Raw genomic sequence first — 144,179 nt, 5'->3', positions numbered from 1 at the left:
GTATATTTATCTTAAATTCAGTTTTTACTGCTAAGACTTTGTCATGAATTTAAGTGAAATACCCTTAAAATGAAATAAATAAAAATGACTTGAATGGCTAAATGTAAGAAGTACGATCTTGTTATAAGAACTATTTTGATTATTTTGAGTTAATCAGATCTCGCGTAATAAAGTTCCCCAATCTTATTTTGGAATTATTTCATCTAAAAACAGGTTAGATTTTTCATCTTACTTTAAGAAATCTTACCAAGTCAAATTTGACTAGTTCCATTGGCAGATTTTTTTTCACCTGATTCAAGCAAATATGCTTTGTTTTAATTTTTTATTTCTTATTTTTGAAAGGCCATTTTTTGCAGTGTACAGGGTCGCAGGCAAGCTGGAGCCTATCCCAGCTGACTATGGGTGAAAGGCGGGGTACACCCTGGACAAGTCGCCAGGTCATCACAGGGCTGGAAAGGTCAACCTTTCGGTCAAAATAACATATTTTCCATTTAAAATCAAAAACGGTTGCCGATCGACAGATGTTTACTATTATGAGCATATAGGAACTCCCATATGGGCTTTCATTTGACACCATGATCTTTGACCTTGAGTGACCTTGAAAGGTCAAACTCAAGGTCACGGATTTTAGAGGGCTGTAACTTGAAAACGGTTGATGGTAGACAGATATTTACCATTATCAACTTATAGGAAGTGCCATATGGGCTTTCATTTGGCACCATGATCTTCGACCTTGAGTGACCCTGAAAGGTCAAACTGAAGGTCATAAGACTATAACCTGACTGTTGATGATTGAGAAATATTACCATTATCAACATATAGGTATAAAATAAGTGCTGCCAGGCGAGGTTTGTTTTGCCTGGCAACACTTGTTATATATAATATTTTGAGCTTAAACACATGGAGACACTGTGTAGTTTTATTTTAACACAATATTTTTTTCTAATGTCTTGTAACTCACTAAGACTCGCTGTGTAATACTGGTGGTTGGGGATGCTTGCACAAAACTATTGGCACCCTAAAAGCACAGCACGGAGTCTCTTCCTACAAGGTTGGGAAAACCTACAGAGGATTTTGGACTCCTAACTCCTTCTGTATTTCAGTTTGTGTAACAGGACGTCCTGTTTAATCAGACCACTGCTTTTCAAAAATGTTCAAATCTGGAGTCTAGTCATCATTCCAATGACATTTTCAACTTTTTTCAGAGATCAAAACTTTTCTTTTTTATATATAGAATCGGCTTGGTTGTGCTTAATGGTAATTTTACTGCTTATGTATTTTTCTATATCTATGAACTATGTTGTGTTAAAAGCTTTTCGGTTTTCCACATGGTGGAAAATAATGATAAGGGAATTACAGTATTATGCTTTTTGTTTCACTGACCAGGATAAAGCAATTACCGAAGATGAATGAATGAATGAATGAATACTATTACTTATCAGAGTAAGTTTATAACAAGTTCTTTTTTTTTAAAGATTTTTTTTGGGCTTTTTCACCTTTATTGGATAGGACAGTGTAGAGACAGGACAGGAAATGATCGGGAGAGAGAGACAGGGAGGGATCGGGAAATGACCTCAGGTCGGAATCGAACCCAGGTCCCCGGATTTATGGTATGCGCCTTAGCCACCTGAGCCACGACGCCCCCATAACAAGTTCTTTACAAGGAAACCGAAGTAGTTGGAATAAAAAATATTGCAATCATTCTATGTAATGTTTATGATATAGGATATTTTTGTCCATTTTCTTAAAGGGTGCCAATAATTGTGGAGTGGATTATATTCTCGAGTCCAAATAACTTACATTAACTTATTTTCATGAGTTTCAGTTCCTACAGAGTCAGAGTCGCAAGCCTGACGCACTCACCAACTGGTGTCAGGTTGACGATGTATCCATCTCCTAGATACAGGGCCCAGTGCTGATATGCTGGTCGAAAGATCTCGATGAGGTCACCAGGCTGGGGTTCACTGTTAGTGTCTGGGTCACTAGTGGCCATCTGAAATGAAAATATCCCATTCATCAAAACTCACGAGAATTCTGAATGTCACTTTGTTCACAAATGTTTTCTTTGGTGACGTCATTCAGTGACTATATGACTAAACGCTTCATTACTTACAGTATGGTTTGTGTTTGGTTGATTATCCATCATCCCACAGCAAAACTGGACATATTCTATGAAAAATATATATATATTTAATATAAATTTCAGTTTTTATCATCATGACATCTCACGAACCAGGAAGAGGGTAGAGAAAACCGTTAAGGACTCCTCACATCCTGGTCACAACCTATTCCAGCTCCTCCCCTCCTGCAGGCGCAATCGAGTACCGCGAACCAGAACCACCAGGCATAAGAGCAGCTTCTTCCTCCGTGCCATCAACGTCATAAATATCTGACCTGAACCATCATTGTCTTTATGCTATTGTACCACTTGTACCTCCTGTAACAGCCTCCTGTTTGCACGACCTCACTGCACTGTGTACTCTGACTGTCATGTATATTTTTAGTATATTGTGTATTATCTATAATTATTCTATCCACATTCACTGGATATGATCAATCGTGCGCTCTGATTGGCTACTCTATTCCTAGCCTATCAGCTCATATCCAGTGAGTAGAGAAAAACAAAATGGTGGAGCATGTTGCTGAACCAACCGGACGAAATAAAAACTCTACTCGAAAACAACCCCCCCAAAATACAAAAAAGCAACAAAATATGGAATAAAAGTATTTGATGGTAAGAACGTCTCTTTTTTTAATTTTTCAAGAATTATTATTATTATCATTGCATTTTTCACAAATTGCTCCTGTCATTTCGTCAGTTTGTTTACAGTTTGTCGGACGTTTTGCATAAAGCTTTTATTGATCTAATTTGCAAAAGAATAAAAAGGGTCCGTTTCTCAAAATCCAGTAAACGTGGATAGAATAAAACAGTTATTCAACCCAATCTCGTCGCACATGACTTATAGCCGACTCGGTGCTACGCGCCTCATCAGCGATCAGCTCATGTACGACTCGATTTTGTGGAATAACTCTTAATTATAGATATAGTATATTATTGATATAGATATTTTTATGCATAATATATCACAGATATTGTATGTTATAGATAATTATTATTCATAAGGACACTTGTTCGATGGAATAAAAACATATGTTCTATTCCCTTCTAGCGGGTTTCATTCATTTGGTTTGATAGCATGCAATATTGTTAGCATATCGCTTATCCTACGTGTATTACGTCACTCTACTCTACTCAATGGAGAATGAGCGTTGAATATGGTTTACGATATTGCATGGTTGTCAAGACAACATGATGTCACACGTCGGAGACGTAAAAGTTCCACGCTAGCGAGCGACTGTGACAATTTGTAAGCAAACATGGCCGCCAGGTTTGCTTTGTTAAATGCGAAAGATTTTGAGGGAATTTTGAAAGAGAAAGACGTGTTGAACACCCAAAAGGAATGTGTATGTATAATAATAATAATAATAATAATAATAATAATAATCAGATTGGCTGGGGTTTTTTCTTGGTATATCAGATATATTCCATTCAGCTAGCGTGATATTGAACGACTCATTCAGTATCATGCTAGCTGAATGGAATATACTTGATATACCATGAAAAAAAGCCAGCCAAATATTATTTAAATACATTTTTTATATTGCATATACATAACTTACATATACATATATTCTGTCTCTTCCTCCCTGCAATTTTTTTCTGTATCGCCAGAGAGACACCAACTGCCAGAACCAAATTCCTTGCGTGTGTCAACATATTTGGCCAATAAACATGATTCTGATTCTGATTCTGATTGTGATGTCATCACTGTCATGTGTGTGAACATGCATTTGTTAAAACATTGCATGAATCGATGATGATGATGATGATGGAGTTGTGCTGTTCTAGCAAAATAATCAACAATAGGTTGGTGTGATACGGTGCAAAGTTGATTATATTCCAATAACAGCATGTCTGATTAATTTTATACCACATCAATTTGCCAGTGATTAGACAATTTATTAATTAAAGAACGACATCACACATTTTTATCCGTTTATAGTTACATTTCATGTCGTGGAACGTCCGTAAAACAAATTATGTAGCTGTCGCACTGATATCACTTACGTCATAGCAGCTGTAAAGAATCATTCTTTCACCGGATTTTATTTTTTCTCCTCTCTCGAAGTTAATAAGACAAATGAACGCAGCTTGTCAATGTCATTTTCGAAACCTCAAAACACAAACTCCTCTGTCGTGAAGATTTATGACAAGCATCCATTATACACCCACTGGCCACTTTATTAGGAACACCCACCTGCTGTTTCCTGCAGTTATCCAATCAGCCGATTCCTTGACAGCAGCACAATGCATCAAATCATGCAGATACAAATCAAGAGCTTCAGCTAATTAATGTTCACTTCAAACATCAGAACGGGAAAAATTGTGATCTCAGTGAAAGTGTGACTTTCTTTCACTGTGGCACGGGTGTTGGTTTGAGCCAGATGGACTGGTTTGAGTATTTCAGAAGCTGCTGAGCTCCTGGGGTTTTCACACACACACAGTCTTGAGAGTTTACACAGAATGGTGCGAAAAACAAAAAACATCGAGTGAGTGAGTGACAGTTCTGTGGGTGGAAACAAACGCCTTGTTGATAAGCGAGGTCAGAGGAAAATGGTTGGATTGGTTCGAGCTGCCAGGAAGGAACTCCTACAGTACGAGGGTAAGTCAAAAAGTTCTAAGGCAGATGTTATAATTTCAAGAGTTGTGAAAGACATCCCCCAGATTTCTACAAAGAAGGAATTCTCCGATAGAAACACCGCTTGCAGAAGTGTTTCGACTGAAATGGAGGATATGTAGAGAAATAGCTTTGTTATTTTCATAAATAAAGATTTTTTTTCCAATTTGTCTTAGAACTTTTTGGCTTACCCTCGTAACTCATACAGTATAATCACTCTTTACGACCGTGGTGAGCAGAAAAGCATCTCAGCATGCAACAGCAGAAGACCACATTGAGTTCCAGTCCTGCAGCCAAAGAACAGGAAGCTTAGAATCAAGAACAAGTTCCTATTAAAGTGGCCGGTGAGTGTAGATCACAACAAAAGCTGAATATAAAAAAAAAAGGCAAAGGGTCCACATCAAAATACATCAGCACAAAAAACAAACACTTATTTAAAAAGAAAAAGGTTATGATTTAGCTACAGTATATACAGATTTTAACACCGTTATGAAGATTCAGGGCGGCACGGTGGTGTAGTGGTTAGCGCTGTCGCCTCACAGCAAGAAGATCCGGGTTCGAGCCCTGGGGCCGGCGAGGGCCTTTCTGTGCGGAGTTTGCATGTTCTCCCCGTGTCTGCGTGGGTTTCCTCCGGGTGCTCCGGTTTTCCCCCACAGTCCAAAGACATGCAGGTTAGGTTAACTGGTGACTCTAAATTGACCGTAGGTGTGAATGTGAGTGTGAATGGTTGTCTGTGTCTATGTGTCAGCCCTGTGATGACCTGGCGACTTGTCCAGGGTGTACCCCGCCTTTCGCCCGTAGTCAGCTGGGATAGGCTCCAGCTTGCCTGCGACCCTGAAGGACAGGATAAAGCGGCTACAGATGATGAGATGAGATAAGATGAGATGAGATGAAGATTCAGGAGACACTGAAACTATGCTTTTCAGGATGTCAGCTAAAGCAGCAGTCAAAATGAATTTAAAAAAAAATCCTGCCAGAAATGTTAATTCACTGAAGGGCAAAGGACGCAGGACATGAAAGACATGTTTGCATCTCGTAATAGTTACTTCTGCTTCACACCAACTTTATCACATTGTCTTGTGATGTGATGATCCTCAGCCTTGAGTCATAGAAATCAGGTGGGCGGGGAAAACAAACAGACAAACAAACAAACAAACAAACAATTGCAGGAGCTGTTTCTTATTAAGTAGCACTCACACTTGAACTTTGCCTGACTGTTTTTTTTTTATTTTTTTTATTACTGTTGCCTCTCATACATCTGAAAAACAAAATGGCTGCCTTGGTCACTGATATAGATTCTGTGAGCACCCACAAAAGAAGATGCCGTTTAAGCTGTTACTATAGAAACGATAATGTATTAGCATGAGTACGAGAGTTTTAACATAAACCTGTGGCTTTGAGCTGCACTGTTGTCACAGCTGCGGTTATAGAAGATTAATGAACACCTTCTGACATCAGAATCAAGAATCGTCGTACCGTATAAACAGTATTAAATAGGAATTAGGGACAACTAAGAATAGAATAAAGTGATACAACAGCTGGTATGAAGATGACCAGAGAATGTTGGAGAAGTTCCAGACAATGAGCTGAACACACACACACACACACACACACACACACACACACACACACACACACACACACACACACACAATACATTGGCACAAGAAGCCACAAAATAACAATAGCCACAAAATAACAGAGAAAGATGTAGAAACATACAATGGAAGTGCTAAAGCATATATTATTTATATTATAAAAGATTATTTTTGGTCCTCACTTTCTCTGCTAATCATAATTATCTTGTACACAAACTAAACAATTGTCACATAATAATACCTGAATGTTATGACTAATAGTGAACCACAGCCACTACTACTATTATTATTTTCATGATAAGAAACCTTATTATTTAATGGAATTATCCTCATCATCTTATTATTTGTTTGTTTGTTTTAGTTTTGTTCTATTTCATTGATTTTTTTTTTTATTTTTTAATTTTTTTAGATTAAGTCGATTGGTGACTGAACCTCCGAAAGCTTATCAAGGTTTTTTGTTTGTTTGTTTGTTTTTTTTACACTTTTTTGTCTGAGGTCTGTAACCAAATTCGTGAAACATTAAGCCAACTATCACAAAAAAAAAAATTCAGAGTACATTTATTTAAAAAGAAAACACTACAGATCCAAAATAATACGTGATACTTACTTAATAGCAGGAATCATCCTTGTACGAATCTCTATTACACCTCCATTGGAGTCAGAATAGGCTCATTCAGAGAAAAAAAACTCAAAATATTTCCTCAAACTGATGATGATAAAGCAGGCCAGTAAAGTGTGGAGGGTTGAGCAGTGGAACCACAGTCAGGACTGAGCTCTCTGTGGGCTGATCTCGCTCTGCTGGCTGGAACACGAACACACCAGGGTCATTCTCAGATCAGTGCTTTCATTGTGCCAAAAAACAAAACAACAACAACAACAACAACAAAACAACCCTGGTGCCCTCTGCTGCATCACACAAGCCAATGGGGGAGACGGAGTTTAGTAAGAGTTGGACAGAGGACTTTAGAGAAAGCACATGCAGAGAAGCAACTAGACAGATGAAATGAAGAAAAGCTGTACATATGTGATAAATAATGGTACATATGTGATAGATAATGGTATGTATGTAACACATAATGGTACATATGTGATAGATAGGCGGCACGGTGGTGGAGTGGTTAGCGCTGTCACCTCACAGCAAGAAGGTCCGGGTTCGAGCCCCGTGGCCGGCGAGGGCCTTTCTGTGCAGAGTTTGCATGTTCTCCCCGTGTCCGCGTGGGTTTCCTCCGGGTGCTCCGGTTTCCCCCACAGTCCAAAGACATGCAGGTTAGGTTAACTGGTGACTCTAAATTGACCGTAGGTGTGAGTGTGAGTGTGAATGGTTGTCTGTGTCTATGTGTCAGCCCTGTGATGACCTGGCGACTTGTCCAGGGTGTACCCCGCCTTTCGCCCGTAGTCAGCTGGGATAGGCTCCAGCTTGCCTGCGACCCTGTAGAACAGGATAAAGCGGCTACAGATAATGAGATGAGAGATGAGATGTGATAGATAATGGTGTGTTTATGATAGATAATGGTATGTATGTGATAAATAATGTATGTAAGTGATAGACAATGGTATGTATGTGATACACAATGTACATAAGTGACAAATAATGGAACGTAAGTGATAGATAATGGTGTGTTTATGATAGTTAATGGTACATATGTGATAGATATTGTATGTAAGTGATAGATACAGTAATGGTATGTATGTGATAGATAGTGGTGTGTATGTGATTGATAATGTACATATGTAACAGATAATGGTATGTATGTGATAGATAATGTACGTAAATGTACATAAATGTACGTAAATATGTACAGTGCTGAGCGTAAATGAGTGCACCCCCTTTGAAAAGTAACATTTTAAACAATATCTCAATGAACACAAACAATTTCCAAAATGTTGACAAGACAAAGTTTAATATAACATCTGTTTAACTTATAACATGAAAGTAAGGTTAATAATATAAACTTAGATTACACATTTTTTCAGTTTTACTCAAATTAGGGTGGTGCAAAAATGAGTACACCCCACAACAAAAACTACTACATCTAGTACTTTGTATGGCCTCCATGATTTTTAATGACAGCACCAAGTCTTCTAGGCATGGAATGAACAAGTTGGCGACATTTTGCAACATCAATCTTTTTCCATTCTTCAACAACGACCTCTTTTAGTGACTGGATGCTGGATGGAGAGTGATGCTCAACTTGTCTCTTCAGAATTCCCCATAGGTGTTCGATTGGGTTCAGGTCAGGAGACGTACTTGGCCACTGAATCACTTTCACTCTGTTCTTCTTCAGAAATCCAACAGCAGCCTTAGATGTGTGTTTAGTCATGTTGGAAAAGTGCACAACGACCAAGGGCACGGAGTGATGGTAGCATCTGCTCTTTCAGTATAGAGCAATACATCTGTGAATTCATGATGCCATCAATGAAATGCAGCTCCCCGACACCAGCAGCACTCATGCAGCCCCACATAAGGACACTGCCACCACCATGTTTCACTGTAGGCACCAGGCATTTTTCTTTGTATTCCTCACCTTTGCGACGCTATACAGTCTTGAAGCCATCAGTTCCAAAAACATTTATCTTGGTCTCATCACTCCAGAGTATAGAGTCCCAGTAGTCTTCATCTTTGTCAGCATGGGCCCTGGCAAACTCTCGGCGAGCTTTTTTGTGCGTGGGCTTTAGGAGAGGCTTCTTTTGTGGACGGCATCCACGCATGCCATTCCTCTGCAGCATACGCCGTATTGTGTCACGGGAAATAGTCACCCCAGTTTGGCTTTCTACTTCTTTAGATAACTGCAGTGAACTCGCATGCCGATTTTCTTCAACCCTTCTCATCAGAAGACGCTCCTGTCGAGGTGTTAACTTCTGTGGACGACCTGGACGTCTTTGTGAGATGGTTGCAGTTCCATCTTTCTTGAATTTTTGTACCACTTTTGCTCTAGTATTCTGACTGATAAGTAAAGCTTTGCTGATCTTCTTGTAGCCTTCACCTTTGTGGTGTAAAGAAATTATTTTCTTTGGGGAATTCTGAAGAGACAAGTTGAGCACCACTCTCCATCCAGCATCCAGTCACTAAAAGAGGTCATTGTTGAAGAATGGAAAAAGATTGATGTTGCAAAATGTCGCCAACTTGTTCATTCCATGCCTAGAAGACTTGGTGCTGTCATTAAAAATCATGGAGGCCATACAAAGTACTAGATGTAGTAGTTTTTGTTGTGGGGTGTACTCATTTTTGCACCACCCTAATTTGAGTAAAACTGAAAAAATGTGTAATCTAAGTTATATTATTAACCTTACTTTCACGTTATAAGTTAACAGCTCTTATATTAAACTTTGTCTTGTCAACATTTTGGAAATTGTTTGTGTTCATTGAGATATTGTTTAAAATGTTACTTTTCAAAGGGGGTGCACTCATTTACGCTGAGCACTGTACATATGTGATAGATAATGTATGTATGTGATAGATAATGTGTATGTGATAATGTTGTGTACGTGATAGATAATGGTATGTGTGTGATAGCTGATGTATGTATGTGAGAGAAAATGTACGTAAGTGATAGATAATGGAACATATGTGATAGATAATGGTGTGTTTATGATAGATAATGGTGTGTATGTGATAGATAATGTACATATGTGATAGAGCCATAGAACCACCAAGCTGCCACTTTTGGGCCTTTGAAATCAACATCAAAGACCCTCCTGTGTCAGGACTTAGTCTTCCCAGGCAGTTTCCCGTCCCACTACTAACCCGGCCCTTAAGGCATATTGGGCAGCGCCAAGCTCCATTTCTCTAGCTATTGCCCTCTCGCCTATTACATAGCGAGGGTTACAGTGGGGGACTGGTTTTCTGGTAGTTGGGCCCTTGAACAAGGACTTTAACCCTCATTGCTTGAGGGTCACTGCATCCTGGCTGACTCTGGACTCTGACCCCTGCTTTCAGCTTCCTAACAAGCTGGGACAGGGGCGTAGGTAGGATTTTTAAAGGGGTGTGTGTGTGTGTCACACACTGACTGGCAGCCTGAGTACATACCCGCAGGTTTGTAAATGAAAAAATTCAGTGAATACATTTGAGAAAATAACGCGGTCTTTGCATCATTCTTTCATCTCATGTTGCGAGCTGTTGAGATGTCGGACAATGATTAGGCCAAATCAGCTTTATCCGGCAGTGTATGAATCGCAGCTCGACATCTTACTCTAGGCTCTCTATTCTTGTTGTCTTACTGCTCATTGGCCAAAATGTTTCAAAGTAAAAGGCATCATGGATGACAAATGGCAAAGATGTCAACGATCTTGTCAATGTCGATTGCTCTGCCATAGTGTATCCTTCCATGTTTTCTTGATGTTGTGTGTAGAACCAGAGCAAGTGGGTGGAGCACAGAAGCACGGCAGGCCAGAACTGAGTTCTCAGAAACTTTTTATTTTCTGTTTTATAGGTGGCTTTTCAGCTCATTCACTCTCGCACACACATGCATTCGGGTCGGGAGAGAACTCCCTTTCTCTGCTCTCTCTCTCCTTTTATAGGGCGCAGTCACTGGGGAAGACACACAAACACAGGTTAACTCACATCAGGTGCAGTGATTCTGCCACTTACCTTCCCTGACTGCCCTCCATTCACAGACTGACGCTTGACCACGCCCCCGCTGCCACATACCCCCACCGCCCGACTCAGGTCGGGGAGCCGTCCAGCCTGCAGCTGACTCCCCCCCCCCCGACGGGAGAGGAAATCCGCCACAACCCCAGCCTGTGGACCACCTTGAACTTAAACGGCTGGAGTGCCAGATATCAACAGGTGATCCGCGCGTTGGCATCCTTCATGCAGGGGAGACACTGGAGGGGTGTGTGGTCCGAACAGAGGGTGAAAGGGTGTCCTAGTAGGTAGTAGCGGAGGGTGAGGACCACCCACTTGATGGCGAGGCACTCCTTTTCTATGGTGCTGTACAGGCCCTCACGCACCGACAGCTTCCAGCTGATATACAGCACTGGACGATCCTCCCCCTCCACCTCCTGGGACAGAACAGCCCCCAGCCCTCTGTCCGACACGTCCGTCTGCAAAACAAAGGGGAGAGAAAAGTCAGGGAAGTGTAACAGTGGCCCCCCACACAGTGCAGCCTTTACCTCAGAGAAAGCCCGCTGGCATTGCTCCGTCCACTGGACCGGATCTGGTGCCCCCTTTTTAGTGAGATCAGTCAGTGGGCTGGTGACGGCCGAATAATTAGGTATAAACCTACGATAGTAGCCAGCCAGCCCCAGGAACTGTCTCACCCCCTTTTTGGTCTTGGGCCTCGGGCAGGCCGCAATCGCTGCTGTCTTATTAATTTGGGGACGCACCTGCCCATTGCCCAAGTGGAAGCCCAAATACCGTACTTCCACCTGCCCAATCGCACACTTCTTCGGGTTGGCTGTGAGACCCACTCGCCTCAGCGACCTAAGGATGGCCCTTAGATGTTTTAGGTGTCGCGGCCAGTCATTACTGTAAATAATGATGTAGTCCAAGTATGCGGCCACGTAGGTGGCGTGGGGACGGAGGACCCTATCCATAAGCCACTGGAATGTAGCGGGTGCCCCAAACAGCCCAAAAGGAAGTGTGACAAACTGGTGTAAGCCAAATGGTGTGGAAAAGGCTGTTTTCTCTCGGGATAACGGAGTCAAGGGGATCTTCCAATATCCCTTTGTCAAATCCAGTCTAGAATAAAAACGAGCCATGCCTAGTCGATCAAGCAACTCGTCAATACGAGGCATTGGGTATGCATCGAATTTAGACACCGCGTTGACTTTTCTATAGTCCACACAGAACCGGACTGACCCATTGGCCTTGGGAACCAAGACCACCGGGCTGCTCCAGTCACTGTGGGACTCCTCGACGATGCCCATTTCGAGCATGGCCTCGAGTTCTTCCCGAACTGCCTTTTTTTTGTGTTTGGGCAGTCTGTAAGGGTGGCTGCACACTACCACCCCCGGGGACATCTCAATGTAGTGTTCTATGAGGTGGATTTGGCTGGGCAGGGGCGAGAATACATCAGAAAATTCTGTCTGCAACTGGGCGACCTCCATGAGTTGGGTCAGAGAGAGGTAGTCTCCACAGGGGACCGGAGTGGTGGGCAATGTCAATTGTATTTTTTGAACCTCTGGCCCCAGCTCTGCCTTCTCTGGAACTACCGACACCAACACCATGGGGACCTCCTCGTTCCAAAGTTTTAACAGATTGAGGTGGTAAATCTGTAACGCCCCACCCCTGTCTGTTCGCCGCACCTCATAGTCGACGTCCCCGACTCGCCGTGTGACCTCAAAGGGTCCTTGCCACCTGGCGATCAATTTGGAGCTTGATGAGGGCAACAACAAGAGTACTTTATCTCCCAGTGTGAATTCCCTAAGGCGCGTGCCCCTGTCGTACAGACGGACTTGACGTTCTTGGGCCTGCCGCAAATTCTCCTGGGTTAGGTGCGTGAGGGTGTGGAGTTTGGCGCGCAGGTCGATCACGTATTGAATTTCATTTTTGCTTGTTGAAGGTCCCTCCTCCCAATTTTCACGCGGCACATCTAAAATGCCACGCGGCTTACGCCCGTATTATAATTCAAATGGGGAGAACCCCATGGAGGCTTGTGGGACCTCTCGCACTGCGAATAACAGGGGCTCGAGCCATTTATCCCAGCTGCGTGCGTCCTCGCTTACAAATTTTCGAATAATGTTCTTGAGGGTGAGGTTGAACCGTTCGACTAAGCCATCCGTTTGTGGGTGATAAACGCTGGTGTGGATAGGCTTAATTCCCAGTAACCCATACAGTTCGCACAGTGTGCGTGACATAAACGTAGTGCCTTGATCAGTCAGAATCTCTTTGGGGATTCCGACTCGGGAGATGACGCGGAAGAGTGCTTCCGCAATGCTGCGTGCTGAGATATTGTGAAGAGGCACTGCTTCCGGATATCGCGTTGCATAGTCCACCAGAACTAAAATAAAGCAATATCCTCGTGTTGACCGATCTAATGGCCCGACGAGATCCATCCCAATTCTTTCGAACGGGGTCTCGATTAATGGCAGAGGGCACAAAGGTGCTTTTGGAATGGCCGCTGGATTTACTAATTGGCATTCATGGCACGCCATACACCACCTACGGACATCACCGCGAATCCCTGGCAAATAGAACCGGGCCATTATTTGGGCTAATGTCTTATCCTGCCCTAAGTGTCTGGCCATGGGATTAAAGTGAGCCGCCAGGAATATAAATTCCCGACGGCTCTTTGGGATCAAAAGCTGTGTTATCGGTTCCTTCGTCTGAATGTCCTGCGTCACTCGGTATAACCTATCCTTAATAATGGAGAAATAGGGGAAGGATGGGGTGGCGTTTGGCTGGAGCATTTGATCATCGATTACTCTCACTTGGTCAAACGCATGCCGCAGAGTCTCGTCTCGCGACTGCTCTAACAGGAAATTCGCGAAGGATTCCCCGAGAGAGGGAGGAGGAGCCTGCTGCTCCTCACTCTGACGCAGTGATGATGTAGACAGCTCTGTGACAGCTGCTCCTGCCAATGCCACACCGGGACCTCCCCCTGCTAAATTATGGCAGGCCCCACTCTTCACTAAATGTGACATTAATTCCTGAAATCCCGGCCAATCAGTCCCCAAAATTATCGAGTGGGTAAGGCAAGGATTAACCGCCGCCTTGACTCTAAATTTCTCCCCTTGAAATAGAATGTGGACTGACACTAAAGGGTAGTTGTGAACATCCCCGTGCACACACAACACCTTCACCAATTGTGCTGTCCCCAATGCCTCGTCTTGCACCAGGCTTTGGTGGATTGAGGTCTAATTACAGCCGGAGTCCACCAAAGCCTGATATGTATCCCCTTGGATACTCACCGGTATGCGATACACTCCGGCCCGATCGAGGGCGGTCCCTGGCGCGTCGGGGATCCGGACCACCGCACCCACCTCCATTGCCGAGCACTGATGCTGGAGGTGCCCCGGCTCCCCGCAGCGCCAGCATACCGGCCCAGGCTCTCCCTCTGCACCAGTGTTTCGGAGCTCACTCACCTGAGGGGGGGAAGACACAGACATGGAAGTAGGAAACGGTAGGGCACTGCGGGTGCGGCGGGCCGGCTGGGGTGGAGCCGGCCCCCTCCTCTGCGGTGGGGGAATGGGGTGAGGACAAGACACAGAAGGGGAGAGAGAGAAGAGAGGGGAGAAGAGGAGACACGCTGTCCTGCCATCAGAACAGCCGCCATAGGGAGGGAAAGTAATCTCATCGCCCCCTACTGGATGCGTTCCAACCTCTATGGCAAAATGAATGGGAATATCTTTTCAAAAAATTACATTTAGGGTTACACTTCTAAGTTACGACAATGGCTTCCATATGTTGTGCATGTCGGGCAGCTCTATCGATCCTGGTGATCATACTTTATTTTTTCCACCGATTTGAATTGTTTTGAATGTTTTTTAATAAGCTGATCAAAGACTACACGGACCCGATGTCGCGTATGTGATGTCACCGCAAGTCTAGTGCCTTTCCAAATCTGTAGCAGGTAGCGGCCGGCGAGTAGCCTACATCAACATGCCAATTTGTATAGCGTGGTTGGCGGAGTATTTCTGTACCAATAAGAAATGCATCCCTCGTGGGGATAACCATTACAGATCAGGGCATGTAGTCAACTGCCGCTATTCACAGGGAGAGGTGTCAGCAGTCGTAAGGGCTAGTATGAAGAACAAAACTTATCAAGCCTACTGCTGACGTAATATGAGCGACTCTGACTAGACAGTTTGGTTGTAGTCTGTTTCTGACAGGTTAGGCGCAAGTTCAATCTTTTAAAAGACAGCAAAATTTCACCTGATACTTTCACAGTTAGTAGATAATCCCAACATATACAACATATTTTTGGGGGGTGTACAAGTTCCACATCATAACTTCGTGGGATTTTTTAAAAAATCGGGGTTCTATGGGATTTTCAATAGTATGGCTCTCGGCTTAGGAACGCTACCACTAGGCTTGATGTGTTTCACTTTCCCTCCCTATATGGTCCTCCGCCAGCTTGATGGCCTGATCCAGCAACGCCGGGCAATGGCACTGGACCCACTCCGCTGTTCCTTCCGGAAGTCGGGCGGTGAATTGTTCCAGCACCACCAGGTCAGTGATTCCCTTGGCGTCGCGGTTGTCGGCCCTCAGCCACCGCCAGCAGGCATCCCGGAGTTGCTGGCCAAACACGAACGGCTGGCCGACCTCCTCCAGGCGCAGCGCACAGAAGCGCTGCCGTTGCTGCTCTGAGGTGCGCCCCACACGTTGGAGGATGGCCCTGAGGAGGTCGGCGTAGACCAGCCGGCTGTCGGAACGCCTGGTGATCTTCCTGCTGTGCCAGCACCAGGGCTTTGAACTGTTGTTCTTGCTCCTTCCGGAGGGCGACCAGCGCCTGGTGCTGGCTTTGTTGGGCCGAGGAGAGGGCATGGACCAGGTCCTTGAAGGGGGAGGACTCTATGGGGCTGTCTCCTTCTGCGTTTCGTCCCGGGTTTCAGCACCACTGTAGAACCAGAGCAAGTGGTTGGTGCACAGAAGCACGGCAGGCTAGAACTGAGTTCTCAGAAACTTTTTATTTTCTGTTTTATAGGTGGCTTTTCAGCTCATTCACTCTTGCACACACACATGCATTCGGGTCGGGAGAGAGCTCCTTTTCTCTGCTCTCTCTCTCTCCTTTTATAGGGCGCGGTCACTGGGGAAGACACACAAACACAGGTTAACTCACATCAGGTGCAGTGATTCTGCCACTTATCTTCCCTGACTCCGCCCTCCATTCACAGACCGACGCTTGACCACACCCCCGCTGCCACATTGTGTTCTCGAAACAGCACACTAAAACTTAGCTTCAAAGCCACAAAATGCAACTTTGATGGAAAAAAATATCATAAATTGCTTACCTCTCTTCACGTTGAAAGAAGGGGGAAAGTTTCATTTGTTTTGACATGGTGAATTATTAACACAAGAGGAAATATTCATAATTCGCAACTAAAAAGACTGCAGCTACACTGGCAGCTTGACCATGCTTTCTAGTGCAATCGTGTTGCGCTTGCGCAGAACTGGGTTTTTGCGCCCAAACCACAGGAAGTCCATAAAAGGTTATAGAAACCTTAATGAGGCTGAGGTGACAATCTAGTTAAAAAAAATGTTAGAAAAATTATAGTGGCCGCTTTTTTAATATTCTTATGCGGCTATTGAAAAAATGTATGGTCCAACAAAGAGGGGGTCACGGGCACCCCAGGACCCTCCCCCAGCTATGCCCCTGTGGGATATGCAAATAAAAGAGTTTCATTGTGCTATAATGTATCTGTGACAAATAAAGGTTTCTTCTTCTACTTCTTTTTTCAAAAGTCATTCAACATTTGTTTTAAAGATTAGATTTAGTTTTTTATCTTGACTGGGGAAGCCTTGGCCTAATGGATCGAGACACAGCTTTGGGATCAAAAGATCATCTGTTCAATTCTCTGGACCAGCTGAAGTGCCCTTGAAGTGGGTATTGGATTGGATACAGAGATGATACCGGATACCAAATACAGTGATGTCACGACTGTGCTTTAAACTCGCGGCGGAATCGAAATTCTTTCTCTCTGGTGGTGGATTCCACTCATGAAAGAGAGATCTCGTGCATCAGTGCTACAGAAGGACGAAGAACAAAGAACGAGCTATTGATACCAGACCTTTAGCCAAAGTTCAATGTATTTGACCTTCGCAGAGTTGTAATAATAACTGAACCGGTTAGTTACTGCAGCCCATGCAGTATTTCAAAGAGAAAAGGTGACCGGATCCCTTTTCCCTTTCTCAACGTCGACGAGCTATAAATAAGATTCCTTCCAGATCATCGGACGACTGATGGAACACTGAAGATCTTCAGCTGACAAGCTGTGAAAGGAACAGAACTGTCTTCTCCCTGGACCTGCGCTCTGCGCTGTCTTCAGATAACAGAAGGTGCACTTTCAGCTGCCAAGAGCGATCTCAAATAAGGCTGGCATCTGGGCAATTGTTATTCTTAGTTGTGGCTAGTTAATGTGAAGAGTGTTGTTCATTTGAATTCATTTATGGTTTAAATGTACGCATTTTGATTCACATGAAAGTCGGTCTTAGACCACGTGTTTTGATTTACTTTGTTTACTATCTGTATTTAGTTAGATCATGCATGCGTTCTCTCTCTCTCTTATTAACTCCCTCCATCGTACTTCACTCCTCAACATTGGGATTTCAGGAGTAGCTAAGGGTTAAGTAGAAGTTTGGGTTTAAGGCCTAGCCGAGACAAGTTTAAACTACCGATTCCTTTGTTTCTTCTTTTTGCGCGCTCTTCCTTCTGGGCGCAGCCTGGCACAGGGCTTGCACATTCCATTCGCGTTCCATACACCCACTCTTACACACACACACACACACACACACACACACACACACACACACACATAAACACGTGATTTCCCTATCATATTTTAAGATCCACTCGCCCCTACATTGTAACACTGGCATATAGCTTATTACTTCTGATCACCTGTGCCTTAATTATCATATACACTACTGATTCTTATTTGTATACATTGTACCACTATTTATATTGAATTATTCCTTGGCTGCTATTGTTGTTATATCTGATCAGTATTAGTTTGCTAATTCATGTCAGCTATTTCAATAAATGGTATCTTTGGAATAAACTGTGTCCTGTTTATTGCTACAACATTCACTGAATGCCAACCTCTGCCAACCAAGTATTCTAACTGCCTTCACCCATTTGGTTGTTATATGAATGTTATACATCTAGAGTAAACATATTACATTAGAGCTATAATACTCAATAAACTATAACAACATCACCACCAAGTTATTCCAGTGATTTTAATCGCTTAGCTATAAACTATTAGACACTTGGATTAAGGATTAATGAATTTATGAGACTGATCCCTTTTTACATGAGACTGATTTGATAAGCCTATTGCACCTACAATGTTGTGAAGATCAGACTTTGATAGATCCCTGTTCTTTAAAAAAACAGGGTGCCCACTCACACCTGATTGTTATCCCATTGATTGAAAACACCTGACTCTAATTTCACCTTCAAATTAACTGCTAATCCTAGAGGTTCACATACTTTTGCCACGCACAGATATGTAATATTAGATCATTTTCCTCAACAAATAAATGACCAAGTATAATATTTTTGTCTCATTTGTTTAACTGGGTTCTCTTTATCTACTTTTAGGACTTGTGTGAAAATCTAATGCTGTTTTCGGTCATATTTATGCAGAAATATAGAAAATTCTAAAGGGTTCACAAACTTTCAAGCACCACTGTAAAGGCAGCAACAGCCACCGTCAAATGGTGCGGTTGGAGTCTTGTTCTCGGACTTGACTCGAAATTTTCTTTAATGACTTGGGCTCGACTCGGACTTGAACACTGGGGACTTGAGACTGGACTCCGACTTGAGGTTTAGTGACTCGACTACAACACTGGTTGCAACACAACCTGGGGTAAATTGTACCAGTAAAATTGAAGAATTAAAAATTGAGACCACACAACAAAATATACATCTATGTAAGTTTATTGTGCATGTGCCAACAGTTGAGCATCTTCCTGTGGTTCACTAATGCCCCTTTTCCACCAAAGCAGTTCCAGGGCTGGTTCGGGGCCAGTGCTTAGTTTCGAACCGGGTTTTCTGTTTCCACTGACAAAGAACTGGCTCTGGGGCCAGAAAAACCGGTTCCAGGCTAGCACCAACTCTCTGCTGGGCCAGAGGAAAGAACCGCTTATGTCAGCGGGGGGGGCGGAGTTGTTAAGACCAACAACAATAACAAGACCGCGAAAGATCGACATTTTTAAGCGACGAGAAGCAGCAGCTGTACAAACGCGAAGTCATCCATTATTATTATTGTTGTTGCTGCTGCTGCTTCTTCCATGTTGTTTTTGCTTTGATATTCGTGCCAAGGTTTATGCAAACGTAGCGCCGTAACTGATGTATACAGCGACGTAATGACGTATACAGCGACGCAATGATGTGGCTCCGCTTAGCACCGCGAGCTATGGAAAAGCAAACTGGTTCTCAGCTGGCTCGCAAGTTGAACGAGTTGTGAACCAGCACCAGCACTGGCCCCAAACCAGCCCTGGAACTGATTTGGTGGAAAAGGGGTATAAGAACAAAAGGAACTCATCACTGATGGCTAAATGAAGAACAGTGTCAGTGGTGTGTGTCCTGACATTAGAAGAGCTTTCTTAAAGAACATCTGATAACACCTACTGACACATATGAATGGAACACATAACACATATGAATGGAAACCTTCAGCAGGGGGTCAGATGCAGCTCATCATAATCAACATAAAATTCCAGGAAGACTTTTTATGCATTAATAAACCAACAAACATGAACACTGTGTTTTACTTTTAAATGCTAAAATGTGAACTTGAGTGTGTGTATCTGTGTGCATGTTGTCCACCTAATTAGAATCGCTGTGGTGACAGATGTATGTTGGTCTACCAGGGGTGCAGTTTTTGGGGACCCAGAACTTGCAATTTACACATCTGATCCACTTTTCTTTGTTTTTGGAATTTCCAAAGGGCTCCATTCACACAACACAAAAGTGTTCTTTGATGTGAGTTGTAATTACAGGGATAGTTGTAACACTTTCTTATGAGATGTTACAACCATCCTCACCCCTGTGAGTCATTGTTTCGCTAGCTGTACCAGCATGGTGGCCCCTGTTCTACAGGGTCGCAGGCAAGCTGGAGCCTATCCCAGCTGACTATGGGCGAGAAGCGGGGTACACCCTGGACAAGTCACCAGGTTATCACAGGGCTGACACAGAGACAAACAACCATTCACACCTACGGTCAATTTAGAGTCACCAGTTAACCTAACCTGCATGTCTTTGGACACCCACACAGACACGGGGAGAACATGCAAACTCCACACAGAAAGGCCCTCGCCGGCCACTGGGCTCAAACCCAGGACCTTCTTGCTGTGAGGTGACAGTGCTAACCACTACACCACCATACCCCTACAGTATCAGTACAAATCCAAATATAGACTTTGTTAGGGTTTTGCTGGGATTCGAACCTGGTTCGTTGGTGTGATAATCCAGCAAACCCCCACTAGGCCACCAGGGGGATGACTCAAATGCAGAGGCGTGAGGCGGAAGTAGAAAAAGAATCAAAAGGTTTATTTAAACTATATACACTATATACAGGGCAAAACAAAAGACAAAAAAAAAAACCAAAGAGTATAATCCAAAAGAAAAGCAAAGTGCAAAAATTCAAAAGCTAAGAAGATCAAAAAACACAGTACAAAGGAAACTGGAGATAAACATAACAGCACAAAGACTCCGTGACAAGAGGACTGAACTCAGGGGTATAAATAGACAAACTAATTAAGGACACAGGTGAAGATAATTAGGCAATTAACACAAACACAAAACACAGGAACAGTGGCGGCCTCTAGAGGCCAAAATAAACACGACATGAAAAGGAAATAACAGCGGCCTCTAGAGGCCAAAACAGTCCTAGTCCTAACAGGACCCCCCCCTCTAGGAGCGTCTCCTGACGTTCCCAGGGCGATCCGGATGGGCCGAATGGAAGTCCCGACATAGTTCTTTATCAAGGACATCCCGAGCAGGAACCCAGCAGCGCTCCTCAGGACCATAGCCCTCCCAGTCCACCAGATATTGTAACCCGCCGCGGACCCGGCGGGAGTCAAGCAGGCGATTCACAGTGAACACAGTCTGCCCCTGGAAGATGCGGGGGGGTGGGGGGTTCCTAGGGGCAGGGGCATACGTAGACGTCAGTACGGGCCGTAACAGGGAAACATGGAAAGTGGGGTTGATCCTCAGAGTCCGGGGCAACTGGAGCCGGTAGGAGACAGGGTTCACCCTGCGCACCACCTTGAAGGGGCCAATGTAGCGAGGAGCAAGCTTGCGGTTCTCCACCCGCAGTGGAAGGTCCTTAGTGGACAGCCAAACACGCTGCCCAGGGCGGAAAGCGTGTGCAGGTCTTCTATGGCGGTTGGCCTGAGTCTGGTTGGTTCTGGAGGTCTGTATGAGGGTCTTCCTGACCTTGCTCCAGGTCTTGCGACACCGTCTCACATATTGGTTGACCGAGGGCACCCCCGCGTCCTCCTCCTGGTCCGGGAACAGAGGTGGCTGGAACCCGAATTGGCACTGGAATGGCGACAGCTTGGTGGCCGATGACTGCAGGGTGTTGTGGGCGTACTCCGCCCATGGCAGCCAGGTGCTCCACGATGTCGGGTTATCCATAGCCAGGCCTCGCAGGGTGGTTTCCAGGTCCTGGTTGAGCCTCTCCGTCTGACCATTGGACTGTGGGTGAAACCCAGAGGAGAGGCTGGCAGTGGCTCCGATGACCTTGCAGAACCCGTGCCACACTCGGGAGGAGAACTGGGGCCCTCGGTCTGAGACGATGTCCTGTGGAAGACCAAAGACTCGGAAGACATGATTAAACAAAAGTTTCGCAGTTTCAAGAGCAGAGGGGAGTTTGCACAGTGGTATGAAGCGGCAGGCCTTGGAGAATCTGTCAACTAAGACCAAAATGACCGTGTTACCTTGTGACTCAGGGAGACCCGTGATAAAGTCGACTGCCACGTGGGACCAGGGACGCCGGGGAATGGTCAGAGGATGCAGGAGACCCTGGGGACGCTGTCGTGGGTTCTTGGTTCTGGTGCAAACCTCACAGGACAGGACAAATGACCTTACTTCCTTCTCCATGTTAGGCCACCAGAAGCGTCTTTTCAGGAAGTCCAGGGTCCTCCGAGCTCCCGGGTGGGCGGTGAGAGGGGAAGAGTGACCCCACTGGAGAACCTTGGCCCGGGCTTGATGTGGGATGTACAAGAGGCCTGGTGGCCCCGTCCCAGGACCGGGGTCCTGGCGTTGGGCTCGTCGGACAGCCTCCTCAATACCCCAGCGGACAGGGGCCACAATCCGGGACACAGGGATAATAGGCCCGACTTCATTCTCCCTGTTAGTGGCAGAGAACAGTCTGGACAGTGCGTCAGGTTTGGTGTTCTTGGAGCCGGGGCGGTATGAGAGGGTGAAGTCAAACCGACTGAAAAACAGGGCCCACCTAGCCTGTCGAGGGTTCAGTCTCTTGGCTTGCTGGAGGTACTCCAGGTTCTTGTGGTCAGTCCAAACCAGGAATGGATGTTGTGCTCCCTCCAGCCAGTGCCTCCACTCCTCAAGGGCCAGTTTGACCGCTAGCAGTTCTCGATCCCCCACATCGTACCGGGACTCAGCAGGACTCAGGCGGTGGGAGAAGTAAGCGCAGGGGTGCAGCTTTCCTTCCGAACGTTGAGAGAGCACCGCGCCGACACCACTGTCCGAGGCGTCCACCTCCACGATGAATGGTTGGGAGGTGTCCGGGAGAACCAGAATGGGTGCCGTGCAGAAGCGGTCCTTGAGGTCTTTGAACGCCTTTTCTGCCTGAGGAGACCAGCCATAAGATCCACCTGTCCCTTTGGTGAGGTCTGACATGGGTGCTGCCACAGAACTGAAGTTCCTGATGAACTTGCGGTAGAAGTTAGCGAATCCTAAGAACCGCTGAACCTCCTTAACGGACTTGGGAGTAGGCCAGTCCCGGACGGCCAGGGTCTTGGCAGGGTCCATTTGGAGTTGGCCTGTCCGTACAATAAATCCCAGAAAGGAGACCTCGGGAACATGAAATTCGCATTTCTGGGCCTTGGCGAACAGATTGTTCTGTAGCAGCCTCTGGAGAACCTGGCGGACATGGTGGCGGTGCTCCTGCACGGTCTTGGAAAAGATAAGGATGTCGTCGAGGTAGACAAAAACGTATAGGTTAATCATGTCCCTTAAGACGTCGTTGATTAGGGCCTGAAAAACAGCTGGTGCGTTGGTGAGTCCGAAGGGCATCACCTGGTATTCGTAGTGCCCAGACGGGGTGTTAAAGGCAGTCTTCCACTCGTCTCCCTGTCGGATACGGATGAGGTGGTATGCGTTCCGTAGGTCCAACTTGGTGAAGACGGTGGCGCCTTGGAGCAGGTCGAAAGCTGTGGACATCAGCGGAAGGGGATATCGGTTGCGCACAGTGATCTTGTTCAGGCCCCTGTAGTCAATACATGGTCGGAGCCCCCCATCCTTCTTGCCGACAAAGAAGAAGCCGGCTCCAGCAGGTGAAGTGGAGGGTCGAATAAACCCAGAGACCAGGGCATCTTTGAGGTATTCCTCCATGGCCTTGCGTTCTGGCTGAGAGAGTGAAAACAGTCTGCCACGAGGAGGGGTAGTCCCAGGGAGCAAGTCGATGGCACAGTCGTAGGCCCGGTGCGGAGGAAGAACGGCGGCCCTGCTCTTGCTGAATACCTCCTTGAGATCCCAGTACTCTGTGGGAACTTGAGATAACTCGGTGAGATCAGGGGGCTCGGCAGGAGACACAGGAGAGCTAGAGAGCAGACAAGAGGCATGGCATGCAGGGCCCCATTCCACAACCTGGCTTGTTACCCAGTCTATGCGAGGGTTGTGGCGAGTAAGCCAAGGAAGGCCTAGAATAACTGGGAACTCAGGTGAAGGAATCAGGTGCAGGGATATTTCTTCCTTGTGACCTTGAGACTGGAGGAAAACTGGAGAAGTAACTTGGGTGACTCTTCCATCACCTAACGCTTGGCCATCGAGGGCAGACACAGACAGTGGGACATCAAGAGGTGCAGTCGGAATATTGATGCTTTGGGCGAAGTGAATATCCATAAAGTTCCCAGCCGCCCCTGAGTCTATCAAAGCTTGACAAGAGTGGACAGACTCACCCCAGGAGATGGAGACCGGGATGTAGATTCCTTGACCAGGGAGTCCGGGAGAGAGGGTAGGCCCCGTCACAACCCTCCCTCGGCTGGACGGGGCGGTCCTTTTCCCAAGAGTTCGGGACATGATGCTCGGAAGTGACCAGGCTTGCCACAGTAGATGCAGCACTTGTCCCTCCTTCTGCGCTCCCTCTCAGATGCGGAGAGGCGAGTACGACCCACTTGCATGGGTTCTGGACAGTCACTGAAGGAGGTAGACGGTCTCCAGGTAGAGGTAGGGAGGCTGGGGGGGCTCAAGGCTTGGTGGCGTTCTCTCATCCTGTTGTCCAGACGAATAGCATGTGAGATGAGGGTTTCGAGGTCACTTGGGCATCCAATAGAGGCCAGACCGTCCTTGATGGGGTCAGACAGACCATGGTGGAAGGCTGACACCAGGGCAGTCTCGTTCCATCCACTTACTGCTGCGAGTGTTCGGAACGAGATGGCGTAATCTGCGACGCTTCCTCCTTGCCGGATGGACATGAGCTTTCGGGCTGCGTCGGTACTGATGTCTGCCTGATCGAAGACCCGAAGCATCTCTTCAGAAAACAGCTGGAAATCAAAGCACTCAGGCCCCTGTCTTTGCCAGATAGCAGTAGCCCAGGCTCGCGCCTTACCAGCTAATAAGGTGATCACAAAGGCAATCTTGCGGCGATCCGTAGTGTAGGTGGTAGGCTGAAGCTCAAAGGTGAGTTGACACTGGGTAAGGAACTCTCGGCACTCACTGTGCTTGCCGTCATACCTCTGTGGTGCAGGAAGGCTGGGTTCGCGAGGTGAAGAAGGCAGCATTGCAGGAGGCACTGGAGCAGGAGTGGGAGCTGGATCAGGAGCAGGAACTGGATCAGGGGCAGGAGATGCAGGCAGAGATGTCAGCTGTGCCAGGGTTTTCCCAATTTGCTGAAGCAGTTCCTCGTGGCGAGCGAGGGCCTCACGTTGGCTGGTGAGCGTACGTCCATGAGCGTCCATGGTCGCTCCGAAGCGTGTCAAAGCTGCCATAATTCCCTGAAGGTTGGCCGGGTAGACAGTTGAAGCAGCCTCTGCTGAGTCGGTCATGACGGAGTCTTTCTGTTAGGGTTTTGCTGGGATTCGAACCTGGTTCGTTGGTGTGATAATCCAGCAAACCCCCACTAGGCCACCAGGGGGATGACTCAAATGCAGAGGCGTGAGGCGGAAGTAGAAAAAGAATCAAAAGGTTTATTTAAACTATATACACTATATACAGGGCAAAACAAAAGACAAAAAAAAAAACCAAAGAGTATAATCCAAAAGAAAAGCAAAGTGCAAAAATTCAAAAGCTAAGAAGATCAAAAAACACAGTACAAAGGAAACTGGAGATAAACATAACAGCACAAAGACTCCGTGACAAGAGGACTGAACTCAGGGGTATAAATAGACAAACTAATTAAGGACACAGGTGAAGATAATTAGGCAATTAACACAAACACAAAACACAGGAACAGTGGCGGCCTCTAGAGGCCAAAATAAACACGACATGAAAAGGAAATAACAGCGGCCTCTAGAGGCCAAAACAGTCCTAGTCCTAACAGACTTGATCTAAAAAAAATAGTGTTTTGGCTGTAAAATCGGTACACTTCTTCACACAGCTATGCAAAGTCACATACAAGGTCAGGGAGGGAGTGGATATATGTGAAATCGATCACATGACTCTTATGTTATCTCTTACTGGTGAAAACGATGCTGTTACAACTATCCCTTTGTTTCAACCATCCCCGTTTTAGGCAGCACAGTGGTGTAAATGGTTAGCATGGTCACCTCACAGCAAGAAGGTTCTGGGTTTGCGGCCGGCGGGGGCCTTTCTATATGGAGTTTGCATGCTCTCCCTGTGTCTGCATGGGTTTCCTCCGGATGCTCTGGTTAGAGGTCTGCGCGGGTCGGATTTTTCAGTCCCGCTCCCGCCCACGCCCGCAAAGAATTATGATTTTCAGTCCCGCTCCCGCCCGCGCCCACAAAGAATTATGATTTTCAGTCCCGCTCCCGCCCGCGCCTGCCATATTTTGTCCCGCTCCCGCCCGCAAATCCCGTATGATGCAGACGTTCGCGTTATTTCTCAGGAAAGTTCTTGTCTTGATACAGCGTGATGGTGCCCCGCCCCCTACTTTGAGTGGATTTGAGCATAAATATCTACAGCTCACGTTCACGTTTGTTATTATTTACCTTGTTTCTGAATTCAGCATGTAGTGTCTCTAATAATAATAATAATAATAATAATAATAATAAGTGCTGTCAAGCGATTAAAATATTTAATCGCGAATCGCACATTTTTTTCACATGAAAAACCATTGTAATTCTCTGATCAGCATAAAAAAGTGAATGGGCTTGCTTTGTACCAATGTTTTTTTTTTTTTATTGCAAAGCAGAGCTAGCAAGAGAACCATGAGTGAAGTAATTTACTGCTTAAGTTAGTCTACAACTCTAATCAGAGAGACAGGTTACACAGTGATGGTAGGCTTGACATGCTTGCTTATAATATAAAGTACACTATTATATTAACTTTAAGTTGTTTGTTGATAAATATTGCATTGAATCTGATCTTTATTGTTTCAGCTCACTTAACACATTTTGTACTTTTACACTTTCTGCCTGTTGATGCGTCGCGCTGTCCAATCAGAGGCGGCTAAATTTGCATATTACAGGAAGGATTTCTGGGATAGCATTGAGTTTACAGACGCTGTCTTCTTAAAACTGAACAAATATTTAAAAAGAGCCAAATGAGCCAGTCTTTTGAACGACTCTTTTCAAAGAACGGATCACAAAGATGCGGATCCCATCAAAGAGCCATAAATCCCATCTCTACTAGTTTCAAAAGCTTATGAAAAACCTACATCATGTCACAGAGCGTTAACCTTGCGATAAAAAAAATTATCGCCGTTAAAACTGAGTCAAGTTAACGCAATAATAACGCGACATTTTTTACAGCACTAATAATAATAATAATAATAATAATAATAATAAAAGACAGGCGAGCACATAATTCCAAGTGGAAATTTGGTATATTTATTGTTCAGCCATACAAAACATTAGGCTAACCCAGTTTACATTTGTTAAGCATTTCTAACTAGAATATCCTATAGAATACCCTATAAGCATAGCATATATAAATGTTATAACAAAACACAGTCCTAGCCTACAACAACAAAAAATCAACAGTATAGGCTACTGTAGCCATTATAGGGCTATGGTTGCACATTTCTAAAACTATTTGGGCTTGAGCCTCCGTGCAAGTGTTAAACTCAATATAACATAGCTGACCTTGTTTGAATATGAATAAGAAAAACGAGAAAATCAAACACGGGTAAACGAAACAACTAAGCCTATTGCTTAGGCTATCGGGTTCTTTGAACAGCTATGGAGAAACAGAAAATTGTTCACTGTTGAGGGCTTCAGCATACTGCGCCTTTCCTCCAGTATGCGACCACATATGCTGAACACGCGCTCGGATGGTGCGCTGGAACCTGGAATGGCCAGTACATGCCGTGCCAGTTTGGCAAGTGTGGGAAAGTCATAGCAGTGATTTTTAAATTGAATAAATTGAATGATACATGTTGATGGATTAATTTGTTGTTTCTCACCTGTGAAAGGTAATCCCATATGATCTCGTTTGGACGGTAAACCTGTTGGTACAGTTAAACGCAGCACATGAATCTTTATTCTCCACTTTGACCTATCCAATATGGCGACGAGGATGATGTATGATTCTACGCGGAAGGCGGCGTCTTTAATGGTCCGGAATAAATTGAATGCTACACGTTGATGGATTAATTTGCTCTTCTACGCCCTTTTTGAGGAATGTATTGTAGGACTTAAACCCACATCTGAAGAGGTGAGATCGCTCCTTTTTTCCCTATTTTTGCTGGCGGGATTGACTCTGCCCTAAGGGCAGAGTCTCTCTCTCTCTCTCTCTCTCTCTCTCTCTCACTTTGCACCATTACACAATAAATATTCACAGTGAAAATATTTTGTAAGCGCGTTTCATGAACCAAGTTATAGGATTTGTTGACAACTCACATCGAGTTCGTTACACTTCTACCCGGCGTGAAGCACTCACAGTCATGTGGTTGTGACGTCATCGTAAACAAATCCGTTCTACTCATCCAGACGACTTCACGACGGCAACGTTGCCAGATCTTTCCACTCTGGAACCCGTTCTCAAAAAGATTGCGTTTTGGGCACCCAAAACGCCGGTGCCGTGTGGACGCCAGGCCTAAACGATAAGCAATTGTATCGGAGTCACCTGAATCCGTTGCCGTGTGGACAGGGCCTGACTCTCTCTGCAAATTTAGGCATCTTAAAATGCTTTTATTAATACCAAATAAAATATCCAGCACAAATTATATATGATAGACATAAATTAATAATTTATAAATTTTATTTCAAACACATTTTTAGTTAGCGGGACTGCAGCTTATCACCGCTCCCGTCCGCGCTGCATATGTGCACTCCCGCTCCCGCCCGCGCCCGCATATGTGCACTCCCGGTCCCATCCGCGCCCGCAATGAGCTTTCAAAATTTGTCCCGCGCCGCACTGCTTTGCGGCGGGTCCTGCGAGTCCCGCGGGACTCCCGCAGGAGTGCAGGGCTCTAGCTCCGGTTTCCCCCACAGTCCAAAGACATGCGGTTAGGTTAATATGGGATGACCTTGGGTTGAGGTGCCCTTGAGTGAGGCACCTAACTCCCAACTGCTGCCCGGGTGCTGTTAGCATGGCTGCCCACTGCTCTGGGTATGTGTGTGTGCTCATTGCTCACATGTGTGTGCATGTGTGTGTTCACTGCTTCAGATGGGTTAAATGCAGAGAGGTGTGACGAATAAAGTTGTGCTTTCTTTCTTTTCTTTCTTTCCCCTCCCACCAGAATGATGAGTCCTTGTGCCATTGTTTATGAACATGATAGTCAAAATGTTTAGTCATGGTGTAAGTATAACAGTTTGCTCTGTAAGTATTTTCTAGTGAAAACTGTGACTGGGATTTTGAAAATGCACAAGGCAGCACTTTTTTCTGTGTGGTATAACAATATCAATACAACAAAGTTACACATTCCTCTGTGTGTGTGTGTGTGTGTGTGTGTGTGTGTGTGTGTGTGTGTGTGTGTGTGTGAGTGAATTGGTTGCAAAAGACTAGATATGATTCAAAGTTTTTACCCTCTGCCACCTCTGTGAGGTAGCTTTGCAGTACCATATGGTACAGTACAGTACAGTAAAATGCAGTACAGTAATGTTTGAATACATATATTTCCTGTATTGTAAATATAGTACAATGCTTGCTTACTTTGTTTCAGCCTGTGGTTCCAAAGAGGAACATTGGGCACTGACAATCTTCCTCCACTCTTTCTGGTTCTGTGCTTCTTTCTCCAATTGTTTCCAGATGTTGCCAGCTGTCTGGATCTCTGCTGTTGTGTTCCGTCTCAAGGTATTCCAGGGGTGACCTCTTTTTCTTTTCCCCTGGGGGTTCCACTGTAATGCCTGTCTTGTGATGTTGTTCCTCAGTTTCCGGAGGTATAGCCAATCCACCCACATTTTCTTCACTGTATTTGGGTTACCATGGGTGTATCTTTTGTTCTTACCAGCAACTCTTCATTGGTAATCTTTTCTGGCCAGCATAGCCTTAGGATCCTACATAGGTGTCTGTTGACAAAAGCCTGGATATTCTTTAGGCATGTTAGTTCTTTCTTTCCTTTGTCAGTCTGGTCTCAAGAGACTGTCATGTATGTAATGACTGTATGATGCATCTAGTGTGTAGGCATAGCGCTTGTGTGCTTGCCACCTCTCACTTTCAGCTGTCACCACTGGTTAGCGGAGCTGCTGTGCAGCACCGTGAAAAGAAAGCCGAGTATGTAAGTCTCTCCTGCCAGAATATAGCCTCTTCACAGCAAGTCCTATGCAGTGCCTCCACATGGCTAGAGAGAGAAACTGGGCACCGCAAGGCCCCAGGCTAAACTGCAGGGAGCTCTGAGGAGGTCTGGCCCCCAGACATGTGGCATGCATGGGCCACTGGAATGTGGACACGCCCTGATGCCTATGAACCAGACCCCCAACTATGGGTAAATAGCACACAGGTAGACGGAGTTCGTTCACCTAGGAAGGCGGTCCATCTAGGGGAAGGCACCCTGATTTCAAACCTGCAGCCAAGATGGTGCCAAACATCATGCTCTGCATTCCTTTGGATTACCACCATCAAGGCCGAGAGGGGGATTCTGATGTTTGGGCAGCCCAGGATCTCCATACCTTTTGTCCAGGCTTCATGCCCTAGAGTGAGGACACAACAGGGAAGCTGTCAGTTTATGGGTTATAAGCCCCTCCCGATAGATGTAGGGTGTATGGGGCACCACAAGTCAACTTCGATGGTGGAATAGCTCATCGTATCCTATTGGCCAATCATAGCCCGCCTCAAGCCAGGCAGCCCCCAGACAGTTAGTTGTTGGCCAGCCTACGTCTGCTCCTCCAGAGGGTTTAGTGCTTAATGCATTACTCAAGCATGACAAGCGGATGGAAACCCTGCACCTGACAAGCAAAGAAACTTGAAAACAAAGAAGACACCAGTTTTTCAACTTGCAAGCTAGAATGTGCTCACTATGTGCACAGGCCTCTCTGATGACTTCCATGAGGTGAACAACACTAGGAAGATAGCCATTATTGACAGGGAACTCATTCGACTTAACATTAACATAGCTGCCCTCTAAGGAGTATTAGTACAATGCATAAATACATAAATATAATACAGTACAATAAATAACTGAATGAATAAATGTAAAAGCAAGTGGAATTCTGTACTTCAAAGCTTTACATTAAGTACACAGTTTTACTGTATGCGCAGTACAATCACATTTTTTGATTAACCACCTGTTCTCCCAATGAAATGTCTGTATGATTGAGGATACAGTGGTTCTACTAATACTTGGCTGCACCCTTTGACCAGCCTCGGTCATTGCAAGACCATGATTGAGGATATGGTCCATAATTGTATCCCTTATTTCATCAGGAACATGCCTATGTAGTTGTACGGTACTTGGCCTCTTCTTCCTCTTCCTCTGTTTTGCCTCCTGACCTTTCTACTTCTACCTCTACCTTACTCCTCTTCTTCTAGACTGTTGTCCTTCCATTAGCCTACTGTGTCAGAAATCATTACACTGTGTTCTGCTTGCCAATTGAAGGTTCATGGGATTCACCTCTGAGCTATTATAGAGAACTGGTTGATCTGATGCTTCACACGTTCCCCTTCATAAGTGGAAGTTAAGACTCACCTGAGACCAGTTCATCAATTTAGGACACGTTTACAAAAAAAAAGTAATAGAAATGTATCAAATATGATTGCTGATAGTGATTCATTTCATATTCTCATTCTCCTTGATTTAAGTGCTGCACTTGACACCATCAATCATGACACACTCATCTCCCGTCTGTCAGCTATTGGTATCACAGACATCGCCCTCCACTGGTTTCAGTCCTACCTCACCAACAGACGGTTTGTCACACTGGGTCCACACAAGTCCTCCAGGTCCCCTGCCACTTGTGGTGTCCCCCAGGGTTCTGTTTTTGGGCCCCTCCTCTTCCTTATACATATCCTGCCTCTTGGCCAAATTATTCGTAGCCATGGTCTTCACTTCCATTGCTTTGCTGATGATATTATATCTCACTACATCCTTCCCCACTGACCCCCCTCCCAGTTCCCTCAGTGACTGTCTATCAGTCCGAAAGTGGTGGATGCATAATAATTTTCTAAAACTTAACACAGATAAAACAGAAATCATTCTTATCTGCCCCAAATCTCCATTGTCTAAATCTTCCAACTTCAGTCTTAACATCGATGATGCACTTGTTGAATCTTCAACTGTTGTCAGAAACTTTGGAATACTGCTTGACCCCTCAGTCAACTTTGATCCCCACATTAAATCCCTCACCAAGACTGCTTTCTTCCACTTCCGGAACACTGTCCACCTTCACCCCTTCCTTTCCATTTTGGTCCACTCTTTCATTATGTCCCACCTAGATTATTGCAATTCCCTTCTCATTGGCCTCCCAACTAAATCCCTTCATAGACTACAATACATTCAGAACTCTGCAGTGAGACTCATCACCAATACCAAACGATCTGCTCATATCACCCCCATTCCTTCTCAGCTTCACTGGCTACCTGTTCTGTCCCAAATTAAGTATAAAATCCTACTACTCACCTTCAAAGCCCTCCATAACCTTGCTCCTCCTTACATCCATGACCTTCTGACCCCTTACACTCCATCCCCCTCTCTTAGATCCTCTAACCATAATCTTGTTGCTGCCCCTGCACCAGACTCTCTACTCTGGGTGGCAGGTCCTTCAGCGCCATGGCCCCCAAGCTCTGGAATTCCCTCTCTCAACCCCTCCATGACTGCTCTTCCCTTCTTTTCTTCAAATCACATCTCAAAACCTTTCTGTTCATGAACACTTATCCTCCACCACCACTGTATAAACTTACCACTCTTTACCAACCTTTTGTGTATGTGCGTTCTGTTTTCTTTGTTTTGTTTTCTTGACCTATGTTAAATGACCTTGAGTTTGAGAAAGGCACTATATAAATGTAACTTATTATTATTATTATTATTATTATTATTGACAAATTATGAGAACTAGTTCAACACTTTTGCATGTGATGACTTAAGCAATTAAATAATGCCGAGATGTTTTGGGAGGTAGAACGATTCAACAGAGAACCAACATAATGCATTTTGACCGGCATGACATGAGCAATTGATAATGTAAAAAAACAATAGACAATTGGACACAATCAGTTGCATGGATGTACCAAAACATTTGCTGTTTGTTCAAGATAATGAGAAATTGCTTTTATGATGTGCACAACTGATTATATGATATGGAGTTTGAACAAACAGTCTTGGGAATTTCAATTCTGATCTGAGAAATGCACCAAACCGACTGAGGAAACTGTAATATCAAAAAATGGCTTTTTTTTCCAGAAAATCCTGACACTTCAGACTCCTTCCTTCCCATTAGGAGTCGCCACAGCAGATAATGTCCTTCCTTCTTCTCCTGTCCTCCATATCTTTTTCTGTTGCACCAACCGTCCTCATGTCCTCCTTTACCACATCCATAAATCTCAGCCTTGGTCTTTCTTGTTTCCTTCTACCTGGCAACTCCATCTCCAGCTTATGGCTGTCCGTTGATATTCAACGATGATGACGAGGTCCTCCTCTTTACTGTCTTCTTTGCCTTCCCAGGTCTTGCTGCTGTTGCTGTTGGGGTTGTCGCCGTCTGTCGCTGTCTGTCATGTGCCCGCTTACGAGAGAGAAGCCCGATCCTGGACTGGAAGATCCTGGAACAATGACGACAGGTGAAGGGACCAGGCACGGGAGCAGAGGGAAGGAATAGCCAAAGGCATCGCTGGGCCTGTTTCTCCTCCCTCAGCCTGGTCCGTTCTTCCTCGAAGTGGCAGACTCCCTGGGACACAGTCTGCTTCCAGTTCATGCGGTCCTTGGTGAGGATCTCAAGGTCAGCAGGAGGGATGTTGCACAACTGCAGGGATGACTTCAAGAAGTCCTTCCAATGCTTCTTGGGCCTTCCATGGGAGCGGGTCCCTTCTGTGAGTTCTCCGTGGAGGACCATCCGGGGCATTTGGGGGCGGGTGAGGGGAGGACATAGCCTGCGCAAAGGATCTGTTGTTGACGGTGGTGATGAGGGTGCGCAGTCCTCATCTGCACCACTTTGCTCCCTGCCGGGGATCCAGGTGGCAAGCGAGGGAGCAGGACGACCAGGGCCGACGGGGGGCTGCGCCTCCAGTGATGGTTCCCGGGAGGATGGGGATCCGTGTCTGAATCGCCAGAGCATTTGGACTGCCTGGCTTTCAGCCTGTGTTCACCCTTCCATCAGTGATTCCAGGAATCACCCCCTTGCAGGACCAGCATTCTTTTCCCAATACGCCCTGGATCTCTCCTCTGTACGTGTCCAAACCATCTCAATCTCGCCTTTCTCACTTTGTCTCCAAACAGTCCTACATGTCCTGTCCACTAATATACTCATTTCTAATCCTATCCAACTTTGTCACTCCCAATGAACATCTTGTCACAAATCACTCCTGACCCTCTCCTCCATCCATTCCAACCTACTTATGCTCTCTTCCGCACTCTCCATTACTTTGCACTGCAGACTCCTTCCAAAAGTGCGAAATAAATCTGTGTTCATAGAGAATATGGCAAAACAGGACAACATTTCAATCATACCAGTCAATATTTAATTATAAAATACATATATGTTATTTACCAGCTGGGAGGTCCGTATCGTGAAATACCGTGACCGAGATCTTGAAAGTACTGAGCGAGGCCCTCTGGGCCGAGGTCAGTATTCAAGGCTAAGGTCATGGTATTTCACCATACGGACCGACCTTAAGCTGGTAAATAATATATTTATTTTTTTCTTTACCAAATTCTAACAGAAAACGAGAGCGCCCGAAAGGGAAAACCGAACCGAGCTGCCATTTTGAATCCTCATTCACGGCTGTAATGCAAATGGCTTCCTCCTTGGTATACAAGTGCACTTCCATGGCAGGAAAAAACTACATTTTGCAGCCTATGTAGTCCCCTATTTATACAAAATTGAGTCATTCAGGATTCAGCCATGTTTTTGCTCAGTGTGAGCAACAGTTACAGGTTTTTAGCTTTCTCCTGAAATGTTTTCTTTTATTTCGTCTTCCTCAGGGTAGTAAAACTCGCGTCCGCTGTGAAGACTGTCGTTATCGCTATCCATGCTGTAAAATTAATGCTATTCACCTCAGAAATGCTGGCAAAAATTTATAAGATGTTTGATAATCTTATAAATAAATCTTATAAAAAAGATAAATCTTGACAAAAATTGCTACTATGTTTGTTGTTGCGAACGAGCGAGTCGCCAGAGGTCCGAAAAAATAAATATGCTATATTATTTCGGATTATGGGCGGCACGGTGGTGTAGTGGTTAGCGCTGTCGCCTCACAGCAAGAAGGTCTGGGTTCGGGCCCCGTGGCCGGCGACGGCCTTTCTGTGCGGAGTTTGCATGTTGTCCGCGTGGGTTTCCTCCGGGTGCTCCGGTTTCCCCCACAGTCCAAAGACATGCAGGTCTATGTGTCAGCCCTGTGATGACCTGGCGACTTGTCCCCGCCTTTCGCCCGTAGTCAGCTGGGATAGGCTCCAGCTTGCCTGCGACCCTGTAGAAGGATAAAGCGGCTACAGATAATGAGATGAGATGAGTAATAAAGTCATAAACTGACAGTTATCACACCAGCCACTAGGTGGCAGCAGCAGCTGCTGCGTTCCACCGTTCACACCATTTTGATGCTGTAAATGATAATATAAACAACCATAGCTGGTTTAGAAATCCACTAGCTTGTTTAATTGCCTATAGATGAAAAAGACTGTTCGTTGTTGTGTTCGGAAATCAAAAGCTTCTTCAACGGAAGTCAGAACTATTTTTCCGAACTGTATTCAGTATTCTGGATTCTGATTGGTTCAGAGTATGGCGCTTCCTGAGATGGGAGGCGGAGTCGATGGATTGGACAAATGGGGTGCTTGGGATTCTGTCGTACTCGCCAATGAGTGGACAAATGGGCGGGGTTTATTGAAATACGGGTGGGGTTTTAAAGAAAAAAAAAAACCTAAGGCATACTTGGGACGTAGACAAGTTCTCGCGAGAGGACAAGCGGAAGTTGGGCAGATGGGGTTTTGGATGACAGAGAGACGAAAGTAATGGTTTGTTTTTATGGTTAAACATGTCAGGCAGGTGTGTGTGAGTTACAGCTGGGTGAAGTCCAGACGGAACCGGGAAGTTTTCATGCTGTGCGACTTGTTGTTGTTGTTATTATTGTTGTTGCACGAGCTCCCGCTGGCGCTGTTGCCCAAGCCGACTTGCACTCGTTTGTCCCGGGGTCATCGGCCACTGCGCCCGCTTCCTGCCCACCGAGAGTCGGCAGAATGACCGGAGAGAAGATCCGCTCCCTCCGTAAGGACCACAAGCCCGGGAAGGACGAGGACTTGCTCGAGCCGGATGAAGAAGCCGCGACCGGCACCTTCACATCGGCCAGCAGGACGAGCAGCAAAGGCAAGAGCAACAAGATCTTCAGCAACCACAAGCTGGTGAAATCCGCCTCGCAGCACAGCCACAACAACCAGCAGCAGCAGCAGCAGACCCAGCTCAACGCCAACACTAACGGCATCTCCACCCCGGAAACCGGCGACGATAAAAACAAAAACCCGATTATTCGAAGCGCCGATGATTTCCCGGTGCACGAGTGCGTGTTCAAAGGAGACGTGCGGCGATTATCGTCGCTTATTCGCACTCAGAATATCGCACAGAAAGATGTTCATGGTAAGTTTGATCCGGTTTGACATCAACGCACAATTCTCTTCATGTACACACTATCCGATTATTCGATCATTCTTGGTTGAAATGACCTATAAACTACGATTTATTGACTTTACGGTGCACAGATCTCCTACAATCTCAGGAAAATAAGGGTACTAAACGGTCCTATTCCTTGAGCGGTACCATCAAGAGTATATCGTCACTGCAGCGTTGTAGTCGAGTCACTAAACCTCGAGTCGTTTAAAAAAATTCGAGTCCAATTCGAGACCGCACCATCTGACAGCTGCTGTTTATGCATCATTAACATTAGTTTGTTCTCTTTGTCAGGGAGTGTCGAGTATTCTGTCAGAGATGGTTGGGAGACGGATGTAAGTGCTGAAAGTGTGTTTACTCATACAAGTGAAGACGGTAAACGATCCAGAACGGCAGGCGAAACAGTGAAATGGGGGATAGATAGATAGATAGATAGATAGATAGAGCGAGGCACAAACAGGCTATCAAAGACGAGAAACAGGAAATAAGGCTCGGTAGTGTATCAGTAATGCAAGTCAATACTTCGCAAAGTAAGTGTTTTTATATAGGTGCGGTGGTTGCGAATAAGCGATTATCGATAATTGCTTATTTGTAGTCATACAGTAATAACGCACAGAAAGATGTTCATGGTAAGTTTGATCCGGTTTGACATCAACGCACAATTCTCTTCATGTACACACACGTGCGCTATCCGATTATTCGATCATTCTTGGTTGAAATGACCTATAAACTACGATTTATTGACTTTACGGTGCACAGATTTCCTACAATCTCAGGAAAATAAGGGTACTAAACGGTCCCATTCCTTGAGCGGTACCATCAAGAGTATATCGTCACTGCAGCGTTGTAGTCGAGTCACTAAACCTCAGGTCGTTTAAAAAAATTCGAGTCCAATTCGAGACCACACCATCTGACAGCTGCTGTTTACGCACCATTAACATTAGTTTGTTCTCTTTTTTGTCAGGGAGTGTCGAGTATTCTGTCAGAGATGGTTGGGAGACGGATGTAAGTGCCGAAAGTGTGTTTACTCATACAAGTGAAGACGGTAAACGATCCAGAACGGCAGGCGAAACAGTGAAATGGGGGATAGATAGATAGATAGATAGATAGATAGATAGATAGATAGAGCGAGGCACAAACAGGCTATCAAAGACGAGAAACAGGAAATAAGGCTCGGTAGTGTATCAGTAGTGCAAGTCAATACTTCGCAAAGTAAGTGTTTTTATATAGGTGCGGTGGTTGCGAATAAGTGATTATCGATAATTGCTTATTTGTAGTCATACAGTAATAACACACAAAGATGTTCATGGTAAGTTTGATCTGGTTTGACATCAACGCACAATTCTCTTCATGTACACACACGTGCGCGATCCGATTATTCAATTAATCAATCATTCTTGGTTGAAATGACCTATAAACTACGATTTATTGACTTTACGGTGCACAGATTTCCTACAATCTCAGGAAAATAAGGGTACTAAACGGTCCCATTCCTTGAGCGGTACCATCAAGGGTATATCGTCACTGCAGCGTTGTAGTCGAGTCACTAAACCTCGAGTCGTTTAAAAAAAATTCGAGTCCAATTCGAGACCGCACCATTTGACAGCCGCTGTTTACGCACCATTAACATTAGTTTGTTCTCTTTTTTGTCAGGGAGTGTCGAGTATTCTGTCAGAGATGGTTGGGAGACGGATGTAAGTGCCGAAAGTGTGTTTACTCATACAAGTGAAGACGGTAAACGATCCAGAACGGCAGGCGAAACAGTGAAATGGGGGATAGATAGATAGATCGAACGAGCGAGGCACAAACAGGCTATCAAAGACGAGAAACAGGAAATAAGGCTCGGTAGAGTATCAGTAGTGCAAGTCAATACTTCGCAAAGTAAGTGTTTTTATATAGGTGTGGTGGTCGCGAATAAGCGATTATCGATAATTGCTGATTTGTATTCATACAGTAATAACGCACAGAAAGATGTTCATGGTAAGTTTGATCCGGTTTTACATCAATGCACAATTCTCTTCATATACACACGTGCGCGATCCGATTATTCGATCATTCTTGGTTGAAATGACCTATAAACTACGATTTATTGACTCTACGGTACACAGATTTCCTACAGTCTCAGGAAAATAAGGGTACTAAACGGTCCCATTCCTTGAGCGGTACCATCAAGAGTATATCATCGCAGCAGCGTTGTAGTCGAGTCACTAAACCTCGAGTCGTTTAAAAAAATTTGAGTCCAACGTTCCGACCGCACCATTTGACAGCCGCTGTTTACGCACCATTAATGTTAGTTTGTTTTCTTTGTCATGGAGTGTCGAGTATTCTGTCAGAGATGGTTGGGAGACAGATGTAAGTGCCGAAAGTGTGTTTATTAATACAAGTGAAGACGGTAAACAATCCAGAACGGCAGGTGAAATGGGCGATAGATCGAGCGAGCGAGGCACAAACAGGCTGTCAAAGACGAGAAACAGGAAATAAGGCTCAGTAGTGTATCAGTAATGCAAGTCAATACTTCGCAAAGTAAGTGTTTTTATATAGGTGCGGTGGTTGCGAATGAGCGATTATCGATAATTGCTGATTTGTAGTCATACAGTAATAACGCACAGAAAGATGTTCATGGTAAGTTTGATCCGGTTTTACATCAACGCACAATTCTCTTCATGTACACATACACGTGTTATTCGATTAATCGATCATTCTTGGTTGAAGTGACCTATAAACTACGATTTATTGACTCTACGGTACACAGATTTCCTACAATCTCAGGAAAATAAGGGTACTAAACGGTCCCATTCCTTGAGCGGTACCATCAAGAGTATATCATCACTGCAGCGTTGTAGTCGAGTCACTAAACCTCGAGTCGTTTAAAAAAATTTGAGTCCAGCGTTCCGACCGCACCATGTGACAGCCGCTGTTTACGCACCATTAATGTTAGTTTGTTTTCTTTGTCAGGGAGTGTCGAGTATTCTGTCAGAGATGGTTGGGAGACGGATGTAAGTGCCGAAAGTGTGTTTATTAATACAAGTGAAGACGGTAAACAATCCAGAATGGCAAGCAAAATCGTAAAACGGTGAAATGGGCAATAGATCGAGCGAGGCACAGACTATCGGAGACCTGGCAGAATCAAAGACAAGAAACAGGAAATCAGGGATCAGGAACCCAAACAAGGAAATGAGGCTCGATAATGCATCAGCAATGCAAGTCAGTACTACGCAAAGTGTGTTTTCACAGTTTTTATATAGGCGCGCTGATTGCACCTTAATCCTGTGCAGGTGCGAGTCGTTTACGGCGTGCGAGAGTCCACTTGGCGTGTGCGCTGTCCGGAGCGCGCCCGAGAGTCTATCTGATGCATGTGCCAAGGTGCGCAGGTATAACACTGTTGCACAAAATTGGTACAAAAATTAATGTAGATATAATAATTTGGCATAAGATATTTATGGCATGTTAGAAAATTTAAAGAAAAAGTCCAAGTCACCGTTTCCAATTTACAAGTCCGAATCCAGTTAATGCATGAGTCCAATTTCGAGTCATCAGTGCTCGAGTCCAAGTTGAGTCACGAGTCCTTAAGATTAGGGCACGAGTCAGACTCGAGTACCACAAGCCTGCATCATTGTCGTCCCCGATCCGGGCTTGAAGTGAACCATGTTTAGTTGACTTGACCAGAATTGCAGCAGTAGGGTGGCCAGTTCTTTTCTGCGCAGTCCTATGGGCAGTTTTGAATAGCCAGTGAGCCTAACTGCCTCTGCATGTCTTTGGACTGGGGGGGGGAACCAGAGAACATGTACATGGAGAACTCCACACAGAAAGGCCCCCGTCGGCCACTGGGCTCGAACCCAAAACCTTCTTACCATGAAGCGACAGTGCCAACCACTACGCCACCATGCCGCCCTATCAAGAGTACACTTGCTTCTAATACTGGGATCAGACGACATGAATTTAGGGGTGTTCACATGGCAACTTTTACTCCGGTGTAGCACCGGGGCTGCCCCAGCTTAAACCGGTGCAAATCTAACCCTGCTCGGGAGGTGGTTTAAGAAATTTACTCTGGAGTAAATGCTAGTTTGCGGGGCATCACCGATATAAAATGGGACGTCTGAACGTTATGCGTGAGGAGAGTTGATTACATACGGGCATTGCATAATTTGCATCCTGGTATTTTGCGCTTCCAAAATGGCGAATATCAACAACAACAGAACTGCGTGTCTTCCAGTGTTGCCAGATTGGGTGGTTTTAAGTGCATTTTGGCGGATTAAACATATTTTGGGTTGGAAAACGTCAGCAGTATCTGGCAACACTGGTGTCTTCATCCACGTTGTTTTCCCGGCGCTTGGTGATGCCGTGACAACCGGGAAAAGGAAGTACATTTTCACGCATGCGCATATTTCATTTCCGCATTATTACTATCGTATAGCACGGTCGCAGAAACTGCCGTGTGAACGCAAGTAGGGATGCACCGGTGCTAACACGCTTCTCTCTAGTAAGCAGGTTTGTGACGTGTGAACGCTCCACAAAATTTACACCGGTGTAAGATATATCACAACAAAATACATCGGTGCAGCATCAGTGCAAATATGTGCCGTGTGAACACCCCTTTTGACACGATTTTCCAGCATCAGGAACGACGAATGGAAGTTGTAGTGTGTCATCATTGGAGAATAGTGACATGGCAACGTGACACTCTGATGAAAAGTTAAGTCTTTCAGAATATTTAACAGTTATTCCATGAAATCAAGTCGTACATGAGCCGAAAGTCGACGAGGCACGTAGCACTGATTAGGCTAGAAGCCATGTATGATGAAATTGAGTGGAATAATTTTTTTTTTTTTTTAATTTTATCCACATTCACTGGATTTTGAGAAACGGAGCATTTTTATTTGCATTTTTTGCAAATTCGATAAATAAAAACTTTATACAAAATGTCAGACGGAATAACTTCCGCTTAGAATGTAAACAAACCGGCGAAATGACAGGAGCAATTTGTGAAGAATGTCGTAATAATAATTCTTAAAAAAAAAAAAAGCTACGTTCTTACCATCAAATACTTATATTTTGTTGCTTGTATTTTTTGAGGTTTTGTTTTCAAGTAGTTTTTATTTCGTCCTCGGTTGCTTTAGCGACACGCGCCGCCATTTTGTTTTTCTCTACTCATGGTATATGAGCTGATATCCTAGAGTGTGATTGCTCATGTCCAGCGAATATGGATGGAATAAATATATATATTATATCCATCATCCAAAAATTCCCGTGCAGGGATTGGCCAAGGATGGGTCATGTGACATACAGTAAAGTAGTTCCACCATTGATTAAGCAATGTATCTTGTAAAAAAAAATGGATATGGTGTGAATCAGTTGGTCATGGTATATTTTGGATATACCATGAACTGATGTCTCTATTTTGAGCTATACGGTTGACTCGAGTCACAACTGTGGCTCCGCGAGCATTTGTGTGGTGTGTAGATTGACGGATCATGATTATGCTGAGCGAGGCAGAGTTAGACCTCGCTGTAATATTTTTATTTTCAGGTTTATTTCTAATCCTTTGGAGTTAACACTTGTTTATTTTGTAATTTTTTTTGATGAGGGATATAAATCTAATATACCGTGCGCTGAGAGGCGCCAGGAATTATGGATTTCATTCCATTCGATTTGTTTATTTTACAGGAAAAGATATAAAAAGTGCCGTTTCAGTTCCAGTTAAACGGGTCTGACTCGGTGAAAACTGGTTTACAGGAGGTTCCTCTTCCGCAGCACGAAACAAAGAAAGATCACATCAAAATACAATCAAGATAAAAATCTCATTGACCAGACAAACAGAGACAAACCGTAATTAAGGACGTCAATAGAAATGAAAACAATCCAGACAGCTCCACACACAGACATTGAAAGCGGAGAGGATTTTGGTGTGTGGATGGAAAAAGTGATCTCTGACCCTTCGTGTTTTTATAAGCAGGTACTGAAAGAAGCGTGTGTTACAGATCGAGTCGAGCCGCTGTATGTTCTGTGTTGGGAGAAAAGCAGTAAGTGTTGCTGAGGGGCAGTTGGTTTTGAATCTGGAAATAAAATGGAACAGCGCGAATGTTTTTGTAGTTCTGAAAAGTCATGGCATTTGAATGTGAAAGTGCAGTGCAGTGATGAGTCCGAGTAGGAAGTTTACGGTGGGATGAGTAGCATGCTAGAGATGCACAATGGTGTAACAGGGAAAAAAATTAAAAATTCAGGTTTTGATTTTATGTACTGAAATAACTATTAGGCACAATTTTTACAATATCTATATAAATTAGTTGTTTTTACTAGGGCTGTAACGATACACCCAACTCACGATTCGATTCGTATCGCGATTTTTGACCCACGATTCGATACGCCCACGATTTTTTAAAAAAATGTTTTTTTAAAGTAGTAAATTTGACTTATTAACATTTACTTACTTACATTAACTATTTAATAACAAATAATTCAGACCACTGCAGAGAATGAGTAATATGTATGCAAAAATGAACAAATGTATATCCAAAGATTGTTTTATTTCTCAAAATAATACTGTTGAGCCGGAAGCTCTGTTTTTTTCGGTTCTGAAAAAGTCATTTTTCCAAATCGTGTAAATCCGTTAAGATTTTTTTTTTGGGGGGGGGGGGCTCTCTCACTGTCTCACTCTCATAGGGCCAATGATTTTCTGTGATCGCGGAAAACAGATGGAAATTACGGAATTTTTATGGTGAAACGTTGCTCGCGTGTCAAAATGTAACTGCCGCAGAAGGCTTCCGCCCAAGCAGACATGCCTTCAGTGTTGCCAGATATTGCTAACGTTTTCCACCCCAAAATATGTTCAAAACCAGCCAAAAAGCACCTAAACCTGCCCAATCTGGCAACACTGCATGCCTTTCCGGTCAAGTGATTGTAATTGGCTTGTGGCACACCTAGCCAGCCAATGAGCTGCTTGTCGCAGGTCGGCGAAAAAACGACTTACTAATAGATATTAAAAAAAAAAAGTAATTTAAGTAAGTTTAAAATGTAATTTAAATAAAAAGTAAAGTATTCATAAATTGAAGTTTGGAAGCGCCTCTGTTTTTGGGCGGAGGAGAAGTTTGAAAGGGTGTACCGCGATTCTGCCTTCTTGTATCGCGATACGGATCGTGGCTCTGCGTATCGCGATTTTGATTTCGATACGCATATTGTTACAGCCCTAGTTTTTACCCATTTTAACCTTGAAATCAGCATTTTAATGATTACCCATAATGCATTGTTTATCGCACTAAAACAAGCAAAAACGTCATAAGACAGTGGAAATACTACCTTTACTACCTTCACGTGGCGTCTTTCTCGATCGCACGTGCCTAGAAGCGTACCTTCTAGAACATTCCTGGGTGGTCACGGACTGTCACGTAGCCTAGTTCGGTTGTGAAACTCGCTAGGATGGAGTATTTTCGCGAGTTTAGTGGCAAACTTTTGCGCCGCAGTTTCTCTATTCTCAAAATTTGTAACCTGAAACCCTACAAGAAATGTTTCATAATGTTTGGGATTTTGAAAAATGCTTCTAGCAAATTTATTTCGCTGTTTTTTTCCATGAAACTTGGCATAAATCATCCTTAAGTGATGAGCATGACATTGTTATTTTGGTCTGGGTCACGGAGTTAGTTGGAAGCAAGAGAAATGAGAGTTTCTCAACTACAGCAGCACTTCTCACCATAGATGGCTGGCGTGTTTCACAGCGTTTGGGATTTACTAAATCGACTAAATCTCTAGATCTACTGAAGCTACGAGGACATAAATCACCAGGATTCTAATTTACTGGGTGAGAAGTATTATATATTTTTTTGAAAGGTTTATTCGCGCTACAAGTCCATGAAAGTTGGAATTGTTCGTGAAGGGGTTAGTTAGATTTTGGTAGCGTGACGCGCACGACAAGCAAAATAAAAACAAATTTTCTTCCAGATTTCCTTGCTTTATCAAAATTTATTTTTTGATACATTAAAAGACTGTGTGTTTATAATATTTAAACTTTTTTATTATAGAGAACATTTGATCAAAACTTTCAAAACAGCATTCAAAGTGATTTTTCACGGGTGTAAATGTTACGCGTGACGTCCATAATTACGTTAAATTTTAAGAACTCAAATTCTGTTAAAAATTCTAGATTTGTGCTATCATTCTGGAGTTTTGCTGAATAATACTTTAGGGAGTTCTCTTACAATGCTGAAAATTCAATGAGTTTTGGTGAAATTCTAGAAAAGTTATTTACATTTTAACGCACCCGATAGCGATTGTGCTCACACAGCGTGCTACTCATATGGATCTTGTACTTGTACTGCGCCCCTCACAAAATAGTACTATACCGGTCACGTCAGAAAATCCATAATTTCAATCGGAGTCTCTCAGTGCATCGTATATTTGATTTTATAATACATAGGGCCAAATTACTCAATTCTGATTGGTCAATCAAGGAGGGCTTTTTTTTTTCCCTTAACACGGGGCCGTATTTCTGAAATGCTATTGGCTAGGTCGTTGCTTGGTTACGGTTACAAAAATTAGCAAATTTTGTCAACTAAATGGCTGACTCTACTGACTCAGCAATGCCGCGTTTCGCCGTATTTGATGAAGAAATGATAAACCAATTGAAAGCTGCAAGCGAAAATTAAAATACCAAAAAAAGTACGAATTTTTGACTTTCCGTGTTTGAGAAATGGGCCGCAGAAAGACAAATAAACGACTCTCTAGTAGCATATGAATGCTGTGAGTTCGAATACACCTTGTCGCCGTGTCATGATGAAAGACGCTTTAGAAACTGATTCAAATGTGCAAGATAGTCTCACGCCCTGATTGGTTCAGAAAACGTGAATGACAAAATGTTGTGAACTTGAATGGCTTCCGAAGTATGAATTTGGCCCGATATATTATAAATCGTATGGGGCCGAGTAAAATTAAGGATCAATTTCACTCGTGATTTCAAAGTTTTGCGACTCGGGCAATTTTCGAAACTTCGAAATCACTCGTGAAATTAATCCTTAATGTTACTTGGCCCCATACGTTTACCGATACTAATATATGCACTTGAATGTTTGTTTTACTGGGAAATCCACCACTCGTATTTTTCATTCGAGCTCCATCCGGGACATGGAGAACCAAAACCGTGACACAAATCTGTATATGTCAGTCGTGAGGAAATCGATGAGTGAGTTGTTTTGATAAATTTGGGGACTTTTTGTTTGTGAATGTGTCGATTTATAATAAAAAGAAAATCATACATTGGCTTGAAGATATGAAGTTTATCTTCTCGTGTTGAAAAACTCGCATTTTTCATCCGAAATACATCGCGGATCTGAGTGACTTTATTTAAATAATATTGGCTGGCGTTGAGTGGTCTATCACAGTGGCCCCCAACCCCCGGGCCGCGGACCGGTACCGGTCCGTGGGTCATTTGGTACCGGGCCACACAGAAAGAATAAATAACCTGCACTATTTCCGTTTCATTCATTATCTGAGTCTGAACGATGTTTGATTTTGAAAAATGACCGGATTCTCTCCGTTACATCCGTCTATAACTCACGCTTGACCAGAGCATGTGAGCGGAGTGGAGTGGCGAGAATTTCGGTCCTCGCTCACGGAGGTGGTCGCTCCGCTCGCTCCCCGCTCAATGTCGCACCATGCCGCTTCGCCCGTTACCGCTCAGCGCTCCACCAAGATTGCATCCTGCTCCACTCCACACTCGCTCAAAAAATATGTGCACGCATGCGCATAGCGGACGTGGAGCACTTCCCGTATCTTTGCCCTCTGTCCCCCGCACTTTTTACAGCCATTACAACCACTTAATTAATTTTTAACAAGTGGAAACGTGTTTTTCCGAGCCGCCTCTAAACGCATCATGAGCAGGCGGAGCGCAGGTGGCAAACAAACACCGCTGTCGTTCATTCTGAGCCACGTTGGGCATGCTTCAGACTCGTGATGTGAGCGGTAACGGGGCGAAACTGGAGCGGGCCATTGCCTCGCTCCATCCTTCCCATCCTTGAAAAAAAAATCCCGCTCCGCGCTCTTTTCAAAATTCGTCCGCTCCGCTCACATGCTCTGCTCTTGACGCATGTCAAGACGCTTATCTCAGCGACCAAGAATGTTGGAGAGAGGACGTTACTCGTGTTATGTTGCTGACGCGATGTTACGAGGATGCTGCTAATAAAGTTGCATACGAATACACAGTGGATTCACGTTTATTACTATATTTAGAAAATACCACAGTTTATCCACCACACTTTAAAGGCTGGTCCGTGAAAATATTGTCTGACATCAAACCGGTCCGTGCCGCAAAAAAGGTTGGGGACCGCTGGTCTATCAGATATATTCCATTCAGCTAGCATGATGCGGAACGAGTTGAAGACGAGTAGCTGAATGGAATATATCTGATAGACCATGAAAAAAGCCAGCCAATATAATTACCTCATCGAGGACGGAGTCCACCAGGGGGCGAGGTATTGTTTTCTGTGGGGTTTCTTTGTTTTTGTTTGTTTGTTTTTGTTTTGTTAATGATGTTACGGGAAAACGTCTGGACCAATCTTCATGAAACTTTCAGGATAGACGGGCATTGGTCTCAAATAGAACCTCCAACATTTTGAGGGTCATCCGGTCAAGGTCACCAAAAAGGTCAAAATCGGTTTTTCACAATGTTTTCCTTCATATTCATTCAGATGAGTTCTGATTGGCTGAGAAGAATACGGTGTGCGAATGAGAATCAGAACCATGTTTATTGGCCAAGTCTGTTCCAGTGTTCTCCATGGGCGCTTTTGAAGTGGCGCACCGCCACGTTATAATTCTGGCCCGCCACCCTTCCCTTGGGCAAAAAAAAAAGTAACTTCATCAGTAAACACCAAATAATTTTGTAACTATTTAACACACTGAAGACCATGAAACGAATGCATACAGGGCTACCCCTGCGTTATGCTACACCGCACCACGCCACACTATACTGACACATAGTAACGCTGGAAGCTACAAGCTGCGGCTAGCCAGCAGCTAAATAACTTTGCGGGTGTTTGTAGCGTCATTGTGCAACGCTTACACTTGCAGTGTTCAGCGTAAATGAGTCCACCCGCTTTGAAACAATATCTCAATGAACACAAACAATTTCCAAAATGTTGACAAGACAAAGTTTAATATAACATCTGTTTAACTTATAACGTGAAAGTAAGGTTAATAATATAACTTAGATTACACATTTTTTCAGTTTTACTCAAATTAGGGTGGTGCAAAAATGAGTACACCCCACAACAAAAACTACTACATCTAGTACTTTGTATGGCCTCCATGATTTTTAATGACAGCACCAAGTCTTCTAGGCATGGAATGAACAAGTTGGCGACATTTTGCAACATCAATCTTTTTCCATTCTTCAACAACGACCTCTTTCAGTGACTGGATGCTGGATGGAGAGTGATGCTCAACTTGTCTCTTCAGAATTCCCCATAGGTGTTCGATTGGGTTCAGATCAGGAGACATACTTGGCCACTGAATCACTTTCACCCTGTTCTTCTTCAGAAATCCAACAGCGGCCTTAGATGTGTGTTTAGTCATGTTGGAAAAGTGCACGACGACCAAGGACACGGAGTGATGGTAGCATCTTCTCTTTCAGTATAGAGCAATACATCTGTGAATTCATGATGCCATCAATGAAATGCAGCTCCCCGACACCAGCAGCACTCATGCAGCCCCACATAAGGACACTGCCACCACCATGTTTCACTGTAGGCACCAGGCATTTTTCTTTGTATTCCTCACCTTTGCGACGCCATACAGTTTTGAAGCCATCAGTTCCAAAAACATTTATCTTGGTCTCGTCACTCCAGAGTATAGAGTCCCAGTAGTCTTCATCTTTGTCAGCATGGGCCCTGGCAAACTCTCGGCGGGCTTTTTTGTGCCTGGGCTTTAGGAGAGGCTTCTTTCGTGGACCGCATCCACGCATGCCATTCCTCTGCAGCGTACGCCGTATTGTGTCACGGGAAATAGTCACCCCAGTTTGGCTTTCTACTTCTTTAGATAACTGCAGTGAACTCGCATGCCGATTTTCTTCAACCCTTCTCATCAGAAGACGCTCCTGTCGAGGTGTTAACTTCCGTGGACGACCTGGACGTCTCTGTGAGATAGTTGCAGTTCCATCTTTCGTAAATTTTTGTACCACTTTTGCTACAGTATTCTGACTGATAAGTAAAGCTTTGCTGATCTTCTTGTAGCCTTCACCTTTGTGGTGTAAAGAAATTATTTTCTTTGGGGAATTCTGAAGAGACAAGTTGAGCATCACTCTCCATCCAGCATCCAGTCACTAAAAGAGGTCGTTGTTGAAGAATGGAAAAAGATTGATGTTGCAAAATGTCGCCAACTTGTTCATTCCATGCCTAGAAGACTTGGTGCTGTCATTAAAAATCATGGAGGCCATACAAAGTACTAGATGATGGAGTTTTTGTTGTGGGGTGTACTCATTTTTGCACCACCCTAATTTGAGTAAAACTGAAAAAATGTGTAATCTAAGTTATATTATTAACCTTACTTTCCCGTTATAAGTTAAACAGATGTTATATTAAACTTTGTCTCATCAACATTTTGGAAATTGTTTGTGTTCATTGAGATATTGTTTAAAATGTTACTTTTCAAAGGGGGTGTACTCATTTACGCTCAGCACTGTCTCTATCGTCTTTTCTGACCATACACAGTTGCAGTAATCATATAACAGCACACAGACACATTAGTTAAGTTCAGGTCTTTTATTTTGTGTATCTGTGATCATGTAGGCGAGAGCTGCGTTTTCCTGTTGCTTCCCTGTGGTTCTTTACTGCAGGACTTCCAGGTTTCTGGGTCAAAGAACCCGAACTACGGAGGCCGGGGTGGCTTTGTAGTGCCGGTCTCGGGCACGCGCACCAGCTCGTGCATTGATTGGAGTGGTTTCACCCAATTAACACTAATTATGTGTATTGTAAAAAAAAAAAGTATGAATTTATTGTAATTGGGTATTTTGTTTATGCATGGAAGTTCATTTATTTTTCTCACACACACAAAAAAATATAATTAATTCAGGGATGCGCAACAGGCGCATCAGTCTCAACTGAAATGTCAAATGAGTCTCGCGTTGATATTAATGATATGTACAGTAAGGATGTGTTAATTTTTTGTAAAATGATTTCGCATTTCCTATCCATTTATTGGCCAGTTTCACTGTCAAAAAAGCCCAAAGTCCGTCAGCTTCAGGGGGACTTCATCCCCCTGGGTCCCCCACTGGGGCCCCGCCCCCTCCTCCACCTTTTTATTTTTGAAAAGTGGAGAACCCTGTGTTCTCACGCAAGGTCAAGGTCACCAGAAAGGTCAAAATCTTTTTTTTTTTTTTGCAATATCTTCTTTCATATTCATCATAAGTGCTACTGGGCAAGGTTTATTTTGCCTGGCAACATGTTGTTGTTATACATACACACACTCTTCATATTAGCATTCTCAAAGGCCAACGCTAGCTTACCCATGACTCGATGCTGTTAGCACAGTAGCCCAGTTACCGTCTAGCCGGTGTAGTGTTAGCGGCCTGGCAGCCAAAACTCTCTCCAAATCTTCCACTTTTAACGTCGCAAACCTGGCGGCCATGTTTGTGTACAAACTGTCAGTCACTCCTCAACACGGAAGTTTTACATCTCCGTGTCTCTTTTCCAGTTTTTCGATGTCCGTTGGTATGTTTTTCTCTTGTAAATATGCGTGAAGAATATGTAATGACGTTTCGGTAGCCTTTCTGGTGTTCAGTGCGTCTTTAGTTTCAGTTTATTTATTTCGGGCTTAAACCGAGCACTGAATTTAACCCCGTCTTCTCTCTTTCCCGGCCGACAAAGAAATTATTGTGCACGTGCGCAACAGAAAAGTTTTGTCATTGGATCTTCGCATGAGTGCCGATGTGTGACGGCTTGTTGTCTTGATAATGTGCAATATTATAACAATAATGCATGCTCATTCGCCATTGGGGAGAATGGCGCGATACATGGAGGATAAGTGATATAACAATATTGCATACCATCAATAAACCTGCTAGAAGGGAATAGAATACATATGTTATTTACCAGCTGGGAGTTCCGTATCGTGAAATACCGTGACCGAGGTCTTGAAAGTACTGACCGAGGCCTCTGGGCCGAGGTCAGTATTCAAGGCCAAGGTCGCGGTATTTCACGATACCGCCCGACCTGAAGCTGGTAAATAATATATTTATTTTTTCTTTACCAAATTCTAACAGAAAACGAGAGCGCCCGAAAGGGAAAACCGAGCCGAGGCACCATTTTGAATCCTCATTCACGGCTGTAATGGAAATGGCTTCCTCCTCGGTATACAAGTGCACTTCCATGGCAGGAAAAAAACTACATTTTGCCGCCTATGTAGTCCCCTATTTATACAAATAGCAGTCATTCAGGATTCAGCCATGTTTTTGCTCAGCGTGAGCAGCAGTTACAGGTTTTTATCTTTCTCCTGAAATGTTTTCTTTTATTTCTTCTTCCTCAGGGTAGTAAAACTCGCTTTCACTGTGAACACTGTCGTTATCGCTATCCATGCTGTAAAATTAATGCTATTCTTCTGAGAAATGCAAAATAAATGTTGACAAAAATTGCCACTATGTTTGTTGTTGTTGTGAACGAGCGAGTCGCCAGAGGTCCGTATCCAGGGTCTGTATCGTAGGATACGGACCTGCTCGCCAGCCAATCAGAGCGCAGGATTTGATGGAAACTGGACCGTGAAAAAAATAACTGTCTTTATTCCATGGAAAAAGTGTCCTGTATGTGTAATAATTCTTGATATTTCACTCCGATGATGTCACTCCTAGTGTTTTCTCGCTGACTGGATGTCAAAATGGCGAACCGGTTCAAAATTAAAGTTCTTTTGATGAACTTGCATGTTTTTTATTTTTTAAATGGTATGTGGATGTCCATATAATATAAAGAACATTACACAGTGTTGAGAAGATATGAAGTTTATCGTCTCGTTTTGAAAAAAAAAAATATATTCACCGCTCGACGATAAACTTCATATCTCGCCTAGTTTGCCAACTCCTTGTTACGACCTGTTCCTTGATGGACAGTTTCTTGACCCTCCTCTTTGACTACATGTAATAACGTGAACGGTGATTGGTCGAGGTCAAACTTGTCACGATGCCAGTCTCCCGATCAAGACGCGGCAAGAATTTAGGCCCCGGTCACACCGCCCGAACTTTGCTGGAGCGTTCCTTGAACGGTGGGGGGGGGACCGAATTTCGACAACGCTCGTCACCGCGCACAAAATGGGAAAAAATCGAAAACACGGGCGTTGGCTTAGCGGTGCACCGCTGAAGCCGGCGTTGCTTTAGCGTTGGTTTAGCGGTAGCGAGCGTTGGTTTAGCGGTGACGCGAGCGTTGGTATAGCGGCGTTCTGCGCATGCGGGCTTTGGCTCGGCGGGGGTATAAAGTTGGTTTAGCACCAATCATAGCAAGTCTCTCAGCATCCATGGTGATACAGTTTTACTGTAACTTTGAGCAAATTCGATATAGATGAGGTCTGAACTCAACAGCAGCTCGATTCCAAATGAGCTCCTGGTCCATTTCTCCCGTATTTATAGCCAAATTCTGGTCCCGCTCCGACACCTCTATACCAACGCCAAACCAAAGTTCATCGCCGCCATGGATGGCTGCTTCAACGCCCGACACCGTTCCAGCAACCCCGTGTCCGCTTGTAAAACGCTTACAACCGCTCCACCGAAGTTTGTGCAACGTTTAATCGCCACCCGGGCAACGCTGGCGAAGCAGCGGTGGTCCAGCGTTCAAGATTTCTGCGTTGGCCTAGCGGACCCAAGCGTCCACGAACTTGCGTCTAGCGGTGCCAAACTTTGGCTGGGCGTTGGTGGAGCGGGGGTGAACTTTGCCGGGGCGGAAAATTGCCCCCTCCTCACCGCTCGCAATATTTTGTGCAGCTCAAAACTTTCGGAGCGGTAGGAGGGCCCCTCGAGAAACATCAGCGGTGGCCGAGCGTATACGGCGTTGCTTTAACGGGGCCAACTTTTGTTAAACGGTGGTGAACGGTTACGAGCGGTGATGAATTTTTTTCACCGCTCCAGGAACGCTCCAGCAAAGTTCGGGCGGTGTGACCGGGGCCTTATGGCACTAATCTGACATGGTGACCATCATGAAGGATTATAAAGATCATGTGGTCTGATTCCGGCGTACCTTTTAAAGCGCCACGTGAAGTGTACTTATTAGGTTAACGTGTACCAGTATAGGTACGGGTACACTTGAGTACTATTTATTTGACGTGACTAATCAATAATGACATTTACAAATGGGGTCATGAGAGAAACTTGTAATTTCTTCTTTTGTTTCATTCACAAATTAACATTCGAAATATTGAAGACAGATTTTCTTTGCTAATGTTCCTGGGCGTCTCATTCATACAAGCGACGTTTAAGTTAATCCGTGATCCGAGTTTCAGTTTTTCTTTTCCAGTATCCGAACTAAAAAAGAACGGACACACATATCCCTGTCATCCACCTCCGTTAAATAACTTTGTCCTGCTCCAGACTGTTATCGAAGATGCGCGCTGTCCACCTTTCCTATTACATTTTAGTGTTTTTACATTTTTAGAAACCTCACTTGTTGCTTTCAAAGCTGTTGAAGTCTGTTTTGTGTGCCAGTCTTGTGAATTTTAACGAAAAATGATTACTAAATAGTTTTGCATGTCAGATGGGATCGGTGTTTTTTGTTTGAGACGCAGTTCATGACGACGGAACACATCACTGTGTCTAACATCGCAAAGCGTTTTACAGTTGGACTTGTTAATCTGATGGTTCGGGATGTTTAGGTTCTGTCGTGCCATCTGGGAATGTCACTTTTAAATCTTTTAAATGTATGTAAAGCCTCGGTCACAACCGGCCGTACGTGCTCCTACGGCCGGTCTACGTGCAAAAAACGCGTGAAACGCACGGAGGGCGCGCGTGTGACGTGCTGATTTTCGAGCCGTAGACCGGCCGCAGAGGTTCTTTGTCATGTCAAACAAACTCTACGGGCGCTTACGTTTTTTTCAGGTTGCAAGACAAACTTACGGCCAACGTGCATCTTTCTCCACGAACAAAAAAAACGCAGCGATTTGGGAAACGCCAAAAATCGCACGGCCAAAAAAATCATACGTCCGGTTGTGACCTAGGCTTAAGATGCACAGGGAATGTGTCTGTGGGTGTGTGACATCATCATCATAATAATAATAATAATAGTGCAGCTTGTTATACCGCTATACCCCAGGCTGATCAAATGTTCCAGTAGTCCTGTGTCATAGATCTTGGGGTTGCAGGAATCTCATGTCCATCTGGGGTCATTTGGCCAAAATATTTGGGAACCACGCTGCAATAACGTATGTTAAATATGAACATATTTAATGCCTTTTTACAAACTTCATAGAACACATGCAAAGTTCTTCACATAATCAGACAATGAATCATCATCAACACACCTAGTTCTTGGGTCATCGTATTTTTGTTCAGGTTAAAACTTTACATATTTTAATTTTACGCACTTATTTGGGCTTTTTCTTAACTATTATAGGGTTCTATGTGAACTAAAAAGGTTCTCTCCCTCCAACCAAAAAAAAAAAAAAGCCTTAAATGGCTTATTCTGGACTAATTTTGTGTTTGTTTTTTTTAAATATGAAAGTATGCCCCTTTACACACGCTTCCAGAAGGGTAATTTTGCACAAGGCCATCTGTCTATAGCAGAAAAAAATAAAATAACAAAACACGTCTGGAAAAATCCCAACGGAGTCTGGAGCCAGATTCGTGACATCACCTGCGGAAGCGCCAGCAGGCTGTGCGAGCTTTGCACGGTTTCAGTGCACAGCCTGTGTAGACCAAGCGCTCCCATTTCTCTCTCATTGTCCGGTCTTTTGGGAAACGACGAGTACTAATCCCATCAAGATTGGTGTTGCTACCCCCTCCTACGATACATCTGTTAACCATTTTAATAATTACGCGATAACGTTGAAGAAATTTGCAGAAAACCACCAGGTCGTTTTCTCATAAACAAACCAGCGCTGACGTAGGATTCAGAAGGAGGCGTCCCGTACGCGACGCCACGAAAATCAACGTTCGCCGGGAAATCCAAACGCCAGTTTTTTTCAGAGGCGGACCAATTCGCCTCAAATGGCTTGATTTCAACTGAATTTTTCTGGTATTGCGCAAGGGAAAAAAATTGCAGAGAATGCAGAATGTGACAGATATTTGACCAAAGTTTAATATAAAATAGGAGAATTACATTGATCTTGCTCCTGAATTTACCCGTGATATGCACTTTAAGGGTCCGAGATGAAATGTATGTAATTTTTTAAAAAAGTTTATTTTATTTTTATAACTTGTTTGGCTCATGCTGTTATAGTAAATTCGATCACAGTGCTCTTGAATTCTCGATTCTGATTGGTCAAAAGGAGTTAACAGCAGCTCTGAAAGTATTTCATCAGCAAATCACAGGTTAATATTAACACACTGTTTCTAATAAGTTGTTTGTACAACCCCGATTCCAAAAAAGTTGGGACAATTTACAAATTGTAAATAAAAACGGAATGCAATAATTTACAAATCTCAAAAACCGATATTGTATTCACAATAGAACATAGACAACATATCAAATGTCGAAAGTGAGACATTTTGAAATTTCATGCCAAATATTGGCTCATTTGAAATTTCATGACAGCAACACATCTCAGAAAAGTTGGGACAGGGGCAATAAGAGGCTGGAAAAGTTAAAGGTACAAAAAAGGAACAGCTGGAGGACCAAATTGCAACTCATTAGGTCAATTGGCAATAGGTCATTAACATGACTGGGTATAAAAAGAGCATCTTGGAGTGGCAGCGGCTCTCAGAAGTAAAGATGGGAAGAGGATCACCAATCCCCCTAATTCTGCGCCGACAAATAGTGGAGCAATATCAGAAAGGAGTTCGACAGTGTAAAATTGCAAAGAGTTTGAACGTATCATCATCTACAGTGCATAATATCATCAAAAGATTCAGAGAATCTGGAAGAATCTCTGTGCGTAAGGGTCAAGGCCGGAAAACCATACCGGGTGCCCGTGATCTTCGGGCCCTTAGACGGCACTGCATCACATACAGGCATGCTTCTGTATTGGAAATCACAAAATGGGCTCAGGAATATTTCCAGAGAACATTATCTGTGAACACAGTTCACCGTGCCGTCCGCCGCTGCCAGCTAAAACTCTATAGTTCAAAGAAGAAGCCGTATCTAAACACGATCCAGAAGCGCAGACGTCTTCTCTGGGCCAAGGCTCATTTAAAATGGACTGTGGCAAAGTGGAAAACTGTTCTGTGGTCAGACAAATCAAAATGTGAAGTTCTTTATGGAAATCAGGGACGCCGTGTCATTCGGACTAAAGAGGAGAAGGACGACCCAAGTTGTTATCAGCGCTCAGTTCAGAAGCCTGCATCTCTGATGGTATGGGGTTGCATTAGTGCGTGTGGCATGGGCAGCTTACACATCTGGAAAGACACCATCAATGCTGAAAGGTATATCCAGGTTCTAGAGCAACATATGCTCCCATCCAGACGACGTCTCTTTCAGGGAAGACCTTGCATTTTCCAACATGACAATGCCAAACCACATACTGCATCAATTACAGCATCATGGCTGCGTAGAAGAAGGGTCCGGGTACTGAACTGGCCAGCCTGCAGTCCAGATCTTTCACCCATAGAAAACATTTGGCGCATCATAAAATGGAAGATACGACAAAAAAGACCTAAGACAGTTGAGCAACTAGAATCCTACATTAGACAAGAATGGGTTAACATTCCTATCCCTAAACTTGAGCAACTTGTCTCCTCAGTCCCCAGACGTTTACAGACTGTTGTAAAGAGAAAAGGGGATGTCTCACAGTGGGAAACATGGCCTTGTCCCAACTTTTTTGAGATGTGTTGTTGTCATGAAATTTAAAATCACCTCATTTTTCTCTTTAAATGATACATTTTCTCAGTTTAAACATTTGATATGTCATCTATGTTCTATTCTGAATAAAATATGGAATTTTGAAACTTCCACATCATTGCATTCCGTTTTTATTTACAATTTGTACTTTGTCCCAACTTTTTTGGAATCGAGGTTGTAGTAATAACTTGCGTTGCGTCACCGGATAGTTGTGCGATACGATGATTCTCATTTCTACGCAGTCTTACATTGCCACAGTCTCCAGTGATGTTAATAATGAATAATATATATAAAAATTTACCAGGCCAAGGTCAGTATTTTCAAGGCCGAGGTCATGGTATTTCACGATAAGAACCAACCTTAAGCTTGTAAATAAAATAAATATATATATATATATATATATATATATATATATATATATATTTTTTTTTTCTTTATCAAATTCTAACAGAAAATGAGCGCACCCGAAAAGGAAACCATATTTAGAACAAACCAGCTTCAAGCTCGTTTTCGGCTTTCTCCTGAAATGTTTTCCTTTATTTCTTCTTCCTCAGGGTAGTAAAACTCGCTTTCGCTGTGAACACTGTTGTTATCGCGATCCATGCTGTAAAATTAATGCTATTATACTGAAAAATGCGAAAATAAATGTTGACAAATTGCGACACTGTTGTTGTTGTGAACGAACGAGTCGCCAAAGGTCTGTAACCGGGGTCTGGATCGTAGGATTCCGGACCACTCGCGAGCCAATCAGAGCGCGCGATTTGATGGAAACTGGACCGCGAAAAAAAATGTATTATATTGCACGGTGGCGTGAAGATATGAAGTTTATGTTTGAGTGGTGAAATATATTTTTCGACACGAGGAGATAAACTTCATATCTTTGTGCCACTGTATAATGTTCTTTATATTATATGGACACATCTACAAAAAAATATGCAAGTTAATCCAAAGAATTTTAATTTTGAACTGGTTCGCCATTTTGACAACGCGCGTCCAGCCAGTGAGAACACTGGGAGTGACGTCATTGGAGTGAAATATCGGGAATTATTATACATACAGGAGACTTTTTCGATGGAATAAAAACGCGTGTTCTATTCCCTTCTAGCGGGTTTCATTCATTTGGTTTGCTAGCATGCAATATTGTTAGCGTATCGCTTATCCTACATGTATTACGTCACTCTACCCAATGGAGAATGAGCATTGGATATGGTTTACAATATTACATGGTTGTCAAGACGACATGATGTCACACCTCAGAGATGTAAAACTTCCACGCTAGTGAGTGACTGGGACAATTTGTAAACAAACATGGCCGCCAGGTTTGCGTCATTAAATACGGAAGATTTTGAGAGAATTTTGAAAGGGAAAGACGTGTCGAACACCTGAAAGGAATGTGTATGGATGATAATAATAATAATAATAATAATATTGGCTGGGCTTTTTTTGTGGTATATCAGATATATTCCATTCAGCTACTCGTCTTCGACTCGTTCCGCATCATGCTAGCTGAATGGAATATATCTGATATACCACTCAACGCCAGACAATATTATTTAAATATGTCACTCTGTTCCGTGATGTATTTAGGATGAAAAATACGAGTTTTTCAACACGTGAAGATAAACTTCATATCTTCAAGCCATCGTTTGATTTTCTTTTTATTATATCGACACATTCACAAACAAAAGGTACCCAGATTTATCAAAACTATTCATCGATTTCCTCACAACTGACATCGCGGTTTTGGTTCTCCATGTCCCGGATGGAGCTCGTATGGAAAAGTCCGAGTGGTGTATTTCCCAGTAAAACACTCATATCCATATAATATTTAACAGTTATTCCACGAAATCGAGTCGTACATGAGCTGCTAGCCGGCGAGGCACGTAGCACCGAGTTGTCTATAAGCCATGTACGATGAGATTGCGCGGAATAACTGCTTTATTCTATCCACGTTCACTGGATTTCGAGAAACGGAGCATTTTTTTTTTTTTTTGCAAATTCGATAAATAAAAACTTGTCCGACAAAATCATTTCCACTGAATCGGACGTCTTAAAAACCTATCGACGGATGCACGAATTGACTTTCGTGTTGTTCTTTTGTAGAAAGTGCCGTCGTGCTGAGGCATAGAATAGCTTTAAACATTTATTTAATTCTTCCTTGGACATTTTCAGTTCTGTAGTTTTCAAACTTCTTTGAGCTTTTGTACCAGTCGGGGTGGAAAAAAAAAATCAACAAATTTTAATGCTTAAAGATGAAGAATGTGAACAAACCGGCGAAATAACAGAAGCAATTTGTGAAAAATGCAATGATGATGATTCTTGAAAAATAAAAAAATAGAAGCGATTTTCTTTCCATTTTTTTTTTCTTTTTCGGGGTTTTGTTTTCGAGTCGAGTTTTTATTTCATCCTCGGTTGGTTCAGCAACACACGCCATCATTTTGTTTTTCTCTCCTTGCAGTATGCATGGATGCAAACGGCGCGCCTTTTGGCGGATGCCGCCTTTTTCGCGGCTGGCAGATCCGATGATTTTTTTTTTTTTTTGGGTGGGGGGCGTTGGCGTGTCTGATTATAATTTCATCAAAGTAAATTCTGTATTAAAATTACTAAATAAGCAAATGCCGTTACGGTCCATGAAACATAGGAAGTACAAGTATGAGAAGAAAACGGTAAATCAGAAAGCTGCGCACGTAAAGCCATTTACGTAACTTGCGTTGGACTGATGGAAATCCTTGCGCGTGCAGTGAAGTGCAGCCAGCAGCAGATAATGGCGCGCAGCCAATTGTCTTTACGTGCGCAGCTTTCTGATTTACTGTTTTCTTCTCATACTTGTACTTCCTATGTTTCATGGACTGTAACGGCATTTGCTTATTTAGTAATTTTAATACAGAATTTACTTTGATGAAATTATAATCAGACACTACCCCCTAAAAAAAACCAAACTCATCGGATCTGTGCGATTCACACAAGTCCCCCAGACAGCCGTGAAAAAGGCGGCATCCGCCAAAAGGCGCGCCGTTTGCATCCATGAGTATATGAGCTGATATCCTAGTAGTAGAGTAGCCAATTGGAACGCACGATTGCTCGTGTCCAGCGAATGTGGATAGAATAAAATAGATTACGTTCTTGGACAGGAGCCAGTCAGAATATAAATCTGGCGTGAGCTGGGGAAGAGGGTGGGGCTCTCAGGCTTTGTCAGCGAATATCAGAGTGTTTGACTCATTCCAGATTCATATGTGGCTCATCTTTTGGTGTGGTGTTGGTCGTGGTGTTTTTTTTTTTTTTTGAGTAACTTATGAACGTATTCCAAAGTTACCCATGCAAAATGCGTAAAAGGTGCCACGTCTGGAGTAAATACTGTATCTCGTTGGATATTGCGGCAGTGTATAATCACGTACAATGATTTAAATTGTTGTATTGTACAACGCTGAAGAGAAAAGTGAGTTTCCTCTTAACTTCTGATTGTTGTTGAATGATTATACCCTGCTCATGACCTGTTTATTTCTGTTCATGCCAAAAGTTCATGTGTGAGTGACTAAACCTGGTAGCCTGATCGTTCGTTAGTGACTCATTTTTTCTCTTCTTCAGGAAACACTCCTCTTCATCTGGCTGTAATGATGGGTCATAAAGGTAAGCAGCAACATGGATGATGTGTGTGTGTGTTGAACTGTTGAACTGCTCTATGAAGATTTAAAAGCTTTCAGCCCGATTGCTTTTAGACAGTAAACATTGTGTGTGTGTGTGTGTGTGTGTGTGTGTGTGTGTGTGTGGACCACCAGTTCGCTGCCGGATTGATTTATGATAAAAGGTTCATGATGAAATAGATGTTAAAGGATCCTGAGTGAGGAGGAGGCAGCGAGGTTTTGTGGACGCATGCAGTATGTCGTATGTTTGCGGTTATAATACCGTACTGGTTATGTGGCTGTACAAACTGACCAGCTAAAACACGTTCACACATCAGAACCAAAAATACATGACAAATCGTTGAGATATTATTGATATACTGTACTAGTTAACCACTGCTCCAAGTTCAGCATTGAACCGTGTTAACATCTAAATCACTTTCATTCTTCCCTTGAACCAATAAACAGCTGGGATTTTCTGTTTGGCTGTAGTTTATGATTTCCGACCCTTTGCGATGGTGACGTGGGAGAAACCTTTTTAATTTGTCAGTAATGACAAACAGTAATGTTTTCCCTGTCGGAATTCACTGAACGGGAAAGGACGCGGGAGGTACCAGACTTTTGTGATGAATTTATCTCGGTGAACTTTGACCTGCGAGTTTATAAATCTCCGTCTTGTGAGCAAAACACAAGACTGACAAGGCGGTGCTGCGGTCTCTTTGGTCGGGAAGAAAATGGAGGAGCTGCTTCATTATTAAGTCACACCCTTCCTTTCGTAGCCTGACACGCCTTAAAACAACAAATTAGCTAGCTCATGTTATGCCTAAATTCCAAAGCCACAAGTTGTCATGATGTCATCACCGGTGGTCGTCTGATTTTGAACTTTGTTCACTGAAAATAATTGAACGGAAGGGTTTTTTTATATTTTATTTTATTTTATTTTTTTTTTTTGTTTAGTCAGTCTAATGTTGTAAGTAACTTTTATTAATGATTTTTTTTTTTAAGATAAAAATTAAATCACTACGGTTTGTGCAACATAAAATAAATGAAGGTTTTGGATTTTTTTGGTCCAGCGTATCCTGAATTTTGGTTCTGAATTTTCATTTCTATTGGTTGATTGACTGACTGACTGACTGACTGCATTTCAGATATACTGTGTGCTGTGTACTTTATTTTTTGTAATATAAATAAACTTAAAGAATTACTTTGACACCCCCCCCGGTTATAGTTCCATTTAATGTTTTGCATCATTCATGAAACAAATTAGTTCCTGTCATCACTTACATTATAGCAGCTATAAACATCAGTTCCTCTGTGCCTCCACACCACACACATCAACAATAATGTGTGTGTTTTTTTTTTTTTTTTTTTAAATTAGGGCTGTCAAAATTAATGTGTCAATTGTTGCGATTAATTTAAAGTATTTAACGGATTAAATTAACACAGTTAACACAGCTGCATTTGGGTTACTTCCTGTGTCAGGGCTGACCTACAGTATGATGCAGATGCTGTGAAACCTCATCCTTGCCAGAGACAATCCCGAACTAAAGGTGGAGACGAACAGTGAAGGACTTTTGGGTAGAAAGTTTCAATATACAGTGGTGCTTGAAAGTTTGTGAACCCTTTAGAATTTTCTATATTTCTGCATAAATATGACCTAAAACGACATCAGATTTTCACACAAGTCCTAAAAGTAGATAAAGAGAACCCAGTTAAACAAATGAGACAAAAATATTATACTTGGTCATTTATTTCTTGAGGAAAATGATCCAATATTACATATCTGTGAGTGGCAAAAGTATGTGAAGCTTTGCTTTCAGTATCTGGTGTGACCCCCTTGTGCAGCAATAACTGCAACTAAACGTTTGCGGTAACTGTTGATCAGTCCTGCACACCGGCTTGGAGGAATTTTAGCCCGTTCCTCCGTACAGAACAGCTTCAACTCTGGGATGTTGGTAGGTTTCCTCACATGAACTGCTCGCTTCAGGTCCTTCCACAACATTTTGATTGGATTAAGGTCAGGACTTTGACTTGGCCATTCCAAAACATTAACTTTATTCTTCTTTAACCATTCTTTGGTAGAACGACTTGTGTGCTTAGGGTCGTTGTCTTGCTGCATGACCCACCTTCTCCTGAGATTCAGTTCATGGACAGATGTCCTGACATTTTCCTTTAGAATTCGCTGGTATAATTCAGAATTCATTGTTCCATCAATGATGGCAAGCCGTCCTGGCCCAGATGCAGCAAAACAGGCCCAAACCATGATACTACCACCACCATGTTTCACAGATGAGATAAGGTTCTTATGCTGGAATGCAGTGTTTTCCTTTCTCCAAACAGAACACTTCTCATTTAAACCAAAAAGTTATATTTTGGTCTCATCCATCCACAGAACATTTTTCCAATAGCCTTCTGGCTTGTCCACATGACCTTTAGCAAACTGCAGACGAGCAGCAATGTTCTTTTTGGAGTGCAGTGGCTTTCTCCTTGCAACCCTGCCATGCACACCATTGTTCAGTGTTCTGATGGTGGACTCATGAACATTAGCCAATATGAGAGAGGCCTTCAGTTGCTTAGAAGTTACATTGAGGTCCTTTGTGACTTCGCCGACTATCACACGCCTTGCTCTTGGAGTGATCTTTGTTGGTTGACCACTCCTGGGGAGGGTAACAATGGTCTTGAATTTCTTCCATTTGTACACAATCTGTCTGACTTTGGATTGGTGGAGTCCAAACTCTTTAGAGATGGTTTTATAACCTTTTCCAGCCTGATAAGCATCAACAACTCTTTTTCTGAGGTCCTCAGAAATCTCCTTTGTTCGTGCCATGATACACCTTCCACAAACATGTGTTGTGAAGATCAGACTTTGATAGATCCCTGTTCTTTAAATAAAACAGGGTGCCCACTCACACCTGATTGTCATCCCATTGATTGAAAACCTTACCTTTACCTTGTACCTTGATCAGGTCACTACCCGTCCGGGTCTGCCTGCTCACGAGCTGACGCACGATTCTTAGCAGTGCGCAGGATGTGGCGCCAGTTGGAGCGATCTTGAGCTCTAAGGGAAGCTAGAGTGCTATCAAGACCAAGAGCTACAAGGTCGTCCTGATAAACTTTAAGGAGGGAATTTCTCGGGCGGCCAACACTTCGAGAACCATAGTTCGGGATCCAGTCGAGCAAGAATTTAGGAAACCGGTGGCGGGGCATCCGGACCAGGTGTCCAAAGTACATGAGGCGAATATGCTGCATGATGATGCCGAGGCTGCAACAACCAGCTCTCGTCCCGATCTCTCGATTAGTGATGCGATCTTCCCAACGAACCCGTAGGAGTCTCCGCAGACATGAGTGATGGAAAGAGTCAAGACGTTGCACTTGTTGTTGCTTCAGGGCCCAAGATGCGCAGCCATAAAGGAGGGGGGGTAACAACTCCGCACTCATAGATCTTAATCTTAGTACCAAGGGACACACCACAGTTAATCCAAACGCAATTAAGCATGTTGAATGCGTTTGATGCGATGCCAATTCTGATATCGATTTCCCTGTCTATAGAGCCATTGCTGGAGATCGTCGAGCCAAGATACCGAAAGTGGTTAACTTGCTCAAGACTCACCCCGTCAACATCAATGTCAAGCATCTCAGAGAAGTGGAATGGGCGCTGAATGTGATATTTCCCGATGAGCATAGTTTTTGTCTTGCTGGAGTTGATTTTCAGACCGGCACTCTTGGCGGTGTCAGAGATCAGCGAGGTTGTTTCTTGCAGGCCTGATGGAGAGCTATCCAGGATGGCAATATCATCTGTGTAGTCCAGGTCAGATATATAGACAGCTGGATATCTGGAACTCGGTCGTTTTCTAAGCAGAAAACCACCTGAAATGGATTTTGAGTGGATAACCTGCTCCATTACCCAATTAAGGACGATGTTAAAGATTGGGGGTGCCTGGATGTCGCCTTGACCGGTACCGCAGTTCACCTTGAACCACTTAGTCAACTTTTGAAAACACTTGACACTAATTTCACCTTCAAATTAACTGCTAATCCTAGAGGTTCACATACTTTTGCCACTCACAGATGCCCAATATTGGATCATTTTCCTCAATAAATAAATGACCAAGTATAATATTTTTGTCTCGTTTGTTTAACTGGGTTCTCTTTATCTACTTTTAGGACTTGTGTGAAAATCTGATGATGTTTTAGGTCATATTTATGCAGAAATATAGAAAATTCTAAAGGGTTCACAAACTTTCAAGCACCACTGTAAAAAGTTGCCCGACAGAGCCATTGAGAAAACTAAAGCAATTTGCACCGGTTGTAAAGCCGAATTTAATTATCACAGAAACACCTCGTCTTTAAAATATCACCTTCATGCAAAACACTCTGTGGAAACCATGTGTACTACTCGCCAGGAGTGTGGTACTCGGGGGCGAAGAACTAAACCAGGAAGTGAAAAGGTTACCAATGTTTTGGCTACTTGGCGAGCTAAAAACATCCGACCCGTGAGCATAGTGTTTTCCGTATGTGTATTCTTGTTCTCTCTCTCTCTCTCTCTCTCTCTCTCTCTCTCTCTCTCTCTGTGTCTCTGTGTGGCCTTGATTTTGAAATCAACTGGCACTTTATAGGCCTGAGTTTTTTTCTTTCTGCAACTGCGTAGTTCTGTGTTTAAAAACGCTATTAAACAATGGTGTCTGAAATGTACATCCTTTGTGATTATTAGCTCATCCGTCCGATAGGTGATGAGTTTATGCCATCGTGTTGTCCGTCCGTCCGGCGTCGTCCACATTTCACGAAAATCGCTGATTCTCTCTCTGTTCTTCACCGATTTTTATTCTTTTTTGGCAGGAAGGTAGGTCTGCCTGGGGTGCATATAATTTCTACCCAAATTTGCATAATTGCAATTAATAATGAAGATATGGAGTAGTTAATCAACCCCTAACGAGCAGTTTCCACACACATCGCTTCTTCTCCCTCAATTCTTCACCGATTTTTGATTCTTTCTGGCATGAAGGTAGGGATACCTAGGGCGCATACAACTTCTACCCAGATTTTCTTCATTACAATTATTAATGAAGTTATGGACTAATTAAGCCTTAATGAGCAGTTCAGCGAAAATGGCAGCTTCTCGGTCAATTCCTCGCCGTTTTGGATTCTTTCTGGCAAACAGGTCCTAGGGTGGATATAACTTGCGACATTTATTACACAGTGGCCCACTTTAGATCGTTCCTTCTGGACTAGACGGGGCCGGAGTGAGCTACGCCGTCGTTGACGGTCTCGTCGTACGTTGATTTGATGAGTCGACATTTATGCCGCTTTTCCACTACAAACGCGGCTGAGCCGTGCCGTGCCGAGTCGAGCTGAGTCGGGCTGAGCGGGGCTGTTGGAGTTGCATTTCAACTACAACCGCGCTGAACCGTGCTGGCTGGAAGTGGGTGGACACATTGGGTGGAGTTAGCGAAAGTGGGTGGACGTCACGTGATGTCGTTAAGCAGCGCAAACAGTGACATCAGTGACAGTGGCGGAACAAGTCAGAGCCGGGCCGGGGGCGGGGCAAATGACCGGGCCCTTTATTAAAGCTTATCATAACATCATTTTAGGCTACAAAATGTCCGCAACTGCGGTGTTTACCAATTTCAACACTACCGGGTGCAACTATGTTATTTAGTACATCAAGTCCTTCAAACGAACATGTAACTCAGAAACAAAAAACATTAGGATACTGTACATGGCTCATAATAAAACATCAATAGCCTATACTGCGCACATTATTTGAAGGGCATACGAATGAGCGCTCAGAGGTTGCAGCGGTGACAGGAAGAGTCAGAAATAAAAGGAGGGCGGTGCAAACCTCACTGAATGCACTGTGTTTACCAATTTCAACACTCCGGGGTGCAACTATGTTATTTTGTACATTAAGTCCTTCAAACGAACATGTAACTCAGAAACAAAAAAACATTCGGCGACATACTGTACATGGCTCATAATAAAACATCAATAGCCTACTGCGCGCATTATTTGAAGGGCATACGACGAGCCTTGCGCTCCGCGAACTCGTCCACGATGCTCTGTGTCACTGATTCAGTGATCTTTTAAGCGGTAGTCTCACGACCCGGATAGTAAACAATAAACATGGAGGACATGGAGTCGTTAGTGTTGCTGGTCTTGGTGCTGTGGCTTGTTGTCGCCAACAGATACTGGCAAGAGCGTATAGATGAGGCGAGGCGCATAAGGCTTCAGAAATTCTCGTAATTCATAATTATTCTCCTTCCGGGTTTGCGGTGTTTACAGATCCCAGCGCGCTCGCGGGGCGTGTGTGGGCATGTGAGGACACTCCTCCTCACCAATCAGTGCACAGGGGAGTGTCTGCTCACGCCCCCAACCTCAGTCGGCACGGTTTGGCTCGCTTCAGCCCCACTCCAAAACGGTGCGAGTTTTAGGGGCTAATCAGGGCTGAAACGAGCTGAGTCGTGCTGGTTTTTGGTAGTCGAAACGCGAGCCGTGTCGGGCTGAAGTGAGCTGAAGCGAGCTGAAAAAGGGTAGTGGAAAAGGGCCATTAGTTAAATACGCATTATAACAAGCTTTAGTCTTAAGAAGAAAAACAAGTTTTTAATCACGGTTAATTCATTGCAAAATGTGTGATTTAATTAGTTAATTTTTTTAATCGATTGACAGCCCTATTATTAATCTTAGGCTTAAATCCATCATTCAAAACCCTGTGAGAGTTGTTCCTATAGTATCGAAACAAATGAATGCGTTATATAAACGTGTGATTTGCAGCTCCATGACTGTTTAGAGCTGCTGAAAATGAATCAACACTTTGTGACCAGTCAGAGTCCAGAGAGATACCGTATTCTATAAATGTGATGTATTCAGTCCCCATCATGCAGCCCGAGTTGGGCCATGTCACTGTAATAGACTGAAACCAAACCAGACGAACGCCTGTTCTCTGCTCGTGCTCCTGATTTTTATTCCCAGAGCTGTTTTTCTCACGCATCCCGAATGCAAAACAACTCACTCGGGTTGATTTATATCCTGCTTCAGTGAATAAAGGAGTTTGAAAGCTGGTGCTGCATGTAGAATGCAGTAACTTGTTTCTGAAGGATTGCGTGTTTGTGTTGTGTGTGTGTGTATATGCACTTGACTTGTCTCTCTCGAGGAACCCTTGGGGTTGGGTAAGGACTTTATCAGAAGAGCTTCCAAAATCCTTCTTTAGAAGTTTGGAACTAGAGATGACACCCATTTGATACCCAGTATCCGTATTGGGCCGATACTATCAAAAAAAATAGTGAATCGTGTATCAGACAATGTATTGGATATCTTGTCACGAATGACAGAGATTGGAATCGGATGTAAAATGAATTGTACTTTTTAAGGATGAAGGCTTTCATTATGTGTATTTATATTTGGATGGCTATTGGCATCTAGTCTGGTTAACACCAGACCATATCACAAGTGAAATATGGTCTGGAATCCGCCTATTGAATTTCTCGTAGGGGAGGTGTGGTTTACGATTGTCAACGGCCGTTTATTGGACGTTGCGAATGTCTATCATTTGCCGTATACGTAGCCCATGGCCAATCATGGCAGTTGTACCCGGTGACGTAGTTAGAGCGACGACGAAGCGAAAGACTGTAACGCCAAACGCTGTTCTTTTTTTTAAAACAAACTTTCGCTCTAAACTATTCAGAACAGTGTCTAAAGCTTGATCGAAAGTTTGGTTCGTATCGCTCGCCGCCACGTTAAATGTGATCCGTAAACAGTCCCAAATAAACTACAAGCTTCCGTTTGTCGAGTAGTACGCGTCACCGTCTTTCCACCCCTCCCCACTCTCTGATTGGCTCCCTAACTCAGGCGAGCCTTTAGACCATAGTTTCCATGCTGTCTTTTCAGATCGGAACGATTGTGCAAAGCAGCATGGGATTTCCCGGGCTAATTGGCATCGGCTTATGCTCAAGGTTTCAGGTTGGAAAACGTGGTATCGTGCTATCTCTACTTGAAAATTGAAGTTGTATTCAGTTTGGTCAACTCGTTTTTATTATCTCCTGCTGGCCAAAAGGCCTGAAGGGGGATTATGTTGTAGCGATGTCCGTCCCGGGAAGGGTGCTCACGTTCTGAAATCAACTCCTCTCACAGTTTTTGGAGGAATTTCATGAAACTTGGCAGGATTCTTTGTTATATGTCGGTAATACGCATACTGCAATTTCGTTAAATTGGGTCACATTTTACCAGAGTTACAGCCCTTGATTAACAAAATTATACTTTGACCATTTCATGAGTGTGTGTTTTTTCCTTCTGAAATCAACTCCTCTCTCAATTTTTGGAGGAATTTCACCAAACTTGGCAAGATGCATTGCTGTATGTCGGGAGTACACATTATAATTTCATTAAATTGGGTCACACTTTACCAGAGTTGTGGCCCTTGATTAACAACCTTGTACTCTGACAATTTCATGAAGGTGTGCTCACCTTCTGACATCAACTCCTCTCACAATTTTTGGATGAATTTCTCGAAGCTTGGCAAAAGGCCTTGTTATATGATGGTAATATGCAGATTGCGATTTAATTTCATTTGTGAACATTTTCCCAGAGTTTTGATCCTTGATTAAATAACTTGTACTTTTGGGGTGTTCACACGGCACATATTTGCATCGATGCTGCACCGATGTATTTTGTTGTGATATATCTTACACTGGTGTAAATTTTGTGGAGCGTTCACACGTCACAAACCTGCTTACTAGAGAGAAGCGTGTTAGCACCGGTGCAGCCCCACTTGCGTTCACACAGCAGTTTTTGTGATAGAGGTCTGCGCAGGTCGGATTTTTCAGTCCCGCTCCCGCCCGCACCCACATTGTGCACTCCCGTCCGCGCCCGCAAAGAATTATGATTTTCAGTCCTGCTCCCGCCCGCGCCTACCATATTTTGTCCCGCTCCCGCCCGCAAATCCCGCATGATGCAGATGTTCGCGTTATTTCTCAGGAAAGTTCTTGTCTTGACACAGCGTGATGGTGCCCCGCCCCCTACTTTGAGTGGATTTGAGCATAAATATCTACAGCTCACGTTCACGTTTATTATTTACCTTGTTTCTGAATTCAGCATGTAGTGTCTCTAATAATAATTAGTGCTGTCAAGCGATTAAAATATTTAATAGCGAATCGCACATTTTTGTCACATGAGAAACCATTGTAATTCTCTGATCAGCATAAAAAAGTGAATGGGCTTGCTTTGTACCAATGTTTATTTATTTATTTATTTATTTATTTATTTTTATTGTAAAGCAGAGCTAGCAAGAGAACCATGAGTGAACAACTCTAATCAGAGAGACAGGTTACACAGTGACGGTAGGCTTGACTCAATGCTATCCCAGAAATCCTTCCTGTAATATGCAAATTTGGCTGTCCAATCAGAGGCGGCCAAATTTGCATATTACAGGAAGGATTTCTGGGATAGCATTGAGTCAAGCCTGCCGTCACTGTGTAACCTGTCTCTCTGATTAGAGTTGTAGACTAACTCAAGCAAATCACTTCACTCATGGTTTTCTTGCTAGCTGGGTGTGAACGGTGAGTCATTAGAGTGATCAAAGGATTTCCCGTTAGGGTGATCAATGGTAAATTTAAGATTCCATTCCTCACTCAATCTGGCAATCTGACTCTCTCTGCAAATTTAGGCATCCTAAAATGTTTTTATTAATGCCAAATAAAATATCCAGCACAAATTATATGTGATAGACATAAATTAATAATTTATAAATTTTATTTCAAACACGTTTTTAGTTAGCGGGACTTCAGCTTATCACCGCTCCCGCCCGTGCCGCATATGTGCACTTCCGGTCCCGCCCGCGCCCGCAATGAGCTTTCAAAATTTGTCCCGCGCCGCACTGCTTTGCGGCGGGTCCCGCGAGTCCCGCGGGACTCTCGTGGGAGTGCAGGGCTCTATTTTGCGACCGTGCTATACGATAGTAATAATGCGGAAATGAAATATGTGCATGCGTGAAAATGTACTTCCTTTTCCCGCCTTGTTTGTGATTTGATATATCGAAAAAACATGGTTTATACTTCTCCAGACAAACTTTCTACGTTGTGGTCTATCAGACACCGTAAAAGAGAGAAAGGAAAGGTTGCGCAAGTACAAGAGAGCATGAAAACAACGCATTCTACAATTCATTCGGCAACAAATCAACGACTTTGTGTCGTTCATGGCCATGTGGACGGTTGTCATGGCATCACTAAGCGCCGGGAAAACAACGTGGATGAAGACACGTATGCAATGCCCGTATGTAATCAACTCTCCTCACGCGTAGCGAGTCTACCCCTGTAGCGTTCAGACGTCCCATTTTATATCGGTGCTGCCCCGCAAACTAGCATTTACTCCGGAGTAAATTTCTTAAACCACCTCCCAAGCAGGGTTAGATTTGCACCGGTTTAAGCAGATTTCAGGGGCTACACCGGTATAACTTTGTACCGTGTGAACGCTTTACCGGGGCAGCCCCGGTGCTACACCGGAGTAAAAGTTGCTGTGTGAACACCCCTTTTGACAGTTTCATGAGGGTGTATGTTCTTCTGAAATCAGCTCCTCTCACAATTTCTGGAGGAATTTCACCAAACTTGGCAAAAGGTTTTGTTATATGACAGTTATACATGGATTGAAGTGTCGTTTAATTTGGGCAAATTTTACCAGAGTTATGCCCTTTATTATAAACAAACTTGTACTTTTGGCAATTTCATCAAGGTGTGCTTGCTTTCTGAAATCAACTTCCCTCACAATTTGTATCATCCCCGGCTGGTCGAAAGGCCCGAATGGGGATTATGGCATGGCGATGTCCGTCCCAGTAAGCGTACTCTCCTTCTGAAATCAACTCCTTTTCACAATTTTTGGAGGAATTTTATGAAACTTGACAGGATTCTTTGTTATATGTCAGTAATACGCATCTTGCAATTTCGTTCAATTCTGTCGCATTTTACCAGAGTTATGGCGTTGTTGCCAGCTGGGGATATTGTGCTCTCAGAGCACTCTTGTTCTTTTTATTATATGGACACGTTCACAAAGTACCCAAATTTATCAAAACACTTCATTGCTTTCCTCATGAGTGACAGATTTACGTCACCGGTTTTGGTTCTCCGTGTCCCGGGTGTAGCTCGTTTGAAAAATACGAGTAGCGTATTTCCCAGTAAAACACTCATGTCCATGTACTATAAACATGTATGCTTCTTGTACCCAATGAGGATGGATTCCCTTTTGAGTCTGGTTCCTCTCGAGGTTTCTTCCTTGTGTTGTCTGAGGGAGTTTTTCCTTGCCACCGTTGCCACAGGCTTGCTCATTGGGGATAGATTCGGGATAAAATTAGCTCATGTTTAAAGTCTTTAATTTTCTGTAAAGCTGCTTTGCTACAATGTCTATTGTTAAAAGCACTATAAAAATAAACTTGACTTGTAATTAGATGACTGCTATTTTTAATATCAGAAATGTACCAAACTGTTTCTGTATATTGGATTTTTAGTCATTTTAATATGAGAACTGAGTTGAAGGTTTTGTCATGACATGACACCAGGTTAATTTTTACCACCACGAGGCACATCGGGCGGCACTGATCTCCGTTTCTGTAGCCCTCGGCTTCTCGCTGATGACATCGCTAGGGTTACAGTGGTGGGGGTGGGGGCACAATACAATACATCTGTATTGTGGCGTGTCTCAATACGTAGCAGGAAGTACCATTTTTACGATGGTCTAAGTACAAGTCACGGTCTCCTGGTCAAGAGGCGAACACGTGAACCACAAGGCCAACTCGTGGTAATGAACTATTTATTAATTGTTTCTTTTCAGTATAAAAATGAAATGAACACTTATTCATGCAACATTAAAAAATGAGTATAAATAATAAAGGTGTTTGGGTTTTGGATTTTTTGCTCCAGCGTGTTCTGAATTTTGCTTTGCATTTTGTTCTTAAATTTTTATTTCCGTTGGCTGAATAAATCCTTGATGATTGATCATGCATTATTAATAGTGTGGTTTTAAATTTTTTTGGGGGGCCAGATGAGTGTAAAAATCTCATAAATCCAGCACCCAGAGAGAAATTCACTGAGCCCTGATATGAGAAGTAATATATCCGATCGCAGTGATGAAATATTGCTGTAACCGTGAGTCATATCTTGTCACACAGAGAACGGCCCCAGTTTCCATTTCAGTCCAGTACAGCTAGATTAGTAAGAAGAGCGAAAATCATACAGATGTTCAACATCTGTTGTGTTTTAAGGAATTATGAAAGCAAGCTTGAAAGGAATATTTTGTTCAGAAATGAAATTTACATTGTCCGAGTCTGAGACATGCTCCTTTAGTTAATGTTGCTAACCAGAATGTGAGGCGTGTTTAAGCATTTTTTTTTTTAAATCTCCAGAACAGGACCGTTATCCCTTTCCTCAACGTGTTCTATGGATGGCTAGCGCTGAGAATTAGCAATAATTCAACTCAGAAAAACGTGAGCCACACCGTTGTTGGTTACTTTTCTATAACGGCACACCTCCAAGTCTTATTCCTCAATGAGACTGCAAAAACGCTATCTTGTTAAGAGAAAATATCTTTAACATGGGTGAATTTATCGAATATTTCTTATTGGAATGTTCCTAGAACTCAAACGTAAGATTATTTGGCTGACTTTTAGACACCTTTACTCATTTCAAGCTTTAAATTTTCTTTTTCTTTTGGCAGATGGCGATTTTGCTAATTTTAAGCCTTTAATTCTAGAAAGAAGCAAAATTGTCTGCCAATAGTATATGAAACTTTTAAAGCTTGAAATGAGTGTCTAAAAGTAAGCTAAATTTTGTATTTGAGTTATAATAATCTAAGAAGAAATATTCGATAAATTTACCCATATTAAAGATATTTTCTCTTCGCATATTTTGCAGTGTATAAATCAAATTTAAACGACGTTTTAAGAAAACTCGTAACTTCAGACGATACATTTTCTGTTCAAGTGGTTAAATATGTGAGAAACCTGTAGCTAAGCAACTGGAAAATATGGACCCGGAGTTTGAGAGGCAGATGAATTGCGTCTGTTATTAGCTATCCGAGCTAAGGCCTGGCAATAAATCCTTTACACGAAATATACCTGATAAAAGTGAAAAATGACACTGGACACATGATAAGAAGGTCAGAAACATCAACATTTACCTCAGATTTGTTAGCAAATTGCTTAAAAAATGACTCTATATGACAAAAATCGAGGTTTGATTACCGTTAGCGTCAGCTGCTAACCTTAACTGCTGTGCTGTATGGAAAAACATTAACATTGTGTGACAGGATTATGAAAATGAGCTGGCTTCAAGATGCAACTTGTTTTATTATTATAATTATTATTATTATTTATATTTTAATTTTTTTAAATCATTGCAGTGTGTGACCCCCCCCCCCCCCCCCCCCCGGGAGGGTCTGTTTTCAAAGATAAGTGTGTAATTCTTTCAGGAAAGTTTGTGCACTGTGCTAAAGTGGAAGCTAAGGTGGGGTTTACATTAGCCCGTATCAGCGGATCATCAGATTAACGTTTTTAAAACGATTAGTGTGCACACAGCAACACCAATACACGGATACGCTCGGCTCCGCAGGCATCCTGCGCTCCAAATCACTCCGCCCTGAACAGCGAGTGCCCTCTGGAGGGTGCGCACTCCGGCCCTGCGCAGCTCACAGAGCGCGCGAGTGAAGTGCACGAGCAGTGATTCGGGACTGAGCCGCTGTGTGTGTGATCCCAGCGCATATCACTTACCACTTGCAAGTGGAAGGATGGCAAGCCTAAAGACAATCATAACTACACAATGGGCAGTATTTGCAGTATTTTCATACTTTTATACTCTTTAATGAAAGGTGATACAAGGCGGAAGTCCGCGCCGTTTTTCAGCAGTCGCGTCACATGACCAACGCCAGCGAATCAGGAAGGTGGATGTCACAGTGACGTTGTCCAATGACGACGCCAGCTAGAGCTCAGCACAGCATATCCGCGTATTCTGAATGTTTACACAGCACCGGACCAGACACGATCTGGATTGAATACGTGGACCCTGGCGGATTCCCGTTTCCAGGCGGTTTAATGTAAACGGACAGTGCATCCGCGAAGAAAACGAGACAGATACGGTCTAATGTAAACTTGGCCTAAAAGTTTCCCTCACGTGCTAGCTTGAGTAGAGAAGAAAACCAAACCTGTCATGGCTGACTAGATTTGGGGTTCAGCTGTGAAAATTGTGCCATTTGTGCTCCAAATATTCATTTAAACCTAGTACTTGGTGATAAGTCAAACATTTTTATAAGTGTCGTACAATCATGGAGACATGTTTGTTTAAGCGTCACTTTTTTAACGCCTCCGCCACTGGGTTGTCATGTTGTCTGTCCGAGAATCTGTCAGGTTTTTGTTCGCGTGATAACTCAAGAAGTCGTTGAATATTTGTCAGATTTACGTGGAACCATCTTCATAACCAGCAGATGAGCTGATTAGATTTTGGATCTGATCCAGACAGTATCAAGGTCACAGCAAGGTCAAATGGCTTTGAAAGTTTTTTTTTTTTTTTTTCCACAGAGTTCTTCCTGTTACGGAGATGCGAGTTTATTTTCAGAACCAGGGCTCGACATCTTTTTAATCCACTTGTTCAGTTGGACAAGCAGCAAGATTTCTCACTTGTCCTGACCGTAACCTTTTTATTCCTATGTATTTACGAGTTCAGTGACAGGAAAGTCATTAACACAGTTTATCAAAAAGCAGGTATAGTTATGATAATCATTACGCTTTTATGATTTATAATTTTTCAATAAAACTTTAACTGTAACAATAAACAAAAACTATCCCATGCTCCATTATGGTGCGTGTGGTGTTCTAACCCATTACCTGATCTGTAGTTTTCAGAGTTAGACTCACAAAAATTCAAAGCTTCTGGAGGGAAATCAAGTTAAACCTTGATGAATCCAGTAAAACTTGAAGTATAAATTAATTTAAAGAAATGAAACTGAAAAAAGAAAACAAGTTGGACTTGATTGATTGATTGATTCCGAACAGTAAAGAAGATATAAAACAAACAAACAAAAAAAAATGCAATCATCAAAACATCGTCATAAACAGAATAGCGTAGCCACAAGGCAATAACATAATAATGTTTGGAAAGGATTAGGAAGAAGTAAATAACTTATCAAATCCTAACCGTCTATACCACCGTTAATCAAACGTCACTTTCCACCATAATAAACTATATATACAAAAGAAAGCAAAGTCAACAACAACAAAAAAAAAAAACATACCAACATGGTATAATATCACCCAAATCAAATCATTCATATATATATATATATATATATATATATATATATATATATATATATATATATATATATATATATATATCTATATATATATCAGGGATTCTTGAGACAAGGGATAAAATGGGTTTTTAATTTCTAAAAATAAAATGTTGATTTTTCCAAAATATATTTATATATTATAGTTGCCCCAGATGTTGGCCTTTTAATGCTGTCAAAATACAATCTCCCAGGTTTAACATTTTTAACATTTTTGTCATGATTGCTGGACAAGCATGGAATTTTGTCAACACCATAAGACACACAGAAACCTAGAAAATATGTATTTTGAATAAAATTATTGCAGTTCTTTTGAATATTGGAGATAATTTTAATCTGTGCTGATCTATCCACATTTTCAAACTACTACGATTACTTAAAATAAATAAATTATGGAGCTATCGCTTATTATTAGTGGGGAAATATACATTTTCACATTTAGTTTTTAATCTAAAAAACAATGGTATTCAGCTATATAAAAATTACAAATTCATTTAGGAAATGCAGTGTTTTTATTGAGATAATCTGAGACAGTATAATATCTCCTTTTAAAAACAAAAATGAAAAGAAAACTCATCTTATGGAGTTGACAAGCTGTTGACGGAGTTGACACACATCTTACGGTGTTGACGGATTAGAACAGGGTATAACTTCATTTACCATGACCATTGAACTTCAAAAACTCATTTTTTTTGCACTCACACCCACTTTAAAAACAGTAACTGGGCAGTAGTCTTTTCTAATCTCTTGAACAGTCCATCTCATCAAATATGTGGATCATGGACAAAGAACATTCAGAACATTCAGTAATTCAGCCTTTGAATGTAAACATCTCTGAGAGATGGGGGAGACAGAGAGAGAGACTCAAAACATGTACATGTATACATGTGTGTACTTGACTTACTTTCCTTATAATAGGCAGATTGAAATCAGCATAATAATAATTATACCATATTCAACAAATGATTGTTCGAATAATACAAAAGCTCTTCGTTATTTAAGCACCTTAAATGGAAAACATAACGTGTATTGTATTGTAACTTACTTATTTCTCACATAATGAACACACACGCACGCACGCATGTGCACGCACACACAGTATATACAGACTGAATTCAGTATTACAGAAGAAATAATTATCTTCTGTGTATTTCATATTGAATGAATGTATGTTATTAAAATATAAAATAATAAAACTACAATGTCAATGTATAAAATTTAATTAAATGGGTAAATAATACATTCAAGTCCCATTTGTCAACACCATAAGTTAAGTAAGACAAATTTTCTTATGGAGTTGACGTCTGATGGAGTCTTACGGAGTTGACGAAATCTTCAACTTTTCATCATAACGTGTTTTCTTTGCAGGAGCCATCTTGTTTTTCACCAGCTGCTTATGGCCTCCAAAATAAAGTTAGATTAAACTTTTATTTCTGAATAAAATCACATAAACCTTGAATTTTATCGACCATGGTGTTGACACTCTATGGTTGTGACATAGGTGGTTTTGTAAAAGAAGATAATTTAAGACAAATATGTGAAATATTAACTTACCAGAGCAGAGCCCTCATGGCATGTCCACCACACAGGGAGCAGAAAAGGGGTCCTTAGAATGTGAGTTGGCCACTATAATGCCTGATTTTTTTGCGTTTTTAGAAAAATCTTATGGTGTTGACAGAAAGTCCGGACACGATTTCAATCCCGTAAAAAGTACATAAATATATTTTTTAAATGGTTGGTTCCTACGCAGGTTGAATATTCATTTAAAATACATGATCACAGTAGCAATTTTGTTTGTTTTAATGTACTTTAAACAATTATTTAAGTATTGTGAAGTCATGAAACGTGCTTTTGGACATGGGTATTTTTAGGTTCAGGCAGCACACTAGGCTATTTAAAATACAATATATGTGTAAAAAAACATTAACATTTTGTAGTGTATATATATGTTGTTGTTTTATTGTTTAATCAAGTTATTTGACATTTTCTAAACACATTTTAATCATTACAATGAGTTTTATCTCCTGGACAGGTTTTGTCCCTCATCTCAAGAATCCCTGATATATATATATATATACACACAATACATATATACAGTACATACATATACACATACCTATAACTATACACATCCATATGTACACAGACAACCATATCATAATTATGCATATTATACTTATATACAGTTATGCACCATACATACATACATACATACATACATACATACTCACTTTTTATATAATATATCCGTATGTACCCATACCCACATATATACACTTATATTATCAATAGCATGTTATTGTAATTCCTCCTCCCTATACCTCGTAAAGATAAAGGTGACATCGCGAATGAAAACAAACTGTGAGTTCAGCACTGTCATAAAATTCCCCAGAAATATTTTACGACGTTTGTGATGGTTAACGTAAAAAATACAACGAATGTCCAAATAAAATGAAGATTTACCACAGATATATTTTTTTATTGAGGTATTTGATCGCCATTTCGATGAAGTCTAATAATCTGTAATGAGATTACGATGTGGTTATTTTTACACACACACCTGTTGCACTTGGCTTCCCCAGAATTTCATAAACAATAACATGGCCGGATCACTGAGGGGATTTAACTCATTTTGTGGGAATTTTATTGATGTAACTCTTGAATAATTACGATAAAAATGGTAATTTTTGACAAATATTCAACTTGTCCCGTTGGACAGGCAGATGTGAATTTGAATTGTCCGGACCAAACATTTTGTTGTCCCGGGCAGTTGGACTACCATTAATGTTGAGCCCTGGGGCTTCTACCTGAGATTTGAGATTCTCGTTTGGATGATCTCTCAAGAACCAGTAGTTGAATGAATGTAGGATTTTTATCTAATTATTATAACCGGCAGATCATTTGATGAAATATTGGAACCAGTTCAAACAGGATCAAGGTCACAGCAAGGTCAAATGTCTGAAATGGGCAACCACATCAAATCACTGCTGTTGGCTTAGAGTTCGACTTGTCTGGCAAACAAAGATTTTCTGTCAGTCCATCTTGGCTGTGTAATATGTCAAAAAATATGGCGTTAACTCTATGGATGTACCACCAATTGATCCAAATATGCTTATAGTGTATGTATTCAAATTATTAAGATTTAGCACTCGACTTGGAGGCTGACGCATTTCTGTTGATTCCATTGGCGTCGAGTTAACTTGTTTACAAAGCGTGAGGGTGAAAATCATAGACATGTACAGCGTCTGTTCTCTTCTGAGGCATTAAGAAAGCAGTTAGATCCGTAATCCTTGGATATGGTGAGAAGGAGAGAGTTTAAACTCCTCAGCTCGAGCGCCCATCTGCAGTCTGTGTAGTTTTCATTTTGCTCTGCATTGACGAGGGCGCTGAGGGCTGCGGTCCAGCAGCTCTGGCTGTGTCCAATCTGTGTGTGTGTGTGGTCCGAGAGTGAGTGGCAGAGTGTTTCAGATTTGTCCAGTCAGTCTGCTCTTCTGTTCCGAAGATTATTTCCGATAAATGCTGACGTTATTACAGTCAGACCTCTGGGATGTAAGTCAGACTGAAGAAGCACTGGCTCCACATGATGGCTCTGTTCTCAGGTTTGAATGAGCCTGATCCAGATCCAAGCTCTGTATATTACACCCACACATGCGTGCGTGCGCACACGCGCGCACACACACTTCACATCCATCCGTGATGCTCTCAGGCTTCAATTCCAGCAGATGAAAATATGAAGCCTTTCTTCTTTCACTTTTCTATAATCGGCGCTTTTAACAACATCTATCTAATGTACTCATCATTTAAAACTTTATTTAACAAGATAAACCAATTAAATAATTCAAATAGAGCAGTCACTTGTTTCTAATGTATTATAATCAAGGCACAGAACGTCATCGTTAGGGGGCCAAGCATAAATCTTCAGAAGCATTCGAGTGCCAGTTTTCCTTTTTGAGGTCAAAGCCCCAGAATTGATGGAGCTCAGTGGTGACTGTATTGTGTGGTGTGTTTTTTTTTTTTTTTTAATTTTATTTGTGTCTTGTCTTTGCGCAATCGTGAAAAATTGTTCATTATTATTGTCCAGACCCCAGAGATCCCAGAAGCCCTCTGGTAATCCGCCACTGTATAAATTCCATTATAGAAAGACCTGACAGGGGATTGATTTGGATGTGAGAAAGAGAGAGTGAGACAAAACTGGAAGTGAAGAAAAAATGACTTCAAAACAGTTTCACAATAACAAAATACCCAGATTTCACTTTCCTCCATACAATCTGTTATTGACTCCCCGGTGAGTTTCATTATGCTGACATGAGTGGGTTTGTTCGAGTTAGGACACCGTGACATTAGTTCAGCGGTTTTGCTGTGTTTGCAGGTTTATTCCAAGCTTCAAGTCACAACAAGGTCATATTCAGAAATTTCTTATTTGTGATTTGCAACACGTGCACTCACCGGCCACTTTAATAGGAACTTGTTCTTGGCTGGCAGGATTGGAACCCGGTGTGGTCTTCTGCCGTTACTTGCTGAGATGCTTTTCTGCTCATCACGATTGTTATATCCTTCCTGGCAAAAAAAAAACAGGTGGCCTTGATAGAGCTAACGGTACCCTGGGAGGAGAGGATTGAGGAGGCACACGAACGCAAGCTGGGGAAGTACCAGCCCCTCCTTGTAGAGAGCCAGCAGAGGGGGTGGAGAACCTGGAACCTACCAGTGGAGGTGGGTTGCAGGGGGTTCCCAGGGCAGTCCCTTTGGAGAGCACTAGGACGGCTTGGGGTTAGGGGTGTGACCCGTAAGAACTTGGTGAACAGCATCTCAAAGCAGGCGGAACAGGCATCCAGGTGGTTGTGGCGAAAGAGAAGTGACCGGTGGCTAAGCCAGGCTGACAGAGAAGAGGGGGGACAGAGTTGCACGGCAGGGTCCTGAATGACAGAGGGAGCAGTTCCAGGACGCTGGTTCTGCTATCAAGCCCCACTGAGGTGTTGTGGGGTTGTTGACAGAACACCGGTGAGGTGGGGTGCCCACTTGAAAACCCTGTGAAGTCTACAGGTCTTCGTCGTGCAGCTCTGTTCTCAGTTGAAGACGTCTGAGGGGAGCAACTTCTATGTTAGCCACCACACAGAAGGAGCAGGCCTTAATGCCTGCCAGGTGCGGTGGCTGCGGTATATCTTACCGTGTAAAGACATTCTGCTCACCACGGTTGTTGTATCCTTCCTGGCAACAAAGCTCGAACCAATCTGGCCATTTTCCTCTGACCTCGCTTATCAACAAGGCGTTTGTTTCCACCCACAGAACTGTCGCTCACTCTGATATATTTTTTTTTCTGCACCGTTCCGTGTAGAGACTGTATGTGTGTGTGAACCCCAGGAGATCAGCGGTTTCTGTAATACTCCGACCAGTCCATCTGGCTCAAACCAACACCCATGCCACAGTGAAAGAAAGAAAGTCACACTTTCACTGAGATCACAATTTTTCCCGTTCTGATGTTTTGAAGTGAGCATTAATTAGCTGAAGCTCTTGATTTGTATCTGCAGTGGGGCAAATATGTATTTAGTCAGCCACCAATTGTGCAAGTTCTCCCACTTAAAAAGATGAGAGGCCTGTAATTTTCATCATAGGTACACTTCAACTATGAGAGACAGAATGGGGGGAAAGAATTCAGGAAATCACATTGTAGGATTTTTAATGAATTAATTGGTAAATTCCTCGGTAAAATAAGTATTTGGTCACCTACAAACAAGCAAGATTTCTGGCTCTCACAGACCTGTAACTTCTTCTTTAAGAGGCTCCTCTGTCCTCCACTCGTTACCTGTATTAATGGCACCAGTTTGAACTCGTTATCAGTATAAAAGACACCTGTCCACAACCTCAAACAGTTACACTCCAAACTCCACTATGGCCAAGACCAAAGAGCTGTCAAAGGACACCAGAAACAAAATTGTAGACCTGCACCAGTCTGGGAAGACTGAATCTGCAATAGGTAAGCAGCTTGGTGTGAAGAAATCAACTGTGGGAGCAATTATTAGAAAATGGAAGACATACAAGACCACTGATAATCTCCCTCGATCTGGGGCTCCACGCAAGATCTCACCCCGCGGGGTCAAAATGATCACAAGAACAGTGAGCAAAAATCCCAGAACCACACGGGAGGACCTAGTGAATGACCTGCAGAGAGCTGGGACCAGCGTAACAAAGGCTACCATCAGTAACACACTACAACACCAGGGACTCAAATCCTGCAGTGCCAGACGTGTCCCCCTGCTTAAGCCAGTACATGTCCAGGCCCGTCTGAAGTTTGCTCGAGAGCATTTGGATAATCCAGAAGAGGATTGGGAGAATGTCATATGGTCAGATGAAACCAAAATAGAACTTTTTGGTAAAAACTCAACTTGTCGTATTTGGAGGAGAAAGAATGCTGAGTTGCATCCAAAGAACACCATACCTACTGTGAAGCATGGGGGTGGAAACATCATGCTTTGGGGCTGTTTTTCTGCAAAGGGACCAGGACGACTGATCCGTGTAAAGGAAAGAATGAATGGGGCCATGTATCGTGAGATTTTGAGTGAAAACCTCCTTCCATCAGCAAGGGCATTGAAGATGAAACGTGGCTGGGTCTTTCAGCATGACAATGATCCCAAACACACCGCCCGGGCAACGAAGGAGTGGCTTCGTAAGAAGCATTTCAAGGTCCTGGAGTGGCCTAGCCAGTCTCCAGATCTCAACCCCATAGAAAATCTTTGGAGGGAGTTGAAAGTCCGTGTTGCCCAGCGACAGCCCCCAAAACATCCCTGCTCTAGAGGAGATCTGCATGGAGGAATGGGCCAAAATACCAGCAACAGTGTGTGAAAACCTTGTGAAGACTTACAGAAAATGTTTGACCTCTGTCATTGCCAACAAAGTATTGAGATGAACTTTTGTTATTGACCAAATACTTATTTTCCACCATAAATTGCAAATAAATTCTTTAAAAATCAGACAATGTGATTTTCTAGATTTTTTTTTCTTCTCATTTTGTCTCTCATAGTTGAAGTGTACCTATGATGGAAATTACAGGCCTCTCTCATCTTTTTAAGTGGGATAACTTGCACAATTGGTGACTGACTAAATACTTTTTTGCCCCACTGTACATGATTTTATGTATTGTGCTGCTGTCAAGGGATCTGCTGATTAGAGAACTGAAATATTAAAACAGCAGGTGGACGTATGGGTGTTCCTGATAAAGTAGCCAGTGTGTGTACATTTTGTTAATACTGTTAATGAATTGCCTGAAATTTGTTCCAAACAAGAACTTTCTTGAATAGTCTTCAGGACGTTAACGTGATCATGCTAATTCCATGCCTTGTTGTATTTTGAGTTGAGGAGAAGTTTTATTCTTTTGGATTGCAGCTTTGCAGTAGAAATGGACCGTCCTTTTGAAATACCGTATCAAGTTACGATGGGATTTAATTTGCGAAAGCCTTCCAGAAATCTTCCACCTGAAGGCAGGATATGTGGATGAGAAATCCAACCACGTATTTGGGTGGCACAGTGGTGTAAGTGGTTAGCACGGTCGCCTCACAGCAAGAAGGTTCTGGGTTCGAGCCCTTTCTGTGTGGAGTTTGTATGTTCTCCCAGTGTCTGTGTGGGTTTCCTCCGGATGCTCTGGTTTACCCCACAGTCCAAAGACATGCAGTTTTGTTAATATGGGATGGGTGGGAGCACTTAACTCCCAACTGCTCCCCGGGCGCTGTTAGCATGGCTGCCCATTGCTCTGGGTATGTGTGTGTTCACTGCTTCAGATGGGTTAAATGCAGAGAGGAGTTTTACAAGCGTGTGATGAATGAAGTTGTTCTGTGGACCTGGGTGAATTTGCAGACCTCGAGGACAGGATGGTATTTAATATTCCGCAAACTAGCCAATTAAGTATTAATTTATAAGTTTGGAGTCGGCGTAGACCCAAGGCAGCGGAGTTAGACTGCGTGTTTTACTACCTCTTATTAAAGCATGTTAATTGTAGTCATCAGTTATGGATGCGAATGAGTTCCGCTTTAAATGCATCAGGGAAGGGACGAGTAGTTTTCTGTAGATGGCTGCAAGATATTTTTTGAGGTATGCTGTTAATTTGTGAGCTTTGCAGTGAGCCAGAGGTGATTTAAATAGACCACTGAGATCTGAAAAGGGAAAATGGTGCCATTATCATTACACGAGAGTGTGGTTGGATTCTCAGATCTGGGGTAGGGTTCCCAAAAGCATCACACCACAAAGATCGTTAAATGGTAGCGCGATCAGCACAATGAATGCTCTCTCTCTCTCTCTCTCCTAGTTAAGATGTTCTTCGCATTAAAGGGCATATTCTGGACCAATTTCGTGTGGTTTTTTTTTTTTTTTTTTTTTTAATGTATGTTCCTTTACACACGCATCCGGAAGGGTAATTTTGCACAAGGCCATCTGTCTACAGCAGAAAAAAAATAAAATAAAACGCGTCTCGAAAAATCCCAAGGGAGTCTGGAGCCAGATTCGTGACATCACCTGCGGAAGCGCCAGCAGGCTGCGCGAGCTTTGCACGGTTTCAGTGCACAGCCTGTGTAGACCAAGCGCTCCCATTTCTCTCTCATTGTCCGGTCTTTTGGGAAACGACGAGTACTAATCCCATCATGATTGGTGTTGCTACACCCTCCTACGATACATCTGTTAACCATTTTAATAATTACGCGATAACGTTGAAGAAATTTGCAGAAAACCACCAGGTCGTTTTCTCGTAAACAAACCAGCGCTGACGTAGGATTCAGAAGGAGGCGTCCCGCACGCGACGTCACGAAAATCAATGTTTGCCGGGAAATCCAAATGCCAAGTTTTTTCAGAGGCGGACCAATTCGCCTCAAATGGCTTGATTTTCAACTGAATTTTTCTGGTATTGCGCAAGGTAAAAAAATTGCAGAGAATGCAGAATATTACAGATATTTGACCAAAGTTTAATATAAAATAGGAGAATTACATTGATCTTGCTCCTGAATTTACCCATGATATACACTTTAAGAGGCTTTTGGGAAACCCACCCCGATTGGTTAGCAGGTTTTTTTTTTAAATATATGAAGAGCTCTTTTCCAAAACGCGATAAACGCCAAATTTAAAAAAAAAAAAAAGAGTTTGTCGCGGTATTTTGCTGTGTACTGAGCCTATTCACTGCTCCATTAATGTTTCATGCCAAATCGCTATATTTCCTTGTTTATATGTGCTGCAAATTGTAGTTTCTCGCCAAAACGCGATAGGCACTACACCTGTTTTTTGGCTGAGTGCGACATTTCCTCTCGACCAATCAGAGTTCGGTCAGCGTTCTACACTATCCCACATGGCGGCGCCCTGAAGCGAGGAGCTTTGTTTGCTTGTGTAGCTTCTTGAGCACAAATAACTTTTGCAAATGATGGTTGTGAATACTTTCGATGGTTCTGAAGAATTGAACTAACTGGCCATTTTGTTATTTAGTTAGTTGTTTTCTGTGGTGGACAGTCTTAAAACATAAGATTAAACGTGAATGAATTAATGTTATTTAAGTGTTTATGATTTATTTGATGTTATAAATTGATAATACATCCGTATGATGAAAGTTCCTGATATTATATATCTGCAGCATGTTCTCTTGTTTTAAAAACAGAATATATACCATACTTTGGATTTATAATCAATAACATTGTTAGATTTGTCAATTATTGTTAAATGTTCAGCCTGAACCAACTATCTATTATAATAGCATTTTGGAAAAGAGCTCTACATGTGCACACATACCGTACACACTGTATAATATATATATTTTTTAAAATTTTCTATAACAGCAGCTTTAATTCACTCGAATACTTTCCAAGCAGATTTGTAAAACAGGATGCTTCACATAATCTACGACTTGCCCTATAATAAATCTCATCTCGTTATCTCTAGCCGCTTTATCCTGTCCTACAGGGTTGCAGGCAAGCTGGAGCCTATCCCAGCTGACTACGGGCGAAAGGCGGGGTACACCCTGGACAAGTCGCCAGGTCATCACAGGGCTGACGCACAGGTGGGGTTTACATTAGACCGTATCAGCGGATCATCAGATTAATGTTTTTAAAACGATTAGTGTGCACACAGCAACACCAATACACGATTCGCGTGCACACAGCAACACCAATACACGGATACGCTCGGCTCCGCAGGCATCCTGCGCTCCAAATCACTCCGCCCTGAACAGCGAGTGCCCTCTGGAGGGTGCGCACTCCGGCCCTGCGCAGCTCACAGAGCGCGCGAGTGAAGTGAACAAGCTGTGTTTTCGGGACTGAGCCGCTGTGTGTGTGATCCCAGCGCATATCACTTACCACTTGCAAGTGGAAGGATGGCAAGCCTAAAGACAATCATAACTACACAATGGGCAGTATTTGCATCAGTATTTGCAGTATTTTCATACTTTTATACTCTTTAATGAAAGGTGATACAAGGCGGAAGTCCGCGCCGTTTTTCAGCAGTTGCGTCACATGACCAACGCCAGCGAATCAGGAAGGTGGATGTCACAGTGACGTTGTCCAATGGCGACGCCAGCTAGAGCTCAGCACAGCGTATCCACGTATTCTCAATGTTTACACAGCACCGGATCAGACACGATCTAGATTGAATACGTGGACCCTGGCGGATTCCCGTTTCCCGGCGTTTCCAGGCTGTTTAATGTAAACGGACAGTGCATCCGCGAAGAAAACGAGACAGATACGGTCTAATGTAAACTTGGCCATAGACACAGACAACCATTCACATTCACACCTACGGTCAATTTAGAGTCACCAGTTAACCTAACCTGCATGTCTTTGGACTGTGGGGGAAACCGGAGGAAACCCACGCGGACACGGGGAGAACATGCAAACTCCGCACAGAAAGGCCCTCGCCGGCCACGGGGCTCGAACCCGGACCTTCTTGCTGTGAGGCGACAGCTCTAACCACTACACCACCGTGCCGCCCCGACTTATAATAAATGATGGATAAAAGATTATTTAATAAAGAAAAACATGTAGTACTTGTTGATATGGCGATGTTTTCTTTCAAGAGATATTTACTGAACATTTCTGGAAGGAGTCTCTAGTATCATATCAGAGTTTTATAAACGCTCAGTAAGTTTCCCCATCACAGGAAAGCCTTTGGGACAGATGACTCTGAGATGGCTTTCCGGATTTTTTTTTTTTTTTTGCGATATGAACAGCTGCTTTTTTGTCTTATTAACTTCAAGAGAGGGGGAAGAAAGAAGGAAAGAGAGAGGGAGAGACTGGCAAGAGGCCGACTGTTTACAGGAAATAGCTTGTCTTGGGGACTTCTAAAACATTAAACACAACTATAAATGGACTAAAAGCTTATTATGCTTTTTTTTTTGTAATAAATGAAAAATTGGAATTGTTGAAAGAGTGCCAACAGTGAGAAATAGAACACTTTTTTTTTTTTTTTTTTTTAGGATGTGCTGTTGTCGGAAAATAATCAACTCCTGGGTGGTTGCCGTAACTTTGGGCCGGATCACACCATCCCGTTGATGATCGATTGGAAAATTAATCAGCAACCTCACACCCCTGAGTGATTTTGTGTGTTCAAGTAATTAGAACAGTGTTATTGTGTGTTGCAAAGCTAAAAAGTCAGCGTGAGATGTTTTGTTTGTTAATTGTCACTTTTTTTTTTCCTACCCATAAATCAGTGGGCCTCTCTCCTTTCGCTGCCTGCAGTTGTTTAAATGTTTTTCTGAAGTTTGTGGAAGAAAAGCTATGAAGGTGAGGTGGAAGCGAGGGCTTCTGATTTTTAGAAAAAAATCTGTACGTGATTCTCTGGGTTTTTTTAGATGTATAACAGCAGTAAAAAATAAGCGGAGTATTGCTCCTCCGGCCTCTCCTCTGTCCTGCCAAGCCTGGAAACCCTTTTCATCACGGTGTAGTTTGGTTACCAGACAAGAGCTTCATTAGTTGGACACATTCCCTGGAGAGGTGAAGTCTTTAATACAAAATTAGAGCTGTTCCTTTGTGCCGCTGGCGTCAGAAGGATGTTAAATTAAGCCCGGGCCTCTTTTTTTGGGGTTAGTGTGGAGAGTGAACAGGACTGAAATGCTCTGGGAGCTGTACTCCACGCTTGTGTCACTTTGTGTGTTTGTGATCAATCTGCTTTACATTGATTAAAAAAAAAAAAGTTGATTTCCATCAGAGGAGTTTGGGTTTTTATTTGTTTAATTTAAAAAAAAAAGACAAACCCTGTGTTTTTAACACTCCTGTTTTCTTTTTTTGGTGTTTTCCAGAATGTGCTCATCTCCTGCTTGCCCATAATGCACCAGTAAAGGTGAAAAACGCTCAGGGATGGAGTCCTCTCGCCGAAGCCATCAGCTACGGAGACCGTCAGATGAGTACGTTATCCATTGAACTCGTGCATTATGGGTATCCTGTACCATCTGTCCCAGCTCAGCTGCACTGACCTGTCCTGGTGCAGTGTGGTGTTTCACAAACGTACTAGATTTTGTAGGGCACTAAGTAGTGAATAGGGTGTAATTTGGACACTCGTGATGATTTTCCATGGCACAGAGCAATTCAGGTCACTTTGGCAGGTTAACACATGAGTAACGTAATGTGGGTGGAGCTAGAAACGGTGCTGACAGTTGATTGGTTAAACTGCACCTGGTTACGTTCTTGACTTGTGATCCAAAGTTACCGAGTTGACAGTTTTGCATCAAGCAAAGTGCAACGACACAACACACTGCAAGGCAGGTAATATATACTAAGTAACTTTAAGGCCCAATCCCAATTCTAATTTCTACCCCTCCCCCTTCCCCTCCCCCTTCCCCTTGGCCCTTCCCCTTGAAACTGAGCTACAAGGGATAGGGCTTGAAATTCAACCCTTACGTGTTGGGATAGCCCTTCAACGATCGCATACGTCATCGCGTACCTCCGTCAGCGTTTACGTTAGCAAAACGCGACCAAATGCGTCATTGGCTGCGACCAGCCGCTACAGTCAGAAATCTCTGCTGGCAGGGTGTGATTTGTTAACTAACACCACTGAATGGGATATCTTTGGCGCTTCGTGCACCACATCCAACAGAATGAGGTGTCAGAACACTCGTAAACAATAAAAGCGAGAATAACAGAACAAAACGTACGCAGTAAAGCAACCAAAAACAATACTCACTCCCAAAGCTTTTTAGCAGCAGCTTGGATTTCAGAAATCGCTGCTCATTCTCAGCTCGAAAGCGAATCAAGCGGCGTGTTTCCTCTGGATAACAACTTAAAACACGTAAATAATGGAGAAAATACATTTATGACAATCTTTCGCCGCGGGAACCGCCATCTTTCTGAAATCCGCATGAAATCTCGCTGAAATCCGCATGGCATTGTGGGAAATCACTCAAACCCCTTCGTTCGGAGTCTGCTCCAGGAAAATCTCCGTTTGGAGGGGTACAGAAGCCCTACCCCTTCCCCTACCCCTCCGCGTTAACTGGGATTGGGATACCCCTACCCCTTCACGTGAACGCGCAAAATGGAGGGGAAGGGCCAAGGGGTTGGTCCAAGGGGTGAAATGGGATTCGGCCTATCTGTGTTTCTCTCTCGTGTGTCTCTGTGTCTCTCTGTCTGTGTGTGTCTCTCTCTCTCTGTGTGTCTGTCTTTGTATGTCTGTGTGTGTGTGTGTGTGTGTGTGTCTTTGTATGTCTCTCTCTCTCGTGTATCTGTGTTTCTCTCTCGTGTGTCTCTGTGTCTCTCTGTCTGTGTCTCTCTCTCTCTGTGTGTCTGTCTTTGTATGTCTCTCTCTGTGTGTCTGTTTGAGTGTGTCTCTCTCTCTCTCTCTGTCTCTGGTTCTCTGTGTGTGTGTCTCTGTCTCTCTCTGTCTGTCTGCCTCTCTCTCTCTTGTGTCTGTCTGAGCGTGTCTGTGTTTGTGTTTCTCTCTCTCGTGTGTGTGTCTCTCTCTGTCTGTCTCTGTGTCTTTGCCTCTCGTGTGTGTGTCTCTCTCTGCCTCTCGTGTGTGTGTGTGTGTCTCTCTCTCTCTCTCTCTCTCTCTCTCTCTCTCTCTCTCTCTCTCTCTCTGTGTCTGTCTCTTTGTGTGTCTCTGTCTTTGTCTCTCTCTGTCTCTCCCTCTCTGTCTGTGTGTGTCTCTCTCTCCCCCTCCCCCCACCCCCAACAGTGTACTCTTTGATCTCTTCACCTCATTTGCCCTGATTTCTGTACTGAATACCGGTTTAGCTTTCATGCGTGCCATTATGTGATGGACAAACCAACGCAGGGTTTACGAGCAGTTCCTTGTTCTGATCTAGTTAGCGAGTTGAAGAAGTACAACTTCCTGGAGAAGGTTGATTTACGTGATAGTATGTAGCTGTTCTATGAAAACGATGCAACTTTATCTTTTGATTCGAAGAAGGCTAACTTGCTTAGTGCTCGGTACATAATAACCATGAGCAGAATAGTCTTCAGTCACACCCACTGGACACAGCGGTTTCTGAGTTTTCATGTGCTCTCGGAGGAGACGGGTTCAGTCTTGGGGCGATTCCTGAAGTCCATGAGAAGTTCATTCCAGTGTGAAAAGCTGGGAAACAAATTTAAATGCACCAAAAGATGGGGGAAAAAATCAAAATGCAACTTGGTGAAAATAATTAAACGGAGACTACTTTGTTTTAACATAGATGGTAATTGATCAAAATGGCAGAATATATATATATATATAGATGGATAGATGGATGGATCGATTTACTTTATTGATCCCAAGCTGGGAAATCGTTACAGCAACAAGTCCTCAGACATGAGAAACAGAAAAAGACACACAGTATAACATAAAATAGAATTTTTAAAAATCCAAGAATGAGCCAGCTATACAATATGCAGTTAAAACTGTAAGGATAAAATGCATGCTTCGTACTGGTGAATGTGCATTAATAGTGCTAAAAACAAGAATTGTGATGAATGAAAATAAACTGTGCACAAGTGGCAGTATTGAACAGAAGATGGATTTTAAAAAAATCCATCCAAATCAAGTCTAAAGTTGCAAAGTGGATGGCGTGGTATACAGTAGTGCTTGAAAGTTCATGAACCCTTTAGAATTTTCTATATTTCTGCATAAATATGACCTAAAACATCATCAGATTTTCACCCAAGTCCTAAAAGTAGATAAAGAGAACCCAGTTAAACAAATGAGACAAAAATATTATACTTGGTCATTTATTTATTGAGGAAAATGATCCAATGTTCCATATCTGAGAGTGGCAAAAGTATGTGAACCTCTAGGATTAGCAGTTAATTTGAAGGTGAAATTAGACTCGGGTGTTTTCAGTCATTGGAATGACAATCAGGTGTGAGTGGGCACCCTGTTTTATTTAAAGAACAGGGATCTATCAAAGTCTGATCTTCACAACACATGTTTGTGGAAGTGTATCATGGCATGAACAAAAGACCTCAGAAAAAGCGTTGTTGATGTTCATCAGGCTGGAAAAGGTTACACAACCATCTCTAAAGAGTTTGGACTCCACCAATCCACAGTCAGACAGATTGTGTACAAATGGAGGAAATTCAAGACCATTGTTACCCTCCCCAGGAGTGGTCGACCAACAAAGATCACTCCAAGAGCAAGGCGTGTAATAGTTGGCGAAGTCACAAAGGACCCCAGGGCAACTTCTAAGCAACTGAAGGCCTCTCTCACATTGGCTAATGTTAATGTTCATGAGTCCACCATCAGGAGAACACTGAACAACAATGGTGTGCATGGCAGGGTTGTAAGGAGAAAGCCACTGCTGTCCAAAAAGAACATTGCTGCTCATCTGCAGTTTGCTAAAGATCACGTGGACAAGCCAGAAGGCTATTGGAAAAATGTTTTGTGGACGGATGAGACCAAAATAGAACTTTTTGGTTTAAATGAGAAGCGTTCTGTTTGGAGAAAGGAAAACACTGCATTCCAGCATAAGAACCTTATCCCATCTGTGAAACATGGTGGTGGTAGTGTCATGGTTTGGGCCTGTTTTGCTGCATCTGGGCCAGGACGGCTTGCTATCATTGATGGAACAATGAATTCTGAATTATACCAGTGAATTCTAAAGGAAAATGTCAGGACATCTGTCCATGAACTGAATCTCAAGAGAAGGTGGGTCATGCAGCAAGACAACGACCCTAAGCACACAAGTCGTTCTACCAAAGAATGGTTAAAGAAGAATAAAGTTCATGTTTTGGAATGGCCAAGTCAAAGTCCTGACCTTAATCCAATCCAAATGTAGTGGAAGGACCTGAAGCGAACAGTTCATGTGAGGAAACCCACCAACATCCCAGAGTTGAAGCTGTTCTGTACGGAGGAACGGGCTAAAATTCCTCCAAGCCGGTGTGCAGGACTGATCAACAGTTACCGCAAACGTTTAGTTGCATTTATTGCTACACAAGGGGGTCACACCAGATACTGAAAGCAAAGGTTCACATACTTTTGCCACTCACAGATATGTAATATTGGATCATTGTCCTCAAGAAATAAATGACCAAGTATAATATTTTTGTCTCATTTGTTTAACTGGGTTCTCTTTATCTACTTTTAGGACTCGTGTGAAAATCTGATGATGTTTTAGGTCCTATTTATGCAGAAATATAGAAAATTCTAAAGGGTTCACAAACTTTCAAGCACCACTGTGCATATTTAATTCTCAAACCTGATTGGTCAGAAGGTGTGCAAGGAAAGATTGATATTTGAAATCGCAATTGACATCCCCCACTTGTTAGCTCATGTCCTTGGTCAGACTGTCCATGATTCGTCTCTACTAATCACGTAAAGACACGATTCTTCTTTGTCTGTAATGTTGAACTAAAGTGCAGAAACTTTTTTTTTTTTTTCCTCGATTGCAACACCCTCTGTTTAGACACAGCAGAGTCATTGATGGTATAAACAAATATTATCAAGCATTACTGCTTATATTAATGCACTTGTCATATGTTATTGTTTCTATTGATGACTTTCACGTTACCCATAATGCTTTGCACCTTGAGGGGTAACCAAAAATATTAACAAACTAAAACAACATAGCGTCGCACACTGATGATGATCTTTCAAATTTAAATCTCCCAAAAACCTCCAAAGTGTCAGAACTAACTAAACAAAAGATTAAAGCAATCTGCAAAGCTTTTTCTGTGGACTTTGAGAAATCAGTCGGTAAAAAAGCGCTTGTAAATATCGTATCGAACGCTTTGAACATCTCTACTTCGGGTGACGGGGGTTCCAACAATTACTGACCTGCACAAGTTAAAAGACTGGTAGAAGAGCTTTGAAAGATCAACACCGATCGTAGAAGAATCCGCAGTGAAATGGTCGTTGCTGGGTGCTGGTTACGATGAGAGCCGTTTAAAAAAAAAAAAAGAAAAGGCTTCGTCCGTGGGAACATAAGCAAGGAATTCAGTCAAGTAAGTCCTGTAAACACAGCAGAACTGTCATTTTCTTTTTAAAGTTGAAGTTGATTTTGATTTCCTTCACTCTGATTTCCCTCAGGCTCATACGCTACCAGATTACGACAGTCTTTGGGCTGTTAGAGGAAGCTGTTATTCGACCCTGTCGTCCTATTACATTCAGTCTACCTACAGAAACGCTAAAAGCAGAAGGACACGGAAGCTTACCGACACTGCATCGTTTGCGCTTTGTTTTGGGAGTCGATCCTTCAATCAAGTCGTCCTTTTCAGTTCTTTGACTCGCCCTTGTTTTTCAGTTTTCACTCTTTTTATAACTAAACACACAGACACCGGGGTTGTCGGCTTCTTGACTTGGATCGCCAGACTTGACTCCACCACTGAAGTGTGTAGAACACGGTCACGTTTTGTCTGTCGGTGTAAAATTTTGACGGCAAATTCTGTCTAATCACGCTTTTCGATGCTTAGCTTCTTTAGGTATTGTGTATTGTTGGCTCCTTCGATCTCGAAAGATCATGGTGATCTGCACCAGGGGTTATCCATCAGTTATTGAGTTGCAGCGTGTAGTATGACTGTATGGAGATCTTGCATGTGACGTCACAGCCGATCCAGATTGTAACAGATGCCGTCTTGTCGGTCAAACGCCATATTTCCGCCTTCTACTTCTGCTTCTACCTTTTTTCTTCTGGAAAACCCTACTATACACAATTCTACTACAACGGCTGCGGCTACAAGCTCTCCCTACCTGTGCACGTTTTTTATGTTTTTTGTGTGTATTTTTGCGTGTTGTTCGTCTGTACCGGACTTCAATATCCACTACAACCGTATGGACTTACTGGACATTGGTTTCCAGCAGAAAATGACGGTTTGTAGCAATTGCCATCGCATGCACAACATTCCGGACGAGATAGCGAGACCAGCAGGGTCTCCGTGGATTGTTATCGGAAGCAAAGCGAAGGAGGCGGTGCCGGGAGCGGAAGCAAAAGCGAGGCTGCAGGCAGAGCCGGCCTGTTGACTAAGCTCAGAAAACAGCCACTCAAATCTCCACTGCTAAGCTTCTACTTCTCCAACGCCAGATCCATGGTAAACAAGACGGACGATTTGGAATTACAGCTGGAATTACCTTATTCTATTCTATAATCGGCTGGTCAGTGCAGTACTAGTAATACTTAAGTGACTTACCCATCCAATGAGGATTGTTATTTTCTTGTTTACAAGATGCCACATCTGAGTCGCTGACAAATCCTGAATTTCTGTACAGATAACTGTCCAGAGATTTATAAGCACGCAGTGCTTCACCACTGAACAGCGAGGGAAAGTTAATGAGGTAATTACACATCTAGGTATTCCGCTGGCAGTTCAGTATCCACTGACACGGTCGTGAAAACTCCGTCCGGTAAGCCATAAGGGTCACTAATCTGTAGATCGTTTATTTTAGACATATATCTAATTATCTGTTCATTAGAAAAATGAGCCGTGTAGTCCGTCGGTTGAAATTGATCCATTCTGTACACGAGTGCAGCAGTATTCAGCTGTGTTTTTTACCGACAAGATGGCGGCTGTTAACTTTCCGGTCACGTGACTGCAAGATCTCTATAGGCCGATGCGTGAGCCGCACGGTCTGCTGCAGGTGAAGTTGCTTGGTCGGGTGTCTGTTGTTGCCGACTGCAGTCTCCACGGTCGTCGGAGCCTCCTCTCCCCCCACCGGGTCTCTCTCTCCTTTCCTCTGCCTCCCCAACGACGGCCTTGGTGGTGGACCGCCAGCCGGCGTGGTCTGAGGCCGCCGTCTCCAGGTCTGCAGGGTTGAAGCCGCCTGCCCTCAGGTCGCGCTTGCGCACGTCCTTGTAGCGTAGTCCGGGTCGTCCTGTGGGTCTGGAGCCTATGGCCAGCTCAACATACAGCACGTCCTTTGAGATGCGGCCGTCATCCATGCGGCTGACGTGGCCTAGCCAGCGCAGGCGTCTCTGGGTCAGCATGGCAAACATGCCATGTTTTATTGTGTAAAACTTTTTAAATCAGGAAAAGTCATTTTTTTCCCCGTGTGAATTCGAAGAAACGACTGAGGTTATCTGACTTGGTAAACAAATATAGCGCCTGGTTCCCCTGCCCAGGGCGCAAGGCATTATGGGTAATGTGAAAGTAGTCAGGAGTAACTGGTCATTTCCAGGAACTTGTATGGTGCCATGATTTTAAAATAAATAAAGTGAAGCTTCCTGTCAGGACAAGTTTGTTTAAGATGTACGGATGGAAGGAGCCTCCAGTTTTAACGCTTTGTAAGAGTTGGTAAGGGTTTTTTTTTTTTTCTTTCTCCCCCCCCCCCACCCCCCCACCACCACCAACCATTAGAAAGTCTTCAAAACGGTGGACATTTGGGTTTCTCTGTAACATGACGAGCTGCATTTTTGTTTGTCGTCTTTACTTCAAGAAAGAGAGGCGGGGGAAAGTCAGGGCGGGCGAGCGGATGAGCAGCTTTAAAGGAGATACACAGAACCTTTATTTTTAAATAAATTTCCGAGTGGATAGTATCTCCATCCTTGACTCTTGTATGCTGCATCAATGGGAATTAAAAATATATATATATTTGAGAGTTTAAAATCGACCGCAAAGTTGGCGTTCGAGTTGCCCCGCTGAGCCAGCCAGCCCTGAGTGCGTGACGTCGCAGCGGGAACCGGTTTTAAGGCCGACGCCTTTGACAGCTATAGACCAAAGTCATATAAATAAAAATTTATGGTGAAAGTAAGAAATAGCGTTACTGACTTGCTCAACTAAGACTGATTTGACTTCATTGATTGCGGGTTGACTCTCATTAAAACAGGATGGGTGTTATAACTTATGCAACATACATGTACATGCATGCATTTTCACTGATAAAATGTAAAAGGCTAATCAAATAATCAGATGAACTGAGACGATCACATTCTGAAGCAAATTAAATAATCTTATACTGCTAACTTAAACACACAGTACAAGTTACATGGATTAATCTAAATGCAGGTAAACGACGCGTTTTTTTTTTTTTAAATCCAAATGAGAGTCGCATCTTACCCGTCTGTGTTCTCGCTTCTTGAAGGCCGATCTTGTGGCCGATTGTTTTTGAAACAATCTGACTTTCAGTTGTTTGTTCAGTTCTCCGTTCGTTTGCTTCTTCCACGTAAGGCCGAGATGGCAGCAATATCCCAGTTTAGAAATCAGACGGCTGCTCCACTCATTCTCTGTTTTCTTCATACTGACTACTCCGCCATTACCGCTCGGCTCAGGCAATTACTAAAACCCGGGACAGAAAGGGATGTCACCGTTTTTAGCAACAACCGCGGCGAGGTCACTGCCCGAGCGATATGTCACGTCCTGTTCCATCCCGGGTTTTACCAACAACCCTCGGCTCATGCTCCAGGAGAACTGGTGCAACTGAACTCTCATCTCATTATCTCTAGCCGCTTTATCCTTCTACAGGGTCGCAGGCAAGCTGGAGCCTATCCCAGCTGACTACGGGCGAAAGGCGGGGTACACCCTGGACAAGTCGCCAGGTCATCACAGGGCTGACACATAGACACAGACAACCATTCACACTCACATTCACACCTACGGTCAATTTAGAGTCACCAGTTAACCTAACCTGCATGTCTTTGGACTGTGGGGGAAACCGGAGCACCCGGAGGAAACCCACGCGGACACGGGGAGAACATGCAAACTCCACACAGAAAGGCCCTTGCCGGCCCTGGGGCTCGAACCCAGGACGTTCTTGCTGTGAGGCGACAGCGCTAACCACTACACCACCGTGCCGCCCGCAACTGAACTCACTTAAAAAATAATAATAATTAAAATAAATACTTTTTTTCGTTTCCTTTAATTGTTGGTCCTGCACCCTCTTTCAATACGGGCTTATAGCCAACGCTCCTCAACAGATCAGAGGTCTCGTACGAGTCTTCAGTAAAATGTGCAGAGCAGAAGAGAGACCACTTCGTAGGCGCCCAATGTGCCCGTGAACTTCTCGCAAAACGCGTCCAAACCTTTGCAGTTTGAACATTCTTGAGCCATGAATGCAACATAAATCCACCTTCTGTTGTGTTGCTGCACCCGCCAGTAACACATCTACGTCGTATGGCGGTAAATTAGCTCAAAATGGAGGATCGAAGTTGCAGTCAGCTCTGTGTTTTAGTATAGCGGAAATGGCGATGAGACCGATAGACTTCCTGCTATGACATGACGGATGTCAAGGTCATTCACTCAGACCGCTACCTATATAAATCACTTTAATCGTAAAAATTACTATATTAGATTTATTGTTGACGCTTAAAACTATTCCTGTGCCATTCTTGAGGTCTCAAGGCGTTTATAAACGAAAGTGAGGCCACGGTTCTGCGTACATGCTTTAACATGAGCGTCAACAGGCTCTTGCTTCTCTCATGGACGTTCCGCGATATTAATTGTAGCAATAAACGGACACAAATTATGCGTTCATGAATAAATGAAAAATTGTCGCCACTGGCAACTTACTGTGGAATAAGACAAAACGCTTGCAAGGACTTGCTGTTCGAGGTAAATAACTTTAAGGTGGTGACGGGAATACTGCTGCTTTGTGTCGGGATGAATCGCACCACCCGAGTGTTGGTTGATTATTTTCCCGATAATGTGTTTTTATTCCTTACATAAGCGTCGTGATGCGTTGAGATGCTCATCGCAGGGATGAATACTAACCTTTGCTTCAGCTTTCGAATCACCACTGCATGTCGAGACGAACAACAAATATGACCTCATACCTGAGAGAGAGAGAGAGGGAGTGTTCAAAGTGATGCTAGCTCTACCACTTAATGATGAATGAGGATATGAATACAGCAGGGCAGTTTTCTTCAAGATCCTTTGGAATTCTTTCATTTAAAAACAAACTCCAGGGGGGAAAAAAAACATATATGGTGAAGAATTTTAACTTGTTCGTTATTAGCATCTTTAGACGTCTGGTCCTTTTCGCTAATTTCTGGAGGGAGGAAATTCCTCTTGGTCTCTGTCGGTTATGAGATGAAAAGGAATTTATTACACGTGTGTGTGTGTGGACTGTGCCTCATCAGCCCTCCCTTCAGCCAGCCTCGCCGCTTTGATCAGGCGCATGAGCTCAACTTTACAGGCTCCCGTTCTGCACACCGCTGTTAGCAACATTAAAGGTTAAAGCAAATAAGAAACCCAGCGGCCCTTGTTATTTTTAGGGGTCATTGCTGGTTTAGCTGGCGCATAGTTCGCTGGGTTTCTAAAGGTTGGACAAGGATGAGAATGACCTGGAAAGAGATTTCTCTCCGGTTTGAATAGAGGGCTTTTTATTCAACAGGTTTCTGTATGCAAAAAGCCTTTCGTCTGGGTGTTTTCGACTTCCTCGATTTATACAAAGCAGACAATAAGAAGACGGGTTTGCAAACCTGCTGGATGAGTTGTTTGGCAATTTTGAGAGACCAAAAAAAAAAAACCCCCTCCAAAACAGAGAAGTAAGTGTCATGCAGAAGTTCAAAAACATGTTTTCTTCCCCACTAAAGGGCAAGCTTGCGATCCAGACGGGCGATCCAGCCAACACTTTCGACTTGAAGAGAATTCAGTCAGGGTTTGGAGAGCTTTGATAAAATGGAGGATCAAAATGGTGTTTCTGTGCTTGGAGCTCCGGGTGGAGCAGTGTATATTGTGACCAGGGAAAGAATAATAGTAATACCGATAACATTATTCTGTACTGGCGTAGATAGATAAGGACATCGCAAATATGTTGCTTCCGGGTATGACGTGTCGCTCGGAATACAATGAGTAAGGAAGTTGATTTGATTATTTTCCTGTAACAATACTATTTATTCAGTACTTCAAACACCTGCGGTCATAAGGTTGGTCCATCATGGGTTGGTGTGATATGACCCGACGTGAGGCAGAGTTATGTTCCCACTCTTATCGAAGGTTTTTTAACTTCCTTCAGTACCACAGCAATTTTACCGACCGTTAACATTTTATATTAATTTAAAAAAGTTCGACTATTTATCCATTTCCTGTTGTGAAACCTCCACGAAGCAAATTTGCTTTCCGTTCTCACTTGTATTATCGCTGCTGTTAGCGATCCTTCCCTCAACAACCTCGTTCAAAGAAGTACGATGTTCACTCACCGGCCTCTTTAATAGGAACTTGTTCTTGAGTCAATAGGGGTGCTCACACGGCACATATTTGCATCGATGCTGCACCGATGTATTTTGTTGTGATATATCTTACACCGGTGTAAATTTTGTGGAGCGTTCACACGTCACAAACCTGCTTACTAGAGAGAAGCGTGTTAGCACTGATGCAGCCCCACTTGCGTTCACACGGCAGTTTTTGCGACCGTGCTATACGATAGTAATAATGCGGAAATGAAATATGCGCATGCGTGAAAATGTACTTCCTTTTCCCGGTTGTCATGGCATCACCAAGCGCCAGGAAAACAACGTGGATGAAGACACCAGTGTTGCCAGATACTGCTGACGTTTTCCAGCCCAAAATATGTTCAAATCCGCCAAAATGCACTTAAAACCGCCCAATCTGGCAACACTGGAAGACACGCAGTTCCGTTGTTGTTGATATTCGCCATTTTGGAAGTGCAAAATACCAGGATGCAAATTATGCAATGCCCGTATGTAATCAACTCTCCTCACGCGTAGCGAGTCTACCCCTGTAGCGTTCAGACGTCCCATTTTATATCGTTGCTGCCCCGCAAACTTAGTCTGGCTAACGCAACTTCAAAGCCCTGCGAACATTGGTCTGGCAAAGATATTAAGCCCAACCGTTTCCCAAAGGCGTGGTTGACCCGCCTCCCTGAAATGCCTCAGTTTGCTACTGGTCGAAGCCAGAAAAGGCTGTGACGAAGCTTAAACCAATCACATCACTCTTTCCTCTGACGTATGTGACGTGACGGAAACTGCTTGAGTAACAGGAAGAAGATAAATACCTCCGGGGCTGCTCTTTGCTCCGTTTTCAATGAGAACTTCCCGTTGAATGCTTTCAATACAGCATCCACCGCTGTGTCAAAGGCTTGCTGCTGCTCCATGTTCGTAATGTTTCTAGTGAATGAAGTGCTTCCGGCATAGATTCTGTAAACAATCTATGGCTTCCGGTCGCAGTTCTACTACGTCACTGCCTTGAACATGCCTCTACCCAGGGCCGTTGGAGATGCTCAAAGTTGATTGGCTCCCGATTTTTCGGGAGCTTGGAAGAGCTGGAGATAGCTTGCCTTGCCAGACTAAGCTCGCAACAGGCCCTCGTGTTGCGTCACACTTAGGATGGGCGGGCCCAGGCTACCGCAAACTAGCATTTACTCCGGAGTAAATTTCTTAAACCACCTCCCGAGCAGGGTTAGATTTGCACCGGTTTAAGCAGCTTTCAGGGGCTACACCGGTATAACTTTGTACCGTGTGAACACTCTACCGGGGCAGCCCCGGTGCTACACCGGAGTAAAAGTTGCCGTGTGAACACCCCTTAAGATCCCTGGTCTTGGCTACAGGAGTGGAACCCAGTGTGGTCTTCTGTTTTTCTGTTGCATGCTGAGATGCTTTTCTGCTCACCGTGGTTGTAAAGAATGATCATCTGAGTCACTGTATCCTTCCTGGCAGCTCGAACCAATCTGGCCATTTTCCTTTGACGTGACTTAACAAGGCGTTTGTTTCCACCTACAGAACTCTCACTCACTCAGTGGTTTTTTTTTTTTTTTTTCTTCTTTTTCGTACCATTCTGTGTTGAGACAGTTGTGTGTGAAAACCCCTGGAGATCAGCCGTTTCTGAAATACTCAAACCAGTCCGTCTGGCTCAAACCAGCACCCATGCCACAGTGAAAGAAAGTCACACTTTGAGATCACGATTTTTCCCGTTCTGATGTTTCGACGTTAACGTTAAGCCTAGGTCACAACCGGACGTACGATTTTTTGGCCGTGCGATTTTTGGCGTTTCCCAAATCACTGCATTTTTTTTGTTCATGGAGAAAGATGCGCGTTGGCCGTAAGTTTGTCTTGCAACCTGAAAAACACGTAAGCGCCCGTAGAGTTTGTTTGACATGACAAAGAACCTCTGCGGCTAGTCTACGGCTCGAAAATCAGCACATCACACGCGCGCTTTCCGTGCGTTTCTTGCATTTTTTGCACGTAGACCGGCCGTAGGAGCACGTACGGCCGGTTGTGACCGAGGCTTTAATTAGCTGAAGCTCTTGATTTTGTAGTGAAGTAGGGCTTAGCATATTTCAGAAACCCGCCAATGGCAACATTTATTTTAATCACCAAAGTAATGGGTTTTTTACTCGCAGTTGGTGGGTGATTAATTGATGGGTGATGAAGGTTTTCTTATCATGAAAAGCTGTTAGACCGTGTTCTCCTTCAGTTACATTAAATAAACATACAGTACCTGTCAAAAGTTTGGACATGCCTTCGAATTAAATTTTTTCTTTCCTGTTAATTGAAAGACACTTTGTCTTAAAGCTAGACTGACCTTTCAGAGTTTTCAGGTTTAGGTCGTCATAAGAATTTTCCCCGACACCCAGTTATTTTTGTTTAGTGGACCGAAAGCTACTGAATTCGAATCACAGACTTCCAATTTTATTCGTTTTTTTTTTTAATGGAACAATTAGGCCACACCAATTCAATTAGTTGGTTCTCGGAATTGCCGCTCGTAGAAAATGCAAAATGAAAAAAAAAAAATCGAAATCAAACTCCCACCAACAGAAAAGGTCATGTGACATGAGGTCACGTGACGTCAAAAACCAATCAAATCGCCCCTTTCACTTTCGATAAAGACTTGTGTAAGAAACATGCCTGTGGAGGGGAGTCCTGCAAAGCCTGCGTTTGTGATTGTTAGGATATTCAGCGAACAGAAGCGTAAAATCTTTGGCAGGTGTGTTGAAATTCTGTTTACTGGTTTGCCTGTATTGTTTGGTCTATTTCCACCACTAATTTTACCATCAGAGCACTTTTAATTTTATTAAAATATTTAATTTTATTAATTTTAACCAACTAATTAAATTGGTGTGGCCTTAAAGGAGAACTGAAGATCAGTTCAGAATGTCAAAGCGACGGCCGTAAACGAGATTCGTTGAGACCTGTGCGAGACATCGTCGGATGGAAGTAAAACGTACAGCGGAAATCAAAGTGACCGCGTCTGCCAACGTCGTCAAAAGACGCACGTGCCGTTTTTCGAATGCTGACGTAATCAAGCCGGAAGTTTTGTTTGTTTTGATAGCAATCAGGAAAGTTTGAAAAAAGTCGTCAGTAATCGTCATTTAAACTCGTTTTTGTGCAATACTTCGTTTGGAAAACAGTTTTCAAAATGGCGGCACTGACGCTTGACGTTTCGAAGTCTCACACAAGTCTCATGAAGATCACGCAGATAAGCGACGCCTGCCGTGGACCAAACGAACTAAATTCAGCACGGCTAAAAACCGAACAGGCCGATAAGTATAATATTTAATTGCAATTAGCTGCCAATACGAGTCACGTTATAAGGTTACTAAAACCGAAAACGTAATTGAATAACACGTTAATTAAGAAATAAAGCACATTTAAAAATGACTTCTTCAGTTCTCCTTTAATTAATTTAGGGCCATGTGGCCCTAAATTCGCCGCTATTATTTCTTGCTTCACCATGACGCAAAACAATAGACTACATCTTGCGTCATGTGATGGGCTTTCCCTGTTCGCACAAGGCATTGTGGGAGAGGAAAATGGAGGATGCAAATGAAACATGAAAGACAGACGACGGTAACGGAAAGCGAGAAGAAAAGACGTTAAATGTTATATACGAAGGAAAGGAAACGCCGGACCCAAACTAATAAATATCGGCGGTCAGCGAGCACCTCGGTGTGATCAGCTGTCCGTTTAGCGACAGAATGATGGAACTGTCAGTGTACGGTCAAAGTAAACCTGTAGGTGGCAGTAACGCAACACCGTGGATGCCAGCTGCCGTAAAACCCAAAAGAAGACGACGATGCTGAAAGGTAAACCTGCATATGCGCACACGGACTTGCTCTGTCCGCTTGACTGCACGAAGCGAGCGATTTCATGCACATTATTTGCTCGGGAATCCGCTCAAATTAAATAACTTCCCAGCCACGGAATGGCCTGGTGTTTTTGAGACATTACAGAAATAAACATCCATCACAATGACAATTTCAGAAGGAACTAAACTTCACCGGTTTTATGAAACCAAAAGGCCGTCTAGCTTTAACAGTAACGATTCTGTCGGTTCTCTTTACTTAATTGAGCGGCTCTTGACTTAATATAGATTACTACAGTTGTGGATGGAATAGGGCTGTTTTTATTTTTTTAGTATTTGTATTATTTACTGTTTGATCTCAAACGCATTAAGAAGGCAAGAAACTCGTCCACTAATTAACTTTTGACGAGACACGCCTGTTAATTGAAAAGCATTCCAGGTGACGACCTCATGAAGCTGGTGAAGATAACGCCGATAGTCTGGAAAGCGCCATCGGGGTTTTGATGTCTTCAGTATTGTTCGGCAGTCTGGAAAATAATCAAAATGCAGAACAATCTCTGAATGAACGAGTAGGCGTGTCCAAACTTTTGACTGGTACTACGGTACATGATTACAGAAAGCATCACCGTATCAGCAATTTTCCTTCATTAAATACGAATACCTTTCAAAAATCCGTTTATTAGTCCTCCATTATGCAGAGTTGTCATATAATATCCAGTGAATGAGCTGTGACTGGAGAAGAATTCAATAATTCAACAGCGCTGTTGTATAAAATATGCATATCACGTTGTGAATTTTTTTTTTAACTCCGTTCCAGCTTGTCTGTGTGCATGAATGAATAATTCGTGTGTCTATTCTAACTCCAGTGGACACTAAACCGTACACACGAGAGCAAAAAGTCAGCGCCGTCACTTCGAATAACTGTGCATCCCACGTGTTCTTTCGCCTTTTTGCTTCGCTTCCCTGGAGCAAAACCATAAACGCTACTGTACATGTGAATGTTTTCATCGCCGTCCGCTGCTCTGCCTCAGAACCCTGACCGAATTAGAGCCGAGATCGCAAGAGCACTGTCCTTTTTGCTTCACTTTGATGTCTGCTCTACATTTGACAGCAGATGTGTTATTCGATCCTCCCACATCTGCGCCGAGGATGAGCGCAACATGTTCTAATGCGGTCTGAGAAATCGGGCCGAGTTCAGAGGCAGGCCAGGGCACTCTCTTAGAAAATAAAGTACAGTCGAAAATCCCAAAGAGTTCTTTGTCCTGTGCTGTTGAAGAAACTTTGGAAAGGTTCTACAGAGCAGTGACAAATTTAAAGGAGTAAACAGTTGGTGCATTGGTATGCAGTATGCTGCCACAAGAACATCTGGAATGCTGCTTGCGAGAAGTTCTGGGGTTGGACTGGAAGGATGGAACATCTTTTCTTCCAGAAGATATTCCTGTTGGTCCAGAGGTTTTCAAATAAGTGGAGATCTGGTGACTCCGAGGTAGATGTGTGTGCTGGGACTAGAACGTCGCAAGGACCAAGAAAGGCCGGGTCTGTTAACCTGAAAGCGTATATGGCGCTCTGTGCTGGGTTCAGTTTATTCGTGCCAGGATCATCGTTGTGTGTGTGTGTGTGTGTATACTGTGGCCTGTAGGACTTAAATCATTTTCAACCTCAACAAACTACGCCGCAATCCTGCGATAACTATTTATTTTTTACTTGCGCATTTTCTTCGTTTGCAACCACGTGACCAAAACTGCTCGCGTCATTGACCGCCGCCATGTTGGAGGAAATACAATATATATACGTGACCCTTCACCGAATCCAGGGACACATGTCGGCCGAAACGAATCCGAGATAATCGCAAAAGAAGCATTTTTTTTTCGAAATTTGTGATTTTTGTTTTTTTCCATCATGTGCAAGTTGAGATCTTGAAGAATGCAATCAGTATTTCAGATAATAGATTGTTTTGTTGGAAAAGCATACATTTTTTGTTGCAAATTGTCTCGTTTTTGTCAGGACTGTAGCCTGCTGGGGGGTGTGGGTAAATTACCATATGGGCCATTCACATGATGATTTAAGTCTTTTGGTTTTTTTTTTTTGCGAATCAGCTGTATGATCCGAGCTGAGCGCATGGCTACTTAACCTGCATAGAGGCGTGTGATTTCACTATGGAATGAGCAAGTTAAACAGAGCGCAGAGGAGCTGAAACACCGCGAAGCAAACAGACACACGGTATTTACATCGGAGATCACCATTTCTAGCAAAAAAAACCGCAACCTCGTTTTCCAGATTGAATGGAATACTTGAATGATCGGATGATACACGGACCGTTCTAGGACTACATTCCATCGGAGGCATTGGTGTGTGCAAGGCGCCGTTTCTCTTTCTGATGGGGTAAGTTTATTAATCTAAGGCTGTGTGGTTATTTTTGCATGTAACGGAGAGTGTTGTGGTTTGGTTAAGCCTAGGTCACAACCGGACGTACGATTTTTTGGCCGTGCGATTTTTGGCGTTTCCCAAATTGCTGCGTTTTTTTTTTGTTCATGGAGAAAGATGCGCGTTGGCCGTAAGTTTGTCTTGCAGCCTGAAAAAAACGTAAGCGCCCGTAGAGTTTGTTTGACATGACAAAGAACCTCTGCGGCCGGTCTGCGGCTCGAAAATCAGCATATCACACGCGCGCTCTCGTGCATTTCTTGCGTTTTTTGCATGTAGACCGGCCGTAGGAGCGCGTACTGTACGGCCGGTTGTGACCGAGGCTTTACATGAAACTAGCTTTGTGTTAGTTGTGTCATCATTGTGCTATCTTTCTTTCTTACGGTGTGAGTAATTTTTCAACCACAAAACGTTAAAGTATACTTTAGGACTTATTTTTGTACTTCATAATTGTGTTGGGCATACTTTGCATGGAAGGAAAATTGACGTGGTGATCTTTGTTTACATGAAAGTGGCATCGTGCTAGCTCGTAGGGGGTAGGGCTTTCCTTAATGTCATGCAGATGAGCACTGTTATGTGCCCGCCCTACACCCAGAGTAGCTGAGATGGAAAACTTTGAGGGCGATTTTCTCCCTTTCCTGTTTTAAGAAGTATACACTTTCAAAAGGCCACACATTCTTCAAATATTGTCAGATCTCTACATGGAAGGCATCATTGGAAAGCTTAGAAACTGTACTTTCTGAATCTGTCAATAACTCAAAATGCCCCCGGGCCGACATGGGTCCCTGGATTCTGTTTTCTGACACACACACAGGGGTAAGAGTACAGACTGGAAGGTAAAGAAGAGTTACATTTGGAAGCTTGTAGTCATTTCTCAAATCTATTTCTACACCTGCGCTGAAGCGGGGGGGTGGGGGGGTTATACCGGTTTACCTCTGTCCATCCAGCCATCCATATCGCCATAATTCCGTCCGTCGGAAACACTTTTTTTCTCAGCAACCACAAATCATAGCCACTTGGTGCCAAACTTCAGCTTGGGGTTCTATACCGTGTGTACCGTTTTCAGGTCTGTCGTACATCGATTTCCTGTTTACCGACTGAATGCATTTACAAAACGTATAGCGTGGATTTACACAATTTTCGTAACACTTCTTTCAGCAACTACAAATCGCAGCTGCTTGATATTTTTATACCCCCACTCTGAAGGGCGGGGTATACATTGGTTTACCTCTGTCCGTCCGTATTTCCATGTTTCCGTCTGTCCGAAACACCCTTTTTCTCAGCAACCACAAATCATAGCCACTTGGTGCTAAACTTCAGCTTGGGGTTCGATCCCGTGTGCACCGTTTTCAGGTCTGTCCGACATCAACCTCCTGTTCACCGACTGAATGCATTTACATAACATGTAGCGTGGGTTTACACAATTTTCGGAGCACTTTTCTCAGCAACTACAAATCAGACCTGCTTGATATTTGGTACGGAACTTCAGCTTGGGGTTCGATCCTGTGTGCACCGTTTTCAGGTCTGTCCGACATCAACCTCCTGTTCACCGACTGAATGCATTTACATAACATGTAGCATGGGTTTACACAATTTTCGGAGCACTTTTCTCAGCAACTACAAATCAGACCTGCTTGATATTTGGTACGGAACTTCAGCTTGGGGTTCGATCCTGTGTGCACCGTTTTCAGGTCTGTCCGACATCAACCTCCTGTTCACCGACTGAATGCATTTACATAACATGTAGCGTGGGTTTACACAATTTTCGGAGCACTTTTCTCAGCAACTACAAATCAGACCTGCTTGATATTTGGTACGGAACTTCAGCTTGGGGTTCGATCCTGTGTGCACCGTTTTCAGGTCTGTCCGACATCAACCTCCTGTTCACCGACTGAATGCATTTACATAACATGTAGCATGGGTTTACACAATTTTCGGAGCACTTTTCTCAGCAACTACAAATCAGACCTGCTTGATATTTGGTACGGAACTTCAGCTTGGGGTTCGATACCGTGTGCACCGTTTTCAGGTCTGTTGCACGTCGACTTCCTGTTCACCGACTGAATGTATTTACGAAACTCGCAGTGTGGATTTTGACGCTATTTCAAAATGACAGTTTACCAGATTGCTATTTGAAATCCCTGGGGAGAGACACCGCTCTTTACTTACTTTGTTTCAGGGTTCGTTATTTGTTGAAGTCAACATTTATAATAAGTGTCGTATTCCCTCGATCGCTTGCATTCTGATATAAGCGAGCGCGGGGGGATACGTAAGTGAGCAGGAGCTCAAAAGATGCGTCAAAAGATGGATATCGAACACACTAACATGTATTTAGTTATAAAGGAGCACTCACCGGGTGAACAGGCTGCAGTATTTAAGGTACAGGATTGACCATAAATCTTGTTCGATTAACTCTGTGATTTGTTTGGGAAGACTCTTCAATAAGTTTGCGTTTCTTTCTGCGCTCTGTTAGCCTAGCATTTCCAGCTACCGCTTTAATACCATCTTTGATTTTGTTGTGGCTCGTATTGTGTTGGAGCCCAGTCTGGATCTGTAAAATTGTAGAGATCAGCTGGTTTCCCTCATGGAAAGAAAAAGTAAAATAAAAGCAGCGTCATCAAAAATTACATGCAGCTCTTTTTAAAACGAAATAATCGTAGAAGCCTTTGATTGTCGGCTCACACACTCGATGATCACAGCGAGTTTCTGCAGGCTGTTCAACGATCCAGTGTTTCTTCTATATTGCGATCTTTCATGAATAACTAACTAATTCGTAGCACTTACCATTGATAAAATGTTCACAGCAGACTCGGGTGGTTTTTGCTTCCTCGTCGCTTCGATCAGCCCGGTTTATGTTGGACAGCCAATGGCGGCTACGCTCCGTGGACAACTCTGGTGGTTCCCTCCCCAGTTTATTTTTATTTGCTGGAATTCTAAATAACTGAAGTCCATTTGTCTCGAATAGAGTTGTGCCCACATCCAATTACAGCACAGAGGAGGCATAGCGAAGAAACAAAAGGAATTCTTGAGCGTAACAACTTCTCAAGCATATCTTCTAGAGCAGGGGTTTTCAGAGCGTGGGAGAGTCAGCCCCCCCCCCCGGAGAGCAAATAAACAACAGCGCCCCCCCCCTTACAATTTTTGTTGTTGCTATACTTAATGTTCCATTCGTATTTTAAAAAATGGTTGTTGTACACATTTTAATTTTTTTCTTTTACACATTTTAAACATCTGTGCTTTTTTTAAAAACATCGTTTTACACATTTTAAACATCTCATAGCATCGTTAGCTAGCACCGCTTGGCAGACAACACACTGTGGCATTGGAGCATCTTCAGATCCAGTCCATGAAAATCCAAACCTTAAATAATCGTGGTCATACTTCCTTCTTTTTTTTTTTGCTTGGCCCAGACTCTGTCTCCTCACTCACTGTAGCTTTAGGTACTAAAAATCAATCCATTTTGTCTCTGGCAAAGGCTCGCTGAAGTTCGCTAAATGTCTGCAATAGTAACTTATTCTGGTTTATTTTTCCTCACGTTGCGCCCCCCCGAAAGAACTCTGGCGCCCCGTAGGGGAGGCGCGCCCCACACTTTGAAAAGCCCTGTTCTAGAGCAAATGTGCGCCTCATGAGTTTGTGTTCTCCTCCAACATGGCCAGCTTCCGGTTCAGAGCCTCCTGCATAATTAGCTATGATGTCACATACATACAAACGAAGAATAACAAACTAAGTTCATGTCCCCTACCTTTAGTGACGACGACTCAGGCCAAGTTTACATTAGACCGTATCTGTCTCGTTTTCTTCGCGGATGCACTGTCCGTTTACATTAAACCGCCTGGAAACGCCGGGAAACGGGAATCCGCCAGGGTCCACGTATTCAATCCAGATCGTGTCTGGTCCGGTGCTGTGTAAACATTGAGAATACGCGGATACGCTGTGCTGAGCTCTAGCTGGCGTCGTCATTGGACAACGTCACTGTGACATCCACCTTCCTGATTCGCTGGCGTTGGTCATGTGACGCGACTGCTGAAAAACGGCGCGGACTTCTGCCTTGTATCACCTTTCATTAAAGAGTATAAAAGTATGAAAATACTGCAAATACTGATGCAAATACTGCCCATTGTGTAGTTATGATTGTCTTTAGGCTTGCCATCCTTCCACTTGCAAGTGGTAAGTGATATGCGCTGGGATCACACACACAGCGGCTCAGTCCCGAATCGTGGCTCGTGCGCTTCACTCGCGCGCTCTGTGAGCTGCACAGGGCCGGAGTGCGCACCCTCCAGAGGGCACTCGCTGTTCAGGGCGGAGTGATTTGGAGCGCAGGATGCCTGCGGAGCCGAGCGTATCCGTGTATTGGCGTTGCTGTGTGCACACTAATCGTTTTAAAAACGTTAATCTGATGATCCGCTGATACGGTCTAATGTAAACCCCACCTAACAATAAGTAATCAAGTCCATGGTCAAGTTAACAATACGTGTTAACGTCATGAAACAAAGGCTTAACGAGCCTCGCTCACATGTTGATCACGGGCAATTATCGAGAACGGCGATCAAAGGATCCATCAAAGGACAGAATGACTGCTGATGTCGCTAAACTTGGTGTATATTCTGGACCAATTTCGGGGGTTTTTAATATGAAAGAATGTCCCTTTACACACTCATCCAGAAGGGTAATTTTGCACAAGGCTATCTGTCTACAGCAGAAAAAAATAAAATAACAAAACGCGTCTGGAAAAATCCCAAGGGAGTCTGGAGCCAGATTCGTGACGTCACCTGCGGAAGCGCCAGCAGGTTAGTTCACATGTATCAAGGGATCTGCGTGTCAGGGCTTGAGATCTTGGGACCTGTCAAACACAGTAAATGTATATACAACCCTGCCTAGCCGCTTCCATGTGTGTAGCTTATGAAATCTTTCTCCTACGGTAGCCAGTACTCTTCTAAATGATGAAATATATAAAATACATAATAGTAATTAGAAAAAATATGATTTATGTAACAATTGATAGACGAGCATTGATGTATGAATCCATGGGTTTTAGAAGCTGAAGCTTTTAGCGGTCATCATTTCAATGCAAAATGGCTAGCTGCTGAACTTGGTCTACACAGACTGTGCACTGAATCCATGCAAGGTCTCTCTGCCTGCTGGCGCTTCCGCAGGTGACGTCACGAATCTGGCTCCAGACTAGCCTGGGCCCGCCCATCCTAAGCATGACGCAACATGAGGGCCTGTTGCGAGCTTAGTCTGGCCAGGCAAGCTATCTACAGCTCTTCCAAGCTCCCGAAAAATCGGGAACCAATCAACTTTGAGCATCTCCAACGGCCCTGGGTAGAGGCGTGTTCAAGGCACTGACGTAGTAGAACTGCGACCGGAAGCCATAGATTGTTTACAGAATCTATGCCGGAAGCGCTTCATTCACGCTTCCGCATCTATTACGCATAGATGCTGTATTGAAAGCATTCAACGGGAAGTTCTCATTGAAAACGGAGCAAAGAGCAGCCCTGGAGGTATTTATTGAAAGGAAGGACGTTTTCGCCTTGCTCCCGATCGGCTTCGGTAAGAGTTTAATCTACCAGTTAGCCCCGTCGCGTCGCATACGTCAGAGGAAAGAGTGATGTGATTGGTTTAAGCTTCGTCACAGCCTTTTCTGGCTTCGACCAGTAGCAAACGGGCATTTCAGGGAGGCGGGTCAACCAAGGGCTCTGGGAAACGGTTGGGCTTAATATCTTGGCCAGACCAATAGCTCGGAGAGCTTTGCAGTCGCGTTAGCCAGACTAGCTCCAGACTCCCTTGGGATTTTTCCAGATGCGTTTATTTTTTTCTGCTGTAGACAGATGGCGTTGTGCAAAATTACACTTCTGGATGAGTGTGTAAAGGGACAGACTTTCATATTAAAAAAAAAAAAAACGAAATTGGTCCAAGATCTGCACTTTAAGGATGCTTATGTTATCTTTCCCTGTCTGGAATTGCAGTACAATTAGGAACGTAATGTCATTTATTATGTAATATCCTAATTAGAATGTCAACATCGGTGTCAAGGATTTCATTATTACGTTTGTCATATAACCCCTTGAGATTTTCAAGCAACAAAGAAAATGTGTTATTTACCAGCTGGGAGGTCCGTATGGTGAAATACCGTGACCGAGATCTTGAAAGTACTGAGCGAGACCCTCTGGGTCGAGGTCAGTATTCAAGGCCGAGGTCACGGTATTTCACCATACGGACCGACCTTAAGCAGGTAAATAATATATTTATTTTTTTCTTTAGCAAATTCTAACAGAAAACGAGAGCGCCCGAAAGGGAAAACCGAGCCGAGCCGCCATTTTGAATCCTCATTCATGGCTGTAATGCAAATTGCTTCCTCCTCGGTATACAAGTGCACTTCCATGGCAGGAAAAAAACTACATTTTGCCACCTATGTAGTCCCCTATTTATACAAATAGCAGTCATTCAGGATTCAGCCATGTTTTTGCTCGGCGTTAGCAAGTTAGAGGTTTTTAACTTTCTCCTGAAATGTTTTCTTTTATTTCTTCTTCCTCAGGGTAGTAAAACTCGCTTTCGCTGTGAACACTGTTGTTATCGCTATCCATGCTGTAAAATTAATGCTATTCTCCTGAGAAATGATGGCAGAAATGTATAAGATTTTTGATAATCTGATAAATAAATCTCATCTCATTATCTCTAGCCGCTTTATCCTTCTACAGGGTCGCAGGCAAGCTGGAGCCTATCCCAGCTGACTATGGGCGAGAGGCGGGGTACACCCTGGACAAGTCGCCAGGTCATCACAGGGCTGACACATAGACACAGACAACCATTCACACTCACATTCACACCTACGGTCAATTTAGAGTCACCAGTTAACCTAACCTGCATGTCTTTGGACTGTGGGGGAAACCGGAGCACCCGGAGGAAACCCACGCGGACACGGGGAGAACATGCAAACTCCACACAGAAAGGCCCTCGCCGGCCCCGGGGCTCGAACCCAGGACCTTCTTGCTGTGAGGCGACAGCGCTAACCACTACACCACCGTGCCACCCTGATAAATAAATCTTGGGAAAAAAAAAAAAAAGATAAATGTTGACAAAAAATGCTACCATGTTTGTTGTTGTGAACGAGCGAGTCGCCAGAGGTCCGTAACCGGGGTCTGTACCGTAGGATACGGACCCGCTCTCCAGCCAATCAGAGCACAGGATTTGGACCGCGAAAAAATAAATGTATTTATCTTCCTTTCTATCAGACAATCTTTGACATTCCTGCCCTTATTCGCCTCCGTGCAAGCTTAAATACATCTGATATGTGATGTTGGGAAATGTGATCTGGAGATATGGGAATTCTGATCAGTAATCTCCTCTCCATACTGTCTGAGATGGCAGTGTCGTAATTCTAGATGAACTTCAGACATTTCTACTCGCCAGTGGAGCATGGACCGTTTCAAACCTTATGATGATGTACTGTATGACCAAAATGACATTTAGTGCTAATGTGGACTGGCGTTGTCTCTCTGTTTACTTTAATGGTTTCCCAATAGTGCGTATCTGTAGATATAACGATTACAATAATTTGGTATTTTGAGAATTGTGTTAATCATTTGTTTTGTGGAAAACAAACAAAGCAAAAACCAACACCCGGAATCCTCAGTGACAGTGATGCTGTTTTTTCAAGAATAGTTTTCCTTGCACACATCTTAAGAAGTATTGGTACCCTTCAAAAGGATATGTTTAAAATAATAATAATAATAATGGTATGAAATGTGGAAGCCATGGCCTCATGGTTAGGGAAGCAACTTGGAGACCAAAAGGTTGCCGGTTTGATTCCCTGGACCAGCAGGAATGACTGAAGTACCCTTCAGCAAGGCACCTAACCCCGAACTGCTCCCCAGGCTGCTCTGGGTGTATTGTACATTGCTCTGGATTAGTGTCTGCTAAATGTCTGGTATGTAAAATAAACATTACACCATTTTTCCCCCCTTCATTACTTAAAGGGGAACTGAAGCAAAGTTTTTTTTTTTTTTTTTTTTAAATAATCAAAATTCTATTTCTCATTTTATTAAATATCGGAATGCATTTTTGATCGCTATTTTGTCGCTGCTATAGCAAGTTATGAGTGTTTGAAATATGCTCTGTAATATATCAGTCCATATGTCAAAGCAACGGCTGTAAACGAGATTCGTTGAGACCTGTGCGAGACATCGTAGGACGGAAGTAAAACGTACAGCGGAAATCAAAGTGACCGACATCTGCCAACGCTGTCAGAAGCCGCACGCGCCCTCTTTCGAATGCTGACGTAATCGAGCCGGAAGTTTTCCCTGCGTCCGAAATATAGGGCACTATATAGCGAGGACGCCATTTTGTAGTGCTGTCAGAAACCTTAGTGACGATTATTTACACCCTATATAGTGCACTCAAAGTATCCCACAATGCATCACGAAAAGTAGTGGACAACCGATGGTCACTAACCAAAGCGATATATCCCATCATGCATTGCGGTCGCGCTGAAAGAAATAAAATTAAAAGCCTCAAATCTGATTCGCTAAAAGGCAGCGGCGAAGAAGGAAGAAAGTATTCAGCCTTGATTTTAAAAAGAACTGAAAAATGCAGGTACTTTGTATTTATTAATGTGGGAAATACACTCAGTATAATATGGATTTAAAGTGTTTATTTATATATATATATATATAATATGAGTGATTCCACGCTTATGGGTACTGAAATGGGGACATGAACTTATTCACCTAAAACCATTTCTTTTTTTTACCATCAGGTCACAAAACATGTAATCTTTAATGAATGATATGTTAAAAGATAACTTTAATTTTCTGAGATGTAATAAAAACATATTTATATGCCAAAGTGAAGCCTATGAGTTCCAAAATGATGTCTGTTACATTACTTCTGTTACGATTGTCCATCTCGCGTCTGTTACAAATTAATTACAATCTAGCTATATACCATGTTAATCTTATTGAAAGAATGTGTATGTTTATTCTACTACACATGTTTATTAATTATATTTGCTAAAACATCACCTTCCTATGTTTCAAAAAGTAATTCTACATTGTTAAAATTGAGAATATATATGTCCACAACACTTCTGTTATGTTCTGACTTTGGCATATAAATATGTTTTTATTACATCTCAGAAAATTAAAGTTATCTTTTAACATATCATTCATTAAAGATTACATGTTTTGTGACCTGATGGTAAAAAAAGAAATGGTTTTAGGTGAATTTTTTAAAATAAGTTCATGTCCCCATTTCAGTACCCATAAGCGTGGAATAAGATAATTTACCAGCTGGGAGGTCCGTATGGTGAAATACCGTGACCGAGATCTTGAAAATACTGATCGAGGCCCTCTGGGCCGAGGTCAGTATTCAAGGCCGAGGTCACGGTATTTCACCATACGGACCGACCTTAAGCTGGTAAATGATATATTTATTTTTTTCTTTACCAAATTCTAACAGAAAACGAGAGCGCCCGAAAGGGAAAACCGAGCCGAGCCGCCATTTTGAATCCTCATTCATGTTGTAATGCAATTTGTAAATTTATTTGTTTTAATTATTTATTTGTAAAGTATTTGGAATATCTGCTAAAAATGTTTTTGCCACAATCTAGCCTCAGGTGCTGGCATGGCATTTAAAAAAAAAAAAATTTAATCCCTCACTCCTTCCCAATAATGATGAGTGGTAAAGTAATTTTTGAACACAGAAGTTAGCTTATTTCTCTGTAGCTGCTTTTGATAATAATAATAATAATAATAATAATAATAATAATAATGCAATCCATTGTACTTGGAACTCCAAGTCAATTTCCGAGTCATCCGTGCTTGGAAAACCGCGGATGCCCAAAGCATGGTCATATTTGTAATGGCTAGTCTCTGAATTTGATAAGCATCGAAAGATGATCTGTATTAAATTATTTTTTTCTCCATGATTAGTGATTGGAAACTACGTATGAGAGAAATAAATTACTTTCATTTTGTTCGTCTTTGCTTAAAAATCTCTCACGATGGTCTCGTACGCCTAAGACCTGATACAGGTAAATACAAATTCCAAGAGGGGTTACAAGAGCTGTAGTAAATAGTCATGTCTGAATGGCGATTAAAGGATAAGGCAACTTTTGTACAAAATCACCACAAATAGATAGATAAACATATAAAGTAATCGATCATGGAATTTATAGAGAAAGAACAGACCGCATAACAGTATCTTTTAACTTTTAATAATATGGGCTTGCGCTGAGCTCAGCGAAGATGCATTCCGCCATATTGATCTACTGCGTGACGTCATGCGGCCCACCACTGAAAAGAACTCTTCAGTGCTTCATGGTAATAAGGTAAAAAAACCAGTACAATCGCTTCTTCAAAGTTTCACCAAATGGTTTTATTTATGCAACTTAAAGCTCATAATACTGTATAACTTTGGTCGAGTAAAAACACGGAGCAAAAACATGGCTGAATCCTGAAGGACTCCTATTTGGATTTGTCCTACCAACCCTACTGCGCATGCGCGAAGCGGCTCGGCTCGGTTTTCCCTTTCGGGCGCTCTCGTTTTCTGTTAGAATTTGGTAAAGAAAAAAAAAATTATTTACCAGCTTACCGGGTCCATGAACATAAATCTGACAGCTGACAAGGTCGGGATATAAACGAATCGAATCCAAGCTACCCGCCGGGACTCCTACTGTCATCACAGTGATCCGTTTGTAAACACTGTTTTCATGGGCTCAGTGACGTCACAGATCAGAGGGAGGCGCGTTAACGAAAGATTCTGATTGGTTTATAGTTGCCCATAATCTCAAAATGGCTGACTCCTCCAACTTCGACTCCTCTGTGTCAATTCATGATTTCAAAGTTAAAAATATTTTTTCATGTTCGATATATATAATGGAAATAATTAATGGAATTGATTACGTATATGTTTTTCTCCTATTACACACCTGGTTTTGTGGAAAAACGGCGTTACCCTTTAAATATGGATGTGAAAGTTCGTGATGAAAGTCAGTCAGTGACAGTTCATTGATTCACTTAGTGTCCTTTCCTTTCCAAGCTCTCTTCTCAAAGCGCTTGGCTCTTCCTCTTTTTTTTTTTTGTCTTCCTTTCTGTCACTGTCTCTCTTTTTGCATGTCATAAGTGCACTTCTGCCATTCCGGCCTCTCGGTTACAGTGGCCTTCCATGTGTGTAGTGCCTCACCACGTTTCAGAATATCCTTGATCATGTCTTTGTAGCTAAGAAATGGATGACCGATCTTTCTCGAACCTTCTGCAAGTTCACTATAAAAGAGTGCTGTGCTTTGACTGACCGGCCATCTGGTAAATGTGCAACATATCCCACCCAGTGCAGTTTTTTTTTTTTTTCTGATAACTAGTATATTCTCAATGTCTTCAAACGTAATGCGTTGTAGAACTTCATCGTTTGTGATGTAGTCATCCCGTTTAATCTTGAGAACAGATCTTGGATGATTCTTCAATGGTGGTATAAAGTCCAAATCTTGCTTCTGTGCACCATTACTGGAATAGCACACTGGTTGTAGACTTGAAGTTTGGTTTCAGTTGTTAATTCCCTAGAGTTGAAGACAATCAAGCTGAACCCAACAGAATTAATTACGTTATAAGTTTAAACTTTATAAAACTGTTAAAACACCTATATACAAGGTACATATAAAGTTAAATCAAGTTTTACCAAGTATTATGATATTGCGCAAGCTATTTCCGGTAAAATCGCGCGCTCTGATTGGGTCTTTGTCGGTCAGAATTTTTCCGTAATGCCTGTGGGTGATTTACGGACTTTCTTTCCAAGGCACCGATTTTCAGTGTTGCCAAAAAAAAAAGATTAATTGAGAATCAAAAACAAACAAGAGTCAGAGTTATTCAAGAAATGAGCAACGAAGAGCGTTCAGAAACCGCTAACAGAAATTCAGTTTTGAAACCGCTAGGCGTTTATTCTGCATGCGTGACTCAACTACGTTACAAATATGACGTGACTGAAAGCAGCATCACACCTCATGATAATGAGCGTCTATTTTAATCTTAGAAATTAAAAAAAAAAGCCATATAATAAACTCCTGGTTAACCTCATTTGCTCGGTCTTTACGGGAAAATATCAGACCGAGGTCTTGACAGTACGGCCCGAGCCGTATTTAGTAAACGATGCAAAGAGAAATCGCTTTACTGCGACTGTGTGCCACCATATCATTTTGACGTCAAGTGTGTTTGTGTTGGAGAGCCTGAGCTCGGGAGATGATTCCCGAGTTCCTGACCCAGAATTCTGTGTTGAATGACCGCTTCATTACCCTCCTCCCAGCCAGAGGTCGGGTTTTTTTTCCAAGTTCCAAGCACAATACAATGGATTGCAGTCTAAGGCTGTTGGTCAGGCTGTAATACAGTCTGGATGCGTCCAATAATTCTTCATCTCATAACATTAAGGAAAAGAAGTTGCATCAAGGCCTCATATATGGATATAAAGGTGCAAACGCAATTCAAAACCTGCTCGTACTACTCCCAGTCAATTCCTTGTTTATTTGTGGAAAGGTTTGGTTTTTAATTTTTTTTTTTTTAATACTTTCTAATCAGAAGCAACCTGGCTTTCATGATGAGCTGAAAATCCGTGTGATATTGATTTGGACGGATTTTGGGATTTGCAAACCAAGAGAGGCCTAAAATGAAACGCTAGCCCAGGTGCGCACAAGATTGCTGGAAAAAAAAAAAACGCTCGTTTTTCCTTGATCAGTTTCACAACTGTGTTCCCTACAACAATCCGAAATTGTAATTTGGTGGATATGTACACCATGGGATCTATTACTCTTTTTCTGAGCTCGCTCTGCTTTGGAAGGGAAAGTCGACCTCAGATGGAGGTGATTGTGTTCGCGAGCGTCATTCCAAGCAGATCTGGAGCACTACGTCTGGCGACAGGATTAGCACGACCAGCGAGGTTCTTAGCTCCCTGCTAAGCTCTTGAACCGTTTATTAAACATTCGGAAGAGTAAAAACCTCCTCCTGCTGGTATGTCAGTTTGCTTTTATGCTGTTTGGTAAATGGACGTTTCATTTATTTAAATATTTTGCAGTGGGAACCACTGGACGTTGGCCTGTGAGGAATTTTCTGCTTTTTTTTTTCATATGTTGATTTGTTTTTGTAGCTGTATATTTCTGGGTAAGATGCATTTTTATTTCAGAAATTCAACCACGGGGGGGAGAGAGACATGGAAATGATGCTCACTCTGGGGCATTTGTTGGCAGATGGCAAATTTGTGGCCCCCTGTCGAAGGATAGCAAAGATAACAAACCGCTCCTGTCGGGTCACATCACCTCTGATTAAGCTGCTTGGTTGGACAAGGGCCCATATGGGCTTCTAATTTCTAAACACTGGCTGAGTTCGGAGCTTGGCACAGCCTTGTTCTGATGTTTTGCCACTTTGTACAACCACTCAGGTCACACGAGCCAAAGCCTGGCAAAGAGTGTTGCACTGGCGATGAGTGAGTGCCCAATAGTGCGCTACATCTGTGGATTGGACTTGATTGGAGCTTCTGAACCGATCTTGCCCACTCTGGCACTTTTGTAGCCACCTTGATAGATTCTAGTGGACATTATTTGTACTATTTTTAAGAAATGTATTGTTAAAAAAATATTCCTGAGCAGGATAGAGCTTTTCCAGAAGATGCATGAAGGAATTTGTGCAAATGTCATGTAATGCCCCAACTGCTCTGATGTTAATAATTCCTTTTCTTTGCCAAGTGAGCTTCAAATTTGACTTCTCGCTCCCAAACGAGTCACATAATGCCCAGTCTCCGAGTAGGATTCCCATGGACTTCTACTCCCAATGCACACCTCTAGGCCAAGGAGTGTCCAAGAGTGGGCAATGTGTACAAAGGAGCCCCCAAGTGTATAGTACATCATCTCAGCTTTGTCTACCCAAGAATACAGTACATCATCTTCTTGGCTTTACCTACTGAGGAGCGCCCAAGAGTGTGGTACATCGTCATCTCGGCTTTCTATACTGAGGAGTGTCCAAGAATACAGTACATCATCTTGGCTTTGTCTACTGAGGAGCGCCCAACAGTGTGGTGGTACATCGTCTTCTCGGCTTTGTCTACTGAGGAGTGTCCAAGAATACAGTACATCATCTTGGCTTTGTCTACTGAGGAGCGCCCAACAGTGTGGTGGTACATCGTCTTCTTGGCTTTGTCTACTAAGGAGTGTCCAAGAATACAGTACATCATCTTGGCTTTGTCTACTGAGGAGCGCCCAACAGTGTGGTGGTACATCATCTCTGCTTTGTTTACTGAGGAGTGCCCAAGAATACAGTACATCATCTTCTCGGCTTTGTCTACTGAGGAGTGCCCAAGAGTGTGGTACATCGTCTTCTCGGCTTTGGTCTACTGAGGAACGCCCAAAAGCGTGGTGTGTCGTCTTCTCGGCTTTGTCTAAGAACGCACTACATCTAACGAGATCCTCAAAAGAGTGGTTGATGTCTAGCAAGAAGGGACCAGGATTGAATTACTTCTAGTAGGGAGTGTCCAAGAGTGAGCAGGGCCCATCAAGAAGCAACCAGGAGTGTTCAAGATTTGGCAAAGTCTAGCAAGGACTGCCCAAGAACCTTCCATGTTGGAAGCAGGTTGTAATGGTGCTTGAGTCCACCATGCATGACTGTTTTGCCTTGCGTGCCAACCTACGGTACGTCTAAGAACTCGCTGCAATCCCATGTTTTTCTTTGTTCGCCTAATCTGCTTGTTGGTCAGTATTTTAAACCTCAGAAAATGGTGAACCTGCAGAGTGAATGAATGTTGTCGAATCACATTAAAGGCCCCCGTCACACTTGTTCGGAATTAGCAGGAATCAAGCAGAACCAGCCGGAATGAAAAACGTTTAAAAATTTGTGCCACATTCGGGCGGGAATTTCAAACTGACCAACATTCTTGCAGCTTTGTAAGAATGCCGTTCGAATACTTAGAATGCGCTTTGAACCCGCCTTGAATGATTCTTGCACATTCCAGGTGTATTAGCTTTCAAATGTAGTTGGAACACAGTAGGAATACCTAGAATGCAGTAAGAATATTGAGAATGCCGTACGAGTGCGGTTCGATTGCTGCCCGAATACCACCCCAAGTCTGGTCGGAAGGTGCCTCGAATGCTGTACTGATTCACCTCAAATGCAGTCAGAACGTTCCCGGAATAGCCGCCGAATATGTTTAGAACGTCTAAGAATTCAAAGAGAATGCAGCTCGAATACTTAGAATGTACTTCGAATATCCCGGAATATACGAAGAATTTTCATTCCGACGGCATTCCGGCTCGTTCGAGGCAAATTCGGGACATTCTGGCAGGACTTGAAGTGGCTTGCCATTTCGATTTTTCCCTCGAACGCGATCAGAACGTTTCGAATGCTGTTGGAATGCCGTAAGAATATTTAGAATGCAGTTAGAATACACTTCGAATGCCGTTCGATATTTCTCCTCTTCGAATGCACCTCGAATGTTTTGAGCACGAGCAAAACTTTCGGGCCGGCCGCGAGAATGGGCCCGAATGTTTCGAATGCACTCAGAATTTTTAGAATGCACTTCAAATATCCCAGAATATACAAAGAATTTTCATTCTGACGGCATTCCGGCTCATTCCGCCTCTAGTGTGACTACCCTATTAGTTTTGCGTTTTTTTTTTTTATTATTTCCCTTCTTTTCTTTTTTCTTCCCGCCAGAAGGCCAGTCTTTGCTGCCTTGTTTTCATCCACCCAAAAAAAAGTGCTTTTTTTTTTTTCACCTCCTGCTTTGATTGCTCACCAAGGTCAGCTCAAAGAACTCAAAACTTATGTAACGTTATGGATTTTTTTTTGTGTGTGTGAAGACTGTCAGACGATCAAAGGAGGGTTTTTTTTGTTTGTTTGTTTGTTTGTTGGGTTTTTTTTGTGCTGGTGATGTAAGTGAGCTTCATTCCTTCCTAAATCCACGACGTATCCCGTTTATACCTTAACTGACATCTGACGCAAGTCTAGCTCTGAGCAGATGCTGAAACGTCCAAACTAAGCGTGTAATTTCTCTGGACTTCGGTGCAACCGAGTTTATTTAAAAGCAAGCTTTTTATTAGTTCCCCAGGGTTCCTCATCACAGGGTTGATAAGCCGAATGCTGTCGAGCTAAAGAGAGCTCCTGCTGCTGCTGTTCTGTTCCTGGATCTTGCCGAGGTCATTAGTTTCTTCCGTCTTTTCCTGCTAAATGTCATTTATCAGAAACCTTAACGCTAATTAAAGCTGAAATGAGAGCGAGAGTTGAAAGTGGCATTTTATTAATGTGATATTTCTTTAAACTGGTTTGGATGACTCACTAGGCGTAAAAGATATGATATGATTTTATGATAGTCACGATACATTTAACCGTGTGATGATTAGAAGCATCACTTTTTGCAAAATTAATTTCCTAAACTGGAACTCGGATTTACGGAAGCTAATTGGACATTAAAAAAATAATAAATTTCCCCTCCCCCATGTTTCAATGGTTTCCAACTTTGTCAGTAGAACTAAACATTGATGCCTATATAATATTTTTGACTTGTACCACAGCCTCGATTCTGATTGGTCAGAAGATGTTGGTTAATTTTCTATAACTGCAACTCTGACTGTCATTCTGGCTTCAAGGTTCTTCATTTCTATAGCCGGCGTATCAGACGCTCGCTGGTGAAAAATTGTCCACGCAGACGCTCATCTAAAGCTGGGCATGCACTGTGTGATTTTTTTTTTTTTCAATCGCGGTATCCAGCTGCTGCTCACACTGTACGAGTGAATCGCAGGGGTGAACAGCACGCAGCTTACGATTCCTGTTCTCACACTATACGATCCGATGCTCAGGATCAATCGGGAGGAAGGAAGTCGTGAGGTGTTAATCGCTTGTCATTACCCCATGTATACTACACGATCCGAGACGCACGATTGAGCCAAAACTCGGCCCAATCTCCAAAATAGTCGCACGAGTGAAAATCGTGTCAAAATCGGGCCAAAAATCGCACAGTGTATGCCCAGCTTAAGTTTCCAAATCTGTCATTGCTTCACTCTTGAATATTTTCTATCGTGAATATGATCATTAAAACGCTTATAATTTCTGCTTTCCAAAGAAATGTATCTGGTTAAGATCTGTTCAGTACTTTGGGAGTAACGGCAGGTTGAAGTCGGTACAACAGAGTAAAAACTCTGCTCGCGTGACGTCGGGAAACTGCCGGTGCTTTTTCTTTTTGAGTCACGGGAAAGCGGTCAGGCTCTCTCTCTCTCTCCTGATCAGTTTCTGACTGGATTACTCGTCAATATCAATCAGATAACTTTTATAGTGATGTTCTCTCGCTCTCACTGTTTCTGATGAAGGAGTCAGCAAAATTTTTCATCTGCTAGTTTTGATGTTCTGATTCACAGGAGACTTTGAAGTGAGTTTTCATAGCTTTACCTACTTATTTTTTCAAATCAAACTGATTCCTGTAAATAAATAACTGTTTTAGAATATAACTGGAGTTGTTTTGATGAAAAATATTGAGATCTTCGTGGTCGGAATGAGATTTTAAAAAACCAGAAGTCAGAAACGCAAGTGTCGATTTCAGCTGAGTTAATGTGAATTATTTATTGGATGTGGATCAGACGGTTTTTTCGAGGTTCGCCTTGAAAGTGATTATTAATCGAAATAATCATTTATATTCTTTCATATAAACACTAGTAGGTCCTGCTTTTGAGAAATACAAAGGCCTACAGAGCACAAAGAGGGGATTAGAAATCTTTTATTTACTTTTTTATTGAGTGTACGGATTTAACATTTTTACCAAATTAGCATATTAAGTACTAATTTGCACAACTGGTTTTTGCTAATTTTTCAAATTTTGTATTCAGTATACAACCATCTATGTGCTGCCAGTGTCCATGTAAATATCTTGAAAAGTATAGAAAAGTTATTCAGAAAAAAAACATTTGATCTCATTGGTTAATGAGGCCCATTTTGGACCATGTGACCCTCATACAGAATATTACAGCAGTTTAATAAAACTTAAGCCGTATTTTCAATCTTTGATTTGTAATATCTCAAGAACGGATAAACACATTTTAATTCTGTAAAAAGTACATTGTTCAGCATTCAGTTCCGAATTCAGTGTCAAGCAAGTTGGGTCGAATTTGAATTTTCACCTGATATGCCTATCGAGAGTAACAACTTTGCAGAAGATCTGTGTGGCTGGCGTGCCATATAAACAACAAAAAAAAGAAACGTGCTTGTTGATGTGGTCAAATTTTGATTTATGGAAGGCGTCTCCAGCGTCCGAGGTAAAGCGCTAACTTTTTTTAAACATTTTTTTAAATTTTCACACATGGGGGCAAATCTTCAGGTGTTTTAAAATCCAGGTGATAACAGGAAGTAACGTTTTCGCAGACGTTTCACATCAGAGGTAGCAGAACTAGATAAAAAGTATTTCTTTAATAAATAAATTTGTAATCATTGGCAAACTGATGTTTAAGAGGAATAAAACACTTCAAATAATCAACTTTGGGATGATGACTGACAGGGATTCAATCACCCCGTCTCTAGTATTTTATTCCGTACATATCGCGGAGCAGTAATTGAGCTGTACGTCGTCGAAGTTACATGAAGATTGCATTCGGGAGCATGACTTCATTTGGAAGTCCTGAACGCTGTCATGCTGCTTACCCAAAGATTGATTTTTTTTTGTGCATTAATGGACCTCATTGAACTTGCAAACAAATGCACGGGCATTGATCCACCTGCAGCCGTTAGCTGAAGGGCTTCGGACTGTTAAGCTGATTTTCCGATGCAGTTCCGGCCACTGTTGACCCGTTGGCACTTTTCACACGGCTGTACTAAGCCCAAGATGGGTGTCCATGCTTTCTCCAAATATAGTTTATTTTTGTTTGGGTTAGCCCAAGTGAGTGTGTTTATTTAAATCTGCAAGATAAATGTGATATCTTTATAAAAAGACGCTAATATCCAAGCGCTTTGGTGAAATTTTATAGGATTTTAATAACCGTAAAATGTTGTGCTTCCGAGCTTACTGAGCATGTGAGAAAGTCTGCGAGCTGTGCAGTGTGAGAAGCGTCTGACCCGAGTGCACGTCTTTGTGTTTGCAGTCACAGCACTCTTGCGGAAGCTGAAGCAGCAGTCCAGAGAGAGCGTCGAGGACAAGAGGCCTCGGCTCCTCAAAGCCCTTAAAGAGGTAAGCAAATCTCTCACACACTCCCGGTTCAGCTGCGAGTTTACGTCCAGTGCGTAGTGCACGAGACACAGAGCGCAGGACGAGTTTAGTTTGAAAGCCGAGCACGTAGCGTGATATCTGAAAAAGCTCCTGCTCTCTCTTGTGCACCCATGGAGCTGCTCCAAATTCCTTTGGGCAATCTTTGGTTTGATGCAACGCAACACACACACACACACACACACACACACACACACACACACACACCTTACTATTCTTGTGGGGACTTTCCGTTGATATTATGAGTAATGCTGTTAATAAATGCATTATCGACATCTCGTCTGATCTGATCTGATCTGATCTCACCCTAACCTCAGAAACCAAAATGAAATCATTCAGCTCATTTAGTTTCAAAAATAAATAAATAAAAACCTGGCTGGGTTTTTTTTTTTTTTTTGTAAAAGTGAGTTTTTCCTCATGGGGACCAGCCAAATGTTCCCACGAGGTCAAAGTTCAGATCAGATATTCCTATTCTTGTGGGGATATTTGCTCGGTCCCCACGAGGAAAACCACAAGCCCCCCCCCCCCCCCCCCCCCTTCATAAAAGAGCTGAACGATTTCCACCATGATAAAGAGAAAAAAAAACAAACAAGAAATTCTGCTCAAGTTCAGAGCGCATGGTAACCAGGGGTGGAGCTAACAACACTGTTGCTGATTTTAACCAGTCATCAACAGTGTTGTTAGCTCCGCCCCTGGTTACCATGCGCTCTGAACTTGAGCAGAATTTCTTGGAAACTGCATACGGTGTCGTACAACAGACTAAACCATGAACACCGACAAATATGTTTAAAAAAAGAGACAAAAATAACATTTACTTAACCCACAGCATTGTTTTTAATAATCATATTGTCATATCACTGTTGTTCAGGTTTGGAAAGCGCAGCTCTGAAAAAGAAGGGATGTTTAGAAACCTCCGGAAAACATTTTGGAGATTCTTTTGTCAAATACGGAAGCCGAGAGAGGCCCTTCATATAATCCTTTTTTTTTTTTTTTTTTTTTTTATTCACCTTGTTTTCCCGAGATAACGACATAATTAATTCGAGATCTCGAGAAAACAAAACCGTTATTCCGAGATCTCGAGAAAACAAAACCATTATTCCGAGATCTCGAGAAAACAAAACAATTATTTCATGATCTCGAGTAAACAGCTGAGAAATGGTTCATTCAGGAACACCAAGAGACTTGTGATATGCTGACTTTGGGGCTATTTCTTATTCTGTATAGACGCAACTTTGGTCATTAGAATGTCTGGAATAATCGATCACCTAATAAGGCAATATTTTGATCAGGGGTCAACACAGGGAGAGATTGCATTAAGTCTTTTAATAAGGGATAATTTCAAAATTAGTCCGCGGCACCTCCGCAGAAGACTGGCCCGGCTTCGCCTCAGCTCTGCTAGAAATCTCAGCTGTTTTCTCGAGATCTCGAATTAGTTGTGTTGTTTTCTCGAGATCCTGAATTAATTAATTATCTCGGGATAACGAGGTGAATAAAAAAAGGATTATATGAAGGGCCTCTCGCGGCTTCCGTAGTCAAAGATGCACTCGGGACACAATTTACAGAAAAGTGGAAAAGGTCCGGGGTGTTTTACAGCATACAAGGAGCGGCCACACAGTTTGTAGTACACATAGTGTGTGTGTGTGTGTGTGTGTAATGACACTTTTCCTTCTTTTCATTATATTTGACGGAATTTAGTTCAGTGCAAAAGTTTACACCCCCTCCCTCTTAAACGAAAATGGGAGGAATTACATTTGTCGTACCGATTATAGACCTATTCAGACCGGATTAGTTTTGTGCGTGTTAGTGTAATTATTTAAATAATATTGTCTGGCTTTGAGTGGTCGATCAGATATATTCCATTCGGCTAGCATGATATTGAACGAGTCGAAGACGTGGAGCTGAACGGGATATAGCCGATAGACCACGAATGAGCGCCGATGTGTGACGTCGTGTTGTCTTGACAACGTGCAATATTATGACAATACTGCACGCTCATTCTCTATTGGGGAGAGGGGCGTAATACACGGAGGATAAGCGATATGGGAACAATATTGCATGCCATCAATAAACCTGCTAGAGGGGAAAAGAATGCATGTTTTTATTCCATGGAAAAAGTGGCCTGTATGTCTAATAATAAATAATATTGGCTGGCGTTGTGTGGTCCATTCAGCTAGCATGATACTGAACGAGTCTTCGACTCGTTCAGTATCATGCTAGCTGAATGGAATATATCTGACAGAAATATAAATCTAAAACGTCGGAGAAGTGATGCTTCCAGGCGTGCTGGCGGCGTCGAGTTCTTAGCACAGGTACTGCCGACTAATATATTCTGGTCATGTGACCTGTAGAATCGCTGATCAAGCCTAACCTTTATGGCCACATCCACTGCAACACAGGTTTATAATAAAGGTGAAAATGATCAGTATTTTTTAGTAGAATGAACCTGCCGATATCATGAAGCCACGCCCATCTCTGACTGTGATTTATACGGAGATCATGTGTACTCTGCGAATTGTTCATAATGACTGCAGACTTCCTCCAGGAACACTAATTAAGACGCAGTATGTTTGCATGTCGTCCAAATAATACTCTTACAGTCGAAATGTTAGGGTCACCCCCACCTCCCCCCACATTCCTTGTCATTATAGTCGATGAAATTTTAAAAGCGTTTTGTCGACGAGCCCGAGTCGTTTCATTGAGCCCTGAGGGATGAGCTGGTTAACCAAACACACGATCGGATGAACAGCGTTAATCCAAGTACTTCCTGTCTGCAGAACCTCACAATCGAGCCACGCACCTCAACCTTTATTTTCATTTGTGATCGTTCCAGGCGTCTAACAATGTGGGGGGGGAATATGAGCAGGTTTTTTTTTTTTTTTTTCTTCATGGTCAGGCCGGTTCTTGTTTTGAACTGTTGTGAAAAAATGTTGTTTGTTATTCTGAAGCATGGCATGTTTAGTGTGCCGGGGAGAGAGAGAGAGAGAGAGAGAGAGAGACACACACACACACACACACACACACACACACACACACACACACACACACACACACACACACACACACAAACCCTTGGGAAAACTGCAATTTTCAGCATCTGCTGTCTGAGCGTCACTGAGACTCTGGTCATTTAAAGGCTGACTGTGTTTATATCATCAGAGAGACAGACGGACACAGGCCCACGGAGAGGGCGAGGGACGGACAGGCGGGCCCACGGAGAGGGCGAGGGACGGACAGGCGGGCCCACGGAGAGGGCGAGGGACGGACGGGCACAGGGAGAGGGACAGACAGACGGGCACATGGGGTGGGGGGGAGAGACAGACGGGCACACGGGGCGGGGGGGGAGAGACAGACGGGCACATGGTGGGGGGGAGAGACAGACGGGGAGGGGGGGACAGACAGACAGACAGACAGACGGGGGAAGGGAAGGAGAAAGAGACAGAACACTGGGAGAGAGGGAAGGAGAAAGAGACAGAACATGGGGAGAGAGAGACACGCAGAAGGAGAGAGACAGGCACAGACCTGGAGCGTGGGAGAGAGCGTGAGAGACAGGCACAGATACTGGGGAGAGCGAGCGAGCGTGCGCGCGTGTGTGTGTGTGTGAGAGACAGACAGATACGGGGAGAGAGACAAAGATGGTTTTTTTATGAAGGGGAAAAACTGAATCCACCCTTCCCTTTTGGGAATTATTTATATAACAGTTGATGAGTATATCATTTACATCATATGATATTAAGCAAGTCACAAATCACTATTGTTATCTGATGGAGCACTTCATTGTGTCTGTTTCTTTTTTTTTTTTTTCCTTTACAGCTTGGGGACTTTTATTTGGAGCTTCACTGGGATTTCCAAAGCTGGGGTAAGTTTATGTATTTAAACAATTCCTGAAACTCGGATGGTGACCCTTGTTTTAAGCAACCCACGTAATAATAGGGGTGTGTGTGGGGGTGGGGTGGGGTGGGCTTTACAGCTTAATAATGTAGTCTGAATTTTAGCAGACGGTGACTGTAGCTCAGGACCGAAGGCGAGTGTGTGAGGGTGAGGAAAGTGCAGCGTTGCAGAGCGGAATTGCATCAGAGGGGACGGTGATGGCCAGCTGGATTACAGTAGAGAGAGCGAGGGATGGGTGGGGAAGGGAGGAGAAACTGTGTAAAAACACACAGAGGGAGTGGCGTGACCTGAGAGTGGAAATTTGCACCTCCTGGTGGTCGAATCATGTCACTGCTGCTTGCTGTTCCATCTCCTGGATTTAAATCCCAGCACACCTAAGAATGAATGATTGATTTTATTTAGAAAGTTCTGGAAATAGTATTCGTCTTCGCTTACATTCGTAGTGTGGGGATTTGCGCGCACACACACGATGTCATTAGGAACTGTTAATATTCTTAAACTGTAATCGGTCTCTCCTCCATGCGCAGTTAAAGGAAATGGCTGGGTTTGTTCTCTCACTAAAGGTGGCTTTAATTCTCCTCCACAGTACCTTTACTCTCGAGAATTTTACCCTCGGACGCTTGCAAGATCTACAAGCAGGGAATCAACATCAGGTCAGTGTCATGATGCTATTTTTGATTTGATAAAATGTCTGGGATTCTCCTTTACTCAGCATAGCTTAGACCTGTGTATCTGATTCGCTGAAAAGGTTAAAATATTGTTTTTGTTCAGCCACAAAGCTCTTTAAGAGCTTTTTGTTCTTTAAATGCGGTGCTGTGCATGATTTTCAAGATAAGTGACTATATCTGGCTCTGAAATGTTTTCAGAATGTCCGTTTTCCCAACGGAAACTGGCACATGGAAGCGTGGAGAGCGGATTCTGAAGCTTGTGGCCAGAAAAGTACACAGTGGCCAAAAGCTACGTGGACATCTTGCCAGTCATGACACCCATATGAGCTTCTTGAACATCGCTTGACAGATTTCTTCCCCTCTTTGCTGTGCTCACAAGCTCCACTCGATTTTGGGGTGTGACAGTAGATTTGTGTTCATTTAACCACAAGAGCATCGGTGAAGTTGGGTATTAGGAGGCCTGGGGTGAGTTCAGTAGGGTTGAGGGCAAACCATGTCTTCATGGAGCTCACTTTATGCATAGTGGCATTGTCATCCTGGAACTGGTTTGGGCCTCTTGGTTCAAGTGAAGGGGAAATTGTAATGTTTAGGCCAAACAAAATAATATGTGGGGCGGCACAGTGGTGTAGTGGGTAGCGCTGTCGCCTCACAGCAAGAAGGTCCGGGTTCGAGCCCCGTGGCCGGCGAGGGCCTTTCTGTGCGGAGTTTGCATGTTCTCCCCGTGTCCGCGTGGGTTTCCTCCGGGTGCTCCGGTTTCCCCCACAGTCCAAAGACATGCAGGTTAGGTTAACTGGTGACTCTAAATTGACCGTAGGTGTGAATGTGAGTGTGAATGGTTGTCTGTGTCTATGTGTCGGCCCTGTGATGACCTGGCGACTTGTCCAGGGTGTACCCCGCCTTTCGCCCGTAGTCAGCTGGGATAGGCTCCAGCTTGCCTGCGACCCTGTAGAACAGGATAAAGCGGCTAGAGATAATGAGATGAGATATATATGCGAGCTAAAAGTTGTTTCGCAAAGTCTCTGTGAAAACAGCGTCCCGATACGCACATGCTGATTGTGCTCAAATCAGCATCAGGTGTTTCCCATAGCAATTGGGTCTCAAGCGAGTGTACAACACGCTCCAAGGGATCCCTGAATGTAATGTTAATGAGGCTCCCGCGTGGATCGCGGACATGGATTCGAGACAAATACATCTCAAGAGGCTCAACGAAAAATCCCTGAGCTTTGGGAAATATTCCCAAACCCATCAGCGAGTATTTGCTGTGTGGTTTGCCGACGAAAACATCGCCGCCACGTTTCAGTGCATGCATTGAAGTTTTTCGCAACGTTTTTGGCCACGCAAGACGGAGAGAGAGGCACAAAAAAACAACTCGCACAGCTCTGATAACATTCGCCTGCTGTACATCGTACGATTGGTGGCAATGATACCAGTTTTTCATTGCCAAGTAATCGCAAGCGGTCGCGTGACCGGGGCCTTACAGCATATAAAGACCTTTTGGACAGTTGTGCATTTCATCAGGTTGCTGAAGAACCACATGGATGTGAGGGTCATATGTCCAAAAATATATGGACACATGGTGTAGATTGGACAGCTTGTCTGCTTTTGTCCAATTGCTGAAGCATCTGATTCCCGAGTGATCCGAAGGACTTATCAAATGTCCGATTGATGCGCTACATCTGGAAACCCTCGACTCGACTCGATTTGCCTCATCATGTTTGTGTTGTGGAGTTCTGCAACAGCGGGACAGACGCCTGTCTGATTTAGCAAGATGGCTCTTTGGCCTGATTTTTCCTCGTGATAGATGAAATGTGTGGGGAGAAAAAAAAAAAAGGTCTGTCTAGCAGTGAATCCAGGAAAACGGGGCAGTTAGACCTCACAAAACCTTGATGATGATGACGGCCATGAGCAATTTGCAAGTATTGATTAGCGGAACCAGCTTGCGTATAATGCAGTATTTTATTTCACTTATCGGTTTTTATGACATGCTCCAGCATGACTAATGACAAGTGGCGTCAACTGGAGTGTGAAATCGCCACTTGCGATAGAGTGGGCTGAAGTGGAAAATGACTCAGGATCTTCATGTCTATCCGTTACCCAGAACGCCCCTCTTCAAACGATGATGCTAAACGTTGCGTTTTCTGTCCGTGGCTCCAGGGAGACCTCGCTTAAATACTTCTGGAGAAACCTCTTCCTTGTCCGAAGTATTTCCTTCTACACCTTGCACAACAGGAGTAGGCGCAATAATGCTTGCTAAATGGATCACGCTATGACTCAAAAGTTTGCGCACCCCTGCTCATGGATGGGCTGTCCATCCATCCATCGCTGACCTCCTCCAGCGATTTTTATACACTTTCTTCTTCTAAGAAACTGAATCATCTGTATTTATGTGAGTGGAACGCGATTTTTTTTATTTTTTTTTTCAGGTTGGACACTACTCTCATCGATTTCACGGACATGAAATGCCAGCGAGGAGACCTGAGCTTCATCTTCAACGGTGACGCCATTCCGTCCGAGTCCTTCGTAGTGCTGGACAACGAGCAGAAAGTGTACCAGCGGATACACCACGAGGTCAGCATGATCACACAACGTACTCGCGTCGCTCTGTCGGTGGCAGTCTGACGAGCGTTTAAACCTTCTTGTCCTTACGCTCGTGTTTTAGGAGTCGGAGATGGAGACCGAGGAAGAGGTGGACATTTTGATGAGCAGCGACATTTACTCAGCCACCCTGTCCACCAAATCCATCACCTTCTCCCGAGCGCAGAGCGGCTGGCTCTTCCGCGAAGACAAAACCGTGAGCGATTGTGGGGGGGAGAGCTTGCCTGAGTTGTCTTGTATTGTTTTTTTAAAGGGTTTGAGGATCAGATGAACTTAATCCTGGTTGCGATTGCAGGAACGGGTCGGGAACTTCCTGGCGGATTTCTACCTGGTCAACGGCCTCGTTCTGGAGTCGAGGAAACGGAGAGAGCACTTGAGCGAGGAGGACATTCTGAGGAACAAGGCGATCATGGAGAGCCTCAGCAAAGGAGGTAACCTCATCGAGCAGAACTTTGAGGTGAGGTTTGTTTTTATCGCTTAGAATGATGGGATTTTTAAAAGATGGTGCTTTAGCTCATGGCAGATTCTACCGTAACCGGATCCATTGACCACTTGCCCACAAAATAAGAAATTTTTCTTGTCCTTTTTTCAGTGAGGTAATATTTTCAAGATTGAAAATATGGTATTTGGTCTTGTAAAACAGCACGTCATTTTAAAAATACACCGAGTATATCAATAAAAGATTTTTAAAGAATAAAGTTCTATTTCTTTGACATATCTGACAGACATAACTCCCATTTTAAAAATCCCTTTCATTATCCCTGTTGCTATCGTCAGTGAATTTCTGTCAGATGACCTGACGATAGACTCAGCCATTATGGATCTTTGGTAGTTATCGTGTGGAAGCAGGCTTTATCATTTTTGGGTGTCAACAGATCGAGTTGAAGTAGATCAACAGCGAAAAAACTATTTCGTTCACGACGAGAAGCCCACAGTTATTTTTAAAAAATGCTATCGTCAGTCTGTCAGTCTAATGCACCTGACGATAGCAAAATTCAAGCCCTCACCACGCACATGTTGACTGACGCAAAGAGGAAATTCTACTGCGCATGATTTTTGTGACAGCAGACATTTACTTCCGGGCAAGACTTGGAGTTCTGACAGCTAGATTTCATCAAATAAATCAAGGTAAGATTTTCAGTCAGCTATCCTGACGATAGAAATTTTTGACGATAGAAACATTGAGAATATATTTGTGCATTCATATTTAAATTTTTCTGGAGGAAAACTATCGTAAGTTGAGATAAATCAGAGCCACTTGCGACCCTTTCAGCCGACAGGCCATTTCAATGTGTTATTTCCCCGCGAAAGTGACACAGTCGTGTCTGTCGTCACTGTTCTGACGATTATTGTTGATATTTCAATTTTGAAAATAAATTTTATCTTTATTTCAATATTTTATTTTATTATTTGGTTCTAGTGATGAGGTATTTAATATTATTACTAAATTTGTCAGATTAATAATGTAAGAAACAGTTTTGTTGCTATTGTCATCTAGAGTGTCTGTCAGAATATGATGGTAGACGTTAGTTTGTCTGTCAGGTTTTGATGATAGAAACCGATGTGTTTCTATTGTCATTTAGCATGTCAGGCTTTTATTAATTAGTTACCAGGACTACTGTCCTAAAATTTACTGTGAATGTCCAAGACCCCAAATGCTACTAGAAAAACTTAATATACTAAGTAACTTTAAAAACGCACAATGGAATTCAACACGATATCACTTTAGATCCATGCATATATTTGAAATTTATGATATTGTATGTAATGCACACACACATCTTGAAACATCGATAAAGGACATTTATTGTCAAACTCAAGAATTAATTCACAATAAAAAAATTCAAAGTGACAGTTGGTCCATGTTCGGACCGTCATGCTGGAGATTCTGGGTCTGTGTCGTCCAGGGGTCTCAGCAGCAGTGACTGAGGGGGTCAGGAATCTGTCACGGAGGTGAGCTAGCCTGATGTGCTGATCCTGAACTGGCGTCGTGACTCGAGGCTGACCAGGGCGTGGACGATCCCTGGTGCTCCCTGTCTGTCTGTAACGCTGACTCAAACGGGAAATGGTCGAATGATGAACACCGAAGTGCCGGGCGACCTCTGTCTGTGTACTTCCGGCACGCGACATCCCGATGGCCTGTTCACGTTGATTTTGGCTTAGGCGTGGCATCTTCAATAATGACAATTTTCCCATCATTTCCCCCGGGTGTTTATAGGCAAGATTGTGTGTGTACAGTGTATGCAAAATTTGTTTGAAAATTAAAGCCTGTCCATGTCATTGACTACCCGAGTCATATTGTACGTTATTGAGTACAACTCCCTTAAATTCTGATTTGAGCACAGATTTGGAACTTATTCGGGCGGAACGAAGTTATTTTTCCATTGTGATATATTTCTTTTCTTCTTGAGATAAACTCAGCACAAATTCAGCAAGTTTTATCAATGTGCGTTTTTAAAGTTACTTAGTGTAGAATGATCAAAATAATCAATTCAGCAATTTAAAGAGATGGGACTTAACTGGCCTCTGTTATGGTAGAATCTGCCTGATATCAGTTATTTGTGGGAGGTTTCCTGTGTTTTTGGGAATTAATTCAGTATTGTTGCTAAATGTGCTGTAAAGCCCTGACGTTTTGTAAAGATGAACTAAAAAAAAAATGTTAAAATACCTGTATTTCGCCGCCCCCTCCTGTGGTTTGGATTATGGCTTTAAGTAAAAGCACCCGATGACGTCTGTGTTGTAACGAACACTGGGTGCAGCACTTAATCATCTCATTTGTGTAAAAGCTGCACCATTGGCTGCTGGGGTGGGGTGGGTTTTTTTTTTTTTTTTTTTGTTCCCCCCCGTCTATCTTCCTTCCTTCCTTCCTTCCTTTTCCAGCTCTCCTTTACTCATAAGAAGTCTGTTTTTCCTTTTCTCCTTCAATTTTTGTCTGTTCTCAAAACTGGACAGGACTCCAACCAGTGCACAGATCTGATATGTGAAATAATTCCTCAGTTTTGCGACGCGACACTGACGAGATTCGAATTCCGTTTAGTCGATAATAAAGGAATCGGTCTCCCTGGCTTGATGGAATGAATGTTCTATAGGCAGGAAGTTCACGGTATAGCTGACCTGCAGTAACACCAGATTAGCAAATTCATCCTGTTTTCTTACATAAGAAGGTGGAAAAAAGCGCAGCGGCAGCTCTAATCCCCACCGCTGTCATTATTAACCCAGATTCCTGCAATGTAGAACAGCAGGCTCCTCCGGTCCTTTTTAAAACAGAGTCACGCTGAGACACGGCTGAAAACGAGCCACATCTCCACCCTCTTTCTTCTACATACGCACCTGCAAGTTCAAGAACTAGTCGAAGGTCTTGGTGTGTATACAGTATGCCTTACTGTCACTTAACGTGGTGTTTGTTGTTCGAGAAAATGAACGGATTTTTAAGGGCTACAGACTGATCAACTTTGGTGGACATGATTCCAATAAAGTCTCTTATTTATTCATTTGTCTTCTGTAATTGCTTTATCTCATTCATGGTCGCAGTGGATCAGAATCCCATCCCAGGAACTCTGGGTGTGGAGCAGGAATACACCCCGGATAGGACTCTAGTCCCTTCACGTGATGTGCAGTCACACCTAGGGCCAGGCTTGTATTACTCGAGTCCGATTCGTGCCCTAATTTTAAGGACTCGTTTACTCGACTTGGACTTGAGGACTCGGACTCGTGCTTTAACAGCATTCGGACTCAGAAATTGGAGACGAGGACTCGGATTTTTTCTTTATTTTTTGTAACATGCCATAATAATTTGGCATAAGATACATTTACATCTACATTAGTTTTTGTACTAATTTCGTGCAAGAGTGTCACATGCACCTGCACAGGATTAAGGCACAAACAGCGCACCGATATAAAAACTGTGAAAACACACTTACCGTATTTTCTGGACTATAAGCCGCTACTTTTTTCCTAGGTTTTGAACCATGCGGCTTATACAAAGGTGCGGCTATTCTGTGGATTTTTCTTCCACCGCTAGGGGCGCTCTAACCGGAAGTAGAATCAAAAATAAGATAGACGAAAAATCAATGCAAAGAAGAATTAGCAGATCTTTAGCAGATAGAACACGCACGACAAATTACTAACTGGTAATTATTTTCAAATCCAGCGAAGATGATTAAAGTGACTTGTGGTTTCAAACACAGGAGAAATGAAGGTAAATAAATACCGGTTATTTTCTCTTGGTTCTGTTCCGTTTTAATCAGCAAAGTTGCTGCCGTGTTAAAAGGCACTGTTCGGAAAGAATCTGTTCAGGTACATACATGTACATTTACAGTACAAAATCGTTCTGTACATGCAGTAAATATCTAATTTTTCAACATAGATATCTGCGGTTTATAGCCCGGTGCGGCTTGTATATCTTATTTTTTATTTTTAAATAGAGCGGATGCGGCTTATATACAGGTGCGCTCTATAGTCCAGAAAATACGGTACTTTGCGAAGTATTGAGTTGTGTTGCTGATACATTACTGAGCCTTATTTCCTTGTTTGGTTTCCTGATCCCTGATTTCCTGTTTCTCGTCTTTGATTCTGCCGAGTCTACAATAGCCTGTTTGTGCCTCGCTCGACCTGTCGCCTGTTTTACGATTTTGCCTGCCGTTCTGGTTTGTTTACGTGTCTTCACTTGTATTAATCAACACACCTTCTGTACTTACGTCCGTCTCCCAACCATCTCTGACAGAATACTTCACGCTCCCTGATAAAAAGAAGCACATTCACCTGTTCAGACATGTTCAGGAACCAACTAATGTTAATAGGGCTGAAACAGCCGCCGTCAAATGGTGCAGTTGGAGACTTGGACTCGGCTCAAACTTTTTTCAATGACTCGGACTTGAACACTGGGGACTCAAGACTGGACTCGGACTCGACATTTAGTGACTCGACTACAACGCTGCCTAAGGCCAATTTAGCATAGCCAATCCACCCTGGCTTTTTTTTTTTCCCCTCCTGTTGGGTAGGACGAGACCACAGAACCAGGAGGAAACCCACATGTACACAGGGAAAGGTGTGAAACTTCACACAGGCAATAAGGATGTGGAGATGTTTATTTACATTACGTTGCAGGCGTGGCGTCACGGTGGTGTAGTGGTTAGCGCTGTCGCCTCACAGCAAGAAGGTCTGGGTTCGAGCCCCGTGGCCGGCGAGGGCCTTTCTGTGCGGAGTTTGCATGTTCTCCCCGTGTCCGCGTGGGTTTCCTCCGGGTGCTCCGGTTTCCCCCACAGTCCAAAGACATGCAGGTTAGGTTAACCGTAGGTGTGAGTGTGAGTGTGAATGGTTGTCTGTGTCTATGTGTCAGCCCTGTGATGACCTGGCGACTTGTCCAGGGTGTACCCCGCCTTTCGCCCGTAGTCAGCTGGGATAGGCTCCAGCTTGCCTGCGACCCTGTGGAACAGGATAAAGCGGCTAGAGATAATGAGATGAGATGAGACGTTGCAGGCGCTCTTATCCAGTCGGGGGTTAGGTCAAGGCCACTTCAGCCATTCTTGTTTGTCCAGGGAATCAAACCCGCGACCTTTTGGTCCCAAAGCTGCTGCTTTAACCATTAGGCCATAACTGGATAATGTAAGTGTAGACGTGCCAAAGTCCCTCCGGTGCCAGGACCTGATCTTCCCAGGCAGTCTCCTGTCCCAGTACTAACCAGGCACTTGGCGCATTGGGCAGCGCTAATCTTCGTTTTGGTAGCCCTCAGCCTCTTGCTTATTACATAGCTGGGGGGGCGGAGCTGGTCCTTGAGAGTTTGACCCCCTACTTGCGTCTGTACTGTGGCACCTCGCTAGATGGCAGTAGAGGTACCATTTTTATCCCTCGCTGGCTGAAAGGCCCGAAGGCAGATTATGTTGTGGCGAAGTCCGTCCATCCATCCATGCATCCCGGAAAGGATTCTCACCATCTGAAATCAACTCCTCTCACAATTTTTGGAGGAATTTCACGAAACTTGGCAAAAGGTTTTGTTATAGGACAGTAATGCGCATATTGCAGTTTCGTTTGCAATATATCGTAGCAGGGGATTTTGTGCTCTTAAAGAACTGTTGTTATTATAGTGGTCTTGGGTATGACCCAACCACGGGTAGAAGTCATTACGCTAACCGCTAGGCCAACTCGCGGTAAGGGTAGATGCGTAGTTTGATGATAATAATAACGTGTAGTAATCATCATTGGCAAATAAAACACTCCACAAAAAAAATCAACTTTGGCATCCTTCTGATGACTCTTCCATGCAGATCATGTTTTCCAAGCAACGATGCATCATCACTCCTGTCTCAGATCAACCTTCTTGCATGTTCTTGCTGTCATTTGGGGATTTTATTTTGCCTTTTTGCTCAGCATACGGGCAGTTCAGGACATGGTGTATTACTACTACTTAACTAGCCGTGTCACGCAGGCCATTTAAAAGTGAAATGAGCTTCCAGTTTTCAATTTCTCATCACGTCAGGTACCAAACAAGACCGCTCAATCACAAGCTAAGCATGTTTTATCATTATTTGAGGCTTTAAAGATACTCAGGTTGAGCTGAGGGTGTGACTCTGCAACAAAAACTGATTCTTGAAGTATTTTGCTGAATTCAACACAATTTTATGATTTTTTTTTTTTTGGTCTAGCCGGTAAGACGCCAGTCCCTGACTGCTCCCGCGCCGAACACTATTTCCTGGGAGGAGTACATCACTGCTGAGACTGGGAAGTGCGTCTGATTGTTCATCTTTTCATGCTTTTAAAAACGCCACGATATTGATTCATGTTGCAGTAAATCAGGGATTTTGTGCTGTAGCTGTAGCAGTGCTGAAATATGGCTTTTATAAACGCTAACTCATTTCTTCTGTCTTTACTCGTGTGCTTTTTCATTTTTACGCATCATCTCGAGATTCCTCATGGCTTTAACATGTCGCTTTCTGTCTTCTAGAGCTCCTCATCTTGGAAGAGAGCTCGTCTGTAAAGAGAGCAAGAAGAACTTTAAAGCCACCGTAGCCATGAGCCAGGAATTTCCTCTCGGCATCGAGTCGTAAGTGACTCTGCTTGAGTTCTTTCTTTCTGCCGAGAAAGTGATCAGCAGAGAACATCTGCAGTGTGCTAACCTGCTACCGAAGGAGAAGCTTCTGTTTTTGAAATGGTGTTTGTTTTTTTCTCTCTTCACAGGTTATTAAACGTTTTAGAAGTGATCGCACCCTTCAAGCACTTTAATAAACTCAGAGAATTTGTTCAGATGAAGCTCCCACCAGGTTTCCCAGTGAAATTAGGTAAGATCACGACGGTGTTGACAACCGAGGACACACTAATTTAATAAGCGAGAGAAAAAGCATAAGTTTTGGTACCCTGTGATGACAGCGACTCAACATATTGAGCGAGTTCTGTCAATAGTTCGTTTTGCTGTTCTTGTACACCCTGCTACAATGCAAATGAAAAGGAAGTAAATAACTGCAAGGTTCACACCTCGACATTTTGTTCTCAGTCTGGCAATATAATGAGCCATTTTAAAGGGGCGGTTTGTAATTTTAGTGCTGCTCATAAGACGATAGTTGAATGCTTTAACCGCACAGATTTCCGTTTTTCTCCTCAAACAACGCCGGCGTCTACATCGGTTTGCCTCCAAGGTGCCTTTTTAGAGATTTTAAGGAAAAGGTGCAGAGCGGAGTGTCTTGGGTGGAGCTTATTTTCTGGGCCAGAAAAATGCACATAGCCGACAAAAACCTATTTAAAAAAAATATTTATTTATTTTAGTGCTGTCAAGCGATTAAAATATTTAATCGCGATTAATGTCGCGACTGTCATAGTTAACTCGCGATTAATCGCAATTTAATCGCACATTTTTGTCACATGAAAAACCATTGTAATTCTCTTATCAGCATAAAAAAGTGAATGGGCTTGCTCACCGTTCGAACTACGGGGGTACTCGGGGGATCCGAGATCCCCTGAAACAGACGTGAGATCCCTTGAAAACATGATTTGGGAAATGTTGGGGGTCTCTAAAATATTGGCAAAATGATGTTTATTGACATAGCAATCGTGTGTAACGGGAAGCATTTGCATATTCGAAGTGAGCGCGCGATGGAGAGCCGCGCTCCGAGACAAGCGCAAGCACCCCCCCAAGGGAAAAAAAAAGGGACCCCCCGAAAATATCGGCATAGTTCGAATACTGGTTGTACCAATGTTTTTTTTTTTTTTTTTTTTTTTATTGCAGAGCATAACACGTCTTGTCACAGCCACTGCAAAGTGGGGCTGGAGCCGCCGATGGGAAAACGAAACCTAAGCCGAGCACCGTGGCTCTTCGGGGGAGGGCAGAGGACTCTGGCTGTGCGGGGCGTGGCATCATGTCACAGAGCGTTAATCTCGCGATAAAAAAATTATCGTCGTTAAAATTGAGCCAAGTTAACGCGTTAATAACGCGACATTTTTGACAGCACTAATTTATTTATTTGTCCTGCTTTATAGCACCGTTGTGAATTAGTTTTATTCCAAAGAGTGTTTAATATCATCTCATTTGTTATAGGTGTATTTATAAAAAAACACACATTTAAACTGATAATTTTTAAAACGATTGTCCACTTAAACATTTTGAACTGAAAAAATACAGATAAATTAATAAGGTTGTCTCTAATCTTCATTTTAAAGGACATTAAGGCCTTAAAGGGGAACTGAAGTCATTTTTAAACTTGCTTTATTTCTTAATTAACGTGTTATTTCATTACGTTTTCGGTTTTAGTAACCTTATATCGTGACTCGTATTGGCATATATTACACGTATCAGCCTTTTCGGTTTTAGCCATGTTGAATGTGGTTCATTTGGTCCACGGCAGGCGTTGCTTATCTGCGCGATCTTCACGAGACTTGTACAAGACTTCAAACATGAAGTGTCAGCGCCGCCATTTTGAAAACCGTTTACACAGCGGCCATATCATTCCAATTTAGATTAATTTCGAGATTTGCCAGCTTCATCAGTGATGGAGTGTCAGTCCTGAGCGCTGTGGCACGTGCACCTGAAGGCACGCCTCGGGCTGCGCACACGCCGAGTGGACTCCAGCACGCGCTGGGTTTCTGGGTCGTTAGCCTGTGCTACTCGCTCTCGATAGATAGCGCGGGTAAGCTCACATTGGCCTTCGAGAATGCTGATATGAAGAGTGTGTACATGTATTATAATAAAAATAATATTGGCTGGCTTTTTTCGTGGTCTATCAGATATATTCCATTCAGCTATTCATCTTCGACTCGTTCAGTATCATGCTAGCTGAATGGAATATATCTGATATACCATTGGAAGAAAAAAGCCAGCCAATATTATCTGTCACTCAGATCTGCGATATATTTCGTATGAAAAATGCGAGCTTTTCAACACGTGAAGAGAGATGTTATTTACCAGCTGGGAGGTCCGTATGGTGAAATACCGGGACCGAGGTCTTGAAAGTACTGAGCGAGGCCCTCTGGGCCGACCTTAAGCTGGTAAATAATATATTTATTTTTTTCTTTCCCAAATTCTAACAGAAAACGAGAGCGCCCGAAAGGGAAAACCAAGCCGAGTCGCCATTTTGAATCCTCATTCACGGCTGTAATGCAAATGGCTTCCTCCTCGGTATACAAGTGCACTTCCATGGCAGGAAAAAAACTACATTTTGCCACCTATGTAGTCCCCTATTTATACAAATAGGAGTCATTCAGGATTCAGCCATGTTTTTGCTCGGCGTTAGCAACAGTTAGAGGTTTTTAGCTTTCTCCTGAAATGTTTTCTTTTATTTCTTCTCCCTCAGGGTAGTAAAACTCGCTTTCGCTGTGAACACTGTCGTTATCGCTATCCATGATGTAAAATGAATGCTATTCTCCTGAGAAATGCTGGCAAAAATTTATAAGATTTTTGATAAAAATGTTGTAAATAAAACTTATAAATGTTGACAAAAATTGCAACTATGTGTGGTGGTGTTGTGAACGAGCGAGTCGCCAGAGGTCTGCAACCGGGGTCCGTATACGGACCCGCTCGCCAGCCAATCAGAGCGCAGGATTTGATGGAAACCGGACCACGAAAAAACCCCCAAACTTCTTATCTTCTAGCCAGTGTGTGATTTATTTTTTAATTATATAGACCCTTTCACAGGAGTTTGCATGTTCTCCCCGTGTCCGCGTGGGTTTCCTCCGGGTGCTCCGGTTTCCCTCACAGTCCACAGACATGCAGGTTAGGTTAACTGGTGACTCTAAATTGACCGTAGGTGTGAATGTGAGTGTGAATGGTTGTCTGTGTCTATGTGTCAGCCCTGTGATGACCTGGCGACTTGTCCAGGGTGTACCCCGCCTTTCACCCGTAGTCAGCTGGGATAGGCTCCAGCTTGCCTGCGACCCTGTAGAACAGGATAAAGCGGCTACAGATAATGAGATGAGACCCTTTCACAAAGTAAGTCCCCAAATTTATCAAAAAATTCAATTGATCGATTTCCTCACGAGAGTGAACGTACAGTAGCTCGTATGAAAAAAAAAAAAGTCGCTTATTTCCCGGTAAAACACTCCTGTCTGTATAATATAGAATATTTTGAGATTTTTCCTGCACAATTCCATGACTCAAACTGAAACCTTCGACTTCCTGTTTGTTTTCCAGACATCCCCGTGTTTCCCACCATCACCGCCACCGTGACGTTTCAGGAGTTCCGCTATGACGAATTCGAGGAGTCTATTTTCACCATCCCAAACGACTACAAAGAAGATCCCAGTCGCTTCCCGGATCTCTGATCAAGCTTTCTGTTTGTTTTTTGTTTTGTTTTGTTTGTTCCTCCTCCTCTTTCTGTCTGCTTCTGATCATCTCAGCACCGCATGTCCATCTCTCCACCAGATCGGGCTCGCCGTCTCGACAGGAAGCAACCATCATCACATGACTTCGCATCACTTGAGCCTCAATCTGAGACCCTTTGCAGGGCTGAAAGACCCAAACAAAGGTAGAATAGTTACTCCTGGCGCTGTGCTGACATCGTAGCGAGACTTTAGCGGACTACGGGACATAAGTGGAATTGAAAAGACGTTCTGGAAGCGAACAGATGAGCAGGGAGCTGACGGGAGCGGGACAGAGCACCGCCCTAATGCACTACATCACTCCTGACGGTGCCGAGGCTCCAGCGTAGCTCCTCCTCTTCGACACGTCCTTCAGGAGCGAACCTCCATCCCACCCAACTCGACGCTTCCTTCCGTGTTACTCTGGCAGGAAACGCGTCATTACGAGTTCTGTATTTCCGTACATCACGTTTTCATATCCCTTTGTTACACGACTGTGTTCCTCACGTTCCTGAAAAACAATCGAAGCGACGCGAATACCGTTTTACGTCGTACGAGACTTCTTATAATCGCTCTGCGCTTTCTACGGATGAAGATTCTTTCTGTAAATATCTCGGTTTGTTTGGATTTCAGTCCCAGAGCAGCAGAGCGGGATGAGCTCTGCGAACATGTCTGTTACTGCTCGCTTTTTTTTTTTAAAAAACCTAGTTTCATGTTTTTGTGATTTCTTCTTTCTTTTCATCCTCAACTGCAAAGGACCACACGAGTTCCCGGAACAGCACAGGTTTTATTTCCACTCACACGCTTAGAATCATTTCCGATCAGGCACTCGTTTGTAAATGCAGTGTACAGTTTGAGATAAAACCTGTTTAACAGCGGCACGACTTTCAGCAGACGAATAACACGTACGTTATTTCTTTTATTATTATTATTATTATTATTATTTTTATTTTTATGATAGATGGATGTAGATGTATATACAACATTTTAGATTATACAACAGCTATACTGACAAAACCGTATGATTGATTGATTGTATTATGTAAAAAAAAAAAAAATGTTTGAGGAACAGCCCGTGAAATGTAGATGGGGAAATTTCTTGAACTGGATGTTTTATTAGGGGATTTTTTTTTTTTGTGGACAGAAAAAGGAAAAAAAAAAAAGATCAAATTCACACCAGCAAGCGACGTCTGAATTTGAATCCAAGTTTATTTATGTAATCCTTGTTTTTGGTTTTTAAATCTACACTGGATTTCTCGATTTGGGCCTCCAAGGGGTCTGATGATGATGATGATGATGATGTAAATGCTTCCAAACCACACTACTGGTTAGTGTGATGAACCGGCGCCTGCTTTGTTTTGCTTTTTTTGTTTTGTTTTTTAAAAACGTCACAGCTTGAAGACTTCTTCTCGTTTTGCGCCTTGAACTCCAGACCTGGTTTTTACCCGAACGCTCGGATGAACCAGTTGTACAGCAAGTACCTTGTATGCCACACTTTTTTTTTTTTTTCCTCCCCCTCCCCCCATGAGGAATTGTACTTAATAAAATGTCCATATACCAACTCGCACTGCTTTTGATTACACGTTTTGTTCATTAGCATATTATTTTTATGAACTGACATGTTTTGTTTTTGAACTTATGAATGCTTTTTCAAGTGCAGGCTTCGATCTCCGAATGTACATTTTGCGTGTTTAGATTGTCACGTTTTTTTGTATTCCTGAATAAAACTGAATGGTGGGCGGGGTTATTTATGAGGTCGTGCATGCAGGCTGCTCATCTCATCTCATCTCATTATCTGTAGCCACTTTATCCTGTTCTACAGGGTCGCAGGCGAGCTGGAGCCTATCCCAGCTGACTACGGGCGAAAGGCGGGGTACACCCTGGACAAGTCGCCAGGTCATCACAGGGCTGACACATAGAC

The 144,179-nt window shown here is 43.1% G+C and overlaps 2 protein-coding genes across 4 annotated transcripts in view; one reads left to right on the top strand and one right to left on the bottom strand.

Annotated features, from left to right (window-relative positions):
• The window catches only part of plaat1 (phospholipase A and acyltransferase 1), a 13,623-nt gene extending 6,503 nt beyond the window's left edge, over nucleotides 1–7,120 (bottom strand). The window contains exons 1-3 of one of the 2 annotated variants that reach the window (XM_060940414.1): nucleotides 6,945–7,120; nucleotides 2,114–2,169; nucleotides 1,864–1,993 (exon numbers count right to left, since the gene is read on the bottom strand). In XM_060940414.1, the coding sequence (XP_060796397.1) occupies nucleotides 1,864–1,993; nucleotides 2,114–2,146 (163 nt within the window). In that variant the 5' untranslated portion in view covers nucleotides 2,147–2,169; nucleotides 6,945–7,120. The remainder of the gene's footprint in view (nucleotides 1–1,863; nucleotides 1,994–2,113; nucleotides 2,170–6,944) is intronic. The other variant, XM_060940415.1, reaches the window with a different exon arrangement.
• A 28,653-nt stretch (nucleotides 7,121–35,773) lies between these two features.
• ankrd13c (ankyrin repeat domain 13C) lies at nucleotides 35,774–143,819 on the top strand. 2 transcript variants are annotated; one of them, XM_060940868.1, is made up of 13 exons: nucleotides 35,774–36,464; nucleotides 60,023–60,064; nucleotides 87,626–87,730; nucleotides 124,207–124,292; nucleotides 128,139–128,184; nucleotides 128,803–128,869; nucleotides 131,308–131,452; nucleotides 131,544–131,675; nucleotides 131,775–131,936; nucleotides 138,121–138,200; nucleotides 138,420–138,518; nucleotides 138,653–138,753; nucleotides 142,092–143,819. In XM_060940868.1, the coding sequence occupies exons 1-13, from the start codon at nucleotides 36,071–36,073 to the stop codon at nucleotides 142,220–142,222; spliced, it is 1,590 nt and encodes a 529-aa protein (XP_060796851.1). In that variant the 5' UTR covers nucleotides 35,774–36,070; the 3' UTR covers nucleotides 142,223–143,819. The 2 variants fall into 2 exon arrangements, with proteins under 2 accessions (XP_060796851.1, XP_060796852.1); XM_060940869.1 differs by lacking the exon at nucleotides 35,774–36,464 and adding an exon at nucleotides 39,090–39,116.
• Nucleotides 143,820–144,179: the final 360 nt, after the last annotated feature.

Source organism: Neoarius graeffei, chromosome 15, assembly GCF_027579695.1.
Source record: "Neoarius graeffei isolate fNeoGra1 chromosome 15, fNeoGra1.pri, whole genome shotgun sequence".
NCBI classification, from domain to species: domain Eukaryota; kingdom Metazoa; phylum Chordata; class Actinopteri; order Siluriformes; family Ariidae; genus Neoarius; species Neoarius graeffei.
The sequence above is the reverse complement of the archived record's forward strand: the minus strand, read 5'-3'. Positions and strand labels throughout refer to the sequence as shown.

Bases quoted from the DNA above. Each gene is read 5' to 3' on its own strand.
- ankrd13c (XM_060940868.1), top strand. From the start codon at position 36,071: ATGACCGGAGAGAAGATCCGCTCCCTCCGTAAGGACCACAAGCCCGGG. The intron at 36,465-60,022 runs GTAAGTTTGATC...TCTCTTCTTCAG, and splicing joins CGCACAGAAAGATGTTCATG to GAAACACTCCTCTTCATCTG. The intron at 124,293-128,138 runs GTAAGCAAATCT...TTTCCTTTACAG, and splicing joins TCCTCAAAGCCCTTAAAGAG to CTTGGGGACTTTTATTTGGA.